A 144,179-nucleotide genomic window follows, 5' to 3' on the forward strand; every position below is an offset into this window, starting at 1 on the left:
TGAAATAATTAAAATACGTTATAGAACAAAGTTCGAGTAGATTAAATCCAGTTAAGGATAAATAAAGTTTCTATAGATGTTATTAGTTTATGTTTATCTAATCAACATGTTGCAACCATATTTTATCAATTATTTTGAAATACTTGTCATTATACTAAAGTTATACTAAGGGCCGTTGTAAAAATTTGCTTTTGGTACTTGAAATATATTTATAGGGCATTTTTAGTATGACGATTGTATTATTTCTCTTCATATATGTTCTGCTAAAAAATGTTTAGAATTATCGAATTAATTTAGAGAACATATTTTAATAATAAATTTCGATTTATAAACAAAATATCAAACTACATGACAAAATTGCACAAAGACACTTTGTGAGAGGGGATAAAATTGCACGAAGATAGGATTGTACTGAGACATTTTCGCACAGAGACATTCTTGCACAGGTTGAATTTATTTAATTTAATTTGTTTTCTTTATAAATTAGTTACTATTAATTGTGGTTTATATTTTCAGCCGTTTACCGCTTGATAATGTTTTAATAAACGAAAGTACTAGCGTGAATTGAAAGCGTGTTATTTGTTCATTTTTAAGACAGTGGAAGCAATATTGTACTCTTTACAACAATTTTGTTATACCTATAAATTATTATTTACTGTCTGAACAAGGGAGTTCTCATTCTCTTTGACACTGGAAAAAATAAAAACAATTTTAAATCTATTAAAAATGAATATGATTCACAGTGTCAAGACGGGTGTTAACTACAAAAACACGCTTAAAAGGCTACTTCTTCATGAAAAACTGATTTTTCATAGAAAATGCATCAAGTTAAACTTGCTACTAAATTCAAACAAGTAAAAGGTATTGAACTGGACCTGCTCTTAATTCAACAAAAACGAAAACTAGTTAATCAGTTAAAGGAAATGGAATTACAAACAACTAATAATAAAGCATTGTTTCAAAAACTAAAATATAGTGAAAAGAAATCGGCTAAAAAAATTATATATAGAACAAAAAGTAAGTATAAAAGAAAAATCACGTGGTTAACTACCAAACAATCAAAAACTGCAAAAAGTTCAAACATTGCTTCAAAATTTTATCCTGAATTAAAATCCCTCAAAAACAAAAAAAAACCGACAGAGGTACTTAAAAAGAAAGAAACAAAAAATATTAACTGAAAAAAATAAAAAAAATAATGACCTAATATTAAAAAAATCTAAATTAGATTTAAATAAATTTGACAAGCAACTACTGTCTTTTGGAAATCAATTTATTCCTACTCCAAAGTGGGATAAACGAGTTGTTCAAAAAGAACGTGAAAATCTACTGAAACACATTAGAGCATTGGAATGGAAAGATTTCTTTGAAAACAAAGAGAAAATAGAAGATGATATTAGTTACAATATTAGTAAAAAACTCAACGTCCCAAATTTTTCAAGACCTGAGAATAACGAGGTATCTGAAAATGTAAAATCTTACTTACATGTCATTTAAAATAAGTTTAGAAACTTAAAAAATGATGTGATACTAAGGTATAAAAAAAGAAATAACCTGAATAAAAACCAACTAATATCTCTGAAAAAATTAAAATTTAAATCACAAAATAAAGATATAGTAATAGGCTATTCTGATAAAGATGGTAAAACGATTATAGTTGATTACGATGATTACACAAAGATAATAAATGATGCTCTAGAAAAGAACTACACAAAACTTACATTAAATGAACCAAAAGTTAGGGAAATAATCAATAAGAATAAAGAAGAAATGAATGAGATTGTAATGAGTCTGTGTGAAAACAACATTGTTGATGAAAATATACTATATAGAACCACAGGAATAATAAGAACAAAACTAGGTAATTTTAGAAAAGCCACAGGCAGTAAAGCTAAGTTCTTTTCAAACATGAACTGCGGCTATATTTATCCGCTCTGGAAAACTCATAAGCTGTCACCAGAGCAGCTGAAAAAATGTGTTATCGATGATATTCCTGTCAGAATAGTCCAGGCAGCTGGAAATACGTACCTTAGTAGAATAACTGCTATGTTAAATTTACTTTTAGATCCTGTAAGTAAAAAATACTGCCAATTTAGACTTAATGAATATTGTAAAGATTCTAAGAGCTACTTAGAAGATTTAAAATCATTGAAATTATCAAATAAAGATACAAACTGCATAGTGAATACTGTTGACGTTGTAAATTTGTATCCATCACTAGAAGTAAGCCTTATTGAAAATGCCTGAGAAGAAGCCCTAACACTGTGCACTAATTACAATAATAATATGATCAAATGTATTACCAAACTATGTGAGATGGCGATACACAATAACTTCATACAATTCAGAGAATGCTACTTCAAACAAAAGAAAGGTATAATTACCGGGGACAACAATTCAGTTGCAATTGCTAATATCACATTACACTTTATCATGTTAAAAGTAAAGAATACAAATAAAGCAATTCTAGTTAAAAGATTCATTTATGAGATTTTATTTATATCAGAAAACAAAGAAATTGCCAATGAGATAATCAAAAGTTTAAATGACACATTTCGAAAACATAATCTTAAAATAACATCAAGTGTAATGTCTGAAGAAAATACAACAGTTCCTTTCTTAGATGTAGAACATGTTCTTCATAATGAAAGTGAAATTAAATCTTTCAAGACAAAAAGCTTTATAAAGGAGACTGCAAAAAACGCAACATTTTTAAATGGTGGATAATACCATCCACAAAATGTCTTCAAAGAAATCATCACCGGAGAAATTAAACGCCTCAAAAGATTAAATGAATATGAAAAAGATTTTAAGGAAAGTTTACTGAAACTAGAAAAGAAATGCATAAGATCCAATTTTAATCCCAATTTAGTCAAAAGCCAGTTTGAAAAAACTTTGTGAACTTAACTCCTGTAAGAATTCAATTAAACTAAAAAAACAAAAGTCTAAGAATATATACTGGTCATCTCAATTTAAAACTTTGTTAAGATTCACGAAAGAAGAAAAGAAACTATTGCCACATGCAAAAACATCCTTCACAAAACTAAGTAGTATAGGTCAAATTCTGAATACATTTAGTTGTATAGCTAAAAAGAGAAGCTAAGTACCTAATAATAAAAGCAAAAAATGAAAAAATTGTGCGTTATGCAGAAAATACAGTAATTATAAAAACATGATCGATGAGAATAACTACATAAAAACAGTTGAAAACAGAACAATAAACATAAAATCAAAATTAAACTGTAAAAGTTATGGGATATATTCTGCTCAGTGTACAAAATGCAAGGAGATTTATGTAGGACAGACTAAAAACGGTTTTAACATAAGATGGAATGCACACAGAAACAACTTGAAAAAGTTTAAAAGAAATTTTAACTTTGTTTGTAAAGAAGACGAATCTGCATTATTTAAACACTACTTTGAGAATCATCATAGTGATATTGAGAATATGGGATTGGATAATGCCTACAAGATAATGTTTTTAGAACAACGTAATTTAAAGCTCGCCAAGGACAGAATTTTTTCATTACTAGCTTAGTTTCTCTAAACAAAAACCAGATTATATTCTTTTTTATAGCTGGTTAGCGACGTTTTACTGAGTTTTTTTGTTTTGAATTTGAAATTGTTGGTACATTTAAAAAAATTAATATGCTGTATGATAAAAAAATAAATTAATTTTTATATTTTTAGATAAACACTAATTCAATTTTATATAAATCTGAAATATTTACATAAATTATTTTAACAAATATTCAACACGTAATACTTGTATTTAAATGCTAACTAAAAACAAATTAATCTTAAAACCTGACGTTAACACCTATGTTTATTTTGTAACAAACTAAACCTAAAATTTTAAATAGTAACATTGTCACTAAATGAATACTGTGACAATAAGAATAAGTACTGTTTATTTATAATTTATTTAATCTTATTAATTTATATGCTTTTTCACAACAACTTTTTGTTGCTGGTTAACTTTAAAATACTACGTAAATAAAAATAACCAAACAAACAACAAATAGCTTTTAATAGCAAAAAAGTTGAATTAGCAAAAACTAAAAAAATAATAAATGAGATGAGCTAGGAACAACAATGAAGTCAGTTACTAAAACTAAATTAATTTTCTTTCAAAAAAAAATTATTAAAATATGGAACATAACACTTTAATATTTGTAATCCAAAATATTTTTCACATGCAACAAAACCGAGTTTTATATTTGCGATTGTATTTGCCTCAATGAATGCTGATGAGATAAAACACTGTTTTGGTAGATTTCCTTATAAATAGTTTTATTAATTGTCAACGTACAGAAGTTTAATACTTATGAATTTGAAATTTACGTTAATATGATAAAACAAGCTGAGTTTTCGAACAGTACTAACGACTTAAAAAAATATACTAGCTCTTTTATTTATAAGTACTTTAAATAGTGTTTTATAGCACATAAGTCAAATTTTTTATTTAAATCTTATGCTAATACAGAAAAGATGTTACTGGAGTTAAACAAACAAGTGTTTTAACTGCTATAAATTAAAAAAAAAACTGAAGTTTTATAGCATTGTGCGTATGAGTTTGAGTAAAATTAAAGCAACTAAAAGGTTCTTGAATTATTAGTTAGATAATATAAAAATGTATATGTTCATCAAAACTCGCAAAAAAATCATTTAAAACTTTAATATTTCGAAAAATAACTAAAAGTATACTTATACATTTTCAGGACTAATTAATTTTAAGAATCATCTGTTAATAGAGCAAGTTTATATAACATTTATAATAAAGCATTTTTATATAGTAATAGTTTTTTTAATTAGTAATGAACTAAAGTGGCACCAATTTAAAAAGTTATTAGAATTTATTTGACCATTCCTGATTAGCTTAATTCGTACTAACCCGATCACTTCAAACTTGATTACTTCTAAATCGATCACTTTTAACCCGATAACTTCTAACCCGATCATTTCTAACCCGATCGATTTTAACCCGATTTCTTCTAACCCGATCACCTTTAACCCGATCATTTTTAACCCGATCACTTCTAACCTGATTTAACCCTATCATTTCAAATCCGATCATTGTTAATCCGATCATATCTAACCCGATCATTTCTAACTCGATCGTTTCAAACCGGCAATTATTAATCCGATCTGTATTAATATGGTTATGTGTTATTTTATTATAATAAGGATTTATTTTAAAAACAAAATAATCTCAAAAAAAGTTGTTTTTTTATTGAAATTCAGTTTATTTAGATTAAAGTAAAACTTAATGTTTAAATAGCTATAATAAAATTTAATTTTTGGTGTTTATTGCTATGGAAGTTTTTTTTTTTTTCCTACGCTAGTACCACACATAAAAATCTGGGCTGCTTAAACTAAATAGCACATAACAAAAAGACAAAAATTTATATATCTTAAAATTAAAAACTACTGTTTTATCTAATTTTTATATATTAACAGCAAAAAAATCAACATTTAGTATAAGACTAATTAATTTATTTATAATCCAAAGGGGAAATATTTTAACAAACTTGGTTTTAATTTTATAATAAGAAACTTAAATATCAATGCTTTTAACTATCAGTGAGTTCCAATAAAACAAAACACAGCTACACAATCTTTAATTTTAGAATTAACTTCCAATTTCTTTTCAACAAACATCAATCTCTGCAAAATTCAGCAACACATATTGAGACAATTTAGTAAACTTTTTCTATGATTTAACTTCAGCAATCAGCAAAATAGTTTGAATCACGCACTTCTACATTAAAATAAGGTTCGAGATTACTTTTATAATATTCATTTAGAACATACTACATATCATAATTCAAACAAGCTACAAAAATTTATGAATATTACTTCTTCTTGTTTATACATCTACCAAACATACACATCCTAATTTTTAGAGTTAGATTCTGCACATTTGTGCAACCGTTTGGTATTTCATTTATTTTATTTTAAATTTTTTGTAGCTTTTCCAAAGCACTAACGAAAAAAAAAAACATTGTAGATTAAAGAACAGAAAATTGAAAAAAAAAATTAAATGCATTGACAAACCACTAAGTTTAAAACCTTAAGTCTTAATGACTTAAATAATACAGGTCAAAAAAATAAATACCAGAAACATTGAAAAATTGTTTATTATTTACATAGAAAAGGCAATTCTAATAAAATTATAGAATGACCAGAATCCTACATATTAAATCAATGGTTCATAAATTTAAAATTTGTTAAATTACTGATAGTTTCTAATATAAAGTACATACTTTTAATCAAGTAAGCTTTAATTAAATTTGTTCAACTTTATGCAAATATTAGTATTGTTTAAAAGCTAACTCCACATTAAAACTGAAAGATACTTAAGACTGCATGCATTTTTCGATTTATTTTCGTTGTAATTAATTAATTTAATGGGATTCAAAAGTGTATAATAAATTAACTGTAGTTTTTAGTTTTAAAAGCATTAGGAAAAGTATAAGTCTTCTGTATTTTAAAGATTAAATATTAGGTTTCGATAGTCGTCAATGTAAGAAATATAATGAGCATTGCAGCGGTTATAGAATATTATTTATTTTTTCTTATACATACTTTGTTAATTTTTTATTAGAATAGATTTGATAGTTTGTGAAGATCAGAAGTATCAAACATTGCATGAAATGCTATCTGAAACTTAATTGTGAATAACTAAATGGGTAAAAATAATTAAAAACTCATACTTTTTGTAATGTTATTGTATAAAGAGTGTATAAACTATGAATTTTAAGAAACTTACAGCTACTAGAAAGCTGTTTAAAAGTGTAGATTTGCCATAAAAAAGTGAATCGGAAATTGTTTAATATACAACAATTAAAGCTACATACTGAGATTTTATAACTTGACATAGGCGAACAAAAGATAATTTTACAAATAAAACTAAGTGATGATAGAGAAAACTCTTTTGCTAATTTACCAATAAAAGTCATTTTTTTATAATTTGAAGTGCATAGAAGTATCAACATTTATATGTTACTTATTTTTCTACGAAAAATTAAATTATAAGTTATTTTCCATTTCATTCCGAGTTGATTTTAATGTTCGAACACAAGCATCAAATTGTTCTAAACTTATTTTTTATTACAGCTACTATAAAGCTGTTTTAAAATGCTCTGTTATATGCCACTGCAAATTATGAGAAAATACTCGGTTTATATACAACACGTTAAAGCTACATTTTGTGTTTTTATATTCTACCGTAAGCAATTTCGAAATTTTATTAAGTATTTATAAGCTTTATTCCAATATATGCTGATGAAAACAGCTATCTTTTATTTAATAATATCAAATAAGTTGATTACTAGAAGGGTAGAATATTATCAACACTTGTAATAGAAGTACAATATTTCCTCGCTAATCTGGCTGTGTTAGGTAAGCTTTTTTGTAAACATAGCTAGATTAGCCTTTGGCCGTATAAAAGTAAAACATCGTTTTGTTTTACATGATATATCTGTACTTTATTTTATGCAGTTAATAAAAGAATACGCACACTAAATTTTCTGTTGTTGTAGCTTATAATAATTTTTAACAAACAATACGATTAAAATAAATATAAATAAACAAAAAAATTCTTGGAAATTTAAAATCCAAATGATCGAAAACAAATCACACCGTAAACAATTCAATTTTTAATTGGTTTCAGTTTTAGCTGAAATAATTTCTCAACTGAAACCGACCGAATTTGAGAAAACAGGATAGACAAGGATGCATTGTACTAACTTGAAAAGATACTAACTACTAAAGTAAATAGCTAACTTATTTGTTTTAAGTGCAATTCAAAATCGGTTTTTTATCTAGTTTTTTAGTGTTGAACATTGGCTAATTGATACACCTAAACTATATGAATTTTTGCGGTTATATACGTAATTTAGTTCTTAGCAACCACTTCATTAAGTAAAGTTTCTTAGATATGAATTTGATAAAATTTTATTAAGATTTAATTAGTATTTAAACTCTATAGATTGTTTTATATTGATATTAGGGTTTGAAATTTAAAATAATTTTTGATTTTAAGTCCTTTTCAGTTTTTGGATCCGAACCATTTTTTAAAATAAAGGTCTTGCCAGATTAGGAGTCAGATATTTGATTAATTAGATAAAACGAATTAGTTTTTATTACTCACAAACTTTGTTCACACATTTTATCATTTATTCTTATTGTAAAAAACTGTTACAATTCTAGTCCGAACAGTAAACTACAAAAAAACAAATAATATCTATAAATTTCCTATTCAATAAAGTTTATGAACAAAACTAGTTTAACTTAACATTAAGGTTTACATATAACTTTAATACAATAAAAATTACTAAAAAGGGCGTAAAATTTAAAACCAACTAAAAAACAAAAAGTATTTTATCTAGACAAGCTTTGGGATTAATAGCAAAATTTTGTTTCTTGACATATTTGTTAATAAAAATATTTATAATAGTCAACTAAATCGTCAAAATTTTCTATTAAGTTTAAAAACTTTATTACTATCATAAGCTTTTCAACAAGATGTACAATCGCTTTTTTAGTACATGTTACTATATTTTAACAGTTTTAAACATATTTTTACAATGTTGAGTTGTTGTAAAACCCATCGGTAAATATAATACATCTCAAGTCCAAATGAAAAAATATACATTTATTAATAGGCTTTTTGAAAATATTACACTTATTCCAAAACTTTTTAGTTAAGTCATACTCGGTCTATATAAAAAAAACAAAAGCTATATGTTGTAGTACTCTATTGTGACTTAGGTTCTTAAGAGATAGCAAGCTTATATCCATACGACTAAAGTTGATTAAAAAAAATGGTAGAAGGTAACAAACAAAGTCACACATAATTATAACCTTTAAAAAGTGCCGTTTTTTATAGAAATAAAACAAAAAAATAATTTAGTTAAATACATTACAAAACTTTGCTAGCATGCTGATCTCATACTTTTGTGTTTAAGCCTGCTGTATATTAGCAGTTAGCATTGAATTTGTTTAAATAGATTAGATCTACTTGAAATCTGTCTGAAATTAGAATACATCAAGTGCTAGATGATAAGATGATCATATATCAGAATAAAATATATTCTATCCATTGATGCTACACGTAGTGATTTTAACAAATGACGTGAGCACTTGAGATTAGTTTTGAATACATTAGTAACTCAGGGTTGCAAAAGGTTCAAAAAATTAAGTTTTTTCCGAACTTCTTCAAGGATTTTGTATCTACAAGTTTTTGATCAACTTTTAGCATATACGACACTCAACGAAAAAAATGGTTAGTATAAAACTATGAGCTTTTGTTTATAATAAATTAGGTTAGTCACAAACGTAAAAACACAAGAACTACTTTGAAACAATATTTGATTCTGAAAAACGTGGGTTGTAGTTTATTTATACAGATGATAAACTATCGATGAAATCTTTTAGTTTTGTAAAGATTATTTCTCTATTGTTTATTTCATAAATAATTGTACACAAAGAAATTCAATTAGTACATGTTATCAAAGTTTATTTGTCTTCTTTAGTATTTAAAGTTTTTTGCTACAAAGCCTAATTTTTAGAATATGGCATTCATTTAACTAATAAAATAAACATTAACTTTAAATGATTAATTTACCACATGATTATAGTATGGTTTGACTTTAACTGTTAAAGCATATGAATTTAATATTTTGTTTACCCTAGACTTCTAACATGAATATACTTTGAACAAATAGTTCTATCTTTCTGGTAATACTTTTGAAAGAAAGTTACAGCTTTAACAAATCTGTTTTAAATTTTTAATGTTGTTCTTAAGGTTATACTACCTTATATCACCGGGTGTATATAATGTTGATTGAAGCTACTTGTTGTCAGAATACGATGTTACGTGAAATATATGCTAGTCTGATTTAAACTATCAAATTAATAGGTATTATTAATATTTATTTCATATACTTACTTGAAAAATAAAAATATTTTATATACAATGAGACTGTTTTTTTAAAAATGCTATTAAATTATTATTTAATTAAATACTTTTATTAATAAATATTTAATGTTAAAATAATAATTATTAGACTTTTTATTTTTTTTTATTTTTACTGTTATTTTTTCTTTATGATTACTATTAACATTATTATTGTTAATTTTGCTATTATTATTATCCATTTTTTTTTGTTTTGGTTTATTTCATTTATTGTTGTTTAAATTTTTATAAATATTATTACTATTTTTGTTCTTATCACTACATTAATAACCAATATACATATTATTATTGATTTAATTGTTTTTACGTAATTGCAAGTATGATAATTGATCATATCTCGCTGAGTTTGCATTTTTGAACTTGATCCGAAGTTCGAAGTCATTTTTAATTTTAAAACCTAAAAAATGTTACACCTACTAGAAAAATTTAACAAACTGAAGGTAAAAAATACAACAATACTAATGTTATCAAACATAATATATATTTAACATGTTGAACTACATGTTGTAGTTTCATAATTTGGCATAGGTAACCAAGAGATAATTTATATTTAAAACATATGATAAAAAACGATAAATTTTAAAAGCTAATTGATATTATAAGGTAAAAACTAGAAAAAAACCTTAATACTAGTATATGCATAGAAATATTACACTTAAATATAAACAATTAAACGTTAAATGCTTTCAACATAAACATGTATACAGTTTCAAACAACAGTAATTAGACAAATGCTTATTCTTGACATCATAAATAAAGCAAACAAATGCTGTAAACATTGATCCGATATAAAAATGTAGCTACGTTGTTTATCTAACACACATCGGTTCAGCAGAATTTTAAGTCGTGTAAACGGCTAGTTGTAAAATCTTATAATTATTTTATTTAGTATCATTTAATGAAACGCTAACTATTTTCTAGATTTTATGTACAGTTATTTGTCTTAATTTAAAAGATTTCTCGATTTACTGAAATGTAAAGAGCTTAATTAAATAAAGATGTGAAAATTAAAAATCTTATTTACAAACAGGTTTCGATGAAAGTTTACAACTTTATTTTATCTGATAAGGTCGCAAGTTTTTTGTCACCGAAACTTAGTAGTGAATGTAATGTTTAATGTGCACATCTTTATTTAAATATCTTTTATGTATAAACAATATAACAATTTAAAAATTTATAGAAGTTTACAACTTTTTTGCATTTTATAGAAATTTTACAGCTCTTCTTATTTAAGTAAAACTGAAAGTTTTAGTAGCAAACAAAGGTTATGGGTTAACAGCAAACGCTTGCTTTATGTAAATGCAAATCAAGCCGTTTGTAGATTGATGACTACAGGATTTTCGGTTGTGACTGGCTGGCGAGTTCTTAAAAGAACGAAACCGATCTCAGTCTACCAAAGGCTTGTGGTCTAATGTGTTTGAATTCTAAACTTAATCTAAAGTAGAAATTGACAGTAAATTAAAACTAATTCTTTAAATTTATTTTGAGTTAAACTTAAACACCTATAACAATGTAAAAGAAGTTTAAAAGCAAATACTTTACTATATTTAGAAAATATTGATTTTTTAATGACCGTGAAAATTAACAATTTTTTTAAGATTCAAGTTAAAACTTATATGAAGACAAATAATACAATCGTCATAATAAAAATAATGACAAGTATTTTAAAATAACTTTTTGGTTTTAATATTAGTACACTGCGCAGTATACAAATTAGTATTTATGCAATTATAGTTTTATAAAACTTATATTTACAAAGATTTTCTCAACTGTTTTTAAATTAACTAAAATGCTTGATACTTCTTAACTTTTCAAATTATCTTGTATACATAAATAGTTAACTAAATATAGAGAGTGAAATGGTAGCAGTTAACGATAAATTTATTTTTTTCTCATTTACGTGACTTTATGAAACCACAACTTGTAGTTTCAATATGTAATTTATATAGTGTTATATAATTACTTTTGTTAGTTCATATTGTAGTCGATATTTTTCAACAGCAATCTCGTAACTGTAATCCACTTAAACAAACTTAATACTGACTTTGTTTTAATGTGGCCTAATATCTAGTATAAGTTTTGTAAATACTTTATTAAAAATTCATTAAAAATGTCTGTAAGAAAAACTTGTCATGTCGGCTTTGCAGACACTTTTTGTAATAAACAAGTCTTAAAAATTTATATAATGTTGTTTGTGAAGCATTCAGTTTTATAAACGAGCAAGTCAAATATTAAACGCATTAAACAAAGTTTAATAAAAGTAAGTGATCTTTAAAACTCCGCATTAAGAGTCCAAAAATTATAGTTTAAAGAACTAATCAGTAAATTTTTGCATGTTTATTTCTCATACCTAAAATTTAACGGTTTTTTATAAGTGCAACGCTGTGTTTAAATTACAAATCAAATTGAGTTAAACACTATTTTTATTAGATATTACGTTTGTATTACCCAGCACTTGTATGATAATAGAAATATCTTAATATAGCAGATCGGTAGAATAGAAATATGGTAGAAATAAAAAAGTGATTTGCCTACCTCGAGTCCAAAAAAAACTGAAAGTTAACGCAAATGATTGTAAGTTTGAAAAAAATTACAGCTACCAGAAGTCTTGTTGAAATTACAAAAAATATTTTACTTTCTAAAGTATCAAAATTGCTTAAACTTTTAAATTGATGAAGCTACGTGTTTAAATTTTAATATGTGACGTAAGCAATTAACATGTATTTAACTTGTTTAAGTTAGTAATTGCTAATTTCCTGGACAAGAAGTTGAAAGGTATTTATGTGGTGGACGAATTAGTAACTAAAACGTATTTCCGTCAAAAATATTCTAGGACCAAATTAATAAAAGCGCTTTTTTATTCGTTCAAAATAAAAATCTTCTGAAATTATGACATTTATTGTATAAAAAAAGCTTGTTATAATCAAATTTTATTTATATGTAAAGTGTTGTATTTTTAAATTTTTGCGTTAATTGAGACATGTCAAGATTTTGTAAAAGGAATTCTACTAGGAAAAATAACTGTCTTTTAAATAGTTTTTTACAAAAAATTTTTAAATTTAGGGAGCATCGAACTTTTAATACCAATGTTTAAAACAAATGAATTGTTGAACCTACGACTAGTTTTGTTTTTTTTTTGTCAGGTAAAAACAGTTTCATCTTTATAATAGAGTTATAAGTTAAGGAAATTTTTCTTTATTTACTATAACTAGTTGTTTTTTATACAAAAATTAAAAATACGTATTAGTCAATCATATATGACAGTTTTTTTGTTTAGCTAGTTTAAACATTAATACGTTTTATGTAAAAATGTTTAAAATTCAACGAATTTTTTTGGCATTTTTTCAAAAACACAGTTTTTTTTGTCTTAACTGTCAAAGTTAAGGTTGTTTAAGGTTTCTAGGCAACCCTGAAATACGATGTGCAATATAAAAACAAAATCACAACGCAAAATGTGCTACTGTCAACAATTTTTCACAACAAATAATTATTAAATAATTAAATAATTATTTTAAAAGTTTTACAGTTGATAGTAAGCTGTATAAACTTCTGTTTCTAATTCCGGTTAATAAAACTAATATAAACGATAAATTTATTCAAAAATTTTTAAGCAACATGTTTAGGTTTTATAAAACGACGTGAACGATTGAGAGATTTTGTTTGTGTCAGTGACAGCTGTTGAAAAAAGCTAACTTTTCCTTTCAATCAAACTTTTAACAAACAGTTAGATTACACAAAGATAGACACAATTATTAACGACCATTCAGATTCAGAGCATAAAACTGAACAAGAGCTACACAACTTGTTGCAAAAAAAGAAAATACAAGCAGCCCTCAAGAAAAAAGTACAGCAGACTGAGTTAGAAATGTTAAATAACTCAAGTTATGAAATTCCTGTTCAGCAAAATTTTCCAGGATATGTTGGAGAAACATCTAATTATAAAACAGATTGAAAAATAAATAAAATACCCAGGTGTGCATCAGATATTTTAAACAATAATAATTTTCACATACCCAAAGATGGTAATAGAGGTTTTATTACATGTTTTGTTTTATAATGTGACATAAGCAGTTGAGAATCTTTATTTGAATCATAAAATGCTGGTTGAAAATTATATTTATGTTAAAAATTAAATTAAAAATAATTTTATTTATTGTAGGGTTTAATACTTGTAAATAGATTTATATTGCTATAACCTTTAAACAAACGACTAAGTAATTTTACTATAGTAATTATTTTATAAATTTTTCAAGAACTATTTTTATGAGTTTATAAATATTAAACGTGGTTGTTAAACTTTAACGATTTAAAATCTCGTTGTACTGTACATATTATTCTATCAAGCATAATGACATGTTTAGTATGTTATCTTAAGTATAAATTTTTATAAATAATATTAAATATAATTTTCAAACATATTTTATTTATTGTTTGTTCATTTGTATAACATATAACACAATTTTGTATAAAAAGCTTTATATCAAAGATGTTTATTTTCAACAACTTTGTCAACATTAATGCAAATAAGTTCTATCTCTAGTATTTCGAGTGTTATAAAAATTCTATTTCATTCTTTAGTAATCTAACGCTTTATAAACTAATATATCTTTTTCAGTCAATACAATAGATTATTTGCATTTTTCCAAGTAAAAAGAGTGTTTTAAACATTTTAACGTCATTAAGATCTGAAATAACTTATTAAGTTTACAACTAATTAGTTTTTTTTAGGAAATAAATCTTGTGGTACAATAAACTGGAATTAACAACTTATTGTGTGTTTTCATTGCAAACTAAATATATTATTTGTAAATAGTTTGTAAATGTAACAGTCGGTCAACGCTTGAGTTGGAACTATTGAAATACAGAAATAAATTTATCAGACAATTGTATATTTATATGAACAAATTACAGCTACTAGAGAGCTGTTTAAAACTTTTTTAAAATGAAACAAGGCTATTTGTCTAGCTAAGTCGATATGTTTTAAATTATGTTGAAGCTATGTTGTGGTTTTAAAATGTGAAGATAGTAACTTAGAGAAATATAAACTATACAACTAATTGCTGCCGAGAAAGTTTATTTTTTAGTTTATCATTTTACTATAACTATAAATAAAAAAGTTTATAAATTTTCTTATAGGATGCTGATTAAACAATAGGATTCAAAGTAATTAGTCAAAGTTTTAACTAAGGTATAGTATTAAAAAAGACGGTTTTATCTAATGAAATTATAATTGCAATTAAACACTTATTTTCTAAAACCATTGCATGTAGCTATTGTTTACTTGAATATAAATTTAGGTAAGTAATCTACTAATTCATTCACAGAGTTTAAATCGTTTACTTTACTAATTTAAATATTTTCTTTTTTTAAGTTGACATTATATATTAAATCAACCAAATTAAATCATAAAATGGTACATAAGCAACTAATATTAACACTTAGTACAATAGTAAAGAACATAATAATAATTTTTTTATAATTAAGTATTACATGATTTGACATGTCCGTATTGAAAAATCGATGTTCTTAATAAAAGTTTTATGTAAGTAGAATATTCATCAAATATATTTAATTAGAAAAAAACTAACAATAAAGTTAGATATCCAAAGAAGCTAATGCTTTTAATAAGTTTTTGTTAGCAAAGCTTGATTGTTAACATTTCACAGACTTTTTTTGGCTGGTTAACATGTTTAATCAATATTTTGGTTTTCAAAATTTAAGATCTTTATAAAACCAGCAATTAAAATTTTGGAACAAATTTGCATAAATTATAATAGTGTATGAGAATGCGAAGACTCTTGTTAAATGTATTAATCATTGCAAAATTTTGTAAATGTTATAAGTTATGGAATATATTATAAATGCACATGTACAACAGACAACAATATTTTATTTGATTACACTACAGCTTACATAGAGCTATTTAAATTACCAACCAAATTATAAGTATTTATATCGTAATTGTTTATATTCTTCACGCATGAATAAGTTTTTAAACAACAGTATAATTAACTAACATTGTTATATGGAGTTTCATGTTTTATTTTTGCTTGAAAAGGTCGCAATCTCTTGCTACCGAAACCAGTCGCGAATAAAATATACAAATTGCATAAATCTATTGAATTATTTATATCAAAATCGGTTAATATATATCACGTCGAATCAACTTGTTGTGATTTTATGATATGACGTAGGCAACTGAAATGTTTCAAAGTTAAAATGATCAAAATATGTAAATAAAAAACTTGTGATCTTTTTATTTTTACTAACAACTAATTATTATAAATAAATTTTAATAGGCTACAGACTCCCACATGTACTTGTACCTACAATACTTTTAAAATAAATTTAAAAACGTTTAGTTTTATAATCTAAATAATATATATACTGAGCTTTGTTATTGTGAACATTATTTTATTGATATATTTAGATAGTTTTATATTTTGTAAAATACATAGCAAAAGTGTTATTTTAATATGTATAAAATCTAACATTAATACTACTTTATATAAAATGCTTAACATCCAACTAATTCTTATCAGCAATTCTTATCAACAAATCTAATAATTTCTAATCTAACAAGGTCATTTTACTAAACAAATTATAAACAATATAAGCATTTTTTTTTTAAATTAGATTTTTATCAAAACTTGTCACTTTCTGGCATTATCACATGTTCTTGTTATTAAACAAACTGAGTATACAACTTTCTATAAGAACATTAACAGTTTAAGCATAAGTGTTAATTAATTTTAATTTTCATGTTCTTATAACTATATACACGACTAATTATTTGCAACAGATTTCGTTGATAATAAACTTTAATTTACTTACTAAAATAGAACAACCTAACCAACAACATTTTTTTAAAAATCTATTAAGCTTGTTTTTCAAAACATCTAGCTTAGCTCAAACACAAAACAAAACAGAACTATTTTAAGCCATAATTTGTTGTGTGAAACAAGAGCTGTAAATAATTTATACAAATAGTAAATTATTGTTTTACAAAATTCAGTTTTATAAATTACATATTTTTTTTTCTATCTTGCACAGTTATACGAAGTTGTAAACTAATATGTTTATGGAGATTTATTTATTAGGTTTGTAACAAAAACATTTTAATTTTAAGCAACAAAACTTATTTTGGAAATAAAGCACTCCTTAAATCAAAAGAATCTGTTAAGTGTAAATAATTAACTTTCAGCTAAATTACTATGACTTCTATCACAAAAATACTTTCTATAAATCTTTGTTTCCAAAATGTATCCTTTTTTAATTTTGTCAGCTTTAACAAGACTATTTTAAATTACCCACTATTAAAATTACATTTCTTACAGGTATATTTTAAAAAACTACCTTAAAATTTTTTAAATTGCTGGTTGCAACTAATTTTTGTAATTTTACGACGTGACGTAGTCATTTAAGAAATATTGATTTTATTAGTTAAAATAATTACGTTTATTATTTAACTAGTTATAATCAGCTGCAGTAGATATATTTCTAAATTAAATATTAACCGTTTTAAAATTTATTAGAATCGAGTACATTGTTGTTCAATGTCTTAATTATTGTAGGTTTAATTAAACGTTGTGATTTTAACAAATGACGTAAGCATTTAAGATAAAATTTAATTGCGTCAGTAATTCAGGTTTGCAAAAAGTTTAAAAAAGTTGTGTTTTTCTGAACTTCTTCCAGGATTATGAACGTACAGTTTTTCAGATTATTTTTCTTATATATAACAGTGGTTCCCAACCTTTTTGATGCCCAGCACCCCTAAAGTCTCTTAATTTGATCTCGCACCCCTAACACTATATGCTATAATCATTTATTAATAATTTGATTATAAAATTTTTGGTTTCATTATTTAATAATTTGTATTTTAATTTTTATGGTAGTGTACTATATTAACAAAAATAAAATACTTGGAAATTAGAAAATATAACAAAATATTTTCGAACAAGTTTTATCTATTAGAAAACATTAGAACTCACTTTTCCCTCTGCAACGTTAAACGTTTTCTAAAAGTCAATCAAGTGAGTTTGGAGCTCATCACTTGTAATTCTACCTGCTCATTTTTAAACTAACTAAAATTAATTACTTTTCAATTAACCAAAAAAAATCAAATCTATCTATATAAAAAACAAATCTTTCTTTATTGAAACAAAATTTTATTCAATTAACATTAACAAAAAACTAAACTAATTATATATATTTAGTGAAAAAATCCTAAATGAAACGTCGTTATACTCACAAGGTAGTTAACAAATTATTAAAATTCTATTCATGCAATATTATTTTGAAAAGATTAAGAACTTAATTTTAAATATACTCTAAATTTAATGACTTTTTTGTTCCTGGTTATTGCACAAAATTTTCTGAAAACGTGGCACTTTGTTTCTGATAGCAATTCGCATGTCTACCTGTGCATTCAAGCGGTTTCTTGATTTAGTTTTTATTGACAAAAGAGTACTAAATCCAGACTCGCACAAGTAAGTCGTCGCGAATAGAATTAGAGTACTTAGTGCTTTTTCACAAAGTTTTGGAAAAATATTCATTGAATAAAACTAATATTGTTCAAGATTTTTGCTTTCAAACTGCATTCTGAGAAAATAGTTCATGCATAATTCAATAAGTTCATCTTTTAAGGATTCATCATCAGACATGTGATTCAAATAAAAAGAATATGGGTTTATTATCCATTCTTCAGAAACTTCCAGTTCTCTTATTTTAAAATATCCGTCAAATGACTTGAATAGTATTTCCAAATGGTTCATAATTTCTTCTCGCACACTTGGAACTAAACACTCATCTTCATCAGTCATTTCTTTGAGTAATGAAAAGTTTGATAAATTACCTCTTTCAATTAGCTCGTCAACACCAGAGATTTAATTTTTTTAAAAAGCATATAATTTCACGGCATTTTAAAATATTTACATTTATCCCTTGCATGGATACACTTATGTCATTCAAGCAGCTGAAAATGTCTAAAAGTAAGCTAGTATTTGAGTAAATTATTTTCAAAACTATTAGCAGCTAGGAGGTTTCAAAATAATAAAGGTTTGAGTTAAGATTTTAAAAAGTTAAAATATATTTAGTCTTAAATTGTAAAAAGATATGTATAAAAGCAAATACAAAAAACGTTTGTATGCTTACAACATAAATAGAAAAAAGTAGATTAAAAAAGGTAAACGGTTTAAGTTCAAAAAAGGAATGAATAGAATCAAAGTTGATGCATTGAATACTTTTGCTGATCTATAAAAATTGGTTTCACTAAAGCTAAAAACAAGTTTTCTTAAATGGTATAACATACAGTAATTGATGTGAACTTTATAATTAACTGATGTTAAATCTTTAAGCACCACTTTCTGCACAACTAATCTTAATAAAAGATTACATTATAAATGTAATAGACTTAACAGAACCTGTTCTTAACAGCTAATAAAAAACCTGCTAAAGATACTAATTTTTATCTAAGTATTGAAATTAAAATAGATGCTAGCTCATAAACTATTTAAAACAATTAATGGCCAGTTAAGAAAATAAAATAATTGAAGAATAGATGATTAAAATTCACAGGTGTAAAACTCTAAGAAAGCTTTACTGAAATGTTAATTCTAAACTAACAGCTATGAAATGAAATTAGAAAAATGAATTTACTTCTAGAGCGCTCTTGCTCTATGACGTATTAATAAAGTTAATTTATTCAGAAAAAGCGCCAACTTCTTTTATAACAAAATGTACTTTTTAATTTTATAAACTTTATCAGAGAGTGAAAATCTCCTTATTTATCATACAAAAATGAAAAGCCATCTCGCACCCCCTGGAATGCTGCCTCGCACCCCCAAGGGGTGCGAGCACCCCTGGTTGGGAACCCCTGATATATAACATTCGAAGACAAAAATTGATATAAGGTTTCGTTTTTTTTATAAATTTAGTTGATCACAAAACGTAAAAACACATGGACAACTTTGAAACTATATATAATCCTATAAAACAAGGTTGTTATTTTTTATTAAAGTAATACATTACCATTTGGAAGTTTTCACTTTTATAAAAGCCTTTTTTTTGTTTTTTCTATTAAGCACGATTATACTAAAAAAGGTTTGTAAAGAAGTACATATTATTTAAAGTACATCAAATTTTTTGAGTATTTTAGCTTTGTGCTACTAAACCTAGTTTTTAGAACATTGCAAACATTTTATTCAAAAAAAGAAACATTTAAATCAAATTATTAACTTACAACTCGATTTCAATATGGTTTGACTTTATTTATTAAAGTATATAAATTTAACATTTTGTTTACCCAAGACTTCTACCATAAATATACAATGAGCAACATGTATCCAACTGGTAATATTTTATTAAAGAAGTAAAACTTTATTTAAGCTGTTTCAAACTAATAAGTATTGATCTCATGTTATGATATAATAAAATAATTCGATATTTGTATTGCTGATTGAAGCTGTTGTGAGGTCACGATGTTACTTAATTAATTAATAAATACCGATTAGTTATTATTAAAGTTAACAAATTAATCGTCACTATTAAAATGTATTGTTATACTCACTTAAAAACAAAAAATCTATTTACTACAATGTTTTTAAGTATCTACTACAAAAATAATTTTAAACTATTATTTAAGATAATACTTTGGTTTGCAAGTTTTTAATGTTTTTATATTTGTTATTAATTTAGCTGTTATCATTTTTATTACTTTTGTTATGTATACTATAAAGTTATTATTTGATTATTATTCCTAGTATGAGTATCATTAATTTTAACTATTTGATTTATTATTAACTTCTTTATATTTTTCGTCTTTTTTTCTTTTTTATTTTTATTAGTACTGTTGTTATTGATTTTAATTTTTTACTAATGAAAGTAATATACACATGTATAAACAAAGGTTTTAATGGCTTTGCACTTCAAGGCTGCTTTCTGAGGCATTCAGCTAACAGTAATTTTAATTAAATTACAGCCACTAGAAAGCTGTTTGAATTTAGAGATATAAACAGCACTTCCATTTAAATATTACACTCGGTTTATAAACAAAAGTTTAAAACTATATTTTTTGAGTTTTTAAAGTGACGTAGGTTATTGAGAGATATCAAGTTAAAATATAACTTAAAACTTTAAATACTAACTAATTGTGTGTTATTTCTGTTTACTTAAAATCATATAATTAACTGCCAGTTGAATCTGCATACATCAGCTTCGTTCATTGGTCAAATGTAAGCACCAAATTGATGTAGATATAAATAAATATTACAGTTACTAGACATAAATTTAAAATGTCGTCCATATAGAAGAATTGGTTTGAGTAAATTAGACTTGCTTTGTATGCAAAACGTTTAAGATATATTCTTATTTTCAGTTAATCTTTATAGACGTAGAAAAATCACACCTATTGTAAAACTGAAGAAATAAGTTACACTTACTGCAAAGCTGTTCTATATACAAATATACATAGTTATATAAACGTTTTAATAATTACACTTGGTTTATGAGCTATACATAAAAGTGGAAGCTCGGATTCTATTATGAGATGTAAAAACATTAAGACATTCTGTTTCAATCAGTTAATATTTTAACATAACATTAATTATACATACAACAGCTTATAAAAAAATTAAAATTTCCTAGAAACCTCGATATAAATCATCTTTGGTTTCAATACTACACATCATAGCTGTATATTTTGTTTTTAGAAGGTGACGTAAGCAATTGAGAAATTTAATATACCTGCTATTTATAGTGCGATATTCTATCTCTCGGCTAAGTTTTCCTTTTAAAATATTTTATTATTTGGATTTTATTCAGATGTACACTTGTGTTCAAAAATTTTTTTTTAAGTTTTTGATTAAGATCAAAGTATACATTAAATGTAAAAGCTACTTAAAACTTATTTCTAGTTTATTTCTAGTTTATAATTTATTAATTTATTTAGATATTTTCAGGTTTAATTAAATATCTGTATAAGTACATAACGTATAAGAATATTTTCTAATATATCAAATGACACATAACTAAACATTTTCACTTAAAATATATAAAGATTTATAAAACTAATAAAAATTTAGCTATGTCACTTAGTTACTAAAAATTAACTAGATACCTTTTTATAAGTTATAACTTTTAACAAATACCCTTAGTAGAGCTTGTTCGCTCAGAAATCGTAATTTTTTATGGTAGATGACAAGTATATTCAAAAATTATATTTAAAGTGTTTCATATATTAATAAACGAGCAGTAGTTATAATTGTCAATAAAGTTCATTAACCAAATTAGCAGAAATTTAAATATCTTAAAAATCAATGGGATTGTTAATCATTGTGTTGGCTATCGTGGGCTGAATTCATACTTCTTTATAGAACGCTGCATCAATAATCAGTTAGCATTACTTAAGCAGACTACAGCTACTAAAAAGCTGCTAAAAATAACAACTTAAACAAAATCCAAATGTTATTGCAATTCACACTTATCTATATTCGTTACATCGAAGCTATATGTAGTGTTTTATAATGTGACGTAAGCCCCGAGAGAAAACTTATAGATAAGAAAGTTTCTTTTGTCATTTTACCATTATAAAGTATATAGAAAATATTTTTAAGCAATTGAGAACTTTAGTGTAGCTGTTATTTATAAATATCATGTATCTTTTGTTGGTTTTCCTTTAAATTTTTTATACAATTTCAATAGGCTACAGACGTATACTTGTGTTTATAAAGTTTTTTTTTGATAATTCTGAGTAACAAAATTAAAAATTCAATTTGAAAATTGCTTTAGAATATTTTTTTTTTCTAAGTTATTTATACATCAAGGAAATTTTAATGAGTTTTTTTTGGGTTTACTATAACCTTAAAGTATACTATTCAATATATTAATTGGCACATAATTGAGTATGTACACGTTTAAAACCTATGAAAAAATATTCTGTCAGTATAGTTGACAACTACTTTTTGAGAAGTGATATATTCATCAGAAATTTAGCTGTTTGGCAAAGTATCTAAAAATGTTACTAAATATTTTTTAGAAGCTGTTGTTCTTAACACATGTCTGTAAGTTCAGTTTGTTTACTCAGAGAGCTTATATAAGATTTTTGTTAAAAAATTTAATATATAAACTAACAAGAATATAATATTTAAAGTTATTGATCAAACTGCAACATTTTCTAAATTTGTTATAAATGATAAGAGTGTTGTTCAATGTGTTGAATCTTATGAGCTGAATTCGTACTTCTGAAAAAAGGTTGCAACAATTCATCATTTAACATACTACTTCAGCAGGTTACAGCAACTAGAAAGTTTTTAAAAATTTGAACTGAAACGCACACGATAATCTGCAAGTAAATCACACAATATTTTATATACATAGAAGCTATATGTTATGATTTTATAATTTGACGTATGCCTCTAAGAGAAGCTCTTCCGACGATTGAATTCCTTTTGTTAGTTTATTGTTATAACATATTCATTGCTTGGAAAGAAATAAAACTTGTGAAATCAATGTTAAAGTGTAGTTATTTATAAGTATTTTGTAATGTTAATACAAGTTATAGTTCGTACTGAATATTTTTCTATCAACTTCTGTATATAATTTTACTTCAAAACAGCAGTTAGAATTAGTCCTACATGAAAAATTGACAACTACTAATAAACTGTTTAAAACGTAAAGTAAAACGCAAGTTTAAGTAAGATTCACGCATATTCAATATATAACATACTAAACTATATGTTGTGGTTTTATAAAGTCACGTAGGCATTTAAAAGAAAATATAAACACATCAGCAGCTGCTGAATTAAAATAAATTTGAAATTTTATGATTAAACTGTATTTATAATTTTGATATTTATATTGTATTCAAGCCTGTATGGGACGGTGGTGGTTAGCAAGTTAACCTAAACTAAATTAAACTAGCATATTTTTGTTAGGAAAAGACAGTTTTATGTTTTTTAATACAAATAATTCAATAAAAGAGAATTTCATTAATGATTGCGGTTATTTAAAATCAAATAAATAAAGAAATAATTATAATTAATAAAACCAATTTCTTTAATTTTCAAAAATATTTTCTTAAAAGCAATGATGAAAACCATTTTCAAAACCGAATTTGAGTTAAAGAAATGCAAAAACAAGAAATTTTAATAACTGCTATATAAGTTAAAAATATCAATTATAGATAAATTATTTACCACGTGATTAAATATACCTACAGTAAACACCAAAGATTTTAATAAAAGTTATGAAAAATAAACATATATCAAACTTAGTTTTTTGATAAAATAACTAACATTAACTGTTTAAGATTTTATAAGAAGTAATTTCTCTTGATAACTGTTAAAAAATCATTTTAGATTTTACTAACTGTTTTCGAAAATAGACAGTTTTAATCAACTCTTGTATTTGTGACCTTCGAGTTTTGACCAAAATAGTAGCAGTTTTATTTTTGAATAATATTATTGAATTTTTAAGAAAAATTGGTGCCAAACTTAAACTTTTATAAACTGAAAATGTTTTTGCGTGTGTTCATTAATACTAATCACTTTATTGCACTTTTCACGAGGAAAATTTTCACGATAAGTCACTTTCACACGAATACACTGTTGCATAGCGTCAGTCTACGACGAACTTTATTTTTGTTAGCAATTTTGAGGCAAATTTTACAGGAAATAAGTAGAACTGCATTCACCTTCGCGTAAATTTACAGTAAGCTGTTTTAAACTACTGAAAACTTTTGTCCCAAGAAATGATTAAACACTCAGTTCAAGAGTATTACAAGTAACTACATTCATCTCTATGTAAGTTACAAGTTAGTAAGTTAGTAATTTTGCAGCTACTGGTAAGCTGTTTCAAACTATGTAAGAAATACTATACCAAACTAAAAACTTAATACTTTGTTTATAAACAATTGACCGAACTTACATGTGGTGATTTTGTAGTATAACGTAAGTTTTTGAGAGATTCGTGGCAAATTTTGAATATTTACAAGTTCAGGCAGAAACAATTGTCATCTAATCAAAATTTTGTTATATCTTAAGTAGTAATTAAGCAATAAAAGCTATGTTGTATATTTTTAAACTAAAAAAAAACTTAATAAATTTTCAAATTTAGTAAAAATTTTAATACAAATCAAATTCAATATCATTTGATTATAAAAATTAGAAATGTTATTTTGAATATTGAACAATTTAAAAAACATTATAGACTAAAATTTAAAGAAATAAATCATTAACATATAACTTGAAAATTAAGACAAATATACTAAAGTAAAAGTTAAAAACAAACTTTGATTTTGTAGTTGAATAAAAAAAAATTTAAAGTAAAAATTAAAAGAAAAATAATAACTTTTTGATCACAGTTGTTTAAATAGTTTTAATACGTTTAAGCATTTTATAAAATATCCTACCCTATTCGAGCTAATTTATCAACGTTTCAGTTCTTTTGAAAATTTTACGTAGGTTATTAACCTATGAGACACATTTTTTGCTACAAACTTCAAGATTAAGCTTTTAATTAAGTGCCTTATAGCTTTAAACATATATATCAACGACAAAATGACTAAAAAATAATTTTCAAACTTTACTTTGATTGGGTAGTAATGTTAAAATATAACTAATAAACAGGTTAAGAACTTTTGGTTGTTAAGATTGAAGAAAAATTAAACTTTTTAACAATTCAAAGGAAATTAAAACTTTTTATACACTAAGGCTTTTTTTCTTAATCTAATCGAGCTATATTTCTCAACCTATGAAATCCTTGTTTTGCTATAAGTTGCAATATCAAGCTTTGGTTTAAATGCCTTACAGCTTTTTTGGATTTTAGTAATTTTCAATTACTTAAATAGTGTTTGATATAGTTCTGGCATATAATTTTTCAAGCCAATCTTACTCGATTTATATACAAAATGTTAAAGCTTTATATTTTGATTTTGTGATGTTACGTATTCATTTGAGGTTTATTTGCGTCCTTGACTGATGGTGAGAAAAAAAAATGGGTTTTACGTTAAACTAAATGTATTTGTTAGTTATAAGGAATGTCAACTGTAATTAAAAAGATTATTTTAAAAAGTTTACTATTTAAACAACAGAACCGACTTTAAACAATCTTCAAATAACTAAAATAACTTTAGTGATATGACTATTTCATTAATAAATAAAAAACAAGTTTACTAAGACTTTTAGTGTTTAGTTTGAAATTTTTCGGCCATGATGAACTTCAAAAAAATGAGAAGTTTAAATATACCAGAAATTTTATGACTTTGAATTTATGAGAGGCTGCTTCTAAAAAATTATTCATACGTATCCAAATAAGTTTAAGTAAAACTACAATTTTTAGAAAGCTGTTTAAAACTAATAAATTTATCCCATTTATGTTACCAAGAGCCGAATTCGGTTCATATACAACCGTTCTTGCTACATGTTGCGATCTTTTAAAATAACGTAAGCAGTTGTAAGTTTTTATTCGCGTCAGTGACTACCGGTGAGAATTTTTTTTTCTTACTTCAGTTATTTTAGCGATTTCAAAACAGTTTATATACAAGTAAACATTTTAAACTACAACCAGTATGGTTTTTTCAGACTAAAAACAGTTTTATATGTCTAAAAACGAATGGTAAAATAAAGTAAGTTTGTTAAATGAGCACTACATAACAGCTTAGCAAAACTAAAACTATAAGCCACTAAGCGTTAATTATGAATCATAAAATTGTAATACAATATAAATTAAAATTAACATAAAATCTAAATTTTAATTACATTTTTAAGAATTGTAAAAAAGTAAAAAACAATTAAATAAGCTTGATGTTGCAGTTTTAAAAATTAGGAAACTAATTGCGAGATATAATGGTTATTAATGTACACAAGCTGATAAAATATATCATTTTAAAAAAGCTTTAGTAAGTTGGGCATTGTATGAATTTTAAAGCGTGTTCATAATGTAATAACTTCTTATCAAGTAAGGTAGGAGTGAAACCGGATCACAAAAATGAATTTGAATTAAACTTTAATATTTAAAACTTATTTGTTTATCTTGGGAAAAGACGGTATTATGTCTAGAATTAGAATAGTAAAATTATCTGAAACTTTTCAGAATTATTGCGTGTAGTTATTAAATTAATACAAGTAGTCAGCTAATTTAACTTAGCAAACAAAAATTTGATTAAAACGATTTCTCTTAAATCTTATGCAGAAAAACTGTAGAAATATAGACAACTAGTGAAAAATATTAGAATTAAATTTTAAATTATAGTAATAAAGTATTTAAGAATGTAGTGGTAGTAAGTAATATTTAAAAACTAAAAAAATAGGTACAGTAACCTCTCGCATCTTTACGCTCTCGTGACGTTACGCACTCTGGTTTAGTTATGCATTTTGGAATTCTAAAAAGTTCAAAAAATAAAAGCCTATTGTATTCTATGGCTTTGACCTTTATAGCTTAGATGTCTTTACACCCCTACTTTTATACCTTAAATAAATAAAATTTTCAATTACTCAAATTCTTATGGTGTGTAATTTTGTTCCTACTCAAAAAATCGATTTATATATCTTTAATACAGTGCAAGACAAGTTTATCCTTATGTGGGCAAAGATCAAATTAAAAAAAGTTATTGTATCAAAATGATTTTTATTAAACGTTTTTATTATGTTTCATATATATTTGTTTAAAATAAGAAATCTATTACAGCACCAAATGCATATTTTCGAAAAAGGCTATAGAAACAATTTTTAATATAGACACCACACCATTTTTTGAGTGTAAACAAATGCTTAATTATAAATTGAATTTGCTAAGTAGAATAAAATGTAAATTTTAAGTATCAAATAAGTCACACAAAATTTAAGATAATGATAAAATCTACTTAAAATTAAAATTAGTAAAATTTTCTATAAGTATTATTATTTTACATAATTTTAAAACCTTTTTTTAATAAACGTATAGTTTTATATATTGTTTTCATATTTTTAAATAAAGTAAACAAGTTGTTAAAAGTGGGAAAGTCCCCAGTCTGCTTTTAACGAGAAGCAATATTAAAATATAGCCATTATAGTTAGTAAATTTGGTACCTCTCGTATCTTTACGATCTCCCTTATCTTTACGCAATTTTTCTGTGGAGACAATGTGCGTAAATAAGCGAGAGGTTACTGTAATATTCTTTTTAATTATTATTATTTACCAAACACCATTGGGAACTTATATCAATCACACCTAGACTTTTGTTTAAAGAATCCTTTTTTTTTAGAAGGCTGAGTTGTTAACCTTTAAACTGTTAACAAAAATAAAAGAAAGTTTTATTAACTAAAGCGACCTGAGTTATGCTACTTACTTTATGGTCAACAAACTAAAAACAGTTGTATATAGCTTTTAAAAAGAGTTTATTTTACAGCTACTAGAAAGCTGTTTAAAAATTAAATTACATTGCATCAAGATTCCTATAAAATACATACTTATTTATACAAAATGTTGAAGCCACATGTTGTGGTTCTCTATGATGACGTAAGCAGTTAAGAGAAAATATTTTAATGAATAACTGATGACGAGACAAAATGATAAACTTCTCTTTACTTCATAATTTAAAACAGCTCTTTAGTAGCCGGAAAGACCCAAGAAAATTTAATTCAAACTGCTATTTTTACATATTGCCAAATACAAAAGTTTAATTTTAGAAAACCTATATTAAACTCAATAAAAATTTGTTTTTGAATTTATTATCGTTGCTCCTTCAAAAAAGTGTTAATTTCTATAAACTTAAAATTCACCTTCCAGCAAAAACCTAATATTATCAAAACATTGAACAAAATGCTTCTGATTCTTTCATTAGAAAAAATTCAGTGTCATTTTGGCAGCATAAGTTTAAATTTGCAATTACTGCTTTGTCGATTATACTTAAAGTAGTTTAAAAAAAAATAAAAATAAAGTCAATTAGTAAAAAAGCTTGTAAACAAAAATATTAGTCCCTTATAACCTGTTGTTAAATCAAACAAACAATTTGACAACAGAAACGATTTAAATGCTTTGAAAATAGTTTGTATTTCTACAATTTTAATCAAAGTAAAGTTTAGGAATTATACAACTATAGAGTTTTAAAGTTTTAAAAACACGCATCAAAACTAATAGTTAAGGAAATTATTTATAACTTTTTATTTAAAATGTAAGTTTCTGTGTATAGTGTACCGTAATAAATAGTTTTATAAATCTTTTTATTTTAAATAAAGTTTGTAAAAAAGATTGACTGATGTAAAAAAATATGCGTTTACAAAAAAAAAACAGCAATTAAGTTTTAAACTTGCAGTAGTTGTGCTAAATAACCTTAAATTATTAATGACTTGAATTCAACTTAAAGACTTATTTAGTGCAAAATAAAATATGTGTATTTTTTACCAATGTTTGATTTTAACAACTTTTAAGTAAGAACGTGTATTCTTATTTATTTGTAGTGTAAATGAAACTTACTGTAAAGGTTGGTAAAGTTGTATAAAAAAAGTTTGGTTTAAGTTTTCAGAATAAAGTCGTTTTAATGTGTTTATTAGAAATATGAACTAGAATGCTGTATTTATTTATACTAAAGACTTTCCTTTTCCATCAAGTTTAAACTAAAAGTACTTCATTTAATAAATTAATATACTTGTAAAGAAAGTAACTAAGTAAAAAAAAGTTTTTATACAGTTTAAAAACATCCTCAAAAAACCTTAATTAAATTTTTCAGTAATTGTTTTTGACGTTTTAATAAAAAAATTTTGCGAGTAAAACTACTTTAGCTGTTAGTAATTTTTAAGTCGTTTTAATTCAGCAAAAAATAACAAAGTTTTATACAACATTTGTATTTATAAGTATTTATTTATTTACTTATCAACTTTTATAACTATTTTAAATTTCTTACTTTGTTTCAAGAGCAGTCACTGATGCAAATAAAATATCTAAGTTGTATACGTCACATTATTGCATCAAATTATGTAAATTAAATTCAAGGCTTTGTATATAAACCGAAAATGGTTAGAAGCCAGTGATCCTTTAAGCATGGGGAGACAATTTAAAACAGTTTTCTAGTAGCTGTAAACTCTTTTAAGCTGTAATCGAGCAGTAGTTAACTTCTGTTGGTTCGCTGACCGTGAAGCGAATCCAATGTTTCTCAAACGCTACTAATTTATTATTTGTTAAATTAAAAACTTCCTCACAATTAGCTTTGTTAGAAAAATTAGGAATTTACTTCGATTTATAACACATCAACTCATTATGATTTTGATTTCAAAATTAAGTACAAAACATTTTTATTTTTTATTTTTAAATTTATTTACTTCGGAAAAAAATCAAAGTATAGTTCAAAGTTGTGTTTTTGATCTTAAGTAGTATATTTTTATATTAAATAGTAAACTAATAGGCCCGCTATTAGCCAGGATAGGCTATGCGTAACTGTGGATATTGATAATAATGATTGATAAATGATAATAATAAATTAAAAAGCATTGTGATGTAATAAATAGTACAAACAGAGAATAACAAATAACACAAATAAATAAAAAAAATAAAGTTTAAACCTTTTTTGGTTTCTTAAACTTAACTTTTTCTATTATTTTCAGTTTTCTTCGTTAAAAATATCCTAATTTTGAGCAATTTTTTAAAAGCAACTCTAACTCATCAGCTCTTTCATCACTTCTTAACTTAAACAAAACTAATTTATTAACTATATTTTGAGTATTGCTTATGTTTTGTGCAGTTCTCATTTCATTTAGAATATATCTTAGTTTATTGTTATTAAAAGGGTAGAATTAACAACCCACAAATTGTTAAAATCTATTTTGCATTTATATAAACCTTTAAATTTTACATAGTACGTAAAATTTTGTAATTATTAATTTTAAATCAGTATTAATGAAAGTTTTGATCAGCATTTAATTTTTTTCTTTTTCTTTTGAAACACTAGTTTAGGGTTCTAAAACTTTTAAAAAATTCTAAAATAAAAGCTACTATACCCAAACAACAAGTTACACTAATATACATGTTTTTTTAGCTTAAATTGAATCCCAATTACAAAGTTTTTGTTTTATATTCCTTAGTATCGTTATTTTATAAGACTTTGTTATATACTTTTCAATCATTTGGTATGTAAGTGTTAATTGCCAGATTCTCTTAATATTTAAAATCGCATTTTTTTGCATTTTTAAAATTTATATTTTTTTGTAGTTTTTGGTAATTTTTATGTTAATTGCACTGTTCATTGTTTGCGGTTATCCAAATTCTAAATGACTTTTAAAGTATATTTTATTTTTAATTTATTATCAATCATATAGTATTAAAACTTGAAACTGAACTGTATTTTCTTTAAGTAAACAGGTTCAAATATGTTTGTTTAAGATATTAGATTGGGTATACAGCTCGTAAGTTCATAAATTGTTTTCCAACTAGAATTAAATTTCAATAGTTTTGCTCTGTTACTGATATTAATAAGAAACTTAACTAAGAAAAAAAAAGTTTTATATTACTATTTTGAGCTTTTTTCTATCATTTGACGGAATATCATAAATTTATTTTGAAAACAGTATTTTTCGGCTAATACGTATGTACTATATCGCTATTGGTACCTAACAAGTACTGACCTAGTTTGGAGGTTAATGTATATAATGAATAAATATTAATTTTAACAATCAACGTAAATATTTAAACCAATTAAAGCCAATTAGTCTGTATTAAAAGCAATTACTGATCTATACAAATTAGGTATCTCTTCGTTGTTTATTACAGTACCACAACATGTAGCTTTAATGTCAAAAACACTTAAGTCAGCTCATTTTTTTTTGTCATAAATCAATGGATTCTAAATAATTTTTCAAAAGCTATAGATTTTTAATCTGCGAACTAATATAATGATGTTGTCATGTTGAAAACTCACTGAAACGCGAGAACAATAAAAAAGATAATGAGAATTTAATTATCTTTCAATTGCTTACGTCATTCTGTAAAACCACAAAGTGCAGCTTCAAAAGTTTAAATATAAACTAGGTGTGATTTCATTAAAAGCAGGTAAAAAATTCATGAACAATGTAGTTTTCGTAATTTCAAACAGCTTGCTAGTAGCTGTATTCTAATCCAACACTAGATTGTTAATAAGCTCGGAAGTAAGTTTTTTGGTGAGAACTGTGAGAAACATCGAACATTAATCAATTACTTTAATGACTAATTAATATTAGTTGGTTATTATTAAACCACAAAATGTAGCTCAATTGTTTTTTTTATAAATTGAATTAGAATCCACTAACAACTCTTTTACAATAGCTACAAAAACTTAGTTTCCGACTACTTTCTGATAGCTTTATAAGTTTGTTACATAAACTAACTAAAACCATTTAAGCACACTCTATATCTTAATTCATTATCCAGTAAGCAACAACAACATTCAATGATTAAATTTTACTTTGTTTTGTTATTGAATTTCAAGAGTCAATAAAAATTGTCATTGCTTGACAAAAACATACTGATTGCACTTTTAAGAAAAAAATCTTAATATGATAGACTGTTTGTACCAAATTAAAGCATCCCGGAAAAGTTAACACTAACTTAGTTTTTTAAAATCGATTTTTACTGAGTAACAATCTCATTTGATTTTTTCAAATAATTAAAATACATTATAGAACAAAGTTCGAGTGGATAAAATCCAGTTAAGGATAAATAAAATTTCTATAGATGTTATTAGTTTATGTTTATTTAATCAACATGTTGCAACCATATCTTATCAGTTATTTTGAAATAATTGTCATTATACAAAAGTTATAGTAAGGGCCGTTGTAAAAGTTTGTTTTTGGTACTTGAAATATATGTATAGGGCATTTTCAGTATGACGATTCTATTATTTATCTTCATATAAATTCTGCTAAAAAAAGTTTAGTGTTATCGACTTAACTTGGAGAACATATTTTAATAATAAAACTCGACTTATATACAATATATTCAAACTACATGAGAAAATTACAAAAAAGATACTTTGCAAGAGGGGATAAAATTGCACGAAGATAGGATTGTACTGAGACATTTTTGCACGGAGACATTCTTGCACAGGTTGAATTTTATTTATATTTTTCGAAATTTTTTTTAAGTTATTTTGTTTACTATCAGTGTTAACCCTAACCTTTACCCTAGGTCAGTAGCTTTTATCTCTTTTTAATTAATTCATATTTTGATAATTTATTTTTTGAATTATTTTATTCATTATTATTTTTTTAATTTTTTCTGTTGTAACCTTTGGATGTAGGTACCTTTAATAATAAACTTAATTTATACTAAATGGTAATACTCAATAAAACTTAGGGCTACTTTGTATAATACTCGGCATCGCATGACAGTTAATGAACATGTTGTATTAAAGAACAATTGCGAACACTAACAAAACTTTTAATAATATCATACTTTAAAAACTACTTTAAATGCAGTAAAAACTTTACACATTAATCAATATAAGAGTAATATACTTTAAGAATGTGTAAAACGAAATAAAATTCAACTACTTAGAATAAAAAAAATAACATAAAAATTAACATTGTTAAACGAATAATTTAAATAGCACAAGAAAACAATTTAAGTATTTATTCAATATTATATAACCATATTATATATATATATATAATATATATAGTATATATATATATATATATATATAATATATATATTATATAATTTGTAGTTCACTTTTTAAATTCAAACCTAACTAAGTCAAAGTAAAAAAAAACATCTTTGTTCGTTTGCACTGAATTAAAAATCGATTAAATCAAGCTGTAGTAGTTTTAAAACTTTTTCAAAATACTTTGTTTAATCGAAAGTTTTATCAACACTGTTATGAAAATTATGCTAAACGTTTATGTATCATACTATAAAACAAATCATAATTACTTATCCATTTTTAAAATAATAAAATGAATTTTTAACAAACAAGTTAAAATAAAATCTTTATACAATTTTCAATATTTTACTTCAACAATTCTACGTTTAAGTAAAATGTTATAAAAACAGCGAATGGTACTTTTTTTTAATCTTAAAAAAATTGTTTAAATATAATCTCACTTTTATTTTTGAAAATTCATAGTCAACTAAGTTTGAAATAAACCTTAAAGTTTAAATTTAGAAAAGCAATCGATTTTAACATAAGTTTGTTTTTATCAATTATGTTGTAAAGTAATAAAAAAGCTGTTGAAGTGAATAGAAAGTTAAGTTTACAAATTTGAGAAAAATTAGCGATAAAACAAAATCAGAAAGCATAATAGATTGTGTTAAAATTTACACACGACCTGGTAGTGCTAAATACTGTTAATTAAATACATGTGTTTGACATTGTTTAATTTCTTTCAAATATTCCTATTTTCCAGAATTTTATGCCAAATTAAATAAACAGTAACTTTTTCTTTTTGTAGGTAGTTTTTTCCATTAACTTTTCTTCATTATTAGGTAAATTTATGCTATACTTTTTTTTAATTTTGGTACTATTGAAAAACTGGCCACACTTCAACTTTCTTAACTTCTAAACAATTTTAACAGAATAAAGAAACTGAAACAGTTTATATCTAAATGTGTAAAACGTTTTGTTTCGTCTTGTAGTTACTTTCTGTTTTTTATTCACAAAAAGTTTTAAAACTTACATACTTCTTATTTTAATAAAAGAGTTTAAATAAAATTATTCTTTAAGGTTTTCTTAATTCTTTTTACAGTATGTATAATATATAATATCGAATATTTCGTAACTTGTTTAAATTTTCATTTTTCAACAGCTTTCTAGTAGCTGTAATCTGCTAAAGTAATATTAATGCAAACTGCTACTTGGCAGTAGGCTTGTTACAGAAGTCCAAACTAGGCTCACAATATTCATCACATTGAACAACTTTTTTACCGATTTCAACAAATTTTGTAATTGCTGCTAATTTAATTTTTAATTTAAACAAAATACTGCTTGTTTTTTCATGTATGAAACATTTTAGACAAAAATAGTTTAACCTAAATTGTTAACAATTTCTGAACAAGTAAGTTAAATTTGCAGACATTTGTTAAAATCAGTAAATTTTAAAAAATATTTAGTTTATTGTTTATTACTTTGACAACAACTATATTTTGATGAACATATTACTTATCAAAAAATAAATGTCAATTTTACAAGTAGTATATGTTTTCTATAGATTTACAAAGTGTACATACTCAATCATTTGTCAATTAATATATAAAAAAAACGTTCTCAAACTTTAGGGTAAACCTTAAAAATCATTTAATTTTTTTGGATATATAAATAGTTTTAAATGTTTTTAGTAAAATTCCAAATTCAATTTTTCATTTTGTTAATCAAAATCATCGAAAAAATGGATATAAACCCATGTATACGTCTGTAGCCTCTTCAAATTATATAATAATTTTTAAAGAAAACTAACAAAAGTTAAGAACATCTCACTATAAATAACAGGTACACCAACGTTCTCAATTGCTTAAGTCATGTTTTAAAACACACAACAATTTGATGTGTAGTATGTACAAACAATAACATTTAAGTTTTTAATATACAGCTAATGTAGGATACCTGCTTGTAACTGTGTAGAACCTGGTTGACTAAAGTAACAACCTTTAAATTATAAAAATTAAGTGTTTTTTACATTTATTACTTGCCTTCAAAAGTTTACTTGATTTGAAAGTCTTAATTGTAGTTTGGTTAAATAACAATTAGTAGTTATATTTTTTTAGTAATTTTATATTTATTTTAAGTTTTATATTTTATATGTATTTTTGTAATTTTTCCAGATAAGTTAAAACTAACCACATGCTATATACCTATAATAAACGAAAGCTTATATTTAAAATTAGGAATATATAAGATGGAAACAACAATACTTTAATATGAAAAAATTTTTGTTTATGTTTTTATGTTCAAATATCTGAGAAATTTATATTTACCTAATCAATGTTTGTTAACGAAAATTTTAACTAGGAACTTAAGTTGAATTTTTTTGAGGAATTGTTTTTTAGTGAATAGAAACTAATAATCATAAAGTTCTATAATGTAACAATCGAAAACCAATGTTTTAAAAATTAAGAAAAAGTTGATGTTTAGTATCACTAAAACAAATGAGAGTCAAGTAGCTTTAGTCATTATTAGTTTTTTTAAATTTATTTAATTATATTATATATATATTAGAACTTTTTTTTTTTTATTTACAGAATTTTCCAAACATACTTATTTTACAAGTATTTAAAATTCTATACTCTTCTAGTTAGTACAAATATTTTGACAGTGACTTGAAATCTGTTTAATTTCTACATTAATTTATTTAGCAAACAAAACTTTGCCTAAACATATTTTTATTGCATTACATCAAACAAACTTATAAAAATAAATAAAAACTTTAAAAAAATAGTATACACCATGTTCATTCCATGAAGCTTTAATTTTTTGTTTTTAGATATGTTACAATTTAAAGATTCAAATAATACTTCATGTTTAATATAAAAATTTACCAATCATTTTAGAGAAAACCTCTTTTTTTTTTGTAATAACATAAAAGTAGTTTGACAAATTATTTTAATTTGTTTTACCAAAACATTTAAAGAAAGATATTTTAAAACTATTACTTATGTATTTTCAATATAAAACTTTTTTTTAAAACCAATATATAGGGGCTCCAGGTTTTTATAATTTTGAAAAAAGCTTAAAATAATTTTAGTGAAGAATATCGAAATCTTAATAGATAAAGATTAATAAATTTCCTTTTTTATTCTTAAGCTCTGATAACTAAATAAAGTTTTAAAAATTTACTAAAATCCAGTATGAAAGTATGATTCGTAATTAACTTAACTCGGCTGCTAAGATTTGTACTACAATTTACTCATTTTTAATTAAAATTAAAGAAAAAAATTGTTAGATTTATTTCCCCTTAACTTCACACTTTATGGGGATGAGTAATCAACAAGATGCTGACTATATTAAGTTAAACTTTTAACATTTTATTAAATGAATTCATTTTTAGTATTTTATATATTAACTTTAAAAATATTGATCCTGCTAAAATGTCACCTCGTGCACGCGTGCGAAAGTGTCACTAGGAGCTTAAGTTTCATTCTGTGATAAAGTTTGAACCGTGCTAAAGTTTTGAACCGTGCTAAAATGTCATCCAGTGCTGAAAATTCACGCCCTGCTAAATTGTCACCGCGTGCTAAATTTTCACGCCCTGCTAAATTGTCGCCCCGTGCTTAAGTGACGCTGTGCATTTCTGACATCTATCAAAAAATAAGAATAAAGTAATTTCAGTCATTATTTGTTTTTTACTCGACTTTTTGTTTATTAATAAATGTTTTTTAACTATATTTATTTTACAAATATAAAAATTTCTATACTTTCTATTTAGTAAAAGTATTTTGATAGTGACTTTAAAAATGTTTCATTTTTACAGTGAATTATTTAGGAAAAGTATTTTGACTAAATTGAATTTGATTGTTTCAAGTAAATAAATTATTAAAATAAATAAAAAAACCTAAAAAATTAAAACTTCTTTTACAACATCGATTGATTTAAAAAATTGTTAATTCTTGTTAACCTACGTCACATTAAATACTCATTCTATGTAGCTTTAACTTTTTGTATATAACCCGAGTATTTTTCAAGCTCAGATCACTATTTTTAAAGAAAAATTTCAACAGTTTTCCAGCGGTTGCTATATTGATAAAGTTAATAGAAGTAAGTTGTCTGCCCGAGAGCGCAGTTGGGAAGATTAAATTCACAAACATCATAATTAATTATTAATCTATTGTATTCACTATGTGAATTTGCTTGTTAGTTCTCAAATGTTGGTTGTTAGCTTTCACATCCTAAAACTTTGGTTAGTTTTTTATAAAGCTTGAGTTTTCAGTTACTTATCAAAAAAAAAAGAAATTCTTGATACTGTAATTTATTTGTGTTATTATTAGTTTTATTTACGTGTTTAATGTAAGTTTGTAAGAAAATTTTATACCTATTTTAATGATATTTTATAAAAATAAAACTTTTGAGCAAGTCTAAACTAAAGATACTTATTTTCTTTTGCTTAAATTAAAAACTACCAATAAAACCTAAAAAAATAGAACTGTTTAAGTCTATCAACTAGATTAAATATTATAATTTTGACTACACTAATTTTTTTATTATAATCAAAAACAGTCATTATAGTTATATAAAAATAGTCATTTTTTGAGGTAAAGTAAAGACTAAACTTTGTTGTGAATTTAGTAAAAGTAATTAAATAACATTGTTACTCACAGGTAACACTACTTCCATACTTCTCAACTTAACAAAACTGTTTAAAATAAATATTTTATCAGTTTTTTCACCAGTATTCATTTATGCAAGTTGAAACTCTCAACTGGTTACGTAACATTATAAATTATAATATGTAGCTTCAATATATTTTATATAATTCGAGTAAGATTTGAATCACATGTCTCATACTTAGTTAGAAATTTAAAACAGCTAATAATTAGCTGTAAATTTACTTAAAATCTTAAAAGCGACACACAAATTTGTTGGCTCTCTCTCTTGAAATTTTTAGCAAACCCCTATTTGTGGTTACTAAAGTTCCCTTTATTTTTAATAATAATTAAAGTACTCGATTGATTGTCTAGATTAAAGTAGAATTTTTTATTCAAAAACATTAAGGTATAAACTTTTTAAATTCCTTCTGATATTTTTTTAGTCTTGACAAAAAAATATGATTTGAACAAAATAGGATATATTTAAATGTTTGTTTTTGTTTATGTCTTAATTACGTGATCTCTAGTAACTTACTGATTGCTATACTTACGAGTAGTAAATATTATGCTAACAGTATAACTAAACACTTTTTTAACACTAAACCGAAGAAAACAAAAAGTCTAAAAAAAAATTTTTATATAAAAGCTTCTAAGGTATTTTTTAGTAGTTGCTGTTGGCCTTCAACTTGACATAAATTTGAGGTTTTTTAACTTATTTTCTATTTTAAAAAAGTAAAAATTTGCTACATTTAAGCTTACAAAACTTTTATTAAACTTTAAGCAGAATAGAATCAAAGCCAATTTAAAAAAAGGAAGCCTAGCTATAAATAACTAACTAAATCTCTGGGTTTAATTTTAAAGTTACTAAAATGTTCAATAGCCATTTGCCAGCCCATGTGCTGAATTTATTTTTTAATTCTAAAAATAGTATTAAAATTGTAATGATTTTACAACATAAAATAAACATAAACAAGAAGAGTTGATGGTTTCTAATAAGATTGGCATAACCATAAAAATTTAAATTAAAGAAATATATATATTAAAGAAAAATTAAATGTAAAAATTCATTAAAATCAATTAACTAAGTTTAAATAAATTAACCTGTAAGTAAACAATAAAAATAGAATATAAACTTTTTATAACATAAACAATTTTTACGCATTAAAGTTTTAAGCATGCTGTAAGTTAAACGCAAATTTAAATCTGTAAGTAAATTGTATTTGAACATTTATTAGTTATAGTTTATGTGCATTAATATACTTTGTTTTTAGATTCAAACATTAAGTTCACATTCGTTTAAGTGCATTCTTTAGCGGCATAAAGTTATGGGTAAGTGTTTTTATTTTGTTTATCTTTTATATAAATCTCATTAACGCCCCTATATGTTGAATTTTAAATTTAAGTTGTGTGAAGCTAGATAATTTTATAGATCTAAAAATACAGTTTTATCACATATAACAGGGTTGCCACTTTACCACTGGATACCTGGAAAAACCTGGAATTTGACAATTTAGGCCAAAAAAACCTGGAAAAACCTGGAATTTGAGAAATTTTGAAAAAAGCCTGAAAAAACCTGAAACTTTTAATATTATTAACATGTTCAGTTATTAAATTTTGATTTAAGACAAGAAATCTATCATATAATTAAGATTTTTTGTCATCATTAAAATGTTTTTTATTTAAAAACACATTTAAAAAAATTTTACAGTATTTTTACAATATTTTTTTACTATTTAACACAGTATTTTAAATAAAAATTTACTTAAACTAAAAATAGACCCAAAAATGTGTACCTTTAAAAACCTGGAAGATATTTGGAAAACCTGGAAAAAAATTGAAAAAACGAGCGGCAACCCTGCATATAAGTTATACTTTCTAAAATGATAATGGTTGTTGTAATAGGAACTTACACTTACATAATTTAGTTTTATTCACAGGCCACTAGTGAGATATTTATATAACAATACTTTTTTTTATTTTTTTTACTGAAAGATTATTTTTTCCAAAGTGTATTAAAATCCACAGTTTTCATTTATTAAAAAAGTTTAATATTGAAGAATAATGTACCTCACGTACATTTTTTGCATATGAAATGAATTTAAATCTAATTCAATTAACTTCGAAAATTTTATAAACATGATAAACAGTAATATCAGTAAATACACAATTTTTTCTAGTAAAATTTAAAGTTTGATAAAATGTATTTTGTATTTGTATCAAAGTTGTTTATTTATATTTTGTTTGACTTTTTAATTGAAGTATTTGTACAAAATGATCAATTTTTAATGTTTATACTTGAATAAATTTGGTAGCTTTCTACTTTAATGATATTTTTTGTTTAGTATTAAATGTGTTTGTTCTAGTTCAACTTATTCTATTATAAAAACCTTTTTGAATTAACAGGAATTCATATCACTTAAAGCGCTGATTTCAGTTAAGCCAACCGCAAAAAGTTAGTTAATATTTCAAGATAATGTTCCAATTTGATAGTGCCTGTCAAAGTTGCAAAACAAATAGGATTTTATGTCCAAGGAGCACTCATCTCTTCTAGTTAGTTTTTGTTTTAATATTTCCGTTATTCTAAGTAATTCAGCAATGTTTGTAATTTATCTATTTAATTATTTTTAGACCATCTTTCCTAAATAAATAGATACTTTCGGTTTTAAGTTAGTTAAAAAAAAGTTTTTTACCTTTCAAAACTTTTATTTTATTTTACAACTTAAATAAAAGTACAATTCCAATTTTTCAACTTCATAATATTTATATTCTTTTTCTAACTCTTCGTTTTAAAATATTTAATAATATTATATTTAACCTCAATGGATTTTCAAATATTATAAAAAATTTTTTTAAGTGATAAACAAGTTTTTGAAATTCAGCTTTTCTGTAAAAGTTTCAAATACAAACATATGTAAAACAAAGCTTTTGTGGTAATATTTTACAGAAACTTTTTATATGTTCTTAAGCAAAGAACTTTGAATAAAAAAAAAAATGCGGTTAAAAAAAACATAATATATATTAATTAAATTTAGATACATTTTTACTAAAAAGCAAAAGAAAATCAACAAAAATTTAAAATTTTTATATAAAGATTTTATTTTTATTAGAATGCTACTCCAAGTTTAAGTAAACATTAGAGATTGAAAATACTCAAAATGCTTTATTTTCTGTTATAATTTGCTCTTGTTTTGTGGCATGTAATACAACTTTCTCATCAAAAGAACTGTAATTTTTATTTTTAGTTAACTTTAATATTACTTCATGAATACTGTATCGGTTAACTGAAGTTTAATAGATGCTAAATAATTTTGAAAAAATGTATAGCTTGATCTAACTTTGTAGATTTTTAACTAAATTATATGTTGTTTCTTTAAATTGTTTAACAAATTTTTAAATATAGCCGTTTAAAGTTTGGAGCACATTTAAATTTTAAAATATTTAACAAATGATAAATTTACAGTGATAGACAATAAAACGATTTAGATAATTATTTGAACTAAAAGAAAAAAAATTAAATTGGTTTTATATATGTTTTGTAACTATAAATATATGAATCTTTGTTATATACCAAGTATTTCATTTCCTAATTGTTTGCAATTTTAATTATAATACATTAAAAATAACATACTTCACTCCTAGGGTAACTTGAAGTAATTTGTTCTAAATGTTTTTCAGGTAAACTTTGAAAAATATTTTTTTTAACCTTTTCAATTTTTAATTAGTTTAGTACAAACTTATTATTTTATTACTAACAATTTTATGTAACAAATTTTGCACTTAATTAAATATAGTTGTGTTCAAAATGTTCACAAAATGTTGGTTTTGTGTTTTTTGAAGATATAGAACTAATAGTTTCAAAACAACTTCAGTAATTATATAAACTACTTCTTTTTTAATTAAAGTGTGTTCATAAAAATCTTTTTTTGTATTATTAGATCTTTTAAATTTATTTAGTTTTGAACAAAAAAAAAATTTCTGGTTATAATTTATAGTCATGTTTATTAAAAGATCAAACATTTAAACAATTATATACTGTAGCAGTTAACTTTTTAAAGTGATGTATGTTAAAAGATAAATATTTTCAATAAAAAATTCCTCCTTGTATGGTTTTTGGTGTTATATTTTTAAGACAGAAAAATTATTTAAGTGGCTTATAAATAAAAAACAGTTATTGTTTAAAGCAATTTGTTTTATTTGCTTTGGAGTTTCTTTATGTTTTAGGCCAACTTTACAATATACAATGTTATTACTGATATTTTTTCTACTTATTTTTTATTAGTTAAGAGTTTATTTAGTTTTAGTCTATTTAAACTATTTTTTACTTTAAATGTAAAATTTTACTAACTTAGTATACAAACTTTTTTTAAAATTTTAGAAATAGTAAACAGTTTTTTATTCAGTGTTTCAACTTATGAATTGTTGGTTTTGTTATAACTTATTTGTATTGTTGATTTCTGATTTACTAGTTTTTTAGAAATGCTTAAACAAATCAGTTCTATAAACCAAGTTTATGTAACATTTTAAAATATTTTTAAATTCATATTGTATTTTTATTAAACCTCTATTTTCGTTCAGATGTTTTAAATAATTGAATGTTTAAAATTAAGTTATATTTTTACCTCGTACCTTGGAAGTTTTGTTTTTAATAGAACATTTTGATATTTAGTAGTTTTGATCTTAAAATGCACTTTAAGCTGTATCTTTCTATCAATTTTCTTTATACTAAATTTAAAGTTATTCATAATTTCTTTAACATAAAAGCTTTTATAGAAATGAAATTTTGAAACTACAAATGTAAGCTCTACTTTTTATGTGAAAACTACCGTTTAGAAAAAAATATTGTAGAAAATTTTTTTTAAATCTATTTGATTAGTCTTTTTAATTTCACAGTAGATTATTTGATGTTTTTTGACCTTTTTCTTATTAATTTTTCAAATTAATACCTAAAATAATGACATAAAACATTTAGTTATGAAGCTTAAATAGTATTACCTATTATATTTATGGTTTAGTTTTAAGGAGTACCAATAGAAGCAATTTAATTCTAATAGCTTTAATCCAGTTGTTTTTCATTATTATGATGAACAAAAAATATTAAAAGACCAGCTTAAAATTTAAAATAAATTCTTCTAGGTGTTTTTATTGTAAAACAATTTTACTGTTTATAAGATGTGATTTTTAGTTATGTAAATAGTTTTGCAGGATTTTAGACAGTGAACTCTTACAATTTATGAAATTAATATTTCTGCAACTACTTTGATTTGTTTTTATTATTTGTATTTTTTATATGTTGACTATGATAAAGCTTTAGTTTTTAATATATTTATTTTAGCTAATTTATCGCAAATATTTTCAACAAGTTACTTAATATATTTTAAGTATTAGAAAAAGTACTTAAATTAGCTACAAAAATTAAACTTTAATCTAATGAATTTTTTTAACATTTAAAAGTTTTCTGTATCCTAAAGGTAAATGTACTGAATTTTTATACGTCCAATTATTAAAAAACATATCTTTTTTTTTTAAGTTTATCCAAAAATTATATTCACTGTAGGAATATATACAAACTAAATTAACTAAAGAGTTTTTTGTTTATAAAATTTATTATAAAACTGATAAATAACCTTTTCATTAAATACACTTACTAAACTTTACTTTGTATTCAAAATAAAAGTCTAAAACTATATAAATATTACAGTTCAATACTAAATTAATGTATTTTATAAATTACTCTATTAATAAAAAAAAAAGTTTTTATCCAATATTATCATTAAAATTTAAACTAACTGTTATTACAAAAAGGTTACATACTTTGAAGTTACTGTAAATTATAAAAAAAATCATAGTCTAAACATTAAGTAGAATTTAATTTACAGATTTTTAAAAGAATCGTTATTTAATAAAAATAGAAAAAAATCTTATAATTCACATTTTTCAAAAAAATGTGTTTTTACTGCTATTTTGAGACTGAATTTACAGAAATATAAAATTAAAGTTCTCAATTAAGAAATGATTTCTTTGATTAGAACATTTAGTACATTTAAAAGTTTGAAGTTTCGTTTTTCTTTAATTTTCTAATGTTATTATATATTTATTTAAATAAATTATAATAAAAATTACTCATTTAATAATAATATTTTGAAGCAAATATTAAACTTAAATTCACTTAACTTAAAATTGAAAAGTTAAATACTAAGCAATTTTTTTTAAGTTTAAATCCAAACTTAAACAGCAGTGCGAACTCAATATTTGCAAATTTAACCGACTGTGCGAACTCAAAAAACGTAATCCTAACTGATAGACTTCTACATTTGAAAATTTTAAGTACAAATAAAAAACTGCAAGCAACTTCTAAATCAGCTAAAAAATGATACCGGAATTTGTACTTTTAGTTTTCAAGAATTATTCTTTTAGTATTTTAGTATAAAGAAGTTAATTTCAGTAAACTGAAAGTTAATAAGAATAGCACTATAGTATAGTGTTTTATTCTTAGACTAATTCATTTACTTAGCACTTCGGCGATACTTAACGGTCAAAAATTTATATATGTCAATTTTCCTATAGAAGTTGAATGAGGGCAAAAATAGCCGAAAAATTCTGGCAACTATGAGTATAAATTACAAAAATATTTACTAAGTTATGAATAAAACACACTTTGAATAAATGCAATTTACTTTGTTTTAAATTAAAATCTTAGTATTGAAGAAAAAAAACTATTAAATCACAAAACAAATAAAATCTATAAAAAGTATTACAATTGTGAAGTTATATAAAATATTAACATCAACCACGCGATGTAGACGTTTTCTTGATTCTCGAAACTTGTGAATAAAACGTTGAATTTAATTGTAACTTGATCGTTACGCGGAATAAATAATTCACCAACTAAGCAACTAACGCGTATTTGAAAGACAAACGCCGATATTTTTGCGTCGGAATAAAGTTAACTCCCTAAATAATAACAATAATATTTTCAGAGTTGGTAAAACTGTTTTGAAAAACCTTAGCGTTGATTTTATTGTTACAAAAAATTTCTTATTTATTTACACGCTTTAAAATAAGATAATGAAATGTTAATATCATTACATCATCAACTGTTATTTATTTATCATATAGTTATTTATCAATAAAACCGCTACACAATTAAAGTGTAGTTTTGATGTTTTTATCTAATTATCTTTTACTTTAGTTTTGTTGTTTGATGTTAATCATTTATAATTAAAAATTTTATCCAACTTTTTGTCGTGTAGTGTTCATTACAGTTGATATATGTTATTTTTTGTTATTAAAAATTTTTTTCATTTATTTGATATATACTAATTGCTTTAACTAAGTACACAAAGATTATTATATATCTACTACCTATTTACCTATCTCTATAGTGCTTATAAAAAAGTACAAATTATAGTTTGGTTTAATAAATTTTGTTTTAATTTTCCAAATAATAAATATGTTATAATGATTAACTAAAAACAAATATTTTATCATTGAATTCTTTTTTTCTTAGAGGAATACGTCACAGCATAAATCACAACATATAGCTGTGATGTATAAAATATAGATAGGTCTAATTACTCGAAAACTTTGGAGTTTGTTTAAGCTATAACTTTAAACAGTTTTCTAGTAGCTGTAAACTGTTCATGTGTTATTAACTGATGTATAGAACAAACCTTCTATACAGAAATATTAATTCAGCTGACAATATTCAACATATTGAACAAAATTCTTATCGATTCTAATTAATGTTTTAATCGCTGCTAATTTCGTTAATTAATCAAATTATAAAAAATTATTATGGATCATTTGGGTTATATATAAATAATTTTAAATAAAAGTTTTGAATAAAACTGTCGTCTACAATAAAAAATTACGATGTCTAAGCGAACAAGCTCTACAAAGAGTTTTATTTAAAAGTATTAACTTCTAAAACCATTTTTAGTTTCTTTGTAACACAACTAATATTTAAAAAATTTTTAGCAATAGTATATTGTTTTTGGAATTTTTAGTGTAAATATCCGATCATATTTCATTAACTGTATTGCGAAATGTACGTTATAATAAACCTAAGAAATACTCATTAAGTTTTCTATAAAGTTTAAACTAGAAAAGCTTCAGTCTTTAGTCGCTTTCAATTTTTTTTTTTTGATTAAAAAATTATAAACATTATTTTGAAACACATGTACAAATCTGTATTGAAACTGGAAATTTTTTTTAAATAATAACTAAAATAAGTGATAGAATATCTCACTACAGATAAAAGGCACACTAAAGTTCTCAATTGCCTACGTCACCTATAAAAATCACAACAAGCAGCTTTGATGTGTAGAATAGAAACCAAATATAAATAGATTTTCATTAGTTACGAAAGAGTTTCCAAAATTTTAAGCTGCTTTTTAAAAGCTGTAAAATATTTGAATTAAGTTAATGTTAAGGCATTAAGTGTTTAAAATATCATTTCACAATTGCTTACGTCTCATTATAGAATCCAAGCTTCTAAATTTAATGTTAAGTTCATAAACAAAGAGTAGTTCTTAAACGTTTATGTAACTATGTGGCTTTGTAAATTAATCAGCTTTGCAGTATCTGTAATTTATTTCTTTAGTTTTACAATAGTTACAATTTTTCTACATCAAAATAAAAATTTACGCATAGCAGTTAATTACGCATAGCCGATCAAGGCCGATAGCAGACCTTTTACTTTATTATTAAACCTAAAATAAAACAACAAATAACTAAACACAATTTTGAACTTTACTTTGATAATCTTTTCGAAGTAAGTAGTTTTGAAAATAAATACTACCAGGTATATTTATTTAGTAGTTAGTGTTAAAATCAAGAACATAGGAAATATATGTGTCATAACTTAAAGTTTTAGTAGGAAATTATTCTCTAACAAAGCTAATTGTAAGGAGTTCTTATTTAATTTAAAAAAATTATATATTTTTGATTAAATAAAACAATGAATTTGAAGGTTTAAAGAAACACGAAATTTGCTTCAAACTGTACAGTCAGTCAGCCTTAATAAGAGTTTGAGTGAATTTACAGCTACTAGAAAGCTGTTTTAAACTGTACACCATACCGAAGAAATTAATTTTTATCATATTCAGTTTGTATAAAAAACTTTGAAGCTACATATTGTGTTTTAATTTGATATCAAGATTTTAGAGAGTTTTATTGCACCAGTGACTGCTGTTAAAAGCAACCAATATATTAAAAACAATTATAATAAGTTGAGGAGTATAGAAAAATAGTACTTGTAAATAAAAAATGTTATTTTAATCACTGTTATCTTTAACTAAATAAAAACAAAACTGATTTGAAAAATTCTAACGGCAAAAGTATTTTTACTAGCATGAATATTTCATTAAAACTTCAAAAACATTTACTAAAAATTTAGCGTTTAGTTTTTATACAACTTAATTTTTTTGGCTACTTTGTCATTTTTACCACGTATATCAATTTAGTCATTGAATTATTTTAAATTTAAACTAGTAGAAAAAAACAAAAAATTTTTATTCATTAATATAAATATATATAGCATAGTTAATCTAATAAACACATTAGAACGACTTTAATTAAAAAACGTAAATTTTTTAAAACAAATTTACCAACCTTTACAATATGTTTAATTAACACTACAAATAAGTAAGAAAAAACCTTTATACTTAAATTTTATTTGATTCAAATTATGGTAAAAACTACAAATATATTTATTTTGCTATAAATAAAGTTTACAAGTTGAAATAAAATCATTAATAATTTCAGGTTTTGTTGTTTTAATAAATTTTAATTAATTTTATTTTAGTATATTTTGCAAATTTTAATATCAAGTTTTAATTTTAAATTATTATTTATACAGGCATTGTTCCTTAAAATCGGATTGTTATGTTACAAAGTTTATTTACAAAATAATTTTTTTATTATACAGATTATTACGGTATCTTTTACACAGTAAATTACATTAAAACTCAACAAGTCATGCTTAAATTTTTACACTCTTAAGCTTAATGCAATTGATAAAACTATTTAAACTCTATAGTTATACAATTTCTTAAATATATTTTAATTAAAAAAAGTTGAGAGCTAAAAAAAATCGAAAACATTTAAAAGTTTTTAGTTATTAACATTTTTTTACAATTTTTACAATTTTTTTATTTGTCTAAGACAAAATATAGAGAGGTGATACTTTTTTACTTATACGATTTTATATAACAAACTTTTTTTTAAACTGGTTGGCAAAGTTTTTATGCCGTTAGAAAATAAAGAGGGAGTTTAAAAGTTGCTTCAAAAAAGAAAACCAAGTATCTAAACTTCTATTGGTAAGTATATATCGAATGAAATTGATAAAAAGTTCGTTTAACCGTTCGTGGTTTTAATTTTATAAACAATACTCTGTTAATATACATTTTACTGAAGCTACATATATTTTGTTTTATAATTTGATGTGAGCTATTGAAACATGAAAATTCTTGTAAATAACTATTGCGACACTCTTTTAATGTCAATACTTTTTATCTATTCTTTAATGTAAAATTAGAAAGCATAAGCGTTTTTATACACTGTTGCCATTAGATTGGTTTTTTTACAACTTAATGCTCTTTATAAATGTTTTTTAGCAGAACTTGTCAGTTTAGATATCGAATATTTCTTTACGGTGGTTGACAAGTTTTTAAAAACTTAACATTTAAAAATTTATAAGTTTGACAAAATCAGCAGTGATTAAATTTTAAAGTTAATTATTATCAAAACAAATAATAAATTATTAGAATCGAGGAGAAAATACTTCAATGTTTTCATTTTAGTGCTGAACACAAGTTCCATGCATAAGCTTGCTTTAAAAGAACAATTAGATACAATTTTGATAATAGACTACAGCTACTTAAGAGCTGTTATAAATTTAATGCTGTATTTAAGGCTTTCTTGATGAATCATTCTCACTTTATATACAATATTTTGAAGCTACTTATTGTGGTTTTTAAAATAAAAGTAGCTAAGTTAGAACAATTTTTTTACATTATAAATTTGCTCAGAGAAAAATATAATGACTTTATAATTTGAAAACTATGAAAGCAATACTGAAAGTTAATTAATCAACAGGTATAATTTTTGTTGTCAAGATTAAAACGAAGATTTTAAACCACATATTAATGTGTTGTTTTAGTCTGATAAGTAATAAAATTTTATATACAGTATTTTTTAACAACGCTTGAAAGCTAGTAAAATCTGTTATTATAGAATAAGTTAAAACTATTTTTACCTCAACGTAATTGTATAAAAACCTTAACTTTCAAACAAACCAGTCAAACGTAGTTGAGTCATGTAAAAATGTAAACTGAAAAAATCTAAGGGACCTTGCTTTTGTGAAGTTTGAATTTCTTGTCTGTATAAAAAATGCGACCTTAAGTGAAAGTTTGACATTAATGCAACTTAATAACAGTTTTAAAGCTTCATACTTATTGTGCTGTTAATGTGTTTAAGATAATATAAATAATAACAAATAAATAAAAATGTTTGTTTTTAGGATTGAAGCTAAGATAGTATAAATATTTTTTATAACCTTTTTTTCGTAAAAAAAATCATGCAATTCTGTTGAGTTTTAAATTTATTGTAAAAGTTTACAAGGAGTTAAAGGCTTCCGGGCTTCTATAATTACACAAAGCTAGTCTCAATTAAAAAAAGAAAACAGCATAAGATGCTAACAGATTGAAGTTAATGTCTTTAAGTAAAATTACAGCTAACAACCTGTTTAAGTTGTTCGAATTTTTAGCGAAAATTAGTAGTTAAATCATACTCTGCCTATAAATCATTTCAATTTTTGTAACAAACTGATATAACTGATAAATACAACTTACCATTATTAATTTTTTTTATTGCAAAATAAATGTAACTGAGTTTATAGAGTATTGGTTAATTAATACATTTCAACAGCTTATTTTTTGTATTTGTAACTTAAAATTTTAAGTATAAATATTCTCATACACTATGGATACTTACAGGTAGAAGAGGAGATAGTTAAAAGTTGTAAAAAGCTGTATAGTAGAATGTGTCTGCTTAATAAAAGCAATTAGTTAATATTAGTAAAACTAATTAAGAAAATCTTTTTTACATTAACTAGTACATCAAAATAAGTGAATTGAGCACTAGAATACAAGCTAGCGAAAAAAAACTGTTATCAATAAATCATTACAGCAAAGAATAAAAATAACACATAAATTCAAACAACTAATACACTTTGATTGTGTAGTGGAAATAGTACTCAAAAATATTCAATAAACAGGTAGCATTACATTTGATGTCAAGATAAAAAAAAAAATATAAACCGATGAGAGAAACAAACTCTTTTTACTACGTATTTAGAGCTGATTAGTTGAAGTAAATTACAGCTACCAGAAACCTGTTTCAAAATTATATATAGAAAACGAACAGCCTACATAAATTTACAATTTGTATATGTTATTTACTTTGTTTAAACTACATTTAGGGTATAATTTTTTGACGTAATGAAATTAAAGATACCATTTTTTATTTTAAGTTAGTAACTGCTTATGAAAAGAAACTTTTTGTTTTGATTAGTTTTCTTTTAGCATAGTTAGAATAATAATAAGGTTAAGGTATATAAAAATAATACTTAAAAGCTTTTGATTAATATAAACAACAGATAATTTTAAAAGGGTACTTTAGACTAATGTATTTCAAAAAGCAGTATAATAATGATAATTTCAACGAGGTCACAAATCTACTATTATATTTTTTATATTTTTTATTATTGTTTAGTATATTATAATTCGATTTTATATTTATATTAAAATTTTACAATTTTATTCTTCTAGTGCTATTTATAATAATGATAAAAGTAATAATTAAATTAATGATATTAACAATAATAGCAATAATAATAATGATCATAGTAATATTAACAATAATAATAATGATAATAATAATATTAATAATATAAATAAAAATAGTAGTAATAACATCAACAAAAACATAATTATTGTTTATATATAGTAACTTTAATAATTATATGAATAATTATAACAATAATAAAAAAAATATATTTTTGTTTTTAGGAAATTATGCTAAAAACTTTGAAAACAAGAATTATCAGTTTGATTAAAGTTAAATGTTAAGCATAGTTATTTTTATAGCTAACATTTAATGTTGAAACCAAGATCATTAGGAATTTATTAAACATGTAAGTCCATAACATGTTTTGTTTGACTTGCAATCGGTTAGTTTATAACAGCTTTGTGTCAGCTGTAGTTTAATCAAACAAAATAAAATGTTGTTGTCCACTGTACAAGCGCAATTATATTAAAAACTAAGCAAGCTTGCAATAATTGATAAACTTAACAAGAGTCTCCGCTTACGTCCATCTACATTAATATTTTGGTATATTTTAATTGTTTTCTTCATAATAAAAAAACCAACACTATACTATATGAACTTACATATGTAACATGATTAGAAAGTTGCTTATCTACATATTTTTAATACAAATAACCTTAATTTTTCTTAATTGTTTTTTCAATTTATCGTGTTAGAATTATTATGGTACCGCAAAGTTTAGTTATAACTAGTATAAATTAGGTGTTAGTTTCTATTTATTTATTTTAAGATAAACTTGAAGGATAACTAAACAGCTTTCTAGCTTTAGTATTACTTCAACTCACCATAAAGCAGTATTCAACTAGGATTTTAATATAGCAAGAAGTTTTTACTAATTAAAATACCCAGTGCATGAAAACTCGTTCTTAAATTTTTTGAAAGTTGTAAAATAAGTTAAAATAAAATGCAAGATTAGGGTAGGATTTATATTACATAATTTTAAGTATGTTTGCAACAAAACTTATTGTTAAAAATTTACAGTTAAATACATATAGAATAGTATATAAAATAAAAATAAAATACATATGCTTTAATATACAGTTTTCTAAAACTACTAATTTTAATTTTATTATAATTATAAGTATTATTACAATTAATATATGATTCTATTTAAACTTACAAGTAAGTGTAATTTATATTTGCTGAGCAAGCAAAAATATTTTTTTCATGTTATTTAAACTCTAACTATTCAACTTTTAGTTTTATTTTAGTTTTAGTATGTTTAGGTAAGAATAATTTTGTTAATAAAATATCTCTCATTTAACAAATTGTCAGCAATATTCGAAAAATTTTTATTCATTAGATTGCCTATACATTTTGGGTCATTCACAATTTTACCACACTCATCAAGCACACCTTTAATTTTACAACTAGACGTAGATTTAGTGGAAACGATATCATTCACAATTTTCCATATTTTTTTACTATTTTGTTTATTCTTTTTGACTACTTGTTTATAATAAAGTCTTTTAGAACATTCTATTACTCTGTTTAATATATTTCGATATTTTTTAAAAGAAACAGAAAATTGTTTTGTTTTATCCTTAATAGCAAATTTAAACATTAAGTTTTTCAAGTTAATTAAGATAAGTATACCTTCTGTTATCCACGGTTTGGCTTTTAATTTTTGTTCTTTTTTATTTAGTATTTTGACTGGAGCATGATCAAATACCGTCCCTTTAAAAATACTCTCAAACTCATCTCAACATTTATTAACATCTTCACCATCTACAGCACACAGATTTATCTTTCTCAATTTCACACTCAAATCATTCAAAAAAGATTCAACTTCAAACTTATTGAAGTCCTGAAGGGACCTCAGATCACAATATTCATTTTTGGACATTTTTCATTTAATTTCACAGATAACAGGCATATGATCAGATATATCATAATCCACAACATTGACATTTAGCTTTTCACAATCAAAATTAGAATAAATATGATCAATCAAAGAACTAGAAGAATAATCAGCAGAAGACCTAGTTGGTGAATTAACAAATTGGAAAGCACCAGCACTAGAAACACAATTCAAATAGTCACAAGTACGCTGATCTCCATTAAACAAGTTTATATTTATATCACCACCAGTTATATATTATTTATTCTTTTCATTTAATAGGTCTAAAACTTTAAGGAAGTTTTCTTTAAAAGTATCAAATGCAGTGGTTGGATGTCTATATACATTACCGACTCTAAAAGATTTATTATTATCAATTTTAAGAGAGATCCACAGATCATCTACATCACACTGTTCAAAAGACACACCTTCTACAATCTCATAAGAGTGACAAGCTCTAACAAAAAATTCAACATCACCAAATTGATTACTATTAGAAAATTTATTTACAAAATCATATCCATACAACTTACCTACAAAAGGTCTCAGATTTGTAAGCCATGTTTCACAGACCCAAATTACATCAGGCAACCCCTCAACTACATTCAAAAATTCCTCAATTTTATAAATATTTGCATTTAAGCTTCTTATATTCATACAAACAATACTAATACAATCTTTTTGGTTAAAAATCTAAGTAACTCTCATTGCTTATTTCAGAAATACTAGGTTTAACAAAATCATAAAAACAATCATTATCAAAGTTATTGACCTTCTGAAAGGGAAAAACAGACTCCTTACATTTATCAAAATAAAATTTATAATTACCTTGTATGTATAGGCTTAGTTTCATTTTATTTTCAGAAGCACACTCAACATGACACTTTTGGAAGCATAAAAAACAAGTTAAACAATTTCTCAAGTTTTTACAACATAATTTACATTTAAAACATACAGACATTTTTTGCTCACAGGTTTCACAAAAAAAAGGTAAATCATTTTTGCACATTTCGGCAAACTTTTTAATTGATACTTTGGAACATTTAAGATGTATCCATTTAAAGTAGCCTTCACAAAACAAACAGTCATCTAAATTAGAAAAATTTTTAAAACAAGATTTGCAGAAACCATCACTCCCAACATTAATTAGTCCTAGATTATTTACACAGTCTATACAATAGAAAGGATCATCATTTTCAACAAAAAAACTAAACTCATGTTCAGAAATTCCACAACAATTTAAATGGAACCATCTTTCACAATTATCACAACAAATAGACTCAGTTTTTGGAGATTCAAAATTTTTTTGACAAACACTGCATACAAAATCAATATTAACTAACCTATTTAACTATAAATTATACGTACTCATATAAATATATTTATTAGAAAGACATGCAAGTTAATTATAAGTTATTTTTTAGAATATTTTTCTAGATCTTTTACACAGCGAACTACAATAGCCTTGCTTGTTTCCTTCTCCCTCATCAATACAACCCCACCAGACGACCAAGAGAACTTCCAGCCATTAGCCTTTTGGAACCTTCTTGTATGGTAAAGAAGGTCCCGGCTAAATGGTGACAAGTTCTCGTTGATGTACACCTTTTCAATATTTTTGCATATAGAAATAAGATTAGCATTTGCCAACTTTTTTCTTTCTTTCATAATCTTAACCTTCTGCTCAAACGATGCTAACTTAACCAAGATAGTGATAAACATCTTCTTATTGTCTTCAGCCTTTCCAGTTGGTTTCATCCTTCAAGATGTAACAACATCTTTTCTTTGAATGCGTGGGTCAATTACTTTCAAAGTGCTCATAACTAAGCTTTCCAAATTTTCATTGTTTACCACCGGTAACCCTTGAATTTCAACATTTGACCTTCTTAGAAAATTATCCATCTGGTTAACTTTCTGACACAGGTCACCACCCTCCTCTACTTTTGCAACAGTTTCTGATAATCTAATGTTATCAAACTTAAATATTTCTATTTTATTTTTCATTTTGTTATTTTCACTTTTTAATACTTTTCAAAATCACTACTAATGAATCTAACAGACTCTTCTAAAACATTGACTTTCTTTTTTTGAGTTGTAAGCTTCTCCTTCAGTTCCTTTATTTCATTAAAAAGATCCTTCTGACCTTTTCCATAGTCAGCCCTCAACTGTTTTATTTCTCCATTCAATTCCATCATCCATTTTTCAAATAGAAGCTCTTCATAGTTGTTTTTTGTAAAGACATTTTAACTTATATTAAACACCTTATTCAAATAGAAAGTTAAGATTCATAGAAATTATAACTTGATTGAGTTATAAGATACTTGTTATAATTGTAATATTATTTGTGTTTTAATGTAGTTCTAGTATAAAGTGATGTAATTGTATCTTTGTGTTGTTTAGTTTATGTAAATAAAATATAAGTGTTGTTTTGATTGTTGTATTAATCTACTTTGCTAATCCCTAATACCCCTTTATTATATCTGTGTAACGGTAAAGAGCTAATATTGTAAATCAAATTCATAAACATACTATGTTTTAATTTTTATTTGAAGATCTATTAGTTTTTAATTTAAAATCCAAGGATCATAAGTTAAAAATTAAGTATTATATAGAAAAATAAAAAAGAATCTGTGTTGAAGGTATATTTCATACGAAATTATGTTTCTCCTAAACATACATTAACGACTTAAAAATTTTATAACGATTAACCTGTTATAAAATTAACTTATATAACTTAAGATATGTATTATAACTTTAAAGTGTGTGAATTCTTATGAGATATTTTTTGTAAAAAAAAAAATTATCAGCTATCTTAAACAGTTTTACAAATTTCAAAAACAACTTTGTTTATTCCCAATTATTCTTTTTAAGATAGTTGTTTACAAATACATGCTAACATTTTCCTTTATTTAATGAAACCCTTTTTAATAAAAATATTAAAACAATGATAATTTTTTCTCTAGCAGTTACTGATCTTAAATTTAAGTCTGATATCTCCCATCTGCTTACATCACTTTGTAAAACCACAACATGTAGCTTCAACATTTTTTATATATATGAAATGTACTTGTAACTTGACAGTTTTTACCTTATTATTAAAGTTTTTAAAGATACATTCGAGTACTTGTAATATCTTAAAAAACTCTTTTCGAAAGTTAAACTTAAGTATGTTCGCTCGGTAATTATATCAGTATTTTTTACGAACTTTATTTCATTATTAGCTTTTTATACTTACACTTCATCATGGAATTATACTTAGTAATTTATAAAAGTTAACTAGGTTTTAATTTTTACATTAATAGACAAAAAAAGAATAAATGTTTAGCAGTTAGAAAAACAAAAGTTATATATTACTTACCCGTGCAAAAAAAAAAAAAAAAACATACTTTAATTGTACAACAATTTAGTTTTCAAATATTTAGATCGGTTTTTAATAATACTTGTTAGTTTCATTGTAGGTTGTTAAAGTTGTTAAAATTAGATCAGAAAAACTGAATTAATTTATTAGCTTTTTAACATACACTTGAGTATTTCACTTATTGAAACTTGGTATATTATTTTATATAGCTGAAAAAGAACTAATTAGAAACTTTTTTAGATAAATAAGTATATAAATGAAAAAAAATATATATATATGATGTCTATTGTTTCTTGTTTATATATATTTCTATGATTTAATTTGTTCTGATAAAAATTGTTTAATCATTACTTATAATTTGTTAAAAGTTTAAAAAGCTTCTAAACTAGAAAAAGCAAATTATTTAAAAAAAACAAAAATTTTGAACCTTATTTGAAAATTCAATCGACAGATCACTTTTTATCTTATTAACTCCTTTACATCTTATCTACTCTTTTATAGGTGATTATTAATAATATTTCGGCTGGGAAACAAATAAATTTATTTTTTTCTAAAATATTACATTAGTGTTTATTTTAATATAATTTCATCTCAATTTTGATTTAAACCAGCCTTTTTCGACTAAATTTATGAAAATTACGTGGCCGTCAAAGATAATAAAATACTTAGCTACTAATCTTTAGATTTTTGACCATTCTCAATTGCTTACGTCAGTTTTCGAAGCCACAACATCGAGCTTCATCATGTTGTATATATACCGATTACAAGTTAATTTGCTGACTATTCATTTGAAACGAAAATTTTAAACAGCTTTCTAGTAGCTGTATTTAACTTAAATTTTAAATTTCTCTGTTTGCACTTCGTTGTTTACACACTTAACGTTCAACTCAACATACACAAAACAAATTGATTGAGTTCCAATTTATTTTGTTGTTAGATAAAACCATTTTCGCAAAAGAAAGTCGTACTTATTTTAATTTAATTATTTACTAAGATGTTAATCAGGTTTTAATGTTTTAGAAGCTCGACTTAATATGTAGAACGCAAATAGTTTTAATTAGTTCTGATACGCACTTAATGATATATTACCATTTATAGCTTAGTAAAACTGCTGTATACTAATTAAAAACACTTACTCAATCAATAAATTAATGCTTAAAGTACTCTAACTGCAAATTAAAAGTAGCAATACTTCCTTCTAAAACTCAAAGTATAGTTTGCCTGATAATAGGAAATGTATTTAACTCATTAGTAGTTGTTTTAGAAGTATTTTGTTTTTTTATTTCCACTTAATTTAATTTTACTTTTATTATGTTTTAATTTAGAATTACTTGTGTAAAAAAAAATCTTTTTAATGTATTAAAATGTTTTTCAAGTTTTATTTAGTTTAACTTTGTGCAAAACAAAAATATATGTCTAGTTAATTAATACATTGCATGGTAGTAAAATACTATAGTTTAATCAGTTTAAGTGTTTTTTTTTGACTAATTTATTTTCTATGAATATGGAACTAAGTATCGTATTTGTAATAATACATATTTTATTAAAACTTAAGCAGTTGGTATTGAGAAAAGTATATACATTTTAAGCAATATTTTTTTTTAATAAAAAAACTAAAGTTGTTAATAATATTGTGTAAATTAAAAAAATTAATGAAATTTCTACCAGAGAAACTGATAAAAAAACTTCAGATAAAATAGAAAAATACAACTATAACCAAAAAAATTCAAATAGTTTAGATTAGTCAAATTACTAACATTTAAAGTTTTTAAACATAGTAGAGATTTTAAGTAACAATACATTTGTAGTTTTAGGTTCGTCAACAATAATAAGTACAGTAACCTCTCGCATCTTTACGCACTCATGAGGTTACGCACTCTCGTTAATTTACGCATTTTAGAATTCTAAAAAATTTTAAATATAAAAATATTAATTTTTATTAATACTGCACAAATTAGGTCTATTGTATTTTTTTTAATTTGAAATATGTTTTTAAATGCTAAAGCACCTCTTTATATCTTTAGACTTTGTAAATTTAAGTTTGTTGACTAATTAATAAAAATTCAGCTATACCTCAGTATATCAGAAATTTGGTTAACATCAAAACATTAATAAAAATTCTAAAAAAATATGAATGTGTTAAATAGTGAAATTATAAATAATGAGAGTTTAAAACACAAATAAATAATACAGCTCTCTTGCCCTAACTATAAATTGATTTTCTTAAGTAGAATAGAAAATAAATGTTAAGTATCTAGTAAGTCACATATAAATAAAAATAAAATCTACTCAATATTAAAATAAGTAAAAAAAAATTATAGTAATATTATTCAAATTAATTTTATTTTTTTTTTAATACATGTATAGTTTTAAAATTTGTTTTTTTATTCAAAAATTAATAAAACAAACTGTTTTAGGTAGGAAAGTCCCCAGTCTTTTTTTAACTAGAAGCAATATCAAAAAACTGCCATTATAGTAAGTATATTTGATATTGGTACCTCTCGTATCTTTACGATCTCTCGTACCTTTAGGCATTTTTTCTGTGGACACAATGTGCGTAAATAAGCGAGAGGTTATTGTAGTTGTTAAAATTAGTAGTGAACTCTAATCACAAGAGTATAGAATAGAAAACACTTTGTTTTGTGTTTTCTAAAACTTATAATGTAAGTATTTAAATCTGAGCTTAATTTGCTATAAAACCACATATTCTGTAATCTCACTAATTATAAACTTTATTTTTTTACAACTGTTTAAATTAGTGTTTTAGTAAAACTAAGTGTTTTTAGAGTTCTATAAACAAGTTAGATAGATTTTTCGTTTTATGTTAATCTGGTTAATATTAAACATACAAAACTAAATTTTTATTTTCTGTTTGAAAAAGTATCGAACTATTTATATAAGTCAATTTAGTAACATACAAAATTATAAAACTTAATAAAAAATTGTTTTCAAGTACATAAAAACAATTTTGTTGTTACTAGCGTTACAAAAATTGACTTTTATTTTTATTAAGTAACTTTTATTTTCAAGTATTTTTTGTATAAACCGGTATACGTATATACCCTATTTAAAGTTAAAGTCTGTTTAATGGAAAGGTAATATAAAAATACTATTAATTGCTAGTATAGTTGGGTATAATGTCTCATAAGATTTAAATAGAAAATTTAATACCACAAATTGTAGCTATTACGTATTTTATAGATAAAATATAATTTCATCAGGTAGTAGTTGAGACTTATCCAAGTTTGAAACAGCTTTTTACTAGTTGTAATTAACTCAAAGTAATTTACATCAAGTTAATAAAAAATACATATTATCAGCAGCAGCTAATTAAAGTAGATTTGTTTTATTTTGTTTTACGTCATAGTTTAAAACCATAACAAGCAGTTTTAACTATCTATATATAAACTAAGTTTGATCTGCAAGTTTATTCAAATCTAAAGCACCATATTTTCAAACAGCTTTCTAGTAGCTGTTAATTGCTTAATTAATAGTCTGATTAAAACTGTTTTCTGACATTTTCTTTTTTAGATATTTTATGTAATTAGAATTAGATTTGGCAAAGTTGTTAAAACCTTTAGCTTTTTACTAAGTCCTCTATAGTAAATGAATTATTGTTTATTTGAAAAATTAATGAATTACTATAGTATACATAATGTTATACTTTTTTGTAGTAAAACTTTTGCAATTTTATTTAAATATAAACTACTACAAAGACTACTATGCTTTACAGCAAAGTATGTATGTTTTTAAAATTGTTTAAGTGTATCGATGATCTAGTTTTATAAATATTAAAATTTTATAAGAAAGTTCGTTTTAAGTGTTGATAAAATAAACATGTTAGAAAAATTACTTAAGTTGTTAGTTTGTTTTTAAAAGTAGCTAGTTTTTCATGTTTACTTAAATAGTATTTGTATTTAGAAACGTATAAACTTATATAATTCCAATATATTAAACTAATTTTTGTTGATTACTTAAGAAAATAATCTCTCATCTGTCATTGATAAAAATCGAATATTTCAATATCACAAGTCAAGTTATATAATTCAAAAGATGTAATTAAACATTTCGAATACAATCCGAGTAAAGTTAAATATTCTAAAATGAATAATTTCGAAACTAAACTTGTACAACTGTCTGGTTGCGTGATTTTAATTATTGTTCACTTCAAATAATCAGTACGCAGCTCAGAAATACACTGTCGGTAAAATCTCAATAGTTACAAATTCGTTATGTTTATTTGTCATAGTTAAATGTTAATTTATTTTAAATTACCTAGCTTTAATTTTGCAAGTACAAAAAATCAAATATAATTTTAGTTTTAATAAGTATTTCTATAGTAGTTTCAAAAGGTTTATGTTTTGAAATGGTAAGTAATATAAAAATGGTAACTCCTATAACAGTAGAAAAAATGCGAGATCATAAATACTTATAATTGAAAAAATATATTATCATTAAGTTACTGAGTAATTGTTTTTTAAAATGCATATAAAACAAAAGTTTATAAACACTTATAAATGCAAGTAGATTTGATTATTTCTTTGTTTACGTCACATATACATCACGAAATAAGCAACTGCAATCAACAATATATAATAGGGTGACTTATAGTTAAAAAGCTAGATACAAAGGCACGAAGTAAAAAAAAAACAGCTTAGTAATAGCTGATATTAATCTGCAAAAGAAATTACAGTTGAATAGAGTGATCCGTTGAATGTATTCTCATAATCGGAGTCTGTGTCAATCAACATATTTAAAAATTGTTTTTTACGCTTGAATTGATTAATTCAAGCCATTTAGTGATCAATTAATTTAAAATTAGCAGGTTCGTTTCGTCTAACGTAAGCTGTATTCAAAAATTATGTTTAGTAGTAAAGACTTAAAACGTTTTTTTTTTCTCAGAAAATAGGAAATAAGAGTTCATAAAATGTATTAGTGTACAGCTTATCATAACTGTGTAAAAAAAATATTCTCAAAACTGCATGTTTTAAAGGGACAATTTTTTTCCGAATAAATTACAACCGATGTTTCAAATAAGAAAATATGGCTTTAAATTAGTTCTTGTACTTTTAAGCTTTGAGTTAGTCTAGATGTTTTATAAAACGAGAAGCTTAATAAGATAGATTATTGTTTGTCGTTTGTTTGGTTATTATGAATGACTTAGTAGTTTTATGTTTCTAAGCAATAAAAACTAGTCAAAGTTATAAGAGTACATAAATAAAACTCTTATGATTTAGTTTTCTAACTTTTATAATTTTTTTACTTATTTTTATGATTTTAATTTTATTAAAAATAACTTACAATTTTTAAATTCTATTTGTTTTTGGTTTGTTTAAATTAGTTTTTTAGTAAATTATGTAATTATAAAAAATTGTACAAATTTTTATTTAAAAAGGTAATAATGATATATCTTAAACGTATGAAACTATTTAGATATATGGATCAATTAATGTAAAAACAAATAAAACTCAGTTAATATTTGTTTTAATTGATATAAAAATGCTTACTTAAACTACTAAAGTTGTTTTTATTATTGACTTCTTTTACGATGTAGAATTACGTATGTACCGTATTGAAATTTGTAGTCTGTTTGATGGAAAACTAACAAAATATAATTCTCATTATAAATTACTAGTTTATTTTAAATATAACCTCTCTATTGACTAGTTAAAAATTTTAAACCACAAATTGTAGCTTAAAAATGTTAGATAAATAAAATGTAAATATAATATGTATGTAGAAGTGAACTGGTTAAAGTTTGAAACAGTTTTCTAGTAGCTGTAATTATCAAAATTTAATATTAAGTTATTAAAAATACATAACACTTTTTATCAGCAGCAGCTAATAAAATTAGTACTAGTATTGAGAATTTTTTACTTGTAAGTATAGTTTGTAAAATGATAGGTAGTGTACTTAAAATTTAAGAACCTGTTTTCTATTTATTCAAAGTTATTTTGTTTCTTTTAGAAAGTTATAATTAATAGTAATTATACTAAGGTATAAGTTATTTGATCATTCTTAAGTTTAAAAATTTTATGCATTTAAAATCAATATCTTGATTTTTATTTTAATAATTAAAAAAAAATATATTTAGTATTTTTTATAACAAAATTTTTAGCATAACTTGATGAAAAAAAATTTCGTTGGGAATTTAAAAAAATAATATTTTTTTAAGTTGATTTAACATGTTTTGTAAATGACACAAATTAGCATTAAGTTTGACAAAATTGTTTAAACTAATAGTTCTTTCTACATTTTGATCGGATTTTTTAATAAAAAATTACCAAAAAAATTTTTTTTTTCTTATTAAAATTTAATACAATTTAGAAATATTTCCCTCAAGCTCTTAATGTTTTTAAAGTTTACTATAAAAAAAAACTAAAAACAAAAAGAAGCTTTAAAACTAAAGGAGAAAATAGATTATTATGTTAATGTAATTATAGTTATTTAAGATTATAAATTATTAATAGATTCATATAAAATAGAATTTTAATTACAATTTTTATAAAAATAATAAAAAATTATAATTAAATAACAAAATAGATTATTATGAAAAACATGCTATAACAGTCTATAATTTCGATTACTTATATCTCAAAAATTACTTTGAACTTCTGGTTTTTTGGAATGTGACATTGAGCTTGAACTATTTTTGGTGACTGTTTTAGTTTTTAGAATTAAATCTGCAAAGTTTGAATTAAATTACAGCTTCTGGACTGTTTCAAAATAGTTATAACATTACATTAGTAAAATTATTTTATTACACTCGGTTTAGATACATAATATTAAAGCTAGTAATTATGTTTATGTTTTTTAAATTGACGTAAGTTATTGATAAATAATTTATATTGATTACAAAAACTGATGAGAGAAACTATGTATTTTAATCTAATATTCGTTAAAATTTTTCTTATAGTTTTGCGGGCATGTAAGTTTTAAACCTTTTTGTAATAACTCTTGGTAAGCCGTAAGGTTTAGTTGGAACTAAACCACAAAGAAATGAATACAAAGTAAAATGATAAAATTACATTTAGTTTGTTTTTTTCACGCAATAACGGTTTTAAAATCAACAATCAACAAAAAATTAAGTATAATTAGCTCAAACTAAGCGTTTAGTTATTATTTGTTATAAAACAATTTTATGTGCATTGTATTTTTTTTCAATTAAATAAAACAGAAAACGTGTGAAAATTGTTTAAAAAAATAATAAAGCTAAAAAAACTTTTAGCTTAGTTTTTTATGTACAAAAACACTAAATTTAGTTAAATAGAATGTTTTTATAAAAAATTTTTTAATAACAAACTTAAAAAAAAGTTATATTTTTAAACTTGAACTTTTAAAGTCAAGTCATTTAGTAACCTAGCTAATTATTTCACCTAAATTAAATATTTTAAATTAACAACCTATTTTTAATTAAATGGATACCATTTTCAAAAATTTCAGCATAGTAAACAAACTTGAAATAAATTTTTTAAAGTAAGCATTTAATTTCAAAACACGTACTAATTTACAGTTTTGGAAAAATGTTCGCCATAAAAGAACACAAATATTGAATATTATATACTCTGTAGATTGAAACTAACTACAAATTAATGTTGTGCTCCGAATACCAAAAAGTGCAAAATAAGTCACCATATTGCTTAGTTATTTATAAAATAAACATTATTTAAATCAATAAGTAATACAAGTTCTGCATCTATCTAACATAAGATAAAACCATCGATGCAAAAAAAAAAAAACAATACTGTATGTATCTTAAATATAATATTTATGAGGTTAAGATAATTTAAAAACTCGACTGATTTAAAGATCACAAAAAAATTTTAATCATGATATTTAGATGTACATTTAATAAAAGATACCTGTTTGTTAGTCTGTAGAACCTGTGTAAATCAAGTAACAAATTTGTGTTTTGAAAAATTGAGCAATTACAATATTATACGTGTATTTAACACGAATTTTAACACGTATTAACCATAAATTAACTTAAGTTTTAAGTACAGTTTTTAAACAATATGTAGTGCAATAATTCATAGAGTGTTAAATTATACTTATTTAGAAGTTTTAATATTCTTAATAAGGAATTTATTTAAAATTTTAACAGAAAAATGTCGTTTAAAAAGAAAATCATTAATATTGAAACTACGGTTTATTAGTATAGCAGACCTATGAATTTTAAAGATAATCATAGGTTTCGAAATTAACATGGCTATTGCTAAAATATGATTTTGAAAAAAAGTATTAAGTAATTAGTTTTAACAACACTATATATATCAAATTTCATTAGCAATAAATGAAATCAGTTTTTTTTTTGTTTTTTTCTGCAAAAAATTGGTATTTGTTTTTAAAATTGTTTTTTAATACTTCTAAAGTTTTAAAAAAGTGGTTACTTAAAAAACGATAGTATTTTGCTTCAGCATTTAATGATCTATATAATGTTAACAGTTTTCGACTGCTTACATCATTAATGGAAATATTAAAATGATGGGTGTTTCAATTTTTCCACTTATAAACTCTATAGTTTCGAGTAGTTACGTAGTATCTGTAATTAACATGAAATTTATTAACGCAAAATAGTATAAATCTTTAGATACTTTTTTTAAAAAGATTTCGGCAAAAAAAAAACTGCGCCAAAATACTAAACTCTGCATATGTGATAAATATAGTGTTTTTTTTATAATAATTAACATAATAAAAACAAGTAATCATCTGTTTTATAAAATTGTTAAGTTTTTGTTTTATTTTTCTATCGAGTTAAACGCAGATTACAATATTCTATACAATTTTTCATCTGTCTTTTGCTCGCAAATACTTCTAGTGCTTAGAAATAGTTTTAGTTTGGAGCTCAACCAGTTTTTTTTTATAATTTACAAAATATGAATTCTGTTATGTTAGAACACTAACAAAAAAAAGTTTTCGGCAGGACTGGCTAATTTATTTAAAAATGCTTTCAGTTTTAACTTTATAAAAACTTTATAAAAAACACAACTTGTAGCTTAGATATGTATTGTATGGGTTTTACATTAGTATATCGCTATTTCACTTAATTTCGAACAGTTTTTCAGTTACTGTAAATATTTATACAAAATTAGCGCTAGCTGCTGCTTTAATTCTATCCATAAGTACTAATCTAGCGAACCTAGAAAAATCAACTTGATCAACTTACTCTCCATGATTCTAATAAAGTTTATATTTAGTTTGTATTTACAACTACTGCTGGTTCGGTCATACATGTATTATTAAAAAAAAAAAAACAGTCAAATAAAAATGTTAACTATCGAAAAGTCGGCAAAATCTAACTTAATTGTTAGTTACTTTTTAACATTGTATTTTAATTAAACAACTAAACTTTAATGTACGTTTTCATACATATAATTGTCATTAAAATCGTAAAATTTCATTGTCGACATATTTAGTTATGGTATTTTTAATAACAAAATGACAAAATAATTTCTTTTATACTAACTATTAATATATTTTTTATATATTTCATTGACTATTTTGAGTGAAGTGTTGTTTTTCATCACTCTATTCAGGACAAAAAAATTTAAATAGACACACATTTTCTAAACTTAACTTAAGGTTTATTAAATTCTTTGTACAGTAAGCAAAAACTACCCGCAATAATTCAAAGCAAAATAAATTCTACTTTATTGTTGGAATTTACGAGTAAAAACCGTTTTTTATTTGGAAAAACGCACTAATAGTAATTTTATCAGTTTATTTTAAACTCATTTGCTAACAAGAAGATTTAAATCAGCATCCCATGCAAGGATTAATTTTTCCACACTTCTCAATGTACTAAGATCTAGTTCAATCATAAACTAACAAAATAGACTTTCTCATCAGCAAATACTGATTTATTTAAATTTATCTTAGATGCCTACGTAATTTTATAAAACAATAACATGTAGGTTCTATGTGTAGAATATAAAGTTTGTTAGTTGAATATATTTAACCCCACTAATATGCACCAAGTTTCAAACAGCTTTCTAAAATCCGTAAAGACTCAAATATAATAAATACTAGCTGCTGTTATAACACATACTAAATACAGAAGTACGGTTTAGGAAAACCTAAGTTACGATGTAATGTAATTGACTGAACAAAACTTTTAATTTTTAATTAATTTATACTGGCTCATTCAAATAAAGGCAAATTTATGTGAATTAAATGGTAACCTTTTAGAAATAGCCTAGAATTATCAAAACATTTATCAACACGATTTTTATTTAATTTAATCCTTTGAAAATTAAGAGCCAGTTTAGCTAATACATAAGTTTAAATTTACAATTACCTATTTGTCTGTAAAAATTTAAACATATTTAATACAAATGTTGAATAAAGTTGTATCAACCCTTAAAAAAAGTCTGCAAAGTATAAACAAACAACTTTTACCAACAGGGGTTTATCAAGAGTAATATTTTGTAAGAAATTCTCACTTTTGACAACATAATTATTGAAAAAACAGAATATGTATAAAATAAAGAGATTGATATTTCATAAGCAGCAATTAATCTTAAAATTATTTTTAAATTAACCTTAATTGCTTACCTATTAATATAAACAAAAGAATATGTAGGTTTAGTATGATGTACTTAACCGGGTATTGTTTAGAGTTTACGATACTCGAACTATTATTTATTTTCTATTATCATTCTAGAAAATTATATATAATCTCAATAAAACTAACGTAAAGAAATATGCAGACTTAGTTCTCCTTATCAAAATATTTTGAAACTTCTTCTTTATTTTTCAGTAAAAAAAAACTCTAGTAATTAGTTATTTAAATACATTTACTAACAAACAACTACTAATTTACAAATTAAAATAAAACAGTTTCCTATTAGCTGTAAACTATTTTGTTTAAATTAGAATATATTGATGGTTTTGTGTTTAAACATCGAATGCTACTGATCATGTTAAGTAATTCAGCATTTTACTTTTTTTTCTATAAATAAAACAAACACTCAACTATATACATAAAAGTAAACAAGTTTTAGTTTATTTTTTCATGAGATAAAACCGTTTTTGTTAATTAATTCATATACTAATTGTAATACAAATATTTATTTTTAAAATTGTTTTAGGGTTTAGATTCTTTAAAGGCTTAAATTACTAAAACCAAAACAAACTATTTTAGTTATCATTTAAAAAGTACATCTATCAAATAAGATCTATTTATAACTTTTTAGAAAATGTGTAAACAAAAACACAGTACTTAGTTATTCTATAAAATGAATTTTTTCAAATACTAAAACTTCGTATCAAAATAAATCATACTTATTTATAAAACCAAAACATAGTTTACTTAATTTTAGGTATGGTTGCAAGGTACTTACATAAAAAAGTTTTATCTATGTTATACACTTCTTGTATTTTAAGTTTTTTATTCATTGTTTTTATTATGAATAATTGTATCAATATAATAAATGGATTTATATTTTATTTCAGAATATTTTTGTAATGAGAAAACAACTTTTTAAGTTTTATAGCTATTGACAAACTTTTAAAATACTTTAACTTTCTGCAAAAAAAAAGGTGTAAGCTTAAGTCATTAATGCATTGCGTGTTTTTAACATGTTTGAGTTTAAGTAATTTAGGTTTTTTTTTTCTTACAGTTTAATTTTTATGCAATTAAAACTTACGATCATAAACGTTGATAATATTTTCGTTTTATAAAAAAAAAATATAATGTTATATAATGTATAACTGTATACTTTAACATACTTTATATACAACATAATAGAAAATTGATTATTAAAATTAATGAAAATTTAAAACATAACCGCAACATATAAAGTTTTTTAAATTTGTTGCTTAATTCGAATAAAATTAAAAAAAATATTTTAAAATAAAATTAAAAAGAGTATAATAGTTATAATACTTTGTAAAATAACAACTTCGGTAGTTTTTGTAATTTCAACACGCTTTTACTAATATTTTGAATTGTATTATCCTCAAATTAGTATGAAAAAAATCATAAAGAAAATTTCAGGAACTACTCATAAAATTTAATTTTTGCTCAAATGCCTACTGCACGTAGAAAATTACAACACTAAACTACAATGTGTAAAATATTTTTGAAAATTGATTTACAAGTCTTATCATTTAAAAACTGAACATACTCCTAAACAGTTTCTAAGTAGCTGTAAACTTACTCAACCTTGATTGATAAGTTTGCTGTAGCCCTAACTTACGACGCAGTCTTTCAAAAATGCAATCTAGTCAAAATCCCATGCTTTTTGAAATTTATTGTTTTCTTTCTACTTAGTATAAAATCACGGCCGATGTAGTATATAAAAACCTTAATGAGATTATTCTTAAGAAATATTATCAGCAGTTACTTATTTATATAAATTTGATATATCTTGATAGCTCACTCCAAATTATAAAACGAAGATCATCTTACTTCATTATTTTTGATTATTTTAGTATGGTTTTATATATTAAGCGTCTTATTTTAGTTTTATAATTATAAACAGCTTTATCGTAGCTGTAAAAAAAACTTACTTAAGTGGTACTAAAACTGATAGAAGTTAAGTATTTTAAAATCATTAGTGTATTTAAGATAAGTTTTTTTTATTAACTAAGTATAATTAATACTTACAAAATATACCGACTTTTATCACTTATTATCAAAAAAATTTAATAATTATACTTTTCACACATATTTGATTGGTTAAGTTGATTAAAAGATTACGTTATATTAATTCGTTGTGAAAAACAACTAAAGTCAGTAGTTTAAGCGGATTTCATTTAATTTTATTATTCAAATTTGAAAAATAAAATCGTCAATGCCGACAAAAATTAATTAATTATAATATAAACAATTTGTTTTAATCATATTTTCTAGGATTTATTTTTTATCAAACCATGATATTAAAAACAAATAATTACATCATCTATAAATTTTGATATTTATGTGATACCATATTACCAAATTTAGTTTAAAAATTGTTGAAAAAAAGATACTTTAGCAAAGCAGCATTTACTGATAATAAAAGTTTAGAATATATTATTGCTTACGTCAAATTATTAAATCACAACATATACTTAGTGTATATTTTATAAATACCTATTATAAATTCTTCTTGCCGTTGAATAATAATTAGTAATACTTACTTAAGACAGCTGTGGCTTAAACTCATAGGAAAGTATTGTTAATCTATAAAACCATAAAAAATCTTTCTTATTTGTATATAAGTTAAATTAGATGAATAATTTAAGATATCTATATATAACTATTATTTTCCTAATTTCAAACTGATTTTTAGTTGCTGTAATTTTCTTAAATTTATTAAAACTAATTTTAAATGACAAATCTACTCAAAGTTTTAGAAGAAAGTATTAAGAAATATTACTAAAATAAGTTATTGTAATATAACTTTAGTTGTTACCCTCTTTTTTGATTAATCTTAAAATACCAGTTTTATAAAAATAGTTATACTTAATTTAAACTAGTAAGTGTAGTTTTCTATAAGAATTATGTGAAATATTTTTTCTTTAATTATAAAAAAGTTAGTTTGGTTTATTTCAAGTTATGTGCTTTAACTTCAACAATACTTAATATCTACAAACTAATTTCTTGTAACGTATTAGCATCTAGTTTGATAAATTTAGATTTATAAATAGAAAGTATATTAAAACCATGGTAGTATATTTAATATTATACTTTAAGCAGGTTATATCAAAATAAATTTTTTTAGAGATACTTTGAAAAATTAGTTAGTATGTCTAATAAAAGTTAACTAAATGAAAGAAAATTTTTAAATTGTATGTATCATTTATTTATAATTATGTATAAATCAAACAAAATATAAAGTTAACATTAGTGATATTCTATATAAATAAAAAAGTGTTAAAAAACTTTAAACTGTTTATAAAATTACTTAGGTCGTTAGTTTGTTTTTAAAAATAGGCTTCTCTCACAAAGTTGTTACAATATGCTAAATAATTTTATATTTATTTGCAAATTAAATGTTAAATAACTGTTGTTTTTCAGTGATTACTGATTTATTAAAATTTTCTTTCAGTTGGTTAGGTCATATTATGAAATCAAAAAATGTAGCTTCAAAATTTTGGATATAAATTTAGTGTGATCTACTATAATGTCCATTTCACTTGCATAAATTTTAAACAGTTTTCTAGTAGCTGTAACATATTATCGTCACCTAACCTCTGCTTGAACTCGCACTATTAATGCGACAACTCCTCAAACTCAGCAAAACATCTTGAAAACATTTCGACATACTATTGTGCTGGATTGAAAATCTAAAATATACTAAAAATAGTTCCTTTCCTTACACAAAAACATAAAGTTATAAAGTATGTTTATTCATAATTAGTTACTTACAAATTGTGAAATAGTCAGTCCTACTAATTCGAAAACAAAAATACTATTTTATATACGTTAGGTATTATTAAGTTACAAACTTCTACAACACAACAAAATTACAGTTTAGAGTAGTATTTATTATTTTGTTTTAATTTATTGTTTTTTCAATAGACAGACTTGACTATAATAGAATAAAAAAAAGAATAATATGTTGCAGTTACCTGCTTAAAAAATTAAGTTCTAGTTTGTATAATTAGTAATTAATGTATTTTATTAATTTTTCTAGTTATTAATAGTTGTCTTTTTCTTTATATTTACTTATAATTAGAAATTTTACAATTTTTATTCAAACTTAACAACGCTTGCATTAAACATTTTACTTATTGTATAAGTAATAAGTATAGTTTGTTGACTAGAGAAAAGCTTAACTAGACAGTTTTGAATAATTTCTCAAATTTTTAAGTTTAGTTTTCTTAGTTTTCAATATACTTACTAAAGTAAAATATTAAACTAATGTGTAACTAATGTAAATTTAAGTACTAAAATGTTTCAAATATTTACTTATATTTAAAAAAAAACAATTATTATATTAAAAGTATCGGTTTTCTTAATCTTACGGTTTTACTATTTAAAGTTTAAAACTTTATATGCTTCAAAACAATTATCTTAAAAATTTAACACATTAACAACACAATAATTGTGTAGTTTCAAAGTTGTTGTTAAGTCGTATTCCAAACCTCTACCTAAGGTCGCACTTTAAAAAAAAATTGTTCAATACATTTTTACTTGACGCTCGACTGGTTTGCACAATAAAAGCAATGTTTTTATACAAATACTTTGAGGTATATACTTCTATTATGGAATCGAATATTATTTTTTAGGTATCTAGTACTTAAATTTTATTTTTAAATGTTAGTTACTGCTGGCAATTAGCTTACGTGCTTTTTAGTGCTAATTGTACTTAAAATAACTTTTGTAGTTTGTTATAAGTAAAATTTTATCTTAATAACTTTTAATAACATATAATAATAGCTTAATTAAGTATACACAGTTCACGATAGTTCCTACAAAACTTTTATTTATCCCTAAAACGCGAGTATCCATAAATAAGATACAATATTTATACTTTGAGTTATGATTTTAACTGATTTTATTTATAGTTTTCATATCATAAAATCATATTTTTTTCGCAGCAGCATAATATTATCTTATAAGACAATTTCTCATTTACTATGTTTAATTTAAAATTACAACAAGTAGTTTCAAAATGTTGTATATAAAATAAGAATGATTTGTCTATGCACCCTCGGCTATAGCTATAAATTTATAAAAGCTTCTAAATAGTTTCAATATATTTAAAAGTAGTAGTTTAATTATTATATTATCAACTAAGACAACCAAGTATAAGTAAGTTGGAATTTTGAACAGCTTCGTAACAGCTGACACTTTTATTTCAAAAAAATTTCTGTTCGATAGACTGGTCCGCTGAATGTAATTTAATAATATAAGTCATATTGAACAAAATTTTATATGTTTACACTTTAAATGTTTAAGTCAAGCTGTAAACTAGCTGGAACTTAGATATTAAGGTTAAACCGTATTTTTAGATTAAGAAATGCGATTTTCTTAACAATTAGAATTAGTAGCACAAAAAAAATTTATATCTGTCAAAGAAATAAGCATTGAACTTTCTTAACAAATATTAGTTTACAATTCCGTATAATTGTGCAGAAAATAAAACAAAAAAATTAAAGTTTGTAAAACTAATTGTAGAAACTATTTATTTGAAAAGGTACTATCAAATATAAAATATAGAATTAAAGTGGTTCTTGTACTTTTGAGTTTTGTATTCTAGTTTTGTTTGATCAGTTCGAAGCAATAAGCTTTATAAAAAAAATATAGTGCTGTTTGCTGGTTATTTTCTTAAACTTTACACATGTAGTGTACCATGTAGTTCAAATTCAATCGCTATTTTTTTAGTAAACAGCAATAAACTAATAGTTAAGTTTTTTTGTTGATAAAAAAAAATTTTTGAAAAATATAACCATACTAGTTGTAATTATAAATAGTTATTTAAAATTCCTATAAAGTTTAAATGTAATGAGACTTGGTTTGCTTAAAAAAATAAAGATTTGTTATTTCTGAACATTATAAATGCATTAAAAAGTAATGATGCTTATTTCTAGCCTGTAAGTATATTTTGAAAAAAATAGGTAATGTTTTGTCATTTAATAACATGTTTTCTTTTTTTTTTAAAGTTTTTGTATTATTTTTGTCAAAAGTTGTATTTTTGAACAATCCTATCTATATATAAATTATTGAATTATGTTATACTTTTACAGAATTAATGGATTTATATTAATATAATAGCTAATATTTTAATTATCTACAGTTGTATGTTGATTTTCTTTTTACCCATAAATACACTTACACCAAAACGTGACAAAAATACCAATTAGCATATTAAGTTAATTAACTTATTATTCGTTTTATTTTTATTTTGTTGTACCTTTTAGCCTCAAAATTAAAAAAAAAAAATTGTAAATTAACCAGTTTGAATAACATATCTTAAATTTATTTGTATTTTTTTAAATATTTAATTTGTAAAGTTAAATATTTTAACATAATATACACAATCTTGTCAATATTGTGTCGAAATTTAAAAAAAAATTCTCGAAGTAACTATACTGAACTAACTATTATGCTTTAAAAGAAGTTTTTATATATATTTCAAATTGTTTTAATGTATAAATTAAACAACATGAAACATTAAAAACCTTGTAAAAATTTTTAGAAGTAGTAATAAAAATACATGTTAGTAAAGTTACTCAGTTATAAGTAGTTGTTTTAAAAGAAGCGACATTTAATGTTTACGAACATGAATGAATAACACTTGCTTTTATAATTGTTAGCGTATTAAAATTTCTCTGATTAGTCAAAAAACTTGCAAGGCAATTAACTAATATAGTTTGTTTTCCTTGTCATCGAAACAAAATTTTTATATAAACTTGTAATCTATCAATAACCTACGTCACTATATAAACTCACAAATTACAGTTTTAACTTGTTTTTATAATGCGAGTGTTACTTTTAAGTTCATGATTTATACTAAGGTCTAAATTTCAAACAGCTTTCTAGTAGCTGTGATTTATTTAAAATAATGTTCAGCTGACTGCCTCTAAAAGCAGCCTTAAAATGCAAAGCCATCTAAATATAGATTTGTAGAAACGTGTTTTGTTTACATGTGAATCACTAAATTCCGATATACTATCAAAATCCACTTGTGTTCAAAATCCTACCGATCAAAATCAACCCGACTTATAAAAATATTTTTTTTATTTACTAATTTATTTTATATATTTTTTGATTCTTATTTATATTCTTATATATATATTCTATTTTATATTTTATTATACTATCACTGTTACCTCTAACCCTTACCCTTGTTCGGTAAGCGGTTCTCTAATTTGACTGAGTAGATTTTGATCGGTCTTGATTTTGAATGCGGGAAGATTTTGAAAGTGTCTCCGGAATTCCATATTAGCTATTTTTAAGTTTTGCAATTTTTATTACAAATAAAACTTTAGTTTTAAAGTTTTACGATCTTTGCAAAGAAATGGTAGAGCAGAAAAGTATTAATACTTATTTTAGTTATTTTTTTCTACTTAGTAGATTATAACTTGTGATCTTCTAATAAAAATTACCTATAAATTAACAAAATAAAATGAAATGTATAAACGTTTTTTAGAAACAAACTCTAACATATATACAGATAATTTTGCTTTTATATTAAAATTAACACTTAATTTAAAAAAATTTAATGAATAAAATAACAACAATTAGAACTATAAAAGATTTTACTCATTTTTTTATCCTTACTTAATGCAATTTAAACATATATAAATTTCACTTAAGTTTGATACTAACATTTTTAAGTAAGGAGTATATTTTATTATTCTATTTGTTTTTATAAAATTTATATAAACAATAATTTAACAAAAATGGTTTCCTAACTTATCTATTAAAGTTTTTTTTCAAATGCCTACGTCACATTATAAAACCGGAAAATGTAGCTTTAATCTTTCGTAAATATAAAGGTTTAGTTCATTGTACCCTATTTCTACAAATATTAAATTCTGAACAACTGTTTAGAAGCAAAAGTAAATTTATTTAATGAATGTAAATAGTCATCGTATATCGATTGCAGCTCATAAGTTGAATATTTTTATACTTAAATTAAAAAAAAACAGAGAAATACATTTAGTACGAAAATCACTTTCCAAGGACTCATTTTAAAGATAATGGTTTTATTAACAGGATTTATTTACATATAGAACATTTAACATTAGTATTTAAAAAAAATGTATAAACATACAGTAAATACTTTGTTTATATAAATTACATCACATCTTAATTTAAAAACAAGCAGCTGTAACTTAATTGGTCCGGGTAATTCCAAATAAAATTTAACTTTTTACTTTGGTTGGGATTTTGAAACAGCTTCGCTGGAGCTGATACAAAACAAAAATTGTTTTGATAGAGCTATTTACTTAAAGTAAATAAGTATAAAGTAGAAGTTCTTTAATTTTTTACATAGTTTCTTAGAGCACTAACTTAAAAAAGTGTATATTAAATATGAAAATTGTTTGCTTTATTTCACTACAATCATATTATTTAAACATTTTATTTAAGCTATTTTTTTGTATTTCTAAAATGGTAAATCTTGCTTTGAACATTTTTTGGTGTAAGAAGTTTAATAACTTTTTTTTCAATTTAACATAAATAAAAGGCTTAACTTTGTTTATTCACACAATCTAAGTTACTACGTTTTTTCTAGTTTGTTGACAATTTTAAATAAAAAAACTAATTAGTTTCAAGAACTTTTGTTTTCGTACTCTTATTATAGCAAGTCGTGGACAAAACGATATACTCCTTTTTCAAATAAATAAAGAATTAAAGCAGTAAATATCGTATATTCAACAATGGAAACAAGGCAACAGTTTAAAACAGAATAACTAACTAGTAATATATAACTTTATTTAAAATTATTTAATTATGTATGCTGCTTGATTTTTTCTTCTTTCTACGCTGCTTTTTATAAATTTGATGTCATTAGAGCTCAGTATTTTTTGATATTCTTTTTTTTTTGCATTAATTTAAAAGATTGACCAATTTAGTTGATTAAAAGCTTTACTTTATATTTTAGATTTAAAATGAAATATATAATTTTAATCTTGCTGCTTTATTTTGTTGTTATTCGGCTTCCAAGATTAACAACAAAAAGTACTATTTGTATAGTAATTGATTATTTTTTATCTTGAATCTTTTCATATTCTAACGAAGTATAGTTTTAAAAATATACTTAATTAATTTTATGTTTATTAATTTTTTAAGCTAGATAGTTTTACTAAGCATCATATTTGATAGAGTAGAATAACAAGATTTTTTTTGAATTTTTTATCAATTTCATTACTTAACTAATACAGAGTTTTCGTGTGTTTATTAAAAATTAAAAAGATTATGGTAGACCTGTATATATTATACATGTTTTAAATAGTTTTAAGCAAGTTATAACTCAAACTATTTAAAAAATAATATTTTGTGATAAGTAAAAACCAAAGTAGTCGAAAATGTTTAAAATTGTTTTAATGTATCAATCAACTTATATCCAAATTGAAATTTCAACAAAAAGCCTTACTTTAAACTGCGGACAATGTTTATAACATAAAACTAATTATTAATATCATTTTTGTATTTGAATTAGTTATAATAATCAGCAAAAGTATTAAAACACTACTTGTTTAGACAAGTGATATTACTTCTAACCATTAACTTTTTTTTTAAGAAAGCTAATTTATTTATATCATTAACAGTTATTTTTTTAAATTTTATTTCTCAACTGTTTACGTAATAATAGAAAACCACAACATGTAGCTATAACATTTTTTATAAACAAAATGTGTTTTTTATACATAAATCTTTTTCACTAATTGTTTAATTTCAAACAGCTTGCTAGTAGCTGTAAAATTTGCTCATATCTTTCAAAGCTGTAAGCAGTGTTAGTTGGCTATCTGACCTAAAAAATTGCATCAAAACATCCAAAAACACGATAAAGCAAAACACTTTGATCTTTTCTAAAACCTAATTCTCTTCGGAATTTCTAATTTACCTTCTTTTTGTTATACTATTTCTATATTTTTCATATAACCTTATAACTTGGCTAATTAGTTAAGTTAAGTTATGCTTTTTTACACAGAAGTTTCCAAAATAAAATAAATGCTCAATCAGAATATGTTTTTAAACTATGATAATTCGGTAAACATTTTAAATAAAGTTTTTATATATGTATTTGTTGTAATTACGTCAAAAAGACATTAAGAATAGTAATACCTTTTAAATAACTATTTAAACCAACTTGTACATGTTTTCAAATATTCTATATAGTTTGTTAAAATTTCAAGATTTCTAATTTTTTAATTACCTTTAATTAATTTTTAACCAAAATTTTTAAATTAATGTCGATGGAGTAGTTGATATAAACGTGTTTGATTTACGTAAAAATCATTTAATTTTATTAATAATTTTACTGTAAAATGTACGTCATACTACTTCTATACTAATCAAGTTAATAAACTTAATTTAAAAAAAGTTAGTTACAATTATACGTGATATTGCTTCTATACTAATCAATTAATAAAATTTGTTTGAAAAAAGTTAATTAAAATTATACGTGATATTGTTTCTATACTTATCAAGTTAAAAAAATCATTTAAAAAAAAATTATTTATTTTCTCTCAGCAGCAGTCACTGACGCCAATAGTAGTGAATAGTTTTTATAGATTTTAATTTTTTTTTTAATGTTTACGTCACAGTATAAAATCACAACATATAGGTTTAATGCTTTGTATATAAACCGAGTATTCGTTAAGTTAATTACATTATTTCCAAATAGAAAATTTAAAACAGCTTTCTAGTAGCTGTAATATTTATTTAAACTCTTTCAAAGCTCTAACAAGGTTTCCATGGCTGACTTTTAAAATTAACCGAAATCCAAGTCTCTCAGATCATCTTTGTAAATTTTCTAATGTATACAGCTCTACCTGAATTTAACTAGATTCAGATAAGATACTTTATACAAAAACTTTAAGGTAAATACGTGTTTGCTTATTATTTTTCAATAACACTTACTTTTACTACACAATCACAGTGATGTTTCAATCACAGTAAGTTATTTTTTTCGTTCATATTTTTGTTTAAAAGTTTTATGTCTTGTAGTATTGGTCTCACTAATTTTTATAAAGTGTTTGTCTCTTTTCATTATCAAAAGATAAACTAAATACACGCAGAATAAAATATCTCTTGCAGATCACAATACCTATTAAATCTTTACAAGCAACTACTAATTTTGCTTAAAAATAGAATAAGACTATCTTTTCTAACAGTTAGTGATTAGTTAGGCTGCCAGTTTAAGCCACTACTAAATGGCTAAAAATTTGTTAAAATATTCAAGTATTTTCAATTTCATTTTAATTTTATTTATTTATCACATTAGGCTTTATTTTATTAAGACTTCATTTCCATTCTGCATTTACATAGCTTTTTTTGCTTGTGTTTCATGAGAATTAAGTGGTATGTGAAGCTAACAAAAGTATTTGAAAACAATTGCTTAATGTTGTAAATTTGATATTTTTCAACTGCTTACGTTATTTTATAAAACCACAACATGTAGATTCATCGTGTTTTATATCAATAGTGCATTACTATAAAACCTCTATCACTTTTTTATAATTTCAAACAGCTTTCCAGTAGCTGTAATTTACTTATAGTTTATGTAGTTAATTGCACAGTACAAACAACACAAAAAGAGTTTAAAACTCAACTTTTTTTTTCTAAGCTTTTTTACAAAACCATAGTAGTTGTATTTTTAAGTTTTTTAAACATTTTTAGTCTATTGTTTTTAAAAACATAGCTTACTTAGAAAAATATAATTAACTTATAATTATTATTTTCGAAGTCAATAAAAGTTTTTAACTCTGTATACTTTTTAAATGCAAAATAGTTTTTTTTTGCTTTTAAAAATTAAGTATTTTAAAATACTATAAGTGCAATATAAAATTGTTTTACTTGTATTTGACGTTTTAAGCATAGTTTGAAATACTAAAAGTTACCCTTTAATTATTTTACTAGTTAGAGGAATATGGAAGCGCTAACATTTGTATGGCAATTTATTATTTATCATGAATATCAACCAATAAAAATTCGTTTCTTTCAAAAAAAAATAATACAAACTAAGTAAAAATACTACCATGTAAGTTTTATTACTAATTCTAAAATTTATAAAATGTTTTGAATGTTTTATGTTAGTTAATTAATTTTCAAAACTTTTAAAAGTATAGACATACTTTCTATTAATTAAATGGTTTGTTTAGTACGGTAACTTCGAGAAGGATTTTTTTGCTTACTATATATAATAAACAGATTGTATAACAAACACTAGATTTATACGACCGTTTCGTGTATAAGTTTGAACATCCCATATACTACTAAGTAAAGCTAATAATTTTATAAAAATGATCAACAGAAATTTAGAATTGAAAACTTTGTATAATTTATAACTTAGTAACAATAAAGGTTTTTGTGCAGTAAATTCAGTAAATTAAGTAAGAAAAATACGGTGATTCTACTTTTGTTACTGACTTAAGACTTTGTGCATTTAAAAAATTTCAAAAGATTGTACTAGTTAGAGATGTGCAAAATAAATATTTTATAAAATAATAAAATAAACAATTTATTTAGATAACTGCTCGTGTTTGCAGCTTAGTTTAACTTCGATTTAGTATTAAGTTAATTTTAAAATATATTTTTTTTATATAAGTTCCTTAATATAAGTTTATTTAAGTTTATTTTAATTATAAATAGTTGGACCAAGGACCTAGTCCACGACAAAACTTTAAGTTACTGAGTCGCACACAACTTTTATACCTTCAAACGTCTTTTCCAGGACTAAATTATTTGAAATTAAACTTAAAAAACTATGTTTAGTTTGCTGGAAAATAAATAAGTTTTGATAAATTACATGCTTAATAACAAAAAAATAAAATTTAAATGTACCTTGTTTGGTAAATGGATGTTAATAACACCAATGTTTATAAAGCTAACAAATAAGTTTGATGTTAAAAATTTATTATGAAGTTTTATTAATATGTATGTGAAAAATATAAATGTAGTAGTGCATTTTTATATTATACACTATTATAAGTAACTTTAAACTACATTTTATTAAACATTATTAGATTTATATTATATTTAATACCTCATTTGTTCTAACTTTTTAATAGTTTCATCTAGAGTTAAAATATATAACAAACATATAATATAAATACAAGAGTCCAAATAAAATCAGATATTTCAAGCTTTATTTAATTGGCAACCGCAAAGTTCAAATACGCGATCTATACCTGCTCACAACTCCTACATGATCAAGTCTGAGAACCGCTTATTGACCTAAAAAAGGGTTAAAGTAACAGTGACAGTGAAAAAAAAAAACTAAGTAAAAAACTAAGCATATAAAAATATAATAAACACAATTAAAAAAAACTGATTCGCGATTAGGAGTTGTGCTGTTTTTCGCAATTGATCAAATATATTTAGATTTCGTTAACTTTTTCAAAAAATAACAATTTTTTTAAACTATTGTATTAATAAATTTTAAGTTATGGCCAAACTAGCAGTTGTTATATATTTGAATCATTTTTTGAATTATTTACAAAACTGGTTCCAATTTAAAACTTCTTAGAAGGCGAAAAATCTCGTTGAGTATATTAATATAGTCACTTTTTTGCGTTTTCACGAAATAATTTATTACGATTAGTCACTTTTGCACGAATTTGAACCTTTTTTATATATTTTTTACGCATTGTGATAGACTGTTTTAAAGGAAGTAAGTAGAACTGCAATCGTCTACAAGTAAGCTACAGATTTATAAATTTACAACTACTGGTAAGCTGTTTCAAATCATAAAAAAAATACATTCCATAATTATAAAGTCATACTCAGATTATATAAAATTTTTTAAACTTCATGATAAAATAGATACTAACGTGATCTATTGAGATATTCGTTGCAAATATTTAATTAACAAGTTTAAACCAAATATTGATGCAAAAAAATTATAATCTAATTAAAGTCTTATTATATTTTAAGTAGCTTTTAAGCATTGAAAGCTATTTTGTATCAGATTTTACTTATTTATAATTAAAAAGATTAAAAAAGTTAAACTGAAAAACTTAAGACTTACAAAACTTTTTATCTAACAAAAGTTATAATTCAGGTCAAATTAAATATTATTTAAATCTGAAAATTACATTTTTTTTGTTAATTTTAAAAATTGTATGTACTTAATATTGTTTTTGTTTCTTGCATTATTTGTGCATAAAGATTTAAATGATACCTATTTAAGTTATGTAAAAAATAATATATACGAACTTTTGATGTGGATATTGAAATTTGTTTTATTCTAATTTTTAACATTCTAAACTTTTTATGTTTAAATCAAACTAACCATCATTATTAAAAATTAGCACTTAATTTTAGCTTATACAAGTTATTAATAAATATTAGTTTTGCTAATTTATCTACATAGTTTACTAAATCAACTACTAAAAACAAACCAAGCTCAGAACAAAGTAAGATATTACAGCTACTAGAAAGCTATTTAAAATCGTTAGTAAAAAGTTACCCGTAGAATACACGTAAAACTAGATTTATATACAAAAATTTAGTAGTAAGTGTAATGATTTTAAAATGTGATGTAAGCAATTTAGAAAATTCAGGCTTATAAATTAAATCATTAACTTTTGTTGTGAAAACTACCACATTTAAAAAATTTCCTTGTATAAATTTGAGTTTCTTTAATTTGAAGAGTAAATTGTATACGAATTGTTATATTTCATTTACATGCGTAATTTATTAGAAATCATTCATTATTTGATACTATAAACTTTATTTGCAATATTTCTCATTATAAATCAATTATAAACTATGTAGTCAACTGCAAAACAAACAGATTATAAATAAAATATAACCTATGAAACCCGTTTCTGACATTTTAATATACTCAATTTCAAAGTTGTAATTATAAATACTTGTAAACATTATATGTGTTATAGATAGATAATTGGTATAGGAAAATGTTGTGATGAGCGTGTTTTTGTTTAGAATAATAAATTTATATTATTAAAATAAAATAAAATAACAGTTATAATAATAAAACACTAAAATAAAAAATTACTAAATACAATGAGCACTAACAAACAAACAAATAATTTTTACTAAAACTTAGAACAATGAATTGACTTACAGTTAACAACAGACTAACACACCCTTTTATTTTGTAGTGGAAGTGAGTAATATTTACAATTAACAACTAAGTAAAAAGTAATGACTTTTTGTTGTCAAAACTAAAACAAAGATCATAGTGGTTTAATTGTTTTTACTTTATAAAGCTTTTGTATAAAATATCCTACCCTTATCGAGCTAACATGTTGAGCTTTTCATTAGAAAAGTATAATTTGAGAGGAAATGATAAAACAGTAAAATGTAAATATAATTTTAATAACAGTCAGTGGCAAATTTCTTTTTTTTTGCAGAGCAATAAATATATGGAATAAGTTACTTAGGATGTAGTTTCGTGTGGGAGGGTAGAACATGTGCGATTAAAACTAAAAAAAAATAGGTTTAAATAATAAAAACATCAGTTAAATACAGTGATTATATATTATGAATTCATTTGAACATAAAAGACATAAAATTTTAAGGTGAGTTTATCTACAGCTACAAACAGCCTGTTACAGATTTCAGTTTTATCAACACCAGCCAACTCACTAATTTAACTTGTTTCATATTTAACATGTTTTAACGTAACAATTGTGGTATAATGCTGCGAGAAAAGAAATTTAGAGATGTTCATTTCATACAGATAATAATGATGAGTGAAATATCTCTCACTGTCATTGAAGAAACACTATTACTAGTTAATTTGTCCATAAACTTCTTCTGCTTATCATAGGAAAATGAAAAACTAAAATTTGTAAAATCAATTTTTATTCTATCATGTTTATCAAACATTAGAAAATCGCTATTTTTAAAAAACTACTAAAGACTAAGTAACTTAAATAACATTTAGTTTTAACAACCACTTAGAAAATTTGTAAAAGGTTTTAAATGTTTTATGTTGGTTGATTAATACATTAAAATTATTTAGAATAAATACATGCATTAAGCACAAAAGTTTGTTCAGTAAAGTTATTTCGAGATAAAGTTATTGAAAATAATTATATATATGTACTAGATTAAGATATATTTTTTTTAATTTACGAATTGATCGTTACCATCAATACAAAAGTATTTAAAAAATTTATTCATAATGATTAATCATTATTCATTAGTTTCAATAATTTATCAATTTTCGTGCTAATAAAATACAACTAAATAACAATAAAATAAGAATAAATTATTGAATATAAGTTGGTATAGTAATTTTTTCATCAAGTTTTGAAAAAATATGATTACATGTTTTGAAAAATAATTCAATTAATAGCTTAAGATAATTATATTTATGCTTAAGTTTATTTTTTAAATTAAAATATAATTAAATTATATTAATTTAGAAAGGATTTTCTTAACTACAACTTTTCGTAAAAACAATAAAAGAAATATTAAATATATATAAGATCTTATCAAATGATGAAACATAACCTATTGTTTCGCGAAATATACTTACAAGTTAGAAATAAGCTTCATTACTTTTTAAAAAAACCTTAATAAAGTTTATGAGTTATTAAAAAACTTAAAACAAAACTTAAAAAATACTAAAACTTTATTACGTCGAATTTTAATATAGTGCAAAAAACGGAGCGTTTGTTTTGAGATTCGGGTTCAGCTGAGTTTGTATTCAAAAGACGAACAATACAAGCACAGTAAGTTAATATAAGTATAACTTCAGCTATTATAGGAAAATACAAATTTTAATAGTACTGTAATTATGCAGTAAGATTTAATTGATTTTAAGTGTTACAAGTTTAAACTAAATTTTATGACTTTATAATATGACGTAATTTAGTTGTTTTAATTAAAGTACACTTACACTTGGTTAAAGTAAATAATGGTCTTTTAAAATCAGTATAAAACGAATTCAATATTTGAATAATTTTGTGAATTAAATTAAGTTACTCCGGCCTGCAAAGGACTTAATTTTTCACATCTAGCAGACGAAGTAAAATCATTGCCAATCCCTAGACTAAACTAAAACTTTAAACCATAAATCATTAAAGTTTTAATATAAATAAACGTCAAAATAACTAAAATACAACTTTTATACTACATTTTGATCGTGTATAGGAAGCAAGTAATGTTTAAAAACAATTAACAAACAGGATATAATAACTATGTTGTCAAGGTTAAAAAATGTTATAGGAATTTAATACTTTTGGTACCTTAAAGTTTTCGTATTAAATTTTATACTTTAATCGAGCTAATCAGTCGAGCTTTTATTTCATCGAAAAATATATAAGAAATTATTAATCAAAGAGATAGCTTAAATAGACTGCATACAGCTTTGAAAGTTTAAATGAAACTGACTTCTTTTGAACTTTTTTATCAACACTAATGTTATCAAAGGTAGTTTAAAACATATAGAAACAGCTCTGAAAAATTAAGATATTTTACTTAAATTTATAAGTAAAAGTTTTCATGCTTCTGATTAAAATTTTTGTATATGTGTATTTTGTAGCAAATTAAATATAGTATTTTAAATATAAACAACAAAAACTATACTTATATTTTAAACATAGTACTGTGAGTTCTAAATGTATGTACATAATACAAAGTTGAGTAATAATATGAGTGTTTTTATAAATCCATCAGTCTTTGTTCTTAACTTTATATGCTATATTAATTATTTATAACAAAAATTTATTATGTTCTGTGTTACACTTTAGCTAAGTTCAAACTTTTATTTTACGAACTACTGTTATTAGTTTACAGCTACTAGAAAGCTTCAAAAATAAATTATCCTAAAGATACAAGTAAAATAGATTTACACTCGATTTGTCTACAAAGTTGAAATTTTATGATATGACGTAAACAGTTAAGATAAACAAACCTTATTTAGATCAGTAATTGATGTTCAGAATATCTCTTTTGTTAAACTAATATTAAACTAAATATTAAAGTTTTGGCTTTTTAAAAATAATTAACTTTTATAAGGCTACTAACGACATAAATACTTTTAAAAAACTATTTATTTATAAATTCAATACATTATTTGATACGGTTTTTTATGTTGTATATTAATTTACAGATCTCTTCAAATAGTTTAATAACCTTTTAAGATTTGAAAATGATTTTTTTTTACTTATTTCCTAATTAAGAATTAATATAACTTGATATAAATACGTAATTTCTGAATTATTTTTTTAACATTTCTATCAACTTTAATTGGTTATATTTATCACAGAAACTTCAACAACTTAAAAAAATCTTCAACTAAATTTTCATATTGATTTATATATTTTTTTGCAGTAGTGGATTTATCATATCTTTTTTTTTATGAAATAAATTAAGCATTCTACTTTTATTATAGATAATGACACTTTAACTAGTAACTGTAAATTATTAATGTATAACTTCTACTTAAGTTTGCGCTTCGAAAGCAGGCTAGAAATATAAAAACACTTTTTAGTTTTTCTAGAAATTTAAACAACTTGTTGAAACTATAATAACCTAACGTAAAACTAAAATTTGAAATAATCAGAGTGATTTGCTGAAAATGTGTTTATAATAGAAGTCTTTGCCGAATAAAATCACAGAACTTAACAGTTGTACTTTCAAAGTCAAGTTATATAGTAAAATAACCGCGACTTAAATGTTTAAAATTAACTTGGTTTTTGGTCTTAAAAATACCTGAATCTGAAAAATAGATTTAATAACCTTAGGTTAAAGATTTTTTTGTTAAAAAGTGAATAAAAAAAATGTTTAAAATGCAAAAGTTTATAATCTATACAAAACCTTTACAATAAAATTCCTTTTTAAATTTAAAAATACTCCTCGATAAAAATACGTTAAAAAGTTGTTACGTCTATACCTAATTCTAAATAAAAAAACATTTAAAATAAATCTAACAATAATAATAACTTTTTTACCAGCAACAGTTACTTCTCTATTTTATTTGTTATTTAGCTAATTTTTTATATTTGATCATATACATATCATGTATTTTTCAGTGTTATTTAGTTTTTCTTTTTTAAACGTTGTGTTCTTTTTTATTTGTTTGCTACTTTTTATCACGATACCGCTGCACTTTTTCAAATTTTATATAACAACTGATAGTCTCTTAAGGTTTACCATATAAGTAAAATGAAACATTTTAGTTTGTTTACCAGTCTTTTTATATAGTTATAAAAGTATTTAAAATACCAACAAACAACACTTGTGCTTAAAGTCATTTTTATGAAAGTTATAATATAAGTATTTAAGTTTTGTTTTTCTTCCAAACGAACACACGTTTTAATATCAGAAATGTAAACGTTATTTCTTTTTTAATTGGTTTAACTTATTTCTTTTAAATAAAGTTATTAGTGTTGATTTCTATTAAAATTATGCATTATGTTCACTAACGATTATATTAGAAAATATACTATTGAAAACTAACTTTTAATGTTTATAAAAATTAGGTCAAAGTCATTTTTATACTTGAAATTCATGAATATGTACCAACTAAAACAGAAAAGTTATAATTAAATACTTTAGTCTTATACAATATTAAATATAACTTGGCACATAATTTTGGTTTAGTTTAATAAAGTTTAAAATTTTAAATTTTAGTTACGTTTAGATGATATTATTTTTAATTGTTTTTGTTTTGTAGATTAATTTATGTTTTTATTAGTAAATACAAGGACAAAAATTAGGCTTAAAATATTTGCTCGTAGGACCTGGTCCACAAAGAACTTTTCAGTTATCAAGTCATACACCACGGATACCTTTTAACGTCTTGTCCAGGACATTCAAATATTAAATTACTTGAAAAAGATTTAGATTATGAATACTTATTTTAATGTAAGTTACGTTAAACTGAATATTTTTAACTACAAAAGTACAATTGATACACTTTATACTTTTTAAAAAAAAAGTTGATTGAAATATTTGTAGAAATAGTGATAGACACCATAAAAGTATTTTAGACGGTTTTATTTTGTTTTTTAAAAAATATATTTTTTTTTGAGTTTAATCTTTATTTCTAAAAATAATTTAGTTTTTATTAAAAATGTAAAAATGTTCTTGTAATTGAGATAAAACCTTGTTGACCCTAGATCGAACTAAAGTAGAGTTTATTTATTCGATTTTCATAACTTTATTGATGTGTGTATTTTTAATCGTTTTCAACATAACTAGTTTTTTATTAAATATGTTGTAAAGAAATAAAAACCAGCTTTAATACACCTTAAAAATCAGAATTCTAAAAGAAAAAAAAAAGATATGCAAGTTTTGAAAGTTTAGTACTATTAACACTGAAATAAGTTGATGTTCATATAAATGCAAAAATTGCAAATAACGTGGTCATTAACGTAAATACTTTTATAAGAACCAAAACTTATTTCATAAGGCTCCCTTTATAAAAATTTTATAAATATATATATATTATATAATAAAAAATTATAAATGCTGTGGCCCTCTCTGACAAGATTTAACAAAAAAGTTCCCCATTTATACCTATGATTTTTTTTAGCTGTTCATCTTCAACTCGAGAATATCAGCTTCAAATTATTGCTTAATTACCCTCCTTTGGTCTCTTTGCTGCTTATTGTCCCCTAAATTTATGTAATTGCCTCCGAAGATGCCATTTTAGGAAACTGTGCTGTAAATTAAACTCATGTATCTGACTCTTTAAAAATTTAGATTGTGCATTTGTTATTAGTTTCAACTGGTAAACAATTTAATTTGTCCTCCAGAAAGTTTAAAAGTAAACCGTGGTGTGCGACTAAATAGTCAAAAGGTTTTTTCGTGCACCACATCATAAGACCATATATTCTAAGCACTTTTTTGTCGTTCAATAAACAATAAAAATTAAATCCAAAACACTTAGAACAAATAGAAAATAAACCAGATCAATTTATCTAATTATTTATAAAGTTTTGTTTATTTTTCCTAGTCACCGAAAAAGTTTGAAAATAAAACTTAAGTAAAGACATATTAGTTAGTGAGTTATCAATAGTTTTGTTTTTTCATTTAATGATATTTGCGTTTTCAACTTTGGTCTTTCTTACTCAATCAACAGTAACTTTTGGCTGCAGAGTTCACTCTGATGATATTGTTTACAAATTTGCAAGTTTTTTTCTTATTTCTTATTTTTCTTTTTTTAAGTCAGATTCAATATTTTAGTTGTATTGTTTTCGTTTTGTAATACAAAAAATAATTTAACATTTATCATTTAAAAAAAACTCTACGTAGTTTTAAAATATTTGCTTAATAAAACAAAATAAATCGAAAAAAAGTAATTTGAAAACATACATATTTAGTAGCGAATGGTATTAAATTTAGTACTTAAAGTTAAATTTAAGTAATGATATATTAGTTATATATATAGTTATAAATATTTCAAGTTATGCTTTATTTGCTTGAAAAAAAAGTATGTTTTAATATAAAAAAAAATAATTTATTTTTTATTGTTAATTGTTTTTAGTATAACTTTGTGTTTATAGAGTTAAAATTTATAAGGTAGATGTTACGTATTTATAAAAATATTTAAATATTCCTAAAATATGTAAAAAATGTTTTAAGAATACCTTGTTGTTTAAACATAAGACTTAATTAATAAGATTGATTTTAAAACTCACTAAATACTTTGTATAAATACTACTTATTGCACTAATTAATACACTTTAATAACTACGTATTAAAAATTAGTCGTTACCAGCCTTTTAAAAAACGGATGTTTTTTTGTAAAAGTTTAAAAGTATTAAGTGTTTACAAGTTTATATATGTACCCTAATCAGATTATAAAATGTTGTGAAAGAAAAACTAACACCAAAAATTGTTTTTATCACTACCATCTACTACTACTTATAAATTCGACATCTCTCAATTACTTACGTCACTTGTTTAACCAAAAATTTTAGATTCAACATATTATACAAATAAAGTGTAATTTTAATTTACTTATGATCTCTCATTAGGTGAATTTAAAACAGCTATGTCGTAGCTGTAACTAACTTCAACTAATCAACAACAAATTAATAGGCAAAGATAAAGTTTCTCCCATCAGCTGCATATATAACTAAAGTACTAAATAATGGCTCTTAACTTTATTTTCAGTACTCAGTAATGTTCATTTGAAGATAATTTTAATTACATTTTTGCTTTTACAGGGCTTTTTTGAATCTATTTTATTATTCTTAAACATTAGTTCAATGTGTCTTATAGTTTTAGTTTTGCTTATCTGTTTTGTAGTTTTCATTTCATTCAGTATAAAATTTTTAAATTTCTTTATAAAGAAAATTAATCTTATTTGAAGATAATTTCAAGTAAATTTTTGCTTTTACAGTGTTCTTTGAATTAACTTTATTATTCTTAAACATTAATTAACTATGGCTTATAGCTTTACTTTCGCTTATCTGTTTTGTATTTTACATTTCATTCAGTAAGATATTTCAAATTTCTATATAAAGAAAAATATTCTCATTTTGTTTATTTAAAAATAACTATATTTTATAACTAATAAAATACAAATCACAATACTTTATACACCATTTTATAGGAACGGGTCTAAATTGCTCGAATACAAAAGTGCACGAGGTTACTAAATTGCACGGGGGGACTAAATTTCCGAGAGTCGAAAATTGTACGAAGACGATTTTGAACCAAGAGTTAATTTTGCACGAGAGTAAAAAAATACAAAAAAAAAAAAGTTACTTGCCGAGGGTAAAGTCTAAGGGTATTAGTAATAGGAAAAAAAAAAAATTTATATAAAGAAAAAAAATATGAAAATATTGAAATATATTTTTAATACAAATAGGATTAGGATAAAAATTATGTTAAATAAAAAATTGTTAATTACTACTTGAAATTTATCCAACCATTATTATTAATATCAGTTGAGATTAAAGTTTTTACGAAAATAAAATACTTTTGAGCGGCTCACAAAATCCAAAAGACTAATATGTTTAACTAGAGTATATGTATTCTAAAAAGTTTATTCATTTTCAGCAACGTTTGTTAACATAAAAGATTAGTTGACTTCTAAATAATGAACATACAAAAGAGTTATTAGTTTATACTAGTTTAAAGCACTTAACTTATCTAAGTTATTCTAGTTTGTTTTGAAATGGAACTTATTAGCATTCAATTTGATAAAATTTGATTTATTAATCATATAAGAACAACAATAGCATATTTAATTTCATATACTAAGTTTTATTGTTTAAAAAAATTAGATTTAGTATATTGTTTAATATATCTAATAAAAAAAAAGTTTAAAAATCAAGTTGTTTAAATGTATAGATTATTAATTAGAAAATCATTAATGTTTATTACTAAAATGTATCAATAAAAAATGAACTTTACCGCAAGATCAACAACAACAGTATCCGAGACAATCCTACGACCGGTTTCGTCCTTATTAGGACTCATCAGGCAGGAATAGTCGCGAGAAACCGCTATCGTGATCTTAAACAAGCGGGCTTAAGTACTAAGTACTGAAGCGATCGTTTGTGGGTAAAGTTGAAAAAATGACACAGCTATATCATTCACAGCTCAACGTCTCAGACATTGTCAGCTTGTTGTGAGATTATAGTCTGCGCTCGTTTGATCAGTTTTAGCCAATATTTATTTCGGCCATCATCAACAATGTTGAGATGTTTTAAACTTTAAAAGTAACTCTCATTTGGGTTCTAAAGCTTTAATTTTTAACAATTATTCGTTAGCTGTAATTTTTTCAAAATTAATATCAAGCAGATTGCTTCAAAATGCAGCCTGGAAGTGCAATATTAATAAAATTTTTATTTTTCATTAAATATACATGTTTTAAAGTATAGCTTCAAATTAAGATCTTTTTGTGTAAGTAGTTCTGTTCATTAACAATGTGTGATAGAGTATTCTTTTAATTTTTTTTTAATCTATTGTTTAAATTGTATTTTTTTAGTTTTTAATAAAATCGATTGAATAAATAAATCTATTAATAACAAAGCTTAATTGATTATTAATATCTTGCAGTATATGTAAAGTACTACTTCTTCAAAAAAATATAACGGTTATAATTGCAACAGCTAAAACTAGTTTACTTACGTTGTCTACTGCAAAATAAAAATGTGTCAATCTAATCAAACGCAAAAATTTCAGTAAAGTGTTATTTAAACTTTTAAAAAATAATCATGCTGTTAAAAAACGTTTGATCGTTTTAACTTTTATGCCTTGATTTTTTTTTTTATTTAAATAATGCTAATTTTCAATATTGATATTACTTCCAATCACTAAGTTAAAAAAAAAAATTAAAGAAATTTTATTAGCTTCTCTAGTTTGCAATTATTTATCTAAGTATTTTCTTTTAATTTCTTATCTCATTTTAAAAAACGACAACATGTGGTTTGAATATTTTGTATAAGAAAAGTGCGTATTTATGTCAGAAGATCTTTCTAGGTTCTGTAGATTTTCAATTAGCTTTATAGTAGCTACAAAATAAACTCTTTTTAAAGCTATATACAACTTTTTATAAGCTATATACAACTTTTTATGACCTCTTGGCTGTAAACTTAGTTGCATTATTAGATGATTTTAGAACTTGTAGATGGTTTTTCAAACAAAAAATCTAAGGCGTAAATGATATAAGTTCCCGATGAAGTTTTTTTTTGATATTGAAAAATTATTATTACCTGTTTCTTTATAGTTTTTAAAATTACTTACACCATTACATATTTATTACTATATTTAACATTTCTTGTTTTGTATTCATTTTCACAGTTTTTCGGCCTAAAACTATAGGATAAATATTTTTAGACCTAATCTTGTTTGCTAAGTTAAATTAGGTGAGTACTTATTTTAATTTTATACAAAAACAACAATTACATGAAATAAATAAAGCAAGTTAAAGATAATTTTATTAATTGAATGAGAGACTTTAAACCGATTTTTCCGATAAAATACAAGTTAGTTCTAAATTTTACAATTAATATGAAATTAACTTGTGTGATCTGGGTTAAATAAAACCATAACGCTTTATAGAAGTTTTTACATTAGCATCATCGAGTTCGACATATAATGTCATTTTTTCCAAAAATGCAATTCAGTTGTAAATTTTACAACTTAATTTAAATTTATTCTTGTGATCTGGATTCTATCAATGTTTAAAAAAAAAGTTAATACATTAGCAACACGGTTAATTGTTTATTTACTGCTTAACATATTAAAATGTTTTCATAGGAAAAAAACAGAATACTTCTTATCAACACTACTGTTAAACAACTAAAAATCTCGCGTTTGGTTTCATAATTTTAAAACCTCACCGTGAAGCTTCAACGTTTTTTATAAATTAAGAGTTTATAACGGTCTAGTCTGTGACTTCAACTTAGAATTTTAGACAGCCTTCTAAAGGCTGAAATCTTTATATTTAGTTTAAATTAATTTGTGCATTGAATGCAGATGTTATTGAACCTGTATAAATAAATTACAAGAAAACTTAGTTCTTTTAAACCTATTTAAAAACACTAGAATTGCATTTATAAGTATTTAATAACCTGTAAGAATAGTTTTTTGAATTTTAGGCGTTTAGTAAACCATTAGTAGCATGTTATATTTAATTAAAATTTCCTGTATTATCAGTTAATTTTTATTTTTTTACCGAAAGGTCCAATTAATTATTATCATAATAAAGGTAGTTTTTAATAACATTTTTGCATATAATACTAGGATTTTAAAGTATTTATGTTGTTGTTTGAACTTTAGTTAGTTTAATTTTCCGCAAAGATTATGTTAAAATTTATTAATGATAATAACAAGTTTTATTAGCAATTCAAGATATATATTTATATATAACTTTTTTTTTCTTATAATTTCGAATATCTTATTTAAGGAAAACTTACTATCATAAGTCCTGAAAACATAAACAAAATTTAATCAGTTGAATTTTAATCTAAATATTTTAGATACAATTTTAAGAATAAATTTTAAGAATCATAAAAATTAAATTGATATTAGTGTTTTTATGTAGCAAAATATCAATATATTTTAATAAGCCTTATTTTTAAGAAAAGCTAAAAAATAAAAAAAAACTATAATCAATAGAAAAATGTAAATATTGACGAAAAATTTTTAAATGATTAAATTTATCAACTAACGTATATAAAAAGTTCAAAAATTTAGAAAAAAAAATATTTTGAAGTAAATTTTATATAATCTGTATACTTAATGTGTATAAACTTTTAAAAGTATTGTACTTATGTACTCCTAAGCTAATTAAAATTGATAAAAGAATGATATGATTATCAGTAGTTACAGATTTGTAAAAAACTTGATATCTCTGAAATGTCTACACCAATTATAAGACCAAATCATATTGTCTTAATTGTAGAATATGATAAATGTAAATGATGATAATATAATATCTTAAATGAATGAGTTTAAAATTATAAACAGCTTTCTAATATATGAAGCCTATTTCAACTAAATGATACTTAAGTGCTCATAATTTACTCTTAAATTAATTAATCTATATTTAATATCCAAAAAACTAGCAAAGCGTTCTTTTTAAGTATTTGGAATAAAAGATAGTAAGTAATAGAGTCATTTTTCTATTTTAAAATTCGAACTATTTTGCTAATTGATAGTTTTTTTAAGTGTAGTCACTCTTCGCAAGTCTATGCACTCGTTAGGTTATGCACTCTCGTTTAGTTATGGTTTTAAAAATTCTCAAGGATATAAACCAACTTTTTAATATTGTGCAGATCTTTTTATTACACGTACTAAATTAAAGATAAATAACACTATTTACACAAAGTTTTAAAGGTTCATCTCTATATATCCTAAGACTCTGAAAAGTTGTGTTCCTTGACCGATTGATAAACATACAATTGTGTCTCAATTAACAATCAATTTTAATAGTTAACAAAAGTTTTTATTAAAAAAAAAAATTGTAGTGTTAATGTTGCTGTTGGGCCAACATCAAAAGCATCAGTTGGGTCAGGTTAACCTTCTGTGGGCAGATAGACAACCTTATCTTTTTGTTCATACTTCTCAATTTTATTACTAAAGTTATACATAGTAACTTTAAACCACTTATAACTGATAACTTGTTAATTACAAGTGGATTCTATCTATAAAATGTTAATTACTACTTATTGCTACTCTAGGCTACTTTATATAAATCAAAAAAGACAGTTTTAAGTGATGAATACTTTGACTAAAACACAACAAGAAAGACTAGCATATACAAAGTTATAAATTACTTTTATAACGTCTTTTTCAATATAAATTGATAGCTATTTAACTCTACTTTAAAAGACTTAAAACAACAAACTAAAAATTAAATAAAACTTTTAAAAACAATAAACTGTAAAATGGTTTAATAAACTATTAAACTATAAACGTTGCTTAAACATTTAAACAATTAAACGCCAGTTGAAATATTTACTTTTAAAACTAAACAATATTTACAATTTACATTCACGCAAAATAAGTTCAAGAGAAGTTGTTGCTTCCAGCTGCACACAAAACTAGCTGACTAACTGCTCACATGAAAAATGCCTCATCATGTTTTGATGTTTCGTTGCATCACTATTTAGTATGAAAAATTTAATCAGTGTACGAATATGGCTGTTTGTTGTCTGGCTTGTGCATTCAAGTGTATCAAGCTCTAAATATTCTCTAAATAAATGACAATGCAAGGAATTTTGCATTGTCATTACATTACTAGTAGTAAAATTTATATTTTGATGTTTATTTGTTTATATATTTTTATGATAAAAAAATCCTCAATAAAATTAGATTGTTTTTAAAACTACATCAGTTGTTATGTTATCTTTAAAAAAGAGGCTATTCTATCATCAATTCTGCAAACACGCTAAAAAAATTGCATTAAGTTTTCTTTTAAGCATCTAAAAGTTACATAAGCTATACGGGTAAATTTTTATAATTGATATTTTTTTCGTCATTAACACTGATCTATTTAATTATCTCTCCAATGCTTACTTCATATTATAACATTACCAAATGTAGCTTAAACTTGTTGCATAAAAATTTAGTTTGATCAGTCGAATAAGTTTAACTTTATATATTAAATTCAAGCAGATGTGTAGTAGCTGTTATATTTTATTGATGTCAAAGTTTACTTGACTTCGCATGTTGAATGCAGCTCATAAACCAAGCTTGGCATAAAAAATGTTATCTTAAGACTCTTTGACTTATTTTTCACAGAATATTAAATTTCGACCAAGTACCTTGATTTACATAAGTTTTTTTATAAAGAAAGTTAAGGTATAAAAAACATTAGATTTTTACAATCTTTGCTAAACCATCTACTCAGCTTAATAACCAATAGTATTGTATATCTACTTTTTTCAATATTTCGCACTTCTACGACATACTTAAACTCTATTTTTAAATATATATATATAAAAATAAGTTTTTAGTCTACTTACTTTTGTTTTTAAAATCAAATATAATACCGTTGGCTATCATTTGTTTAGTTAAACAGTATTTTAACATCGATTATAATGTAGTAGCTGATCTTATTAATAATCAATTATGTATATAAAGTTTGTTAATAATAAAAACTGTCAAAATTTTATGGAATATTTAACAGATGAAAAATAAACGCATGTACTTTCAAGCTTATACAAAATGCTACTACATTAGAATATATTTTTTCACAATCATATTTAAAGTTTAATGTATACTTTAGTAAAAAATAAACAAATAAGTGTAAAAGTTTTATTAAGTTTTTTTTTAAACAAGTTAGAATTAAAACGCTTTTTTATTTCTGTTTCACTTTGTTTTGTATATGAATCTTATTAGTATTAACTTTGTTAAAACTATTAAAAACAAATTATTTTGTTGTTAATATTTAATTCTGGAATTATAATAGTGTTTATATCAGAAATATAAAAAATAACAATAAATTTTGATTTTATGCATTTTCTTAAAATAATTTCAAATTAACTATTATTAAAGATTCTTTATTTTTTATTTTCAGTTTAGTAACTGTTTCAATGCATTTTAGATAAATTTTTGTTTGAGGAAACAAAAAAAGGTTAATTAAGCATTATAAGATGTAACGTTATAAGGCGTTAAATCCTGGAGATCCTGATAAGCTAAGCTTATCGGAATGTATATCACAGATGTTCTTGTGCTAAAACTTTATTCCGACTAACGGCGTTTCACTGCTCTCAAATAAATTTAAGAACATATCTACGGAGTCTATAAAATGTTAACACACATTAGAAAAAAAGCAGAAAAAAGCATGTATAATTATGTATAGTGTTTATCTAGGTAGTAACTATAAATGGACTTTATGGTTTAAAAACAAAGTTTGGGATAAAAGCGTAAAATTATAAAATTGTCTACAAAAAAAACAAATTTAATAAAAGTAGGCACCAACCTCAAAAAGCTCTAAGAATAGGCAAATTTTAAAAATGAAAATTAAATTGAGTTGTGCAGAAATGTTACGTCATAATAATTTTAACAAACTATTCAATAATCTATACAGCTTGAAAACATGAAGTATTAAACTTGCAAGAATATATAAGTTTTGTGAAATAAATTAGTACATAAATAGACAGAGTTATTTAAAGTAGAATCGTCGGTTATGGGGACAGATATTCGATAAATCTTGCCGCTTATTCAGAAGTAGGTCTTTATCTTCTGCTGCAATTACTGCTCTTTCTGTATTGCAAGTTGGGCAAATTCTACTTACTCCGTTGGATGTATGTTTTATCTTTGAAACAATACTCCACTCCATGTTTGGCCTTTTACCGTACCTGTGAAAAAAGCTCCAGACATAATCCGATAAACGCGTGCTTTGTTTTTTATTTATATTTTTAAAAGTATGTTTATGATTAGCATATCTATCCTTGAAACTACCTGCTGTACTTCCGATATAAATTTTATCTGGGCCCTTACTTTCAACTTTAACTTTATAAATTACATTTTTAATTAAGCAATTACCTTTTAATGGGCAGTTATCTTTGTTTAATTTACGGCAATTACATGTTTTAGGCATATTACTTAACTTATTACTATTAGGGTTAGCTGGTTTTGAATATTTATTTATAGTTTTATTGTTATGCATTTTGCTTATACTTTTAGCGCTATTATCACTTACTTGTTCTAAGTTTTCTTTTATCATTTTAGAAATACTTCTAGTTATACGTTGATTATTATAATCTACATTATTGTTAGTATTATTGATATCGATATTTTCAGTATCATTAATATTAAAGTTATCATTATAGCTTATATCTTTAATGTTTAAAGTTTTAATATGTTTTACATTATTGTTACCATAATTAAAATTTTTACTATTAGGATTATTATTATTATTACTGTTATTAAAATTATTGTTATTATTATTATTACTGTTATTATTAATTTGATTAGTATAATTAGAAATATTGTTCATATCTACGTTATTACTAACTTTATTACTAGAGTTATTATTTGTATTAGCTTTGATATGTCTATTTTTAAAATTTGAAATTACTGTTTTGTTGTGCGATTGTATTAAAGTTTTAACATTACTCATGCAACTATAAGAAATTTTAACTGTCTTTCTATTAAAAATTTTGTTATAAAAGTGGCTATCGGGGAAGTGTTTATCGACTAGCTTTAAAAATTCTTTACCTAAGTTTATATTAACTGAAGAGCAATATGGAGGATTATACCACATTATATGTCGGTTACGCGGTTTTTTGCGTTTTTTATCTACATCTAATTTTTCATACTTTAATTTACATTTAAAACCTCGATTTTTTAATTCATTTTCGTACGGTGCTTTTATTTCGTTAAATATCTTTTCGTTCGAAGAGAGGGTACTTAGACGTTTTTGTGTCATTACCGGGAGGCATTTTTTTACATGGTAAGGGTGGTCAGAATTAATATTGATAAAGTTTAATAAAGAATTCGGTTTACGGTACGGACGGTAAGTATTATTAGATAAATTTAAAGTAACATCTAAAAAATTCGTTATTTGCGCTCCTATTTCTAAAGTTATTTTAAAACCGATATCAGACATCAATCTAAACGTTGACTTTTTAATTTTTTCGTAAACAAGAGGTTTTGAAAGATCAATAACACCGAGTCCATCATCTCTATACAACCCACAATTATCAAAAATACTTTTGAGTTTATCTAGGATGTATAAGCCTACAAGATCGCATACCTCCGCTCCATGAAAACTACCCATTGGTATATCAAAAAAACTATCGGTATCATTTTTCTTCCATACATCATCACCCGAAAAAAGCAAAGAGTCGCACGAATGGAATATAATGTCTGTATCAGATTTATTAAAATTAGAAAATTGGGATGCATAATCTAGTGCGTTAATTAAGTGCGCTTTCGTAATAGACGGGTAAAATTCGACGATATCAAAGCTAATAAAACGCTTACTACTTTTATTGTTAATATTATTAAACCATTGTAATAGTTCACCAGTGTTTTTCCATTGGATTAGACTAGTGGCTGTTCTTACGTCTTTAATTATACTAGTTAAAATTTGTTTAGATATTTTACCAATATGCGTTTTACTTTTACTTATTAGTCTGCACTTGACTGTTGCAGATAATTTTCCTGCAACAGTCAAGTGCAGACTAATAAGTAAAAGTAAAACGCATATTGGTAAAATATCTAAACAAATTTTAACTAGTATAATTAAAGACGTAAGAACAGCCACTAGTCTAATCCAATGGAAAAACACTGGTGAACTATTACAATGGTTTAATAATATTAACAATAAAAGTAGTAAGCGTTTTATTAGCTTTGATATCGTCGAATTTTACCCGTCTATTACGAAAGCGCACTTAATTAACGCACTAGATTATGCATCCCAATTTTCTAATTTTAATAAATCTGATACAGACATTATATTCCATTCGTGCGACTCTTTGCTTTTTTCGGGTGATGATGTATGGAAGAAAAATGATACCGATAGTTTTTTTGATATACCAATGGGTAGTTTTCATGGAGCGGAGGTATGCGATCTTGTAGGCTTATACATCCTAGATAAACTCAAAAGTATTTTTGATAATTGTGGGTTGTATAGAGATGATGGACTCGGTGTTATTGATCTTTCAAAACCTCTTGTTTACGAAAAAATTAAAAAGTCAACGTTTAGATTGATGTCTGATATCGGTTTTAAAATAACTTTAGAAATAGGAGCGCAAATAACGAATTTTTTAGATGTTACTTTAAATTTATCTAATAATACTTACCGTCCGTACCGTAAACCGAATTCTTTATTAAACTTTATCAATATTAATTCTGACCACCCTTACCATGTAAAAAAATGCCTCCCGGTAATGACACAAAAACGTCTAAGTACCCTCTCTTCGAACGAAAAGATATTTAACGAAATAAAAGCACCGTACGAAAATGAATTAAAAAATCGAGGTTTTAAATGTAAATTAAAGTATGAAAAATTAGATGTAGATAAAAAACGCAAAAAACCGCGTAACCGACATATAATGTGGTATAATCCTCCATATTGCTCTTCAGTTAATATAAACTTAGGTAAAGAATTTTTAAAGCTAGTCGATAAACACTTCCCCGATAGCCACTTTTATAACAAAATTTTTAATAGAAAGACAGTTAAAATTTCTTATAGTTGCATGAGTAATGTTAAAACTTTAATACAATCGCACAACAAAACAGTAATTTCAAATTTTAAAAATAGACATATCAAAGCTAATACAAATAATAACTCTAGTAATAAAGTTAGTAATAACGTAGATATGAACAATATTTCTAATTATACTAATCAAATTAATAATAACAGTAATAATAATAATAACAATAATTTTAATAACAGTAATAATAATAATAATCCTAATAGTAAAAATTTTAATTATGGTAACAATAATGTAAAACATATTAAAACTTTAAACATTAAAGATATAAGCTATAATGATAACTTTAATATTAATGATACTGAAAATATCGATATCAATAATACTAACAATAATGTAGATTATAATAATCAACGTATAACTAGAAGTATTTCTAAAATGATAAAAGAAAACTTAGAACAAGTAAGTGATAATAGCGCTAAAAGTATAAGCAAAATGCATAACAATAAAACTATAAATAAATATTCAAAACCAGCTAACCCTAATAGTAATAAGTTAAGTAATATGCCTAAAACATGTAATTGCCGTAAATTAAACAAAGATAACTGCCCATTAAAAGGTAATTGCTTAATTAAAAATGTAATTTATAAAGTTAAAGTTGAAAGTAAGGGCCCAGATAAAATTTATATCGGAAGTACAGCAGGTAGTTTCAAGGATAGATATGCTAATCATAAACATACTTTTAAAAATATAAATAAAAAACAAAGCACGCGTTTATCGGATTATGTCTGGAGCTTTTTTCACAGGTACGGTAAAAGGCCAAACATGGAGTGGAGTATTGTTTCAAAGATAAAACATACATCCAACGGAGTAAGTAGAATTTGCCCAACTTGCAATACAGAAAGAGCAGTAATTGCAGCAGAAGATAAAGACCTACTTCTGAATAAGCGGCAAGATTTATCGAATATCTGTCCCCATAACCGACGATTCTACTTTAAATAACTCTGTCTATTTATGTACTAATTTATTTCACAAAACTTATATATTCTTGCAAGTTTAATACTTCATGTTTTCAAGCTGTATAAATTATTGAATAGTTTGTTAAAATTATTATGACGTAACATTTCTGCACAACTCAATTTAATTTTCATTTTTAAAATTTGCCTATTCTTAGAGCTTTTTGAGGTTGGTGCCTACTTTTATTAAATTTGTTTTTTTTGTAGACAATTTTATAATTTTACGCTTTTATCCCAAACTTTGTTTTTAAACCATAAAGTCCATTTATAGTTACTACCTAGATAAACACTATACATAATTATACATGCTTTTTTCTGCTTTTTTTCTAATGTGTGTTAACGTCTTAATTAAGCATTATATATAAAACTAAATAATACTTTACTAATTTAATAGTTAAAGTGCTTTAAAAGTAAGTTGTCAAGTTTATTATAAAATAACATATTTAAACGAAAATTTTTACAAAGTTTTCTTAACTTTATATAATGACACGGCCTGCGATAAAAATAAGGTATAAAAATAAAAAGTACTGAAATATATATAAAACAAAGCGCATCTATCATAGTTAAGCAAATTAGACTGGTATCGTATTGTTTTTAACTGGTATCTTTTATAAACGTATCAGCTCTAACAAAGCTGTCTCAAAAAACAGAGGTTAATTAAAAAATCACCCAGATTATAAATCGCAGGTTGCAATTAACGTTTGTAATTTTACGATTTGACGTAGTGGTTAAAGAAATATTGATACTTCTAAATTGAAATAATAAATCTAATTGTTAAATTATTACTGAATTAGCTGCAAAAGTTATACTTATAAATTAAATAACAACCAGACTTGGACCATGTAAAAAGCTATTAGGATCGAAAACAGCGTTATTTAATGTCTTAAATGTTGTAGGTTATTAGTAGCAGGAATACAAGAAAAATCACACAGAGTTATGAATTTTAGAAGGATCCATTTTTCAAAAAATAAAAACAAAATTTCTTAAGTAAATTACGTTTCAACATTTTGTTGACTTGGTGATCTCATACTTTTGCGTAAAATCTTATATAAAATATTAGCAGTTATGGTTAAATTTGTTTCAATAGATTACATCTACAAGAGAGTCATCTAAGTTTATGAACAACCGAATCGAAATATTAATGTAACTTTCAGAAACTTTACTTTTTCACATCAAAGCTACATGTTGTGGTTTCAAAAATTGACGTAAACATTTTAGAAACTACATTTGAATCAGTAAATGCATTACAAAAAGCCAGGTAAGACTTTGTTAACACTTTAATTACAATAATTTTATTGAATTAGATTATAGCTACCAGAAAGCTGTTTGAAGCTATACTGCCAAATTACGAATTGATATTAAGATCATACTCATATATTTATTTAACATATTGAAGCTACATGTTTAGTTTTCAAAAACAACATAAGCATTTAAGCTAAAATTAAAATACATCAGTAACTATGTTTTGCAAAATGTTTAAAAAAATTGAGTTTTTCCTAAAACTTTCCAGGATTTTGAGTTCGTATACATATTAACACCTAATAAACTCCCGTAAAACTTTTCATGTGTTACCTTATAACATTTTCTTTAAAAAAAGCTAAAAGTAATTTTTCATGGTTAAGTCTTCGAAATACTAGGGAAAAGTTTTCATAAATTAAATCAAAATTGGATGCTACAGTTATAGACACAAACTGCTATATTACGACTGTTTTCCTAACCTAAGCAAGTAATTAAATAACTTAAAAAAATATGTTTTTTTACTTATATAGTAAAACAACACAAACTCAACTGTTAAACGATCGATAAAAGCTTTATTTATCAAGAATATATGTATACATCTGAGTATAGAATTATATATAATTTAGTATTTCATTTATTATTGCAAACGTAGTCATGTACAATTATTCTGATTATAATTTTAAATCACTATAGAAATTTAGAGTTAAACATGAATAAATTGAGTTATAGCTTTGCTTTGCTGTAATTTTTTTTTAATATATGTTTTATTTTAATTTATTGTTGTTTATTTAATCAAAAAAAATTACAGTTTCAGAAAAGCTTTTTGAAAATTTCCTTTTTATAAAAAATATTTATAATTATATTATAAATTATACTTAACTAATAAACTTTATAATGAAGTTACATGTTGTAATTATAAAATGCCATGCATGCAAATTAGAAATTCTATTTGTATAAGTAAAAGGTGATGAAAACAATTATACTTTTTTTAACTATTTTATTACTGAAGGGCGAAGAGTACTAAAACTTGTTATGAAAATCATATCTTAAAAACATAATAACGACTAAAATAATTTTAGTAACATATTTATATTATTAATACTTTAACAATAGCTTTTCACATATTTTTTAATGTTGATTATTTTATATAAAGAATTATTATTCCTAATAACAAAATAACAAAAAAACTAAGTTAAATAAAAAACTAAGAACAAAAAACTTATAAATATATAAAATTCACTAAAAATTTAAGTTACATTATCTACTATTAAGCAAAACAGTTTATAATTTAAATATCAAGTTAAAGTTGTAGTATAACAACTGTTAATTAAAAATAAAAGTTGTTTTAATTTTAATGTACGCTTCTATATTAGGAATTCATCATTCAAAGTAAGTCAGAATCTTTACAAACATTTGATTATTAGTTACATAAGTTATTAGATTACATCTCACGCAGCTAAATAAAATATAACAAAATTCTTAATAAATAAATTTTACTTTTAAATAGTCTAAACCAATGAAGTCTGTTCCTTTTAATTGATTTTTTTTTACATATAAAAAAAATGGTTAGAAACAATATTTTTATTGCGTTGTAAAAATTTAAAAACGATAAATGATTGACTAATAACTACTTATTTTGGTTTTCAAACATGTGGGGCTGATTGTATCAGAAGTTGTAAGTAGTAATATTTTTAACACACTTAAGTTTTTTTTTTAAATTCAAAAAAGTAAATATGACTTGCCTGCTTAGTCTAAGTACAAGTGACTGTTTGAAATAGATTACAGCTACTAGAAAACAGTTTGAAATTGTATTCAGATTATGGCTCAATAATATTGCATATCACACTCACTTTATGTAAGATATATTCAAATTTCTTTTAGCGATTTTATGCTACGACGTAGCAATTATGAAAATTTTACATTATCAATATTAACAAGCGAAAAGGAGTATTAACAAGCTTGTTAAGTAATAAAAAAAACATTTGGTGTACATATATTTAATATTTTTGCAGAGTATAAAAAAAAGTTACTTTGAAAAGATAAGGACAACTAATTGAATTTCGTTTACAACATGATGTACTTGATATTGTTAATTTTTTACAAAATCATTATTACAGCTTTTTTTTTGTAAAAAATTTTGTTGATAATGTTGATTAAAAAATATCAAAAAATGAAATATATTTTTTTATATATCTAAGTTTACATTAGAATAAAACAAATGTTTATGTACTGCTTTGATTATTACGTGGTTTCGGTGAATGTTAGCTGACCTTGTCAAATAAATTCAAAACAATAAATAACATTTAGACATTGGCAGTAATGTTAATCTGAAACTCATTGATGCGTATAAGATAAATAAACATTAATTATTCAAATTTTAATGAAAAATGCATAGTTAGGTGAACTTAATATTGGTAGTAATTAATGAATAAAAATGTAGAAGTTAAAAAAAAACTAAATGCAATATAAACGTAAAAACAACAAATTCTTAACAAAATTCTTAAAAGAAACTAACAGATAATTTAAATGCTTTTATTATTTAAATTATTATATTTTAGATTCATTCCAATAAAATAATAAAAGTTTGTTCTTGTGATCTTTTATAAATACAATTTTTATCTGCTTGAAGGATCATTAATGCTTCTTTCAAGCACAACCTGCACGTTTCTACTCTAGGTCTTGATTTATATTCTTTTTCTAGTATTGTCCAAGTCAGTTCAAAATTTTTTTATTTTCGTTCTTCAATGTGTGGATGTATTTTGAGAGTTCAGTTGCTTGTTTGTATTGCATATAATTTCTATCTTCTGGGTTGCTACTTATTGTTGTTCTGTGGGTTGCCACTCTTTTTTAAACTGGTTGGCGCTTAGACCAATATATGATTTAGTTGCATTGTCAGTTTTTACTGTGGCCTGGTATATGACATTTTTGCTCTACAGTTACCGTTTTTCAAAGGACATGTCTCTTTGTTTCTACAGTTACATGCTTCATCTTCATCATTCTTGTTGCAATTTGTGAGCTTCTTGTTATGATTCTTTATGATTGTCTCAATGTTTGGTAAACATCTGTAACTTAATTTGATGTTGTTCTTGTTCAAGTATTTTTTGAATTTACTACCTACTTCAAAGTATTTGTTAATTATTTGGAGAAATTTCTCGCCAATGTTTGTTTTTTTGGGTTTGCAGTATGGTGGATTAAACCATATTATTTTTCTTTTTCTTTTTCTAGGCCGTTTCTTTCCATCATCTTCACCTTTGAACTTTATTTTGTAATTGTTGCAACTTAACTTTATTGCGTCATTGTAATCTTTACTTATTTCATTGAATAGATTTTTATTGCTAGAATTTTTGGAAAGTCTTTCTTCTATCATTTTTGGAATTTGCTTCAGTATTGCTGGAGAGTGGTTAGACTTTGAATTAATATATAAAATTTATCTAATATATAAGTTTATATTAGATAAATTAATTTTTTTATAAAGTATCTTAAAAACTAGTTTGCTAAATTTGTTTTATTTATTTTATATTATTTAAGTTTTTTTTTTTAAAGATAATTTATACCTTTTTACTTAAAATGTGTAGTAGCTGTTTTATGTTAAAATCATCTATATGCTGGTTTTTATGTTAGCATTTTGTGTATTCATTGGCGAACATTAATTCCAATCTATAGTAAATTTTAACCAAGTAAAAATGCAGCTACTAAAAAGCTGCTTAAAATTTTGTCAATTGGATCACAGAATAAAATAGTAACATGCTCGGTATATATACAATATGTTGAAGCTACATATTGTGTTTTTATAATGTAAAGTAGGCAGTTGAGATATGTCAATATTATAAAGATCAGTAGCTTTAAAAGAAAAGACTTTTGTTTTCAGGTAGTTTTTGAACATAAAAAATAAAATCAACAAAAACTGTATTAAAGCAAAAACACATTTTAAACCATTAATAAATAAAAACTACTGTGTATAAACACAAAGTTAATATTAGTTTTCAAACATTTAGCTAAAAAAAGATTAACTTCACTTGTTTACCAACTAAAGTGTAATTGCTTTGTATTTTAAAATAATTAATATAAATAGTTTATTACTTAGTTTGCTATAAAGTTTTATATTTTGAGTTTAGGCAGTTCATTTTTAGTTTTAAAATACTTATTGTTTTATTCCAAACAATAGGTAATGAAATTCATTTTTTAAGCGGAAATGATTCATAGAATACTATATAAACAATAAATAAAAAAACAACTAGTAAAGTAGCAAAGAACGCCAAAGTACATTTATATACCAAATACATAAATAATTACGTTAAAACTTACCTGATTTGATAAAAAACTTTTAACTTTTAGGCGTTAAGCATTAAAAATATCAGTTAAAGAAACTTTTCGTTTCGATTCGAAGACTGTTTTTTCGTAATTTACATGTGTTTAAACACTTTTAATTATTATTTTTTAATAACTAACTGAATAAACAATCAAAATATGTTTTTTGACACATTTGAATAAATTAAAAACAACACATTAAAAAGAATTCAATTTAAGTTATTAATCAATAAGTTTTTGAGGTCAATAAAAAGCTCCTTGATCTCATTTGGACAGCTAAAAACTGCTATTATATATTTAAATACTCTAAAAACAGTTTGGATATAATTGAAAGGCTATGATTAGATAAAATTTAAGAAAAATTCGTTTTCGTAAAAATGATTTATAACTCAGTGAATCCTGGGCTATTTACTTCCTATATTTTCTTTTGATACCCTTTTGCACTTTTAGAATAATATTTAAGTAACTTTTCTATAAATATCTAATCTAAACGTAAAAATTGTTACAACAGTAAATTTTTAGTTTACAAGTAGTTTAACTTTTGTAATAAAATGTGTTTCTTATTTTAGACAGTTCTACTTTTTATTTGAAAAAACGTTAAAATTTGATATTTTTAGCATAGTGTTTCAAATATACCTTTAATTTGAGTTCAGTACATATTTATGTAGTAGTGTTTGTTTCAGAAATAATTTATGTTTCAATTTTGCTTATAAAGAACTTTTCTGAACATAATTTTCAAAATTTAAGCAACAAGCGATATAAAAGTAATTATTTTCCCTTGAACTTTTGATCTATATAAAACCACAATAAGTAACTCAAATATGTTGTATATTACGGTGTAATTCGTTAAAGTTTTTGACAAAACATCGAAATTTAGTACAAAATTTTAGTAGCTTGAATTAAACATTTTAATTTAAAACATTATTTTTTCTGTAATCATACATTGAATTTTAAGTTGATAAGTATAATTTATCCTAGAAAATTTAACTTTTAAAATTAAAGGAAAGCATTAAAATACCTTGTAATTGATTTTAAGTAAAAAATAGATAGTCACATTTTCTTTTGTTTTAAATAGTTTGCTTAAATATGAATTATATAATTATGCGACTTGCAATGACAATAAGAACAATTGATTTATCATAAGTCTCTAAAGGGTATCCCTCAAAATAAATAATCACATTATGTATCTTAAAGATGATGATTTTTAAATCCTAGTATTGCTAGTATTTTCAAAAGTCCTATTTTAAACAGCTTTCTAGTACCCACAAAATATAGCTTTAAATTGTTGTTTATAAGCCGTTTGTCATCATTAATTGTAAGATTAATCTTTAATTATAAATCTAATTAATAAATCTAACTTTTGTCAAAACTAATGTAAATATTACTGCCTCAGGAAGCAGTTACTGCAAGATGTTAGTGCAAAAAAAAAACAGGTTTTTTGCCGACAATGTACTACTAATGTACTGAAGTTTTATACCGTGCGTATGAATTTGAGTAAACTTACAGCAACACAAAAAAGTTTAATTGTAAGGTTTATAAAATAAAAAGACAAATAAAACTTTGGTCGATTGACAAAAAAAACTAGAAAAGAATTTATGTTTCTTTTGACCTTTTATAAACATCTGTTAGTATAAATTGCTCGTTTAGGTTTGTCAAACTCTATTCAGTAATTTTCAAGTTTATTAAATTTCTTTTGAAAAATTTAGTATTAATCCTATTTCTTAATTAATATACAAACTGGCACCAAGCTAAAAATTTATTAGAATTGATTTGATTATTGTAGATTAGCGAAATTCGTACTTGACTGTATATAAGCCGGCTTTATAACAATATTTAGAAATTATTTTGTTTGAGTAAATTATAGCGACTAGAAAGCTGTTTCAAATTGTTTGCACATCCAAAATGTTAAACTTTGAACATTACCTCATGTACTTTTCTTTGTATTTACATGTTGTGGTTTTAAAGTGTTACATATCCAAACGAAAGATAATTTTTGTTCAATAGTATCTGCTCATAATTACATCACTTTAAGGAGCTTACTTAAATTTATATTTTATAAGTAATTAAATTTTAAATTAAAATTCAAGAAAACTGACAACAATTTAAAAAGGTATTAAAATCAAGGAGAATATTATTAATTTGTTTATTATTATTAGCTGAATTCGTACTTCTAAAACAGAGTTAAGCGTCAATCGAAACTACAAATAAATTAATTCTGTTTAAATATATAACAGCTTCTAAATAACTGTTTAAAATTATTTAAATAGCTTGAAGAAAATGTTTAAGTAATAAATTTTTTTTTGAATACAAAATATTAAAACAAAATGTCGTAGATGTGTAATGCTACCTTAGCAATACATTTTTTATTGTATTTTCTCCCTGTAAAAAAAAATTATAATTACGAATGGAAAAATGTACACTGTGTATTTGAATATTATTTTAAAATTTTTGCCATAAAACAATACCGCAAAATTTGAAATGCTAGTAATAACAAAAAGTAATAATAAAATTTATATATTTTACTGTGTTTTAATACATTTTTTTAAAGTACAATTGTAAGTGGAAATAAATTCTGTTAAAATGAACATTATCTAAAAAACGAGTCTGTAATTGTAATTTTTTTTACTAAAATTTTTCTCTGTTTACTATTCTTTTACATGTTAATATGAACATACTTCGAACTTATGAGTTTTAATCGAAGCACAAAAACTAGACACAGACTGCAGAAAAAAAAAAAGCTACTAAGTAGCTGTTCATAATTCCATATTAGAAGAATAAGGTAATACTGAACTAAAGTCATTATATATTCAAAACAATAAGCTACAATTATTTATTTTATAATGTGACGTGAACATTTGGAGAAAAATTAAAAATTAAGTTACTTTGTAGTAGAATAATTTTTGTTAGTTTATCGTTTAGATAAATTTGTGAAAAAAACTAAACAAAATGATAAAATATACACAGTGCTTAAAACCTGTTAGTATCAAACTCTAGTAAGATTTGTACATATGTTTATTTTGAATTAAGTAACGATGACAAAATGAATAATATAATTAACAGTTCTAGGTATTGTTATTTTGTTCATTAAATTCTTTAACGTATAACGTATGTTGAAATATTTAGATATAAGCAAAATATCTATAAATAAAATTAGTCTTTGTTACTAATAAAACGTTTATATATTACATATAACTTTGGTTAATTTATTTGGTAACTTTCATTAGAAACTAACAAGTTATAATATACTAAGTGTACAAAAAATAACCAAAATAAGTACAAAATATTTTCTGCTTTACCAATGTTTTTTCAAAGATGGTAACACTTTAAAACTATAATTTGATGTATACTTTAATATAAAAACTAAAAATAACTAAAATGGAGTTTAGTGATAACATGTAAACAAAATAAGTTTTTAAAAATATAGATTTTGAAGCCCCGGCAACTAAAGACTGCTTATTAAACCAGTCTGCTGATCATCAGATTAAATAAAATTACAGCTACTAGAAAGCTGTTTGAAATTGAAACTTGAAACTCGAACTAAACTCAATAATAAACTTGGAAAGTAAAAATAAAGTTAATAAAAAGTTAAAACTATATTTTGTGAGTTTAAGAAGTAACGTAGGTTATTGTTATCAAGTTTATATAAAGAAATAGTTTCTATGACAAGGAAAACAAACTATTATTAGTTAATTGCCCTTGCAATTTTTTTAGTAATTATAGAAATTTTGAACTGCTAACACTTATAAAAGCAAATTTTATTGTATAAGTTTGTCAAACATTAAAAATCGCTTATTTTGAAAAACTATTAATAACTAAGTAATTTTACTTTAATTTAAATTTTACTACTACTTCTAAAAATTTGTACAAGGTTTTCAACGTTTTATGTTTGTTAATTTATACATAAAAACTAATTGAAAAATGTACATACTTTCTAAAAAGCATGAAAGTTTGTTCAGTAAAGTTACTTCGAAATAAATTTTTTGAAAGCATTCATATATAATATACAAGATTGTTTATATTAGGTTATTTTTTTAACTTCACAAGTTAACAATTAACATCAATACAAATCTATATAAAAACAAGGTAACTAAGCTGATTGGTTTAATATTTTATAATTTTTATAGCTAATAAATACAACAAAATAACAAAAACCCAAAAATAAGTTATTTAACTTAAATTGAAAATAAAACTTTTTTTATCAAGTTATGGTGAACTTTGTAAATATGTTTTGAAAATTACAAAATAATATACATATACATACAAATTTACATATACATTTAATAAATTCAATTATTAGCATAAGAGTTTCATAATTGTGCATAAATTCTGTTAAATTAAAATATAATTAAATAGGTTTAAAATAGGTAGGATTGTTCTTAAATAAAACTTTTCCTAAAAAGAATACATATTTTTTAATATATAAAAAAATATAATTAAAAGAGGAAACATTTGAATATTGCATTTCTTAAACAAAAAGTACGGTTTGACCTTAATGATTCAAGTTACAGGTAAATTACGGCTTGACTTAAACATTTAAAGTGTAAGAACATAGAAATCTGTTCGACGTTGATTCCTATTATAAAATCATATCCAGCTGATCATTCTATTCAGCAAAAAATAGTTAAGAAAAAAAATCTGTTACAAAGCTGTTCCAAGTTCTTACTAATTAACATTGGATATTTTGTGTTGATTTTACTTGGTGTCACTATTAATATTTACAGTTTTTAAAAAGTTTAGGTTGATAGTGCTCGACAAGTTAAATTTGATATAAATTATTTAACAAACAACAATTTTATACAGCCGTCTCGTATATGAAGTATTATGATCTTATATATTCCTCAGTAAAGCTAAAATGCATTAAACATGTTTCACAGAAATTTAGAATTAAGAATCTTATCAGTATAATAATGTAGTTAGAATGAAGGTTTTTCTGCAATAAGCCAAGTTATAAAACACACTAATTTTAGTTTTTTTTTTACTTGACTAAGAATTCATGCATTTTGAAAAAAGGTTTAGTGATTTTAGTAACTTTACAAAATTTTTATTACAACTCACTAAAAATTTTTCAAACTAAGCTTGCTTAATACCAATGATTTTAATATTAGTTAAATGAATAAAATTATACGTCAAAATTTATATATTTGACAAAAAAAAACTAAAATTAATTTAAAAATTTTTTAGAACTCAATGCTCAAAATAAAGTTTTGTTTGCAGAGCTTGGTCATAAACATATCGCAGATTTTTTGGCTAGTCGACAAGTTTATTAATTTTTTTTTTTAACATAGAAATAATTATAAGACTAGAAGTTAAAGTTTAAAAAAAATGGCACAAGTTAAAACGATATGTTAAAATAACTAGGCTCTTGTTCAAAGTGTTTTTAATTTCAATTAGTTTTTTTAGTTTTGACTGTATTATAAGTAACGGTAGAAAAACAGACAATAATATTATATTTGATTAAAATACAGCTGGCATAGAGCTGTTTTTAAATTAAACTATCATGATTATGAATCAGAGTTTTATACAGTGGGTTGATATATATATCACGTTGAAGCAACTTGTTGTGGTTTCTGGTATGACGTAGGCAGATGAGAAATTTAAGTTTCAAATGATCAGTAATATGTAGATAATGAAAAGTATATTTTTTTCAAATAACTACACTTTTACACTTAATAAAGTTATTGGGTTTTAAGTCTGAACATATTCAATCATGTATTATTTTATAATCTATGCGAATACCTTAACTATTTTTGACTTTTATACTATTTGTATATATTTTGTTTATATACGTTTTTATATTTACTTAGTTTAAAAATAATTACATCTCGTATTTTTAAGCTGATATAATAAAAACTTTTAATATAGTAATAAAAACTTCAAAATTTTTGATTAATTATATGTGGCAGGCTCTTAATTTTATAGCAAACAACAAACACATTAACTTATTTCAAAAAGTTAACTTTTTTCTATTAAAATGCAAATTTTTAAAGATAGACCACTTTGTCTGAAAAAAAAAACACTAATTGTTTTTTGGACAATTATAATTTAATAAATTCTACACAGTTTTAGTTTAAATCAGTTATGTTTTTAACAAAGTTCTATGTTAAATAAATTTGTAAAAAGTATTTTGAAGGAAGAATTTTGAAAAAGACGGTTTGCCATAGCATAAATTGCCGATCTGTTATGAAAACTTGATATATTTTAATTGTTTACCTCAGATTATAAAACCACAACATGTTGATGCAAAATTTCTTTTATAAATAAAAAGTGAGTACAATCTTTCTCCAACACGGTTTTTACAGTTTCAGAAAGCTACCTGGTAGCTTTAATTTATTGAAACTCAACACAAATACTATAAGGCTTCAGATTTTTTCGGAATGCGTATCATAAAAGCGATCTCGGTGAAACGTTTCTTTGTTTACTTAATTAGATTAAAGCTTAACCGATGTACTTGATTAAGATAGAAAAGTCACAAATTGAATAGTTTTTTAGTTGCTGTAGTATGCAAAACATTTTTATTTATTTATTCTAGAACAAAAATTTAGTCGATGTGATAGTTTAAGATAGTTTTTTCATTTTATTCTTTAGATAGATCTATAGCTTAAACTTACTGAAAAATCTTTTTTTTTAATTTAGGCTCTAGTTATACAAAAACAGTCAAAATTTCAAAAAGAAAACTCTCTATGTCCTACTTAATGTTTTAAACTAAAGTCTTATGTTACCTACAATGTCGAAAAACATAATTTAAATTTATATATTTTCTGAATATAATTTTAATCAACATTAGGCATAAAATATGATAAATATAATACAAAATGTATAAGTCATTTTGCAAAAACACAGAATATAGCTTTGATTTTTAGGATATAAATTGTATGTGATTCTAATTATAATGCTTGATCACGTATTGTTTCTTTTTAAACAGATTACTAATAGAAGTAATCTACTAAAATAAAACTAGTGATAACTGCTGTTTTAAAAGAGGCTTGTATACAATAATAGGTACGAACTCAGCAAAATTGTTATAATTGACATGTTTAACAAGAGAATTTCATTCAAATAACTTTTTTAAAAGTTGTAGTTACTGGTTGTTTTATTGAAGCGTTAAGTTTTTAAAAATTTAAAAAATAAATAAACTTCGAAGCTATTAAAATCTTTGCAAAACTTAAGCCTAATCTTTTAGCAAATATTTATTAAGGATAACAACAGTCAAGAAAAACTTAGTTATTTTGTCTAAAAATAGTTTTATTTAAACTTCGATTAAATATCTGGATTTTTAACTTGGATATAGAGTTATGTGATGTTTACAGATTTAAAAAATTACTTTGGTGTCTTATTATTTTTATTTTTTAACAGGTTGTTTATTTACGCTTCTATCCATTAAAAAATTTTTACAAGTACAAAATTATTCTATAGAAATTTCTAAAGTTTTAAGACTAAAATAAACATTTTAAAAGCTTGTTCTTTACATAAATAATGAAATAACCGGCAGACAACTAATCTGATATCATTTTAAATAACTATTAACCAAATTTGGGATGGTTTCAGATAAATTAACATTTATTTTTTAAATTAACACCTTTGATTCTCTTCAATACATAAATATTCTACTAATGCTCGACAACATCAAATTTCATTAGTAAAATGAATTAAAAATGATTTTTATGTCAGTGTTGCTTACGACACTTTCGTGAAAAAATGACTCTCCGTGAAAATTGACCCTTGGTGCATAATTTTCTTCGTGCAACTCCGTCTCCTCTTATAATTTTGTCTTCATGAAAAATTTACCCATTGACCTCATCAGCATTTAATCGTTTCGATATATACTTACTATCTCTCAAATACCTACTTCACAATAGAGTACCACAACATATAGCATCTATGTTTTGTATATAAACCGATTATGGTCAAAGTATTTAGTGTTTGGGTTTTTATCATAATTTCAAACAGCTTTAAAGTAGCTGTGATTTAATTCAGACTAACTCGGAGATATATTATTGTTTCCGAAGGGTTTTATAAAAAATGTTTAAATTTATTTCTCAAAAACTAATATATATATTAAAAAACCGGTTGTACATCTAGTGAAAAAGATTATGATAGTAAAAAAAATTGCATAAACTTTTAGTTTTTTAAACTAAATTAAAAACTTTTAATTGATTATTTGGTTATTATAGATTTTAGTAGTTGCAATAAACAATATAAATAAAATAAATAACAACTGCCGTTTTAACGTAGGCTTATCATACAATACATACAAACTTAACAGTAGTCAACGCATAAAACAAAACTTTCCTCTATTCTAATAACTTTTAAGTTTAATTTTTATTAAAAAATGTTTTTGAAAATATAGTTACTGCTAATTAGTTCATACTTAAAATGTTTTGGAATAATTAATTAACTTTTCAACTGACAACGAAAAACATAGATGTTCTCAACAGCAGAACTGATTTATCTAAATTTTTCTCTCATGGTTTGGTCACTTTGTGTAAGTTTTTTATATGTAGAATATAAATCTGTTTGTTTGTTATAGTTAACTCTATTTCTATATTCCTAATTTCAAATAGCTTTCTAGTAGCTGTAAATACCCAAATGAAATTAATCCTATTTGCTGTTTTTAAATAGGCTAAATAAAGAAGTGCGATTTTAGAAAAGCTACAACGTGTAAAACTTGTTTTTTTTTTTATTTTCTGAAGGTTCGTCCTTCAAAACAGGGTAAATTTCTGTGAATTTCTAGCAATAACCTAGAATTATAAAAATATTGAACAAAAATATTGGTGCTAGTTTGCCTATATAAAATTAAATTTACAATCACTGCTTGTTCCTTCATACTCGACAGAGTTTTATTAAAAATAAATAAATGTAAATTATATATACAAAAAGTAATAATCTGTGGTTAAATAAAACAAACATGTTAAAAAAAAGGTTTAAATTTTTGAAGTTTTTTCTAAGTTTATACCCTTTTTAATCAAAGAATTGTTTAAAAGTCATATAATTATTTAGGTTAATTACTTTTCATAATATGCATTAAACTTAGTTGATTAGGAAATTTATCATAAATGTTTAACTGTTTAGTAAATTACTGTCTAGAGTATACCGTAATAAATTGTTTAACAAATGATTTGTATTATAAACTACTTATAAATTATATAAATTGAAAGATACTTATACATAAATACATATATTAAATAAATGCTTAAGACTACTAATATTCTTCCAATAACTATTTTTTGTTTTTTATGATGATGAAAGTTTTTGTTTATTGGGATTTTGCACTCATTATAAGTCTTAATAGATTTTAACAATTTTTTATTAGGCTTAATATAACAAACTAAAGACTGAGATTTCCTATGTACGCATTACCGGTTGGGTACGCACTTTTGTGGTGTGTTTAAAGTGCGTACATAATTGGCAAGTTACTGTACATATTTAAATGCAAAAACTCTTTTTATTACATATGTCTGCAACTGAAGTCTAATCTAACGTGAAGGATGAGCATCATGACTGCTTGCAAGTTTTTCTATATCTGGTTCCAATTCAGTCAGATAAAGCCTCAAGTCATCTCCTTTACAAATATTTAGATTATATCTTTTGCTCAAGATGTTGAAAACTGAATTAAAATATATCTTACCAACATAGCTAGAAGGAAAAGCTATTAACAACAATCTAACTTCCTCTCAAATGATTGGATAATTTTGCCTTAGTTTTTGTTTTGTTTAAAAGCTATATATCGTTCTATAGAAGATTAACTTTAAATTCAAGGTCAGTTTGTAAGTCTCAAAAAGTTTCCTGTAAGTCAACTTTTACTTCAAAAAGATCTGCTTCGAAGGGATCCATAATCCACTTCAGGACGTTTAATTGAAAAATGCCAGTAAACCATTTATCAGTATCACATTTAAGCTGATCCAGATGAGATGAAAATACTTCTATTTCACCTTCACTTATTTGAGTGTTAAGTTTTAAATACTTACAAACCATGAAAACTGATTACTTTTGAGTTTTTTCAGTATAGTTCAAGTTAGTTTTTGAAACTGGTTTTACTTGCTTTTGACTTTTACAAGACTTACGTAAGTAGCCTCAAAATTTTAGTATGAAAGTTAATATTTTAATTTTTATAATAAAAATTATTAATATTATAATAAATTTTACTATAAAATATAATGTTTTTCATCAGTTTGAAATAATTATATATCAGTAGACAATACTTTTTAACTAATCATCACATTTACTTAAATATAAGAAAATTAAAGTTTGTATATAAGTATATATATGTATATAAAATAATGTGTTCAAAATAATTTAATTGTTTTCCACTGAGCCCACTTGAAAGGCTTCTAAATAGTTTATTAAGAAAATTTCATCAATAAGAATATATATTAATTTCAAACCATACTAGCTGAAAGCATTTAATTTCATGATACATATTTTCTTTTTTTCATGTCAACTTTTATAAATAAAGAAATAATAGAGTATGTTTAAAAGCATTGATATATTAGATAATTTACTAATTGTATTATTATATGTAATGCAAAAGTATGCATAGTACTACGAGATTTCAAATTATTAAAATTTATTAACCAATTTTTTCAAAAAAAGTTTGTAAGTATTAGAGACTGATATTTAATAAGATACACATACAAATTAAAATTAACAATGCTTACACATTTATCTTAATATTTTGTATTTTAATTTGAACGTTTGGTTTTATTTAAAATAATTTTTTAAACTCAAAACAACGGTTGCAATGGTTACAAGTTATTTAAGATAGAATTAGGTTACAAATGTTGATATGAATATGTTATATAACTAGTCTAATTTTTTAAGTTACATCAATACAATAAATTAAACTTTTTTTTAACTTTTATTATAAAGTTTTATTTAAAATACAATAATTTTACAAAGGTAAAGTAATAAAAAAAATTCATAGAAACTGGATGAACAACATATTTAACATCAAACCTGAAAATTACGGTGAATAAATTTATCTGTTAAACCAACATTACAAAAATATACACTGTGATTTTTTGGTCAGTTTGTACTTTATTAAAAGATTTTTATTAAAACATGTAATGTTATAATGATAAAAAAAATGTTTTGTCATTTTCGTTCAATAAAATAACTTGTAATTTTTATAATCTTTCTTGTAAAAACTTTAATCGTCATAAGTTAAAAAATATTTTGAATTCAGAAAACGTGTAAAAAGTATTTGATAGTCAAGATAAAACTCTACAAATTAAAACAAGCTTGTTATAAATATGGCCCTATTTTTCATAAATTAAAAAGTCTAATTTTAAGTTATATATGTCGTGAACTAGTAATGAATTGCTTAAATCACCTGATGAAAGGAACGTGTGACAAATATCTATTAGCTAAAATTAGCATGACAGCTTGTCTCTTTGTATTTTAAATTTACTCATAAACTCTGTAAAAACACTAAAGTTATTTACTAAATTATTTAAATTCAATTTGTAAAAATGTTTAATAAAATAACTTAGATAGATAAAGTTTTTTTTTTCAAACTAATAATAGAATTGTATAATTTTGATATCTTTTTATTGTATACGTCACATTATAAATTCACAAAATTAAGCTTTAACGTTTTGTGTATAAACCGAAACTAGTTAAAATATTAAGTACTTGGTATATGTTAATAATTTTAAACAGCTTTGTAGTAGCTGCATATTTATTGTAACTTACTTGAGGAACCTTAGAACTCTCTTACGAAGCAGATATAAAGATATTTAGATTTTTTTTTTCAGTTGGACTTAGAGCTTGACCGATATATTAATTTAAAAATTTCTTTTAAAAGTTGTTAAAGTCGGTTAATTTTAAATCAATTAATTTTTTAATTACAATAGTAGTGAATTTAAAACTTGGTAAAGCGGGCTATACTAAATAAATATATATGATCTTTTTTATGATAAGTTGTAACATTTTGACAAAATTTATTTTTTTATTAATGTTTGAATAACGTTTTGACAAAATACAGCATAACATTTATATAAATCTAGAAAACAGTAGTTTACTCAAGCGATTCTTATTTTTATATTATAAATATTACTCAGAACTCTTAGTTTTATTTTATTTAATATTCAAATTATGTTTTTTTCGTATTATTTAGGATTTATCAATCTATAAGTCTACTTTGAATATATTAACAATTTTTTTTTAATCTTATACAAAGCTTAAATTAATCTATAGGATAGTAAAAAGCAGTGGTAGAAAATTTATACACAGTTAAAAGACTATATTTGAAAAAATATATGTTTACGACTAGTAGAAAACTGAATACTGAGTAGAGACCATCATAAACTTTTTATTAATTTAACTTTATGTAAGAAGATATAATTCTATGTTAAATTTATCAATGCATATTTTAACAAGTTTGTAAATTGATATAAAATAAAAGTTCTTGGATTTTTTTATTATTTAAATAAAGTGAAACTAGTCAGTTCAATTGTTGATAGTTTTAGTAAAATTATATTATTTCACTTTTATGTATTGTACAAAAATATACAAAATTATTAATATTCCTTAAAAAAATATACATTCACTTAGATAAGACTATAAAATATAATAAAAAGTTCTTTTCAATTAAAAAAAAATTATAAACAAACTGGTATGTTTAAAAAAATATATATAGGTATAGTAAAAAATTTAAACTTTTAAAGTTTATCAATCAATTAAAATTAAGTGTTTTAATTGAAAAAAGTAATTTTAAATTGTAAGTAAGCAAAGGTATTAGTATTACTAGTTTAGTTGTTTTCATCGTAAAAAAGTGTTTATTTTTACTTATTTTTGATTTTATAGATTTACATTTGTTTATACAAGTGTTTTAATTACATAATTCTCAACTTAATAAAACAAAATTTGTAAACTTAAACTATTCTCAAGGAAAAATATTACCAGTTACTAATCTCTTATATAAGATTGACATATATCAATAAATTAGTGATTTTCAAAACTCATCAAGTAGCTTCGATGCGAAAACTGACTTTACCAAAATTTCTGAGTTTTAAACTGCTTTCTTTTCTGTCATTAATTTATTTAGCTAGTTTACCTTGTTAGAATCAGGTTTATTAAAGTTGATAAACAATTTAGCTTTACACTAAGTCCTTTATATAAAGTTAAATAGATGTTTATATAAAAAAATAATTCATCATTAGACTGTACATAATATTATATTTAAAAAGAAACTTAGCAATTATATTTAAGTATATTTTACTTAAAAGACTATTATGCTTTACAGAAAATTACGTGTGTTTTTTAGATTGATTAAACGTATTAGTGAACTAATATTATAAACATTGAAAAACTCAGTAGAAAGTTCGTTTAAAGTACTGATGAAATGTCATGTTAGAAAAGTCACACAAGCCATGATAACATAAACATGTTAAAAAAGTTATACAAGCCATTAGTCTAATTAAAAAAGCTAGTTTTCATTGTTTGTTAAAATAATATTTGTATTAAGAAATATGTAAATTTATATAATCCACATATAATAAAATTTATTTTTAGTTAATTAAGAAAATAATATTTTACCTGTCACTAATGGGACCAAATTCTTTTATTTTCTTTTATTTTTAATATTTGCAAGTACAAAAAATCCTGAATAAAATTTCTATCATAAAAAGCAATTGTAAAAAAGTTAGAAAAGGGTTTACGTTTAGAAATGAGCAAGTATTTTTAAATTAGTAAATTCTAAAAAATTATATTCGTTAACTACTTTTCGGTTTTACACTATAACCATCTGATCTGTTATTATAAAGATCTGAGCTAAACTAATTATAACTAAAAGTCATTATAACTAAAAGGTCATGGTTACGAGGGGTAAAGAACATGTTAGGGGAGCGAAAGAGGGAAGTTAAATGTTATCATAAATGCGCTACGAGAACTAAGTAATCGTATAAGTGCTACTTAATTTAAAATTTGTATTTTAATTTATAAATATTTGTTATAGTAAGGTCTTCTTGGCGGAAACGATTTAGATAAATATCATAAGAGTAAGTATTAAATAACTTTAATAGTATTAGAAAATTCGAAAGCTAATAACGTTAGTTTTTGATCTAGTCTAAAAACTGGTTTAACTTATACAAATATGTTACAAATTAAAATAACTTCAAACAACAAAATATTTAATCTAAGTGATATAAACAAGTTAGGGAAATAAACAATTGCAACACACTACAACTTATTTCTACTTTAAAACTACAAACAAAAATAGAAAGTATCATACAATTCAAAACACATACACAATAATAAATTACTATTATTTAGGCGACTAAGTAAAAAAAAAACAAGGAAAACTAACTTCAACAACAATTGAAGTAATTGAAACTCACGTAAGGTTTGAGACTGTAAAAAAAAAATGAATAATGAAAGCCGAATACAAACATTTCCTGCTAAATCGAGCAAGCGTTGTGCTTCGATTGAAAATGAAAAGGCGACGAACGATGACGTGATAACAGAAACTTTTTATTAAAAACACGATATTGGCTACTTAGGCCGACGAATAACAGAAAGTGCATTGAAATAGGCAACTCTCGCGATTTATACCAAAAGTGACTCGAGAGAATTTGCTTTTCTTTCGGGCAAAATTACCATTTACACGAAAACTTTTTGTACTTAATCGAGTGTTTTTGTAACACAATTTTTAGGACTGTAGAGTCTCAATTTAAATATGATAGTATTTACTCGAAAGAATATGTGCTTATCAAAAGGACAAGGGAAGACACTGTCCTTACAACACTCTTCAACTTAACAATCGAAGAAATTGCAAAGTTATTCTTCTACTGAAAGTTTTGTGTAAGCTAGTTCTGTTTATAAGCAGAGGAAATACAATTTTTTACATACTAAGTTATTTTGTAATTAGCTGTTTAAAATTTATTATAATATTTTTAATAACTAATAGTTATTCTTGCTTTTAAAATCCGTAATTAACTATGACTAATTAATTTTTTAAATTCATACGTTTATATAACAAAATAAAAAAATTAATGTGTCAAAAATTAGCAATGCTTACATTGAAAATACGTTTTTAAGTGTTTATGGAATAAAAAGTTAGTAAATTTTTTTAAGTCGTTAATACTTTTGTAAACCTCTGCTTGTTTTATGATAATAGCACAAACTTAAAATTTATAAGTAACCAATTATTTATAATGAGAGCTACCAAAAAAGTGTTTTATCTCACCAGCAGTCACTAACACAAATATATAACTTGATTTCTTATCATGTAAATAATGTTTTCGATTACAAGTGTTATTGTGTTATGTTCCTAAATTTAATAAAATTATTTTGAGAAAAAATTATTTTAGTTGTAGTAACTGACGTTGTTGTATCATGTTCTTTTCATTTATTATTTTTTTTATCTTTTTTTTTAGTTAATCTTTATTTTTAGCATTTATAAAAATCCGCATTATTACTGCGAATATTATGATTTTAAGTATAAAATTTTAAGATTTTGCAATAATGTATATATTGTGGTTGCGGTTTATCACGTCTAGCAAGTATTATTTTTATCAAATACTATTTATATATTACCTTAAACATATGAATAATAAAAACATTAAATTAATCTAGCAGATAGACTAAGTAGAAAATTGGTAGAAATAAATATTTTTGCCGTTTGAAATAAAAACCTAAATATTTATGTTAATGTATCTGAGTTTAAGCAAAATTACTAAAACATTTTAATTCATGTTATATTGACATGGTTTACAATCGGAATAAACAGGACTTAATTAACTTATTGTTGTATTTGTTGTTTTTAATATAAGCAATTACGCCGTAAAATTGTTTAGAGTCGTGCACAAGTGTCAGAGTACAGTAATTTCGACTGAACATATTACAGCTACTAGAAATATGTTTAAAATTTTAGTATCATCTAGATAGGTGATAGATTGAAAAATTCTTTAATATGAAAATTATTAAAGCTATGTTTTGTAATTTTTTTATTATTATTATAACAAAGTTTGCCTTAGAATCTACAGAGTCAGTTACAAAACGGTCAAATATAGAAGAAATAGCTTTTACTTTACATGAGCTTCGTTACGTATCAGTAAACTGTTTAATTATAAACCCAAACTTAGAGTAAAAATATTTTTATACGCAATAGGTACATAACACTAAATAGGGGAAACATAAGTTAAAAAAAAACATATTTTGACCTGCGCGCCCGTGGTTATAGCATTTAGTTTATTTTATCAAAATTTAATGAGATGAAGTTTAAATAAACAGTAATTTTTTAACACATCACACTAAACGAAATGAGCACAACTAAGCGAATTAAAATTTATAAATAATTCGATGAAACATAGAATTGTAGTACAAGTTAAATCAACATTAACTTTAAAGCTACACTTTTGTTGTTTGCTAAGGTATGTAAAATAAAACAAAAAATATGTAAAAAAGTCGTCATAATTGAAAACAAAATCATGCTACCATGTTTTAATACATTAATGTTTATGTACAAAAATCCTATCTTAATCATGCACTTTGGTTAAAATTTTGAACTTTTTAGACTCTAATAATGTGTTTTTACTGAACCGGGGTTTTAATAAATACAAACTTCAGGGTCTATCAACACCCTAGTTGAAAATTGTTTTACGATAAGTTTGAGTAAAACTACAGCTAGTAAAAAGTTTAAATTATCCGAAATCTTGTTGTTGAAATTAATAACTGTAAATTAACACCTGGTTTACATACGTTGTAACTACATTTTGTAGTTTTAAACTATTTATAACACAATGAATCTACTTAGAATCGATAAGAATGTTGTTCAATGTGTTAAATATTGTGAGCTGAATTCGTAATACTGTAAAAAGCCTGCTTTAGATCAGAAGTTATCATTAACTTTAATTAAGCAGATTACGGCTACTAGACAGCTGGTTTTATTTGAACTGATTGAAACAGCGCAGCATTTGAGTGATTCGAAACTATATGTTGTTGAACACCGAAGCTGTATGTTGTGATTTTATTATGTGACATAAGCCTCTAAGAGAAACGTTTTCAATTATAAGATTCTTTTTGTTAGTTTATCGTTGTAAGATAATTCATGGCTTGGGAAAAAATAAAACTTGTTAAACCCAAAGTTAAAGTGGAATTATTGAAAAGCACTATAGATATAGGTAAAAGGAAGTGTTGTAATTCAAAAGTAATTCTTTAGATGAGTTAATACATTTCATATAAGTAAAATAAATTTATTAATAACACAAAACAAATATATTAACCACTAGAAACACTAGTATTATTAAGAAAAAGAAATGATATAACATTTGTCCTTCAAAGTATTACTACTTCTAGACTACTCAACTTAATATAGTTATTTCAAATAACTATTTTAATTGCTTTTTAAGTTATAAGTTGTTTATTAAATATTTAGATATTTTGTAATTGTTGGCCTGTTTTTTGGTGTTTTAAATATGAATACCATTGTAGAAAAAGTTTGTAAAAATTAAATAATAATTGTTTTCTCATAAGTTATTCTATGGAACAAAATTAACAACGCTTAAGCTTAAAATACTAGTTATTAATACTTAAGACCGTGAGTTTTGTTTCTTCGAAACATTTGTACCAGATAAATCAACATTTGATTATAACAACTTTTAAGCAGTATGAAAAAAAAATTCTAATTTTGTTTTACCTAATAAGTTAAGAAGCTTTTGATTTATAAATTTTTAAAAATTTTATATAGTAATTTAAAACAGCTTTATAAGAGCTGGGATACCATTAGAAAACAATTATTCACTAAAAGTATGTTTAAAATAGAAGTCTACTTTAAACAAAGTATTATATTCTTACACTTTAATTGTTAAATTCAAGACATAGTAAATTAGCTGTAAAATGATTATTTAAAATTAACTTCTACTTTTTATTTAACAAATGCTTATATTAATCATGTTTATAGTAGAGATGTCGGACAAACAAAATCTTACATATTACAATTTATTTTTTAGAGTCAAGTCTTATAACAAATTAGTTGAAACTAAAATTTTAAGGTTAAACACTTTGTTTAGGCTTGACAATGATATTTCGAACAAAATTAAATTCAAATAATTTTCTTAAAGTAATAAGCAATAAACTTTTATAGCATAAACTAGTTTCGTATAATTTTGCATGTACAAAGTAATATATACAATATATACAAAAGTAATTATAAGTTTCTTTTGTCAGTAGTTAATAATTAATATATTTTCTATATATTGCTTACCTCATTATACCAAACTACAACATGTTGCTTCAACAATTCGTATAAATAAGTTGTGCAGTTTATAAAAATATACAATCTGAGTTGGTTTTCAAACAGCTTTCCAGTAGCTGTAAATTAAACTCTTTTCAAAGGTATATACAACTTTTTAACCGTTAAATTAGTAGCACAATTCGGATCGCTTTGGTTAACAGAGTCCTCTTTATTTTTTTATTAATTTAAGCTTGACTTTGCAGTTAAGTGTTTATATAGTTGCTTATTTTGTTTTTATTTAATTTTATTTCATTAATGCATAAAATTACACAGAGTTTCTATTATCAAAAAATAAACGTTAATTGAATTATTAAATATTTAATAAGTAAAAGATTAAAAAAAAATAAGTTTTCATTCATGAATAGAGAATTTAAACAAATACTAGTTTTAAAATCCACTAAGTAACATATGAGAGTCTTTAACTCTAAAGTTATAAAGAAAACTTCAGTACAAATTGGGTGTTAATAGTTTTGCTTTTTCATTTAATGACATTTGGTTGTTTAACTTAAGTCGTTCTTACTTACCAATATATATTCCAGGTTGCAGAGTTCATTATGTTTCATAGCATAAACTAGTTTCGTATAATTTTGCAAGTACAAAATCACAAAATTAAGAATTTCACGTATATAAATAAGAATTTATTATTTCTATTATTGTTACATCCCTTTATCACAACACAAATTATGGTTTTAAAGTTTTCTTTGTACTTTTAAAATTGAATCCAATGTAGTTGTTTTATAAAATATAAAGCATAATTTTCTAAAAAAATTTTTGTTGTTTGTTTGGTTTACTAGATTTATTAAGTAGTTTAAAGTTCGTTAGCAAAAAAGTTAGATGTAGCACCTGATGAGCTAAATTAAATGCCATAAGTCGGTTGGTAGAAGGATTTGCCTATTCCCTTCTTCCACAAGGACTGCAAGAATTAAGAGGGGAAAATTATCGGCAGTATTTATGTATGCGTTGTCTTTTAGGCCAGAATTCTTTTCTTGGAGTATCGCGATCTCTCTTTTATTTAAGAAGTCAGGATCTAGAGACTCTTGTTTGTCATAAGTTGATGTATCATCGGCTTTGCTAGTTAGTAAGTTCGAAATCTATGGGTTCACTACAATCAGGGTCGTATCCTCTACTCCTTATATGCATGGATGGTGGTGGTCTTTTAAGGGTGTCCGCAACCTTACTGTTGACCCCCGTTATGTGTTCAATTTCAGCGTTAAATTCTTTAAACAACATTTTGTAACGTTGCCCCATAGGTAATTGGTTCTTTAAAGTGTTTAAAATAGCCCCTACTAATGCTTTGTTATCTGATCTGACTAATAAATTTCTTCCAACAATTCTGTCTTGGAAGTGTTTTAAGCTCAAATAAAGTGCGCGAAGCTCTTTAAAATATGGAGATCGGACAGTTTTAAGGGATTTAATTTTTTGAGGAAAATGCCGAAGGACACTTTTTTCCTTCCTCACCCTTTTGTTCCAAGATCGCCCCTAAATGCGTATCTGATGCATCTGTGATCAGTATCAGAGGCTTGTCGTCATCTTCTAAAGATAATGTCACGGCATTGGCTAATAAACCTTAGTTTTATTATACGCTTGAATTTCAGTTGTATTTAAAAATGTTTTCTTCATATTAGTAGATTTTGGTCGCCCAAAAATTTTATTTAATTTGGCCGTTTGTGTTGGGCAGTGGGAAGTCTATTATAACTTGTGTCTTTTTCTTGTACATCTATCCCCTCAAACCCAACATTGTGTTATAGGAACTCTACATGAGGTCGTGCAAAAACATTTTTCTCTGTATTAAGGCATAGTCCACTTTTTAGGAATAACATTTAAGACCCGCTTAAGGTGATGAAGATGTTCTTACCATGGTTTAATAAAATAGTTTATCAATAAGATATATGTAGGTAAACCTTTTACAATCCATAAACATATTATCTATCTTCTGTTGAAAGCGGGTTAGGCATTCTTTAGGCCAATTGTTCAACGCCTATGAATAAAGATCCCATATGAGTAATATTAGCTGCTAATATTTGAGACTGTTTCTCAATAGGGAGGCTGTAATATGTTTCCTTTAGGTCAAGGGTGCTGAATAAATTGGTTCCTTTTGGGATTAATTAAAACAGTTCATCAATCAGAGAAGGTGGATAAGATAATGGGCGAGTGAGTTTGTTCAATGTTGTATAGTGAACACATACCCGAGTTGATTTGTCTTTCTTAGGTACACATGTTACAAGTGAGGCTCCGGAAGTAGCGCTTCCCCGTACAACCGCACCTCTATTTAACAGGCTAAAAAATCCTGATTAAATACCTACCTCGTACCGTTGCACCTCCTTGCTTTAGTCAATTCTTGTTGGTAATTGTTCAAAATCTAGAGAATGATTGTGTTTGGATGGCAAGTTATAGTCTGGCTTTTTAGTAATTTTACAATGTGATGACAAAATTTTAGAGAAAATTTAAAAAGATCAATAAATGCTGCTTAGAATAATTTTTATATTAGTTTATTACTAAAAAATAGTTTATAACTTGAAAAACTTGAAAAACTATCATACAGCGCATGCGACACTGACTGAAACCTTTTTGTTAAAATGTGGTTGAAGTAATAGTAGTTTTTAAATCAGGTATTTTTTTTCAAACAACTTAAAAAGGGCAACTGAATAGCTCGATTACACAGGTTTTTTTTTACAAAATCGTTAGTATATAAAAGTAGTTATAACTAACACAAGTTCACAATATTCTTACAGGCTTAGAAAGCACTTTAAATTTACACATTTCCTAATCTCAATCTAAGTATAATTTCTTCAAAAATATATTAACACGTTGATTTTTAAATTTAACTATTTTTTTAATAAGCTACAAACTCGACTAAACTTTATTTTCTGGATTATAATATATATACTTTATGTTATAACATAATAACATATTCTGTATGTTATTTTATAGTCAACTGTTTAGATCAGGCTTTCCAAAAGTTTGCCATGACAGATATACAGGGGACTAAAGGAAGACAAATGAGGTCATAATTTCAAACTCATACTAAATATTCTTGAGTTGTCGGTAAAGAGCAAAAATAAATTAGTAGTAATTATTAGATGTATTTTGTTAAGGAGCAAAAGCTTTTTTAAAATAAACTAAAGGGGCCATTTTGGGAAACCCTGGAATAGATTATAGAAACTTAATAAACAATGATAAATATTGTATTATAGTTATTAGTAACTAAAAAACATCGGAAAACAATTATACTTACATTAAAATATTACTACTTGTTTAAAAAACTAACATGACTCTTGCTAAGTATACTAGTTTGATAAATTTACTGATCCATACAAACTAGGTATATCTTATTTGCTTATTATAGTATCACAAAACGTCACTTTAATGTTTCGTATGTATTACGTTTGTGTTTCACAGGTTTTAGTCATAAGGTATCGAATTCAACTTTTCAAACAGCTTTCTATTACCTTTTATATTGATCAAAATAACTTACTGAAAATTTGCTAGTTTAGGAATTATAAGTCTTTAGTATTTCATACACCATTTTATTTTATTTTAATGAACTTAATAGCATTGCTACATTCAGGCAAAAAGATCTCAATTGCTTAAGTCATATTAAAAAAATAATAATATGTAGCTTTAAGTTGTAGTTTATATATTTAGTGTGTTAAATAGTGATATTTAAAATATTAAGCGTAGTTTAAATAAATGTTCAATGAAGCTTGTAGTAGCTGTAATTCATCTTCATATATTTCAAAGCTGTACAAATCTACTTTTGATTTAAACAAAAACATTTATAGAAGTAATTGTTTTCCAAAAAGTCCGGTTTAAATATGCCTAAAAAACTGGCAACACATATTATTGTAAACATTTTTTTAAATAAAATTAATTAACTTCCACAGCACAATTAAAGAGTAAATTTTAACTAATAATTGTAACAGTTTTTAGTTTAATTATCTTTAAGTAAGCAGCAGAAATTTTCGAGTTTATTTTATTTGTTAAATATTTGGTCATAGTGTAACTAACTGTGTAGACGACAACAAATTAATTTTTGTGCTATTAAAATGTATGTATTTTAATTTAATGTAAATTAAGCTTTGTAATAATGAACTCTGATGGACTAACTTCGAAAATAATAACTATCCGCACAAAAGAAAAACTAGTAATTACATTAAAAACCCCTTATGCCTTTGCTTAATATGGCAGTGTCAAAATTATTAATAGCATCTTAAAACGTAATTTTTTTTATTGATAAGTTTAAAAATCACAGTTTTTATTACCACTAGTTACTAAAGTATATAGACTCTCTCTCAAATGTCTCGTCATAAAACTAAATCACGACATGTAGCTTTAATGTAAAATAAATTTAAATTAATACTTTATTATTTTGTACAGACATTTGAAACAGCTTTTTTAGTAGCTGTAATATGTATTTAATGTAAAACGTCTACTTAAATTTGTTTTTTTGATGCATAATCGAAATAGCCCAATTCAGGTCCCTTTGAACTTTAATTGTTTTTTCTTTTTAATAAAAAATCTCCCATGTTCACTCGGTTAAGGTCGGGTTTAAATAATATTATAGAATAAAAACGTTTATTACATTGGTTTCAATAATTTCCTATGTTTGATAACCATGGCTATTGTATATACTTTCTATTTTTTTTTATTACATCTTTTGACATCATAATAAAAATTTTGAGATAATAATATTCAAAAACACTATATGGTGTTTAAAAAAGACGTATTTTCAGTATTGTACTGATGTTTCTTAATAAATAGGTAATTATTTTTAATTTAAAATAAATACAAGTGAAAAAACTTACAATTTGTTTTAATTGAAGTTGAAAAGGAAATCAATGGATTCTTGTCAACCTTCTGTACATAAAAAAATAATAAATATCTAACATACGTTAAAACTGAAGCTAGTAATAATATTTCAGCGGTAAATTAAAACAAGATTGTCAGCAGAAGTTAAATTAGTTCAAGTTTTGTATCGTTTAATTTTCTACGTCACATCATTTAATCACAATATGTAGCTTTAATATATTGTATAAAAACCAGTAGTTTTTCACCACACGTTAACAAACGGGTATTTGACAGTTTTAAACAGCTCTTCAGTAGCTGTAATTTCACCCAAACTCATTTAATGCTATCTGCTGCCTATTTATAACTTTCAATGCAGACCACAACTGCGAACTAAGCAAAACTCGGGTTCTTGAAAACTCTTTATTTCTTTTTTGAAAATGCTTTAAAACTATATGATTAATAAAAACAAGTTAATTATACAGAAATGATAAGATTAGTTTTTTAATTTTAATTACGAACTAAATTTGTTGCTAATTAAGTACTATCAAAGCCAAACGTTCCATTTTTATCAAGTCCGTTGATTTATCAAGTACTATAATTGTGAGCAATTTTGTAGCAGTCTGTAAAATCCTAGTGGTTAATTGAACCTATTTAGCTTTTGTAGGGTATCCACTATGTCATTTATTTCTCAACAGCAGTAGAGAAAGAAAACATTTTTTTTTTCTCTACAACAGTAACTATTATTATTAACAAACTTGACATCTATCAATAACCTATGTCATTTTATAGACCCACAAAAGATAGCTTCAATAGCGTTTTTTTTAATATCAGTGTAACCTCTTTATATAAGATAAGTTTTAATAAATTTACTTTTAACAGTTATTAATTAGCTGTAATTTTGTTAACACTAATATTATATACTCCAGAAGAACAAGATCATCAAAACCTCGATTTTTACAAAACTTATTAAGTATACATGTTTCAAAGTATAGTTTTAAAGTATATTTAGTATAACTAGTTCTATTCATTTGTGAAAAACTTATAAAGAATTTATTTTTTTTTACTGTACTGTGTAAATATAGTTTATCAGTTTCTAATAAAATATGTTAACTAATATTGTAAATGTTTTAGTTAGTTACTAAGACTTAATGATTTAATTAATATCTCGAGCATTTGTAGGAGGAGACTAACTTTTAGAAGTTTAATGCTTATAGTTGCAACGGCTAAAACTAGTTTGTTCAAGTTGTTTACTGCAAAAAAAAAAAGTATCAATCAAATCAAATGCTAAAATTTTAGTAAAGCGTAAACTGAAGTCTTATAAATTAATCATGCTTTTCAAATAACTTTAGTCCTTATGTTTATTAAACTTGATTTTTTGTTTATTCAGCAAGTATATTAAGTATTTATTTGTATTTACAATTAGAACTACTTCAGAGTACTGAACTACTAACGTTATTTGAAAAAAAAAAAGTTTTTCTCGTCAGCACTTAATTAATAAAGTAATTTCTCTCAATTGCATACGTCATTATACTAACCCACAATATATGGCTTAAAATTTTGTATAAAAAAGTTTGTATTTTTAATAAAAGATCTTTACAGTGTCTATTGAATTTTGAACTGCTTTCTATTAGCTATAAAACAACCAATTTTAATCACTATATTATATACTTATATAACAAACAGAACCTGCATGAAATTATTTCAAAAAATTCATCTTTTTTTCTATTAAATTGCGGATTTTAAAAAATAAAACCGCATTGTCTGACAAATGAATACTAATTATTTTTTTAGCTGTTTCTGTTGAAAAAAACTTTACATAAAGTTGGTTTAATTTAGTTATGTTTTCAAAAAAGTTCTATGTTCAAAATATATATAAAAAAAAAAATTTAAGGAAAAGTTAAAAACCATGTTTTTTTTTTATATCTTCGGTTGCTGACCTGTTATGAAAACTTGATATATCTAGATTTGCATACGTTACATTATAAAGCCACAACATGTTGTCGCAAACTATATAATTTTTTTAACCAGTTACAAAACTAAAATAAAAGTATTTTTCAAACTTAGTCTAATGCACAAAAACCTTAATTACCAATACGTCATTGTACTTTAAAATTCTAGAATTCTAAGTTTCTGTAAAACATTTAATATAATTTTTAGTTTTACTGAGGAAAAATGAGGAATATATGAGATAGAATAACCTATTACACGAAACTGCTAAACTATTGTTTGTTAAAAATTTATTAAAGTATTTAGTTTCAATTTAATTTTTCAAACACTCTGAGCCAAAACTTAAAAAGATATATATTAATAGAAATAGTGATATCAACAATAAATTGCCAGATATCTATTAGTTAGAAATTGGAACAGCATTTTTTTTATTTTTTATCTTACTAAATGATCCGCTGAAAGTTATTTTATAATATAAATCAATGTTGAAAATAACACTATATTTTTCTACTTTAATTGTTTAAGTCAAGCCGTAAACTAGCTGGAACTTGGATATATAAGGTTAAAACATGTTTTTAATTTAAGATATGCAATATCCATATGTTTCCTCTTTTAATAATTATTTTTTAAACATTTTTGTATTCTTTTTAGTGCTAAGTTTAGAAATTTTATGCTCTTTTATTAACACCTTTATTTTTAAACTATCTCATAGTTACCTACATTAAATTACGAACCCAGAAAATGTAGCTTTAACTTGTTATATATACAGTGTACTTGGTGTGCATTAAATATTCTAAGGTAACTTAACAATTTGTCACAGCTTTCTAGTAGCTGTAATTTTTCATTGATGTTAGACAAGACTTCGAACTTCGGATGAAGTTAAAAATGATAACTCAGCAAGATATGGTCAACCATCATACTTTCAATTACGTTTAAAATAGTATTAACAATAACAATATGCACAATAGTAAATAATAAGATTATTATTAATAATCTAAATAACATACAACAAAATAGATGAAAATAAAAACATAGATAATAGTAGCAATATAACGATAGCTAAAAGTAATTATGGTCTCATTAAACATTTACAAATAAAATTATTATATTAAGTAATATAATTTTAAAGTTGATTTTTGCTAGGAGAAACACAAACTATTTGTAGTGTTAAGATTTTTTTTTTCAAGTGATAACAATTAAATCATATTAATAATAATAACTAGTTATATAATTTTAACTAAGACTAATCGATATATCTTGATTACGTAGTAATCTCACGATAGCTTCAACTAGCAATAAATATACCGGGTTATTTGAACAAAATAAAACAATGATAATAACAATTAATAATATTAAATATCTTTGTTAATTTTGTAACTTTCTTTTTAAAATAATACTAGTTGAATAGAATTACTCACTCAAAGTATTTTCATTGTAGAAGTGTATGGTAAACGTTGTATCAATAGACTTCTACATACACTTTAATAGTAAAAGTCAAAACATATTATAATCGAGTTGTAAGTGATTCATTGATGTAATTGAATCTAAAATGTTAACAAGTTTTAAATAAGAACAGTAAACGATTTAAACTTTGTGAATGAAATCAAATAGTAGATTACTCACCTTAGATTGTAATAAAGTAAACAGTAATTTTAGAAAATACACATTTTTTAATAAATATATATAGAAAATAATGTGTTTAAATTAATTTAAACTTTTTGCACTGAGCCCACTTGAAGGGCTTCTAAATAGTTTATTTAGAAAAGTCGATTTTAAAACATCAGAACATATATTATTTTCAAATCGTACTAGCTGATTACTAAAGCATTTAACTTCATGAAACATATGTTATTTTGTTGTTAAATCGACTTTTCTAAGTAAAGAATTAATAGAGGATGTTTAAAAATTACATTAAAAATTTGTTTTAAAATTAATATATTACATAATTTACTTAACATATTATTATAATATACTATACAATACTTCATAAAAGTATGTATAGTACTACGAGATTTTCAATTGTTAAAATTTATCAACCGACCAACGTTTAATATTAGAAAACTTAATGAAAACTGCTTTTATAAAAATAATAAAATAAGCATATTGGTAAAATTATTTTAGTAGTTTATATTAATTTTGTAAGATAATAAGTTTGTTTTTAAATGTTAAACCCTTTTAGTAATTTAAACATTTAGAATTAAAAATTTTCAAATAAAAAAAAACTCTCACCAGCATTAAATAATTTAAATAGAGTTTCTCAAGTGCTTATGTCACATTATAAATAAGGACATGTAGTTTTAAAGTGTTGTATAAAAACCAAGTCCAATTCCTGTTGATAGTTTTGGAAGTAGCTTAGTAATTTAAACAGCTTTCTAGTAGTTGTGGTTTATTTTTTAAAATTTCAACAATAGTGGTATTATTCTACTTTCTTGTGCTTACGTACAATAAAATATGAAAAAAAATCTAACTTCAACGTATAAATAATAATACGAGCGTGAACCTAGCTTTAATGGATTTTTTGTAATATTTTATTTTAACCTAACTTTAAAACCAACTATTTTCCATTTCTTTGATGCTATCTTGGATTTTTTTTTATTTTATAGAACGTTCTTTTGCTAAGTTTTTCACAATAAATTCCATCGAGTTGGGGTTTTACTTTTGTTGTGGGGCCCCTTCAAAAATTAAAGGTGTTTTGCTGTTTAACACTTTTCAACGTTTTTCTCCTATTTTTTTTTGTTATAAACATACTAGATTAATTGAGTTTTAAGAAGTTATTATTTCTATTTTAATTTTTTTTATAAAATATGCTTTAATAATTTTTCTGGAAATGTTCTATATTTGCACGGTTTTATGCTTTTAAATGTGTTTTTCCAACTTATTATTATTTATAACATACATGACCCATAAAAGTTTATTCTAAAATTTTTGGTTACCTAGCTTAAGGGATTTCTTGATTAAATGCTTAGAATCTAGGTAACATTTATATGGGTCATGTATTTTAAAATTAGTAATAAGTTGGGAAAAAATATAATAACGTTATAAACCTTAATTGTGAAAGTCTGTTAAAAACAAAACTTATCATTCAAATTAATTTACTTTTGCTACAAAACCATGTAAAAATTATAACCAAACCGTGTAAATTTAGATCTTTAAATTTATTTAAGCATTAAAATAATAATTGAATAAATAAACTAATAACGCCATAAAAGTCATTCAAATAAGTATCTTAATAATAAAAAATTAAAAAAAAAAAATTCGAGAAAAACGTTTCAAAGTAAAAAATGCTAAATTGTATTAAAATCTTAAAGGGGCCCCATTACAAAAGTAAAACCCAAGATCGATGAAAACTATTGTAGAAAGCTTTTCAAAAGAACGTTCTTTAGAATAAAAAAAAATTCCAAGTACGCATCAAATAAATTGAAAACAGTTGGTTTTAAAGTTTGGTTAACACAGATAACTACAAAAAAGTCCATTCAAGCCAAGTTAACGCACATAATATAAAATTAGTCTTAGTGACATTTTTCAGTTTGAACAGGATATATATAATTACAATCAGCTTTCTATTAGCTAAAGTTCATAGCGGTTTGATGAGTATTTTTGCTCATTGAATGCAGCTAAAAAGTGCAAACACGCTAAAACAGCAAAATTTAGTTTATTACAATAAACAGCAACTTTCACGACAATAACGTAAAAATTACAAATTTATTAACAATTTTAAAAACTTTAATATTGTTGTTTTAAGAAAATTTGATGGTACATTTCAACACAACCTATGTGAATTTTTAGAATAACACGTACTTTGTGTATTATAACCCTTAGAAATAGTTATTGTTTTATTTAAAATGTATAACTTATATTTTGATAAGCAAATAGCTTCAACACAGTTACTTTTATGTTGTTTAAATAACTTTCTTTTAAGATTTTTGATACTTAAAAAAAAAGAAGGAAAATAAAGCCGTTGAAGTCCTTAAATTATAAGAAAAGAAAATCTGAAAGTTTTTAAAGTTTAAAAAAAAAATGCTGAAGTAAAATGAATAACTAAACTTTATATCAATTTCTGATGACTAATAAAATAAACTAACAAAACATGCACACAGCAAATCAATGCTAATCACTGCTTATTTCAGGTATTTAACGTTTTGTTTTAATGTTTTCATTATATTTTTTAAAAGTTTTACTCTACTAAATTCGTTGACTAAACTCAATTGGCAAATTAACTAATTCTCAGTAGGGTAAACATTAACTACATGCTATGACTTTTTAAAAACATATTGTTTATTATTCGAATTTAAAGAGATAATTTTCTCTTTAATCATTTTCTAACAATAACTAATTAGTTATTATTTTAACAATTTTATTTGAACTATATTTTAAAAATTAGGTTTCAATCAGTGTCGCATGCACGGTTTGATAATTTTTAACTTTAAAATTATTGAACAATTTTACTTATTAGCTAACAAAAGAGTTAGCTAACATTTCCAAAAAAATTCATTTGTTACATTGTAAAACCACAAGATGTAGCTTCGATGTGAAGAATATAAAGTATTAGTTCTGCAAGTTATTATCTTTCTCCATATTTTATAATTTCAAACAGCTTTCTAAAAGCTGTAATCAAAATAAAAAAATTAATAGTTGCTGTTTTAACGCAGACTTTTACACGAAAGTAACAATTAAGTTATTCAAAATGATTAACATATTAAACAACACTTTCCTCGATTCTTTTAACTTTTCAAATTGATGCTAGGTTGAAAACTAATTCTAAAATATAATTACTACTAGTTCAGTCATATATAAAGTGTTTTGTATCAGGTATTTAGTAAACATATCAACTGCAAAATATTATCTATTCAAATCGATTTTTTTTGAATTTACAAAGTCAATTTTGTCTTTATTTAATAAAAACACACTAATTGAAGTTTTATTAACTTTTTAAAAATTAATTTGTTAATAACCAGAGTTAAATCAGCATACCTGGCAAGGTTTGATAACTTTATACTTTTCAGTGTGTAGAATCTAGTTCAGTGAAAATTTAATAAATTAGATAATCTAACCATCAGTTACTAATTTGTTAACATTCCATATGAAATTGGTTTCAACGTTAAATGTTGGCAGATAGTTATAAGTTTCATTATTAATAAATTCCAAAAAATAATTCAAGTATAAGTTCAAAATTATATTATACTTAATTTGTTGTTATCTTTTATTTATTTTGAAAAAAAATCGCTATCAGCCGGGATCGGCTATGCGTACTTGTTTATAGAAAATAAAAATAGATAATAAAAATAATTTTAAAAACACTGTGATACAATAAAAAAAAAAACAGATAATAAATTAAAATACAAAAAAAATACTTATCGTTTTTCATCATCTTTATTTTATTTTTAAAGTTTACCTTATCTATTTTTTTATTTAATAAAATTAAACAGAGGTTTTATTTAAAAAAAGAAATTTTTAAGGATTTAAAAAATGTTTAGTAAGTAAAAATATAAAAATTAAGATTAAGTTATTTATCATGAACAGAGGATTTAAACAAATACCATGTAGAAGTCAGAAAAAAAAAAACTAAGTAACCTTTAAAGCTAAAATTACGAAATATAATAAAACAAAGAAGTGAGTTGTAAACAGTTTTGCTTTTTCATTTACTGCTATTCACATATTTAAGTTTGGCCGTTCCTACTCAATCAATAGTTGTACTAGGATGCAGAGTTCACTCTGTATATATCGTTAAAAATTTCAAAATTTTGTTCTTTTAAGATTGATTATTTTTGTTGTATTGATTTTATTCATCATTTCATTTTAAATTTATCACTTGAAAAAAAGACTTTATGCAGTTTTGAAAACATTTGCTTAAAAAAATAAAACAAAAATGAGTAATTTAAACACAAACTTAGTTGAAAGTTGTACTAAACTTAATTTTAAGCTTAAACCTGCTTCGATATTTACAACAAATGTTTTTAGTTCAACAGAAATAAAACTTTTAATTTTGTTTTTTTAACTTTCCTCAGTAGAATTTAGTATTGATAGAATTCTTAAAATAAATTAGGTTTGTATTACGTATTTATGTACACATTTATAAATGAAAGTAAGTCGTGTAATTACAATAATTTGCTTTTAAAACAATATATTGTTTAAATATATAAATATATATATTTCAGAGCTTTGTTTTTACCAGCTTTTAAAAACAACTTTGTTTATTGTTTTGTAATTGCGTTAGAATACTAATTTTATACAAATATACATATGTACCCTATTCAAATTAAAAAACTAGTGAAAGTTCTTACGCTCATTTCAAACTAACAATATGTAGCTTCAACATGTTTAAATATTAAATTGAGAATTTAATTTCATAGAGCTATCAAAGTACGTAAATTTAAAACAGCCTACTAGTAGCTGGTTAAAATAATGCAGTATTTCAAATATTAAATTTAGTAGCACAAACTTAGTATTTTGTTAATAATAAGGAAAAAATAATAATTGGATTTTCTAGTTTATAAATCTTTAAAATTATGCACGAATGAAAACAAATAAATTTTCATTTAAAAAACTGATTTAAAATGAACATTAACTACTTGTATAAATAAACTGAGACTTTTGTTTCAATACTGAAATGCTTTATAAAGCCGTCCTTGTACTTTTTATTATTGAACTTAGATCTTGATCAAGTCTAATTTAATGCTTAGATACGAGTAATTGCTTAATAACAAGGTTTATAGATTAGAAAAAAAATATTTTAAGTAATGTTAAAAAAGAATATGTTTTTATTTTACAACAGTTAGTGATTTATTTAGATTATCTCTTGACAGTCTACGCCATTTTTTTAAAAACATAATACTTACCTTCAACATCTGTATATTTGAAGTATTCGATTAACTACCTTTTACAATTGTGAAAATTTAATAATTTCAAACAGCGTTTTACAAGATGTAACCTATTTAAAACTAATTACTAGGAGTTTTATGTTAATTTAGTTCTACTGTTCGAAGCATAAATAAAAAAAAATTTAAAACTCCTTGTATATTTTCAAACTAATTCAAACCATTAACCGGTTTGATTAAGTTAGAGCTTATTTTTACAAAAACTTTTCTAATAACTTTTACTAAAATTTATATTAGTTTCCTTTCACCATTGAAAATCAATTTTAAGCTTGACAACAAAAGCTGTTATAAACACAAATTATTTTACTTTTACAACACCATCAATGAGAATCTTTAGAGTTTTATTTTTAACTAAAGTATTTAGTTAACTATTTCTTTAATAACTAACAACCTTAATAAAGTAAAAAATATCTTATTATTTGTTTAATTGTTTTGTTACTTACTAATATTAATGATATCTACTGTTGTATATTAAATTGTAAAACTTGTGTAATAAATGATTTACATTGTAATATAAATCGTAACAAAGAATCACAAAAATTTAAAAAATTATGTCTATAAAAGAGTTCACGGCTTATTCATTTAAAATCTATACTTAAAACATCAATTCCTCAAAATATTAGTACATTATATTTATTGTGGTATAAATGGGCCCTAAAAAAATATATTAAAGTTTCAGTAATATTTTACATTAAGAAGTTTTAAAACAATGACTCTACTATTTTTTGCTTCTTTTCTCTATTAAATTTATGTAATTATGGTTTATTTTATTACTCAATATATATTAGTTTAATCACTTACTTTTTAAAAAGTTTAATTGATGTGTCTACGAAAACAACAGAAAACTAATGGTTTACCTATATACATTACAAAAACACATATTTAATAAGTTTTAACTGTAGGTATTTATAAAAGTGTAGTAAATTTGAAACGAAAATAACTACAGTAACAAAAAGTTTTATATAGTTCACAATATTTAATGTTACATTTAAATAGTTTAATTTTTTGTAAAATAGAAAAAAAAGTATTACTTTTTATTTCTTAAATCCAATATTTGTATCTATTCATATAAAGTATGTAAAGTCTATTAGTAATTAACAAAATTATTAACGAAGCAAATGATGAATAGAAAAAAAAAATTCTAATTAAATGTTAAATAGAACTCGTTACTTTTAAGCATTTTCAAATATTTTTGTTAGAAAACAAACTAAGAACACAACTTTATATACAAACATTAACAGTTTAAGCGTAAATATTGTTTAATTTTAGTTTTCTTATTTTTAAAACCTTACACACGTCTAATTATTCGCAACACACTTTGTTGATTATAAACTTTATATTGTTAACTAAAATAAAAAAAACCTAACAAACAACAAAAATAATCTATTAAGTTTCTTTCTTTTAATTCATATAGTTAAGCTCATACTCAAGCTATATAAAAACCACTTTATAAACAATTTTGGTTGTGTGAAACAAGGGTTGTAGTTTATTTGAACAAATAGTATTACTATTTTAAACATTTAGTTTTATAAATTATAAATTTTGTGTTTCTTTCTTGTACAGTTATACGGAGCTGTAATTTAATATGTTTTTGAAGATTAGTATCTTAGGCTCTCAAAAAAAATACTATAAGTTTATGCTACTAAACCTAATTTTTGAAAGACATCATTCGTTAAGTCAAAAAGAAATATTAGTTTTCAAGTGATTAATTGCATCTAATTTACTATATTGCTTGAGTTTAATAGTTTGAGTATAAAAGTTTAACATTTTGTTTGTCATATACTTCTTTTGTAAACAAACTTTTGTTAAATACTTTTTTCCAACTAATATTCTTTTTTTAAAGCATTAGCTTTAACAAAGCTGTTTCAAATTACCAATTAAGTAACAAGGGTATATAAAAAAATATCCCAGGAGTATTGCTGTTTGAAACTAATTTCTATAATTTTACGACGTGACGTACTCATTTAATAAAATTTTGATAATTTGTTATCGATATAAAAAGTTAAATTTTTAGCTAGTTGTGATTAGTTTCAGTATTTATCTTTATAAATTAGATATAAACCAAAATGGCATCATTTGAAAAAATTTTAAAATTGAGTACAGTTTTGTTCAATGTGATCACTATTGTAGGTTTTTGGTAAAAGATAACAAATAAAACCACACAGAGTTATAACCTTTTGAAGGAGCCAATTTATACAAAATTAAAACAAAAATTTTATTGAGTTAAATATATTATAAAACTTTGTTGGCTTGCTGATCTCATACTTTTGTGTTTAAACCTGCTGTACTTTTATAACATATAATATTTACTCTTTTAAACGCATACTACTTTTTATTTTAAGATATTATCAAATACTTAAAGACATTTCAGAAACTAATGTTTGATTTCGCATATGCATATTTGCATTTAGAAATATAATTTGATAAGAAGCTTTTAAACTTATAACTCTACACTAATAATCAAGTTTAATGTGCTTAAAAAAAAACTTAAAAGTTTATTTAGCTTTGTGAGTGTTCTCCAAGTAGCGTGCCACCTGTTTTTTCTTGAATTTTTTTTTTAATTAAAATAGTAAGTAAAAGTTAAATTTTAATGGGTAAGGTAAAATTACAACACACTTGCTTTTGCACAAGAAAATGTTTATAGTTGCAATGGGTAGAATTTAATACTAGCATATTTTTTTACAAAAAAAAAAATAGTCGAAAATTCCAAATATTAAAATAACAAATTCAAAAAAAAACACAATAATTAACGAAATTTATCAAAAACTTTGTTAAAAAAAGTTATAAAACAAAATAATATCTTAATAAATAATATATTAACTTAAATTCTCGTAACCTCTTTAATTTCTATCAGTTCTAAATTTTTTTCTATTATTTTACTACTCAACAAAAGCAAGTGAATTTTGCAATTTTGTTCATGTTGTCACTAAAATTATAATTTAAATGTTTCAAAAAAAATAAATTCAGATTAGGCAACTTTTATAGTCGGCTGTCAATCGCTTTGTTAGTCTAAATCAGGTCATAAAAAATTCATGTTATTAAGACAGCAGTTTGCATTAAATTTATTTTGATTACTACAGCTAGTAGAAAGCAGTTTGAAATTACATTGAATTTAGTGCTATAATGTAAGTATCATACATAACAATATATTCTACACATCGATGCTACACGTTGTGATTTTAACAAATGACGTAAGCATTTCAAAGAAAGTTTAATTACATCAGTAACTCAGGTTTGTAAAAAAAGTTAAAAAAATCTAGTTTTTCAGAACTTATTCCAGAATTTTGAATGTACAAATTTTTCGGGCTATATTTATTATGTATCTCATTCAATGGAAATCATTATTTAGTATAAAATAATAAAAAAATGTTTTTTACAAATTTATTTCGACACAAAACGTCAAAACACAAGAACAACTTTGAAGTTATACATGATTTTGTGAAACAAAAGTTGTTGTTTATTCACACAAGTAGTATAATATGATTTGATTAATTTCTGTTTTGTAAAGAATATTTTTTTAATGCACAATTATGCTGAAAGAGATAAGTAAATTAGTATTTGTTATTTAGGTTAATTGGTTTATTTGGTATTTTAGTTTGTGCTACTAAACCGAATTTTTAGAAAATGCCATTATTTTAACTAAGAATTAGCGTTACTTTTAAATGTTTTACTTACAATTCAATTATAATATGACTTGGTTTTATTTGTTTAAGTGTATAAATTGGATTTTAAGTTTACTCTAGGCTTCCTACATGTATATACGTTGAGCGTATAGTTCTATCCAGCTGACAATAATTTTGAAAAAAAGTTACAGCTTAAACAAAGCTGTTTGAAATTACTCACTTTGATTGTATGTTTATGGTGTGTCTAAATAATCCGGTAGAAGTATTGCTAAATTAAGCTACTTTATGTAAGATTACGACGTAACGTATTCATTTGAGAAATATCGGTTAGTCTAAATCGAAATTATAAAGCTAGTTATTTTTTGTTTAGAATTTATAAATTAAACTTATTCCAGGATTTTAAAAGTGTAAGTTTTAGTTTATTTTTTGTATACAGCACATTTAAGGAAAAAATTGTCTAGGGTAAAATTGTAAGCTTTTTTTTTTTTATTAAGTTAGTTGAATACAAAACGTAAAAATACAAGAACAACTTATAAACTATATACTGTTGTGTAAAATAAGGGTTGTTTAGTTATAAAATAATAAATATTTTCTTTCTTTACCAATTGTGCAGCTATTTATATACTAGTTTATCTCAAAGGTTAGATTATAACTACTAGAAAAAACATTCTAAACTGTTCGAAAATGATTATTAAAATTTATGAGACATATTATAGTTTTTTTTATAAAGTTTCGGTGCTGATTATAACAAAGATTGTTAATTTTTTTTTTACCTTAAAAATTTTTAATAAATCAATTTATACCATGTTCGAGAAAATTGGTCGAACAATTCATTTAAGTGATATTTCAAAATTAAACGTGTTTTGCTTAGTTCATATTTTTGGTTTTCATTAGAAGTGCAAATTGAAATAGAAGTTTTGCATTAATAGTTATTACAGTTACTAGAATGCTGTTTAAAATTGATCAGTTTAAAATATAAGTGCATTATAAATATCACATCCGAATTATTTACAAAACTTCGAAGTTATATGTTGTGGGTTTATAATAAAACGCAAGCAACTTATGTAAAATTTATATACATAAGTAACTGCTAATTAAAAGATTATTCTAAAGCTTTCCATTAGTAAAACTTTTTAATTTTAGAAGTATAAAACAAATCTTTTTTGTTTGTTACAAAAAGTTGGTGTTTCTATATATACTATTATGTTTTAAATGTTGGTTTATTTAAAACTTAAACTAGATTTGTACTAACTGAAAAACTAGTAGTATTTATTATTTTGACATAATCTTTTATAAATACAAACTGAAACATTTTTTTTCTGTAACTAATAATCAAAAGAATGAAAAATAACTCAGTAAATACCCCTTTAGAAGTACTTCAATAATTAATTATTTAGTTTCGTTGAAATATTTGTAAAACACAAAAATTAATTATTAAAATTTAAACATTACAAACTAATCTTAAATAAGTACTTCACTTATGAGTGTATATAAAAATTTATGAGTTTCTAAAGTTTAAAAAATAAAAAGTAAAAATATTTTTAGTTGTTAAGTATAAAACGGGCAAAATACTATTTAATAGGTCTACAATGCACTTCATATAAATTTTTAAACACATAAAACATGTAAACATAAAAATTGGTTAAAACTGAGTACAACAACAATAAAAATTTTAGAAATAGTTAAAAAAAAACATACGAAATAAATTAAACAAATGTAAAAAAAAAAAAAAAAAGTGTAAAACTTTATCAAACATAATGAAGTTTTACTTTAAACAAACAACTTAACACTTAGTAATTAAAAAGTAATAAAACAAGTTAGCATAAAAGAAATTTTCGTAAATAACTATAATTAAAAAATAATACAGAAATTATCATTATTTTTATAAGATTTTTCTAAACTATGGTATTTTGATATTAGTTTCATGATAGTAGAACAACTAAAATATAAACTTAAACTAAATTTCATTACATTATCTAAACAAATGCCTTTTAATATTACGTATAACAGTAGAACAACGAGCTAGAAGTAGTTATATTTTTAAATTATTAAAAAAAAACACTGCCAAAAATTAAAGTCATCATGTTCAAATAGATTGGTTTTTAGCAAGTTGATTGTTGTGAGTTTACTTAATTGATATTTGTGTATATAAGCTTAACTTAAAACATAAGTTATCCTTAATTCTAATTTAAGCTACTAGAAAGCTGCTTAAAATTGAAAATACAATATAAAATATCTGTTATGATTCTCACACATTTTATATTCTTCACAGTTAAGCTAAATATTATGAATTTAAAATTTTAAATAGGCATTTTAGTGAAAATTAAAGTAAAACAATAAATGTAGCCAAAAAGTACAAAGTAGCTCTTTAACAGTTTTCGAAATATTTTCTTTGTATTTCTACGTTTTTCTAGGCAAAGCTTCTTAAAAAACTGGTGGGCAGAGTTTTTATTTTCTTAAAAAATAAAATTGATCAAAATTTGTTAGCTGCTTCAAAAAATAGAACTAAAAACGCGTACTTCTATAGATATATATTAAATAAAACTGCTAGAAAGCAGTTTAAAATATTTACACGTTCAAGCACTTATTTTTTTATTAAATACTCTGTTTATATAAATTTTACTAAAACTATATGGTTTTTGTTTTATAATATGACGTTAGCTTTTGTAAGATTTAAATCTTTTGTAGT

The sequence above is a fragment of the Thalia democratica genome, chromosome 7 (genome assembly GCF_965202585.1).
Source record: "Thalia democratica chromosome 7, ktThaDemo2.hap1.1, whole genome shotgun sequence".
NCBI lineage: Eukaryota > Metazoa > Chordata > Thaliacea > Salpida > Salpidae > Thalia > Thalia democratica.